At 42.3% G+C, this 144,179-nt stretch overlaps 1 protein-coding gene across 1 annotated transcript; it reads right to left on the bottom strand.

Moving 5' to 3' along the window:
• Window positions 1-50,203: 50,203 nt before the first annotated feature.
• On the bottom strand, window positions 50,204-126,285 carry LOC126188115 (alpha-tocopherol transfer protein-like). Its single transcript, XM_049929587.1, has 7 exons — window positions 126,230-126,285; window positions 102,869-103,009; window positions 98,877-99,036; window positions 96,672-96,921; window positions 96,428-96,538; window positions 68,352-68,457; window positions 50,204-51,832 (listed from the first exon to the last, which is right to left on the bottom strand). The coding sequence occupies exons 2-7, from the start codon at window positions 103,005-103,007 to the stop codon at window positions 51,681-51,683; spliced, it is 918 nt and encodes a 305-aa protein (XP_049785544.1). The 5' UTR covers window positions 103,008-103,009; window positions 126,230-126,285; the 3' UTR covers window positions 50,204-51,680.
• Window positions 126,286-144,179: the final 17,894 nt, after the last annotated feature.

Genomic DNA, 144,179 nt, shown 5'->3' with positions numbered 1-144,179 from the left:
ATTTGTATAGAAACGAGATGGCAATTATAAGAGTAGAGGGGCATGAAAGGGAAGCAGTGGTTGGGAAGGATGTGAGACAGGGTTGCAACCTATGCCTGATATTACTCAATCTGTATATTGAGCAAGCAGTAAAGGAAACAAAAGAAAAATTTGGAGTAGTTAAAGTCCATGGAGAAGAAATAAAACTTTGAGGTTTGCCAATGAAATTGCATGCTATCAGAGACAGCAAAGGACCCGGAAGAGCAGTTGAACGGAATGGACAGTGTCTTGAAAGGAGGATATAAGATGAACATCAACATAAGCCAAACGAGGATAATGGAATGTGTAGAATGAAATCGGGTGACGCTGAGAGAATTAGATTAGGCAATGAGACACTTAAAGTTGTAAATGAGTTCTGCTATTTGGGGAGCAAAATAACTGAGGATGGTCGAAGTAGAGAGGATATAAAATGTACACTGACAATGGCAAGGAAAGCGTTTCTGAAGAAGAGAAATTTATTAACATCGAGTATAGATTTCAGTATCAGGAGGTCGTTTCTGAAAGTATTTGTATAGAGTGTAGCCATGTATGGAAGTGAAACATGGACGATAAACAGTTTAGACAAGAAGAGAATAGAGGCTTTCGAAATGTGGTGCTACAGAAGAATGCTGAAGGTTAGATTGGTAGATCACATAACTAATGATTAGGTACTGAATAAAATTGTGGGGAAGAGAAATTTGTGGTACAACTTGACTAGAAGAAGGGATCGGTTGATAGGACATGTTCTGAGGCATCAAGGAATCACCAACCTAGTACTGGAGGGCAGTGTGGAGGGTAAAAATCATAGAGGGAGACCACGAGATGAATTCACTAAGTAGATTCAGAAGGATGTAGTTTGCAGTAGATACTGGGAAATTGAAAAGCTTGCACAGGATAGAATAGCATGGAGAGCTGCATCAAACGTCTCTGAAGACCACGACAACACCAAAGTCTCGCTAAGAGAACAAGAGTTTAGCAGGTGACAACCAATACCTAAATCACACGTAAGGAAACATACCAATATTACGATAATGGGAACCGGGGACAACTTTAATTAAGGTCTAATACGTGGTTCAGCTCCTAGATTATCAACCTTTTGCTGACTTATACGCACTGCCGGAAAAAGAAAATCGCAACACAAGGAAGGAGTTTTGTGACATTAACGAATGTTGGTAGGCTTGCTGCTACATCTCAAAGATGACGTTTACCCAGATATCGCGCAAGTCGCTTAAGAGTGGCGCTAGTTGCGCCACTATGAGGATGCAAATACGGTTTGCTTTCAATACTCGCTGCAACGGCCGTGAGCGTTGGTTGCCTTTGAGATTGGACGCGGTGAGATGAAGTTATTTAAGAACGCCTTTAAGGCGACCAAAACACCATTGTCAAGACCTCACTATAGGGAGAGGGCAGCGCGGGATTAGCCGAGCGGTCTGGGGCTCTTCAGTCATGGACTTTGCGGCTGGTCGCGGCGGAGGTTCGAGTCCTCCCTCGGGCATGGGTGGGTGTGTTTGATCTTAGGCTAATTTAGGTTAAGTAGTGTGTAAGCTTAGGCACTGATAACCTTAGCAGTTAAGTCCAATAAGATTTCACACACATTTTGAACAAGACCTCACTGTGTTTGAATGAGGTCACGTAGTAGGACAAGTAGAAGCTTGATGTTCTTTCTGCGGTACTGCACACAGACTTGACAGGAATGTGGCCACTGTACATGGGTGCTGGAAGCGTTAGTCGTGAGAATGTAAAGTCGAAAGAAGACTAGGCTGCGGGGGGCATTACCGAGATGTAAGGCCATCTTTTGACTCTGTCGCGTCGTACAGCATCTGCAGCAGCAATCTGAGCTGCAATTAGCACCACAGTGACACAGAATCTGCTACAAAACGGTTACTTCAATCACTTCGATCCAGACGCTCTGTAGCGTGCATTGCACTGACCCAAAAGCACCGCCATTTGGGACTTCAGTGGTGTCAAGCGAGAGCCCGTTGGAAGGCAAGGTGGAGATCTGTTTTCTGACGAAAGGTGGTTCTGCCTCTGTGCCACTAAGGTCGTGCATTTGTTAGGAAGGGGCCAGATGAGCACCTGCAACCAACTTTTTGCGGGTTTGACGCACTGGACCTACACCTGGAGTTATGTTCTGGGGTGCACTCTCGTGGTTATCCCATGCACCATGACTTTCAAACTGTACGTCAGTCCAGTGATTCGGCTTGTTGTGCTGCCATTCATAGACAGCAATCGAGGGAGTGTTTTCCAACATGATAATGCTCGCCCACTTAACACTGTAGTAATCCAACATGCTCTACAGACTATCGGCATGTTGCCTTAGCGTGCTAGAACACTAGATGTACCTCCAGTGGATCACATAAGGGACATCATCGGACAACAACTCTGGCATTATCCACAAACAACATTAAACGTGAAACTTCCTGGCAGATTAAAACTGTGTGCCCGACCGAGACTCGAACTCGGGACCTTTGCCTTTCGCGGGCAAGTGCTCTACCAACTGAGCTACCGAAGCACGACTCGCGTCCGGTACTCACAGCTTTACTTCTGCCAGTACCTCGTCTCCTACCTTCCAAACTTTACAGAAGCATTCTGGAAACATTAAACGTCCCTGTATTGACTGACAAAGTGCGACAGACATGAAACTCTGTCACACAAACTGACATTCAGCACATATACAACCCAATGCATACATGTTTGCATGCTTGTGTTCAAAGTTCCGGCGGTTACACCAGAATGGACATTTCACAACTACTATAGCTTATCTCGCGCTTAGATTAACCTGTGATCTTGCAATGTTAATCACTTAATTTCCAGAATTTCATTACTCTACATTAATTATGTTTTGCTGTTGCGATATTTTTGTCAGTGTATTTCCTAACAGTTTTCTTGGTGGCTCGGTCGTGGGTAAGATAGCTGGCAGGAGGCAGGACAGCATAGTGGCTACCCTTATCACGTGCCCAAAGTTTTTGAAAAAGAGTATATCACCAACTTTTAACGAGATTTGATGCCTTCCCCTGTTATATCTTGCAGCCTCGCTCTGTTGTGTAAGGCGAATATCTGTAACTCTTCAATTTTCTTTAATAAAGTTAGGGTCAAGATCCTGATCTAGAACGAATCACATACAGGTGAATTAATAACAAACGTAAACATCAACGTGATCTACAATGGGTTTCGCGAAATAAGTAAAGGCAATATTAATCCATTGGACAGTATACTCTCACTTTGCTTGAGACAGAGCGCGATTAATAATAACGGTCAGTTCACATTACGATTACCTCTTTCGGTAAAAGATTTCTGCTGGTAATAAGATGTGCTGGTGATAAGAAAAATTGCATTATTAAAGTAAAATTTCTTGAACGTTGTCGTTTACTAGAACCTTGAGTGACCCAAATACAGAATATTTTTTGGTGGATGATGAACGATGACTCCAGTTGTCAGTGCTTTATTCGGAACTAGTATAAAAAGTAAAGAGAAGTGTATGCATCAACCACAAAAATGTAAAGAGGCGGACAAAAAGGGAAACACCAAAACGCACAGCACATTTCCATGCCTAATACGATGTAGAGAAACAGATGACACTCAAAACAACTTCAAGTCGTCTGGGAATGGATAAATACAGATACTGTGAGCTTTTCAATGAATCTTATACCATTGTCCTTGTAAAATAGTGACCAGTGCACGTAACGATGATGAAGTTGGATAACCAACACGCTCCCTTCTCTCCAAAGTCGACCACAAAAGCCCCATAATATTAAGATGCGGTGATCTTCCGAGAGTAAAGTACGCGGGTCTGCTAAGGCGCTCAGTTCTATACTTGTTTTGCATGGTCAGTCCTGGCTTGCGAGGGAAATTATGATGGAAGGGATCATCCTGAGCCGCCGAGCAGTTACAAAGTCCGTCATCTTAGAACATATTATAACTTTGATGGTATAGAGTCCCTGTAAAGATCCAGGACACACATAAGTTTGAGGCACAGAATACCGGAATTTCGGTTCACGTTTATGGCCTGGAGAAGAAGAAGAAGAAGAAGAAGAATAACGACAATTCAGATGAGCAAGGCAAGCACGCATTAGTCTGCTCCCTCCATTTCTCTAAATTTTCCTGTGAGCATGCGCTGCAAGTAAACATGCTGCTCTTCTCTTTAGGTGATAATTATCACTATGTCTGGATCAAAGGCATGTCCCCACTCCTTTACAGCCAATTGAATAACTATCAGTGTAAAAAGCATATTTGTTTAAGGTGTCTGACTTATTTTTCATCAGAAGAGTTAATAACGATACATCTATTGCATTGTGCTTCCATAGACCCGGTACGTGTGATTATGCCCACAGAGGAAAATAACTTCATTAAATTTCAAAATGGTCACCACAAGCAGCGATGTCCTCTTGTATTGTACGCCTAATTTGAATGTCTGCTGGCTCCTATTACTCTTGTGAAGGGAACCCCTTAGCCTCACATACAACCTTCACACTAAAACACGCACCTTATGTGGATATGGTCGCTACCTGTCTTATGTAGGGATCGATCCTGCCGTTTGACTTCTCACTGAGCTTGAAAAACTTTCATGGGAAGTTGATAAGCTCTACAGTACCAACATTCCCATGACAAAATTAAAGAAAGATGATGAAGTGTATGAAAAGGCGGTTAATTATCAGGTTTGTGGGCTAGCCCTAGATAGAAAAGCGGAAACTCCTCGTAGGGATGCTCAAAAAAATGGGGCGCAGCATCGAACTTTTGACTGATGCTGCAATGCTTCAATTTTTTGTGCGAGGGATCCGTGGGGGTCTTTGTCAATACGTTCACAGGCATGCCAAGGCAAAAAACCCGCGGATGGGTGTCAAGTTGAAGGCATCCCTTGTTTCGAGTTGCATTATGTACATATATGTGATCGAGTTACACGGGCACGCTATGATGCAAACACTACTGGTTGGTGGGATTCAGTGGGTGCCCGAAAACGAATGGAAGGGATTAGGTGGACAAATAATGGGTCTTGCGGCCGATTCTGATGTAGGCTATATGCTTGAGCCAGACATTGCATATCCTAATAATTTGCGTGGAGAGACAAGCGACTTGCGATTACGTATAGAGCAACAAACACTGCGAGGAAGCACACCATCTCTAAACTGTTGGCTACTGTTGGAGATAAGCAGAGGTATATTATTCATTATCGTAACCTCCAGCAGTGCCTTGGATTAGGCATGAGGCTTGTTAGAATCACCTGGGCAATCTACATCAAGCAATCCCTCTGGTTGAAGGAGTACATTGAACTAAATACCAAAAAGAGGGCGGTCGCGAGTATTGATTTTGAAAAAGATTTTTATAAATTAATGAATAACTCCATTTTTGGGAAAACTATGCGGAATGTAAGAAATGAACGCGATATTTTGATTAGAACCGCATGGGAAGGGCGTTGTTGCGTGAGAAAGTGTAGTGCCAGGCCAAATTTTAAGCGTGCACCATCTTCAATGAAAATTTTGCTGCTTTGGCGATGTCAAAGAGAGCAGTAGAGTTTATGAAGCCTATTTATTTGGGGATGTGCATACTGGATATCTCCAAATTCTACATGTACCTCTTCCACTATGAGTTTTCGAAACCTCATTTCATAGAACCAAAGTTGCTTCGTATGCATACAGACAGCTTTATCTACTGGATCAAGAACTGCCATCCATACGAAGTAAATAGGTGCAACGGTAAAGAATTCGAAACGTCTTCTTATGAGGTCGATAATCCTTACGGTATTGTTCCTCAGAACAAGAAGGTTATTGGTCTCATGAAAGATAAGGTGAATGGTTTACCGATTGTAGAGTTTGTTGGATTGAGGTCCAAAATGTATGCATATCGTACAATAGACAGGTGCACCCAGAGGCGGGCAAAGGGTGTTAGATGTGCGGTATCTCGAGCTCTTACGGTTGAAGACTATTTGCAGTGCCTGTATGGTAGCAGCATTCAAGGCGCTCATCCACACATGGTTCAGCAAACTAGCATTCGATTGCAAGGTCACGAGGTGTACACTGTACTGCAGTCTAAAGTCGGATTGTCTCCTTATGACGATAAAAGAGTCATTTGTGACGATGGGGTTGAAACCCTCCCATACTCACACTATTTACTTGAAGCAAAAGTAGGTGTGGGGGACTCTGGTTGATAGATAGAGAGAGAATGAGCGTGTCAGTGGGGTGATGGAGGGTTTATGCATCGGATAGTAAGGCTCTTTTATCACAGTGTAAATAATGCATGAGTGTGTTGTGTAGTGTGTATCAAATGGCTCTGAGCACTATGTGACTTAGCTTCTGAGGTCATCAGTCGCCTAGAACTTAGAACTAGTTAAACCTAACTAACCTAAGGACATCACACACATCCATGCCCGAGGCAGGATTCGAACCTGCGACCGTAGCGGTCGCTCGGTTCCAGACTGTAGCGCCTAGAACCTCACGACCACTCCGGCCGGCCTGCATGCTTCCATGTATGTCTGAGTGTGCGAATGAGAGTGGGAGCCTGTGTTAAGTCTATGTCTGTGTAAATTTATACTCATTAGTACAAATTAATTTGCCAAAGGGGAAAACCATTAAAAAAATTTAAAATTCAAAAACTGTAAAGAAAAATGTATCTATGTAAATATTTTTCATTGTTATTAGTAGTTAATATGTAAAGAAAAACCAAGTTTCTTACTTCATATGTGCATGTCTGTGAGTGGTTATAGATTAGATTTCAATTTGTAAGTTCCATTTGCCGCTAGCCATCCAGTCAGAACTATTTTTAAGTATGTAAGTTCCACCCAATTAAATTGTTTACATATTATGTTCACTTGTTTGTGGTAGCGAAAATGTTTAGAGCCATCCACTTCAGAGATATATGTTCACTTGTTTGTGGTAGTGGAGAATGTTTAGAGCCACCCACTTCAGAAATATATGGTCACTTGCTTGTGGTAGTGGAAAATGTTTAGAGCCACCCAGTTAAAAGAAATTACCTAAAAGTCTTTTCTGTTTTTGGTGGAACTTCACTAGTGGTAGTATTTAGTCTGTAAGATAGTGTAATTAGTTAGTAGTAGTAACTCTGCATTAGTTGTAAACTAATACAGTGTAAATCTGAATCATGTATCTGTAAAAAGCAGAATGTTCATATTTCTCAAATAATGTAAACCTGATTCATGTATCTGTAAACTGACATAATGTAAATCTGAATCACGTATCTGCAAACAGCAGAATGTTCATATTTCTAAAAAAAAAAACATGTAACTCTGAATTATCTACCTGTAAACTGATATAATGTATAATCTGAATCACCTATCTGTAAATGTATATTTCAGAAACAGTGTTAAATTTGATTTTAATAATACATTCACTTAATTTATTGCAAAAATACCGAATGTTATTATTTTAACCATCAATCATCATTCTTTTGATTAAAATGATAAATGTATATGTCTACAATGGGTGGTTACATCCGCATCGCACAGCACATGGCTATAAGTAATGTTGCTTTAACCACTATTTCAATGAGAGTTCTGAGTTTATCATTGGGTGGTTACATCCACATTGCACTGGTAGGTACATGATGTATCGCGTTGAGCACACATTTTCAGAGGCTTCCTTGCAGGCTAGAGACTTTCTTGCAGGCGAGAGGTGCGGAATTTGAAAGCACATCTATTGACAGCACAGGTAGTGATTTTACCCCAGGTGAAAGCGCACAAAGGCTGTGGTAAGTGGCTCAGACAGTTCCAGTGGAATGCACTTATAGATGGATTCAAGTGTAGTATGACAGATAAACTTACTTGCTAAGGATGTAGGTGTCAAAAAGAAAAAAAAAGTATACAATCATTTTTAGAGAACAAAAAATTATTTATTACTCACCCAACTTAAAAATAATTTTACATTTTCATAGGCAGATACAACACCACTTTTCTGATACATGTTCTTGAGTCGATGGATAGATGGACAGCCATAGAATTCCAGGTCTAAATATTCGACCCATCCATGAGATCTTGTCCTTTCCCTTCACGTAAACGATGGTGTCCATGTGGTCGAATAATTTAAGCGGAGTCACCATATCTTTATAGGGTATGCCAGGATCATCCCAGGGAATGGGAATTCCATGGCAGATATGGGTTAACCACCTTGCACTCTTTCTAGTCTTAGAGCACCTCACTTGCTGAAGAGTTTTGGTGATGCAATGTTTGCAGCGAATGTCTTTATTATTCCATAATCGTCTGTGAACGCTACAAACGCCACATTTTTAAATACGAACTGTCTATGATCACCATCATAGAACCCTTGAATGTCCGCAATGGTGTTGATTCCGTGACCTGTCGTCATGAAATACTCTAGGTGCATAGCAGTACCTATTCATTTATACACCTCGCTGCACAACACCTGTCATCGGACACTAGCTGATTACACGGTCATGTAGAACTAAAGCATACATGACAGTGTCCTGGGAAATTTGTCGATGATTCAAATTCAATTTGCACATCTATAGTTCCAGACTTAATTATCTCATTCTGTTTCGAGCTGTCTGTTACTATGATCGGTGAAAGCTCTTGGCCGAGTAGACACCCCCCTCACTCTCCTTCAGAAATTTCATAGTAAGAATGGCGAAACCTTGCATACATGTCATATACCAGACTCTATACATTTTCATTCCACAGCAGATGTAGATTGTCATGTGGGTAGAATTCTGAATTGAGGTACACTCTGGCATTAGTTAACTTGCAGTTATTCAACATGGTGGAACATTTTCTATATTGGTCTTCTATCAGTCTGAAAAGCAAGTATGATTAATCTAGGTGTTTCTAGTTGGCTCTAGGCTTTAATAGCCCATGTTTGACTGCACACCGTCGGTAACACTGGGTACTCGAAAATCTCTCATGATCGAAATGTCAGTGACAGAAATGTACCTGAATTCAGGACTTTTAAAACCTTCAAACGGTCCTGGTTGGATACACTGATGTGACGCATTTTCCATACTATCTTGCTGATTGTGGTCATATTCTACTCTTGAGCTCCTTGAATGTATGAGTTATTGTCAGTTGTACTCTGCACCTGAATGAGTTCTTGTTTAGCTTTCATAATAATCTACCTCATGTCCTCAAAGTGTCCCATAAGCATTTTTAGAGGTATGCATGCAGTAAATCGTTTGTACTCTTCAACTGCTCTATACTTTGGATCGTCTATGAGCCATCGTGCATTTTCTAAACTATACAAATCTGTGGTGATGCCAAGACATATGTTTTAAGGCTTGATGTTACACATTGCGTGTACAATCGATCTCAGACCCATTGAGTTCATAGCGTATCTCTTGGAACAGGAATCCTAAAGCGTTACGTGTCAGCTTGGATCCCACTGTATTGCTACCATCAGTTTTCTTGAATGATCCCTCTAGGTACATGAAACTCTTGCACGGAAGTGAGAGTGTGTCTTGGTGTTGGATGACAATCCTGATTTCAACGTTCTTGTTAAACGTGGTTCAAGCATAAGGTTTGTGAGAGAAGTATTCCTGACGTATAATTCTCTCATCATACTAGTTATATGGACTGATGACGTCATTGCACGGCTTAAGAAAAACTGATTTAAGAAACTCGTAGTTTACAGGTGTTATCACTTTGCTGTTTGGTGGTGAAGTGGCACGCTGTGGATTGCGTGCACTTATTTTACACCATACGCCCATCATGTCTTAGATGCAATCGTACAATGATTTCCTCACCACGAAAGTCAACAATATGATTATTCTGGTCAACAATACGCAGCTCCAAATAGTCCAATGTCTGGGCTGTCACTGGAAGGTATATTGCATTGGCAGGGGTCTCAACAACCTTATACCCCGTTGCAACTGAGGGGAATAATGCGTAAATACTGTGAATCAGACGATCGTTGAGATAGATTGTGCTGACTGAGAGTATGTCCACTGTCGGATCCGATTTGTAAAATTTACTTGGATCCTTCTTCGAAATCTGTTCTTTTGTGAAACCCAGCCGGCGCCCTATTGAAAATTTCTGGTTAGTCAGTCATTGCATTTACAGTCCTTATTTCAGATTGAAGTTTATTGGTGTTTGCACGTAGTTCAATACCTTTTCCAGACTGATTTAAGACTTCGTTTAAATCGTCGATATTGTATGCACCCGGTTCTATTTCCACAATATCTCTTTCACCATTAATATCCAGATGCAGTTTATTATTAGTCCGGTGATATTCGGGATGCTGTTGTACGTCTCCAGTCCAATCAATGCAATACTCCATTGACCAACGCTCAAATCAATTGGCGGGAAGTAATATGCACGCAAAACAGATGATTGTCCTTTTAACGTCAAAGTGTACGACATTGCATCTGAACCTCAACTGATAAATGAATCTTTATACCCCCTCCTTATATAGCTTGCTTCTTCTTTGTGAACGTCAAGGAAAACATTATGGCTGGCCGAAGTGACCGTGCGGTTCTAGGCGCTGCAGTCTGGAACCGCGAGACCGCTACGGTCGCAGGTTCGAATCCTACCTCGCAAATTGATGTGTGTGAAGTCCTTAGGTTAGTTAGGTTTAACTAGTTCTAAGTTCTAGCGGACTAATGACCTCAGAAGTTGAGTCCCATAGTGCTCAAAGCCATTTGAACCACTTGAACCAAAACATAATGCGTAGATGTCCACAGAGGTGAGTATTAAAGTCCCGATAGCGTCGATAATTGTAGAGCACTTGTCTGCTGTGAGTGAAGTATTATTGTAATTGTTCTGGCGGCTGCAGGTCACTAAATCAGTCCAAACAGTAGACGGTATCCGAGTCTATCATAACGTATGACTTTCCAGTGGGTGCCGGGGCCTCCAGCAACATCTAAATTCACAATACCGCAGTCACCCGTTTTCCACATAGTCTTCGGTAATGTATCCCGCATAAACACACCACGGAATCTTCGTATCTTGAATTTATCTCTAACAAACTTAAGGAGATCTGTATTTGTGACTGGTAGATCTGGTAGGACCGCTAATAGGCGTTTTTCTTATTTATGAATAGACCAATCCCTTTCCTGTATGGTTTCAAGTATAGTCCTTTTCAATGGCTGCGGCTTCCATTATGCGGTTATGTCTTCTCGCCTCTTTTAACTGTGCTTAGGAGTTTTGCTCGTTCTTGACCGTTCGAGCAATAGCTGCAGCACCATCGGCGAGGAAACGTACCTCCGAGAGCGCAGAGAAGGCCGGGATGAGAAAAAGAATAAAACTGCCTGATGTCTTGGTTATTAGTAGAACACGAGGTGCTTTAACCGATCTTCTTCTTCCCGCAACTTTCTGGTTTATTGCGTTTTTAGCTGCATACATCGCTGTCAGGATACAGTTCTTCAAACAGCCCCTCTTGTTCTTGTTCTTCTTGGCTAGTGCGCAACGTGCAGCGTTCATAATTTGCTTGGAATTCGTCACTCCTAAACCAAACTTGATTTTTCCACGCATGGTTTTATCAACTGCAAATGCTGCGATGTGTTGACCTACACCAATATCCTTTCTTCTCCGTATCGCCTTAGCTTTATCAGCTAAAATCCTGTCTGCAATATGATGACTTGATAAATATAGATCTTTATTTGCAGCGTATGCAATGTCGTTTTCCATACACGCTTCGTCGAGCAGATTAACTCATTATCACCTCGCGCCAAGCGTTTCTGAAGCTTTGTCCCAGGCCCACAGTAGTTATACCCAGGGATGTGTAATTACACAGGTAGTTTGTCTAGAATACCACCACCTCCTCTAATGTGTCTTCTAGCGCGCATGTTAAGCTACTGTGGTGGTGGTAGACAATGCACGCCCATTATATAGCAAATGGTCGCCATCAATCCAACTGTTTTGTGTAGCAGGAAAACCAAGTCTTTTGACTAGTGCTTTATTTCCCCGACGTCTTATGACTCTCTCCACGTGAATAACATCCGATTCTGAGCTTTTTCTGCATCTCCTCAGTGTAGAAGCAGCCTGCAATTTCTTCACTCTTACTGTCCTTCAATATATAATTTCTAGGATTCGTTCGTTGCACCTTTGAAACTGTAAATATATCAGTTGACCAGTTCGGTAGGTATGATTTCTCAAATGTTGTCTTGTGCTTTGAGATACACACCAAATTACCTATATTAAATTCCTGTTTGCGTGGATCCAGCAACTGAATGCGATAGTACACGGTATCCATGAGTCCATTATCGCGAACATCGATTGGTCTCATTTTTATTGTGCTATGTTTGGTTCGATTATACTGAGCAATTATTTCTGGGAAGCTATCTGTCCATTTGTATGAGGCGCGAAGGTTAAAACGCATCCTCATTCGGCTTCTTATTGTTCTGTTCAGGCGCTCCACGATTCTCGCCTCCAGGTGAGCGAATGTCGAGTAGTGATGTATCCCGTACCGCTGCATAACTGTCTTGAAACACATATTGTAGCACTCCCCACCGTGATCGGCTTGGAGGATGTCTCGGCATCGATTCGTTCCTGTCGGTAGCAAACGCTCAAAAACATCAGCGACATTTGGACCAGTTTTTGTTTTGACAGGTAACGCTCAGGCAAATTTTGAGTATGTATCAATAACCATTAAAATGTATTTGAATCCATTAATCTCATCTGAATATTTCCTCATATCTACAAGATCAGCTTGCCACAGGTCATCCAACTCTTTAATCATAACATGCCTGCGAGGGTATGTTTTGCGTGCTAGCTTGTGCAGTTCTCGAACTACCGTCTCCATACTTATTCGATGACACCTCTCTCTCTAAGCTCCGAGATTATCGAAACAACCTCTTTCGAATGAGCTGTATTACCTGCAGCAGCTGATGCCATGAGCAGCCGTAGTCGATCTATTAGTTCGTTGGGGTCGTCATAATATATATATATACTGAAGGATTCGATAGTTCACTGCTTTATGCTCAATGTCAATACCATCACCGCTGCTGCCGCCGTTGTTGTTTTCGCCTTCAAGTATTGGCTTTATAATGGTTTATTTCTTGTTGCTCAGGCTTTCCGTTATCGTGTGTACACCAGTCATGTGCAGCATTTCACGGTACGTTTCCCTATCATTAACTGAATAATTTATGGGTTTTTTGGTAGGCCTTAGGAAAATAAGATTCATTAAGCCGGGTGTTCTGTCAAACCGTCTATGATCGATCTGTCTTTTGTCTTCAGATACAGTTATAGGATGCGCACCCAACATGTACGATCTTCTCCTGCTAACGCCGAATGTTATATCTATCTGACCTGGGGTGTCACGAATAATAAATTCATCAATGGCAGCACCCTCGTTATCGTGTGTTTTTGTTTTTGCTGAGAGCTATCGGAGAGATTCAGTAACCAGCTTAAAGGTCTCTCTTAGCATTTGCTGTCGATCCATATGCTCTAACCTCAGCAGCCGTAATTTCTCACGAACTGCGTTACGTTCCTTAATCTTTTTCTGCTTCGTCGACATCTCGGTGTATACTAATCAGACATCTCCGCGGCGTAAGGCTTTAAATGTCCGGTCATTTTGTTCTTCCTGTTACTATGATCCTGATCACCTTTCTCAACAGCAAGAAAGTCTACATCTATTTTCCCCAGAACAGCATCGACCTTTTCAGTTAAGTCTGTTACTTTCCTACTGATTTGATTAACTAGCTCATTTAACGCATTCACCATTCTCAGAACGGTCTGGTAATACGTTGCAATACCTGCAACTTTATACTCCATAGCCTGAATTTTCGCATCCAAGTACAGGTGACATTTCTGTCTGTGTACACCAATCCTCACGGGTTGAGGGGTGGACATACGCGTGAATTTGTCCATGGTGTAGCATAGACTGATGTACTAATGTACTAACCTCCCTTACCGTGCTATATATGCAAAAACTCTGAAAGTTTCGCCCTTACCTACCATCAGTCAGTTTTCTTGTTTTATCAAAAACGAGAAATCTATACTGTGAATGATTCCAGCAATCTGCACATATCTTTCAAAATCATTGAACGACATGTCCGTTCCGACATGTGCTTGGTAAATGTGTTTTAAATTCAGAGTGTCTTGTTTGAAAGCTATAATTAGATTTGCGTTATACCTAACAAGCTGTTTGGGGTTCAAATGGTTCATATGGCTCTGAGCACTATGGGACTCAACTACTGTGGTCAGCAGTCCCCTAGAACTTAGAACTACTGAAGCCTAACTAACGTAAGGACATCACATACACCCATGCCCGAGGCAGGATTCGAACCTGCGACCGTAGCAACAGCGCGGCTCCGGACTGGAGCGCCTAGAACCGCACGGCCACCGCGGCCGGCTACTGTTTGGTGAATCTGGAATATGTCTGACTTAGATAAAATACATCAGCACACATATGGCGACCGAAACAGAAGTATTTTCGAATTTGGTCGTGGTTTTCTACGACAACATCGTCAAATATGAAGATTGTGTTAGGCTTTGCCTTTCATTTGGAGGGATATCACCACGTTCACTGAATGTCGTGTACATAACACCATCTACACAGCGCAATATCTCTTGCAATGGCTGATACTTGGGTTGAAACAGTGTTTTTGAGAATATAGAAACACGTTCAAATCGGACCCCTTCTACGTGTGTTAGCTGACTCATGCGGACATTAGTCTTGCTGCTATTGGATGGGCCTACAATAATTGCTCGTACATTATCAGGAAGGAGAATTCCGTTCTTCTTGTTCTTCTTCAGGTCTTCATTTGCATCTTCGCAGGACCAGTGAAAGGTGGCTACACTGAGCCACAGCGCCAAAAATCGCGCCAGAGAGTATTGTTCCGCCGCCTCCACTGGCAGTGATTATTGAGACGCAGCGACAAGCAGTTCTTGCCGAGAAGTTGTGGTGGACACTGCTTGTAATTGAAGTCAGAGTGAGATGCGGTAGTGGAGAGTGTTGTTCCATGTTTATGCAGTTATTTGATGGGAGAGATAGCAGATGTTGTTCCAATGGAGATATTGTAATGATCTGAGTGCTTTTCGTCAATATAAATTAAGGTAACTAACTACTGTTCTTTATTTTCTTATTATTTGTGTGTCCTGAATAATGCTTCATTACAGGTTCAGTCAACAAAGCATCTGGCGTGTGTTCTTGTATTAAAGTGTAATTCTGATTTTCTTGCACAATTATAGTATTTCTAATTTTCTTTTATCACGTCAGTATAATTGGTATTTAAAAATTCGTGTCTTGTTGAAAAAGAACCGTGCCAGATGTGCGTTGAGTCATACTACCACATACAGAACAGCTACACTTGTGCTTTGTTGGTTTCGTAGGTTTTATAGTTGCTGGGGACTTAATTAATTAATTGTATTAACTGAAATTTTCATTTCATTCTTTGTGGTTGTTACATGCAGTCAGATTGCGTAATAATACTAGTTAGGGCCAGCCGTTTACGAGACTTGCGTAATCGGACTTACAGCTACTAAAAAATGTTTTCATTAATATTTAAAAAAAGCCCCCATGCACGTGGCGACCGCTGCTTCGGATCGTCCCTTGGAATCTTCTGATTGTAAAAATAGTAGACAGTAGTATTGTAGTAGTAATTTGTAGTTTAGTAATTGTAGTCTATTTTGCATGTGTAGATTTGGTAATTGTCATTCTTCTAATGGTATTTTCTTTTTTTTTTAGAATTTGATTTGTTGTCTTGTATACGCGTTGTCGCTTTTGTGCAATTATTTCAATTGTTCGTCAATCGTGTTTGAGGGAAACATTTCGAGTGAATGGTATTGTTGGACATAAGGAGGCATTGTGTGTAATTTTCGTACAGTGACGAGTTTTGTATGTTTTGTAAATGATTACACGATCAATGAAAAAGGCAAAAATGATGAATAGTGAGAATGACGAAATTGTTAACATGACGAACTCGCCAACACAGGAGAACAGTGTGATGAATAATGAAGTGGAAAACAATGTAATAAGTCGGGAAAATAGTCCGGAACCATTTCAAAATTTTTCTCAATCAGAAGATTCACAGAATACGAGATTAACGACAGAAGATTCTGGAATAGTTTACAGCTACGACGAACGAAGCTGGTTTTGTGGGAAATGTTAGTGGCGAAAAGAATTTCGAACCGGCTAATATGGAGCAGTTGATGGGTGCAATATTAAATCTGGGATCACAGTTGGAATCTAAATTTAAAACTGAGATGGGAACAATGGCAACTCGGTTAGACTCACAAATGGGAACAATGGAGCAGTTACGATCTGAATTTAAAACACAGATGGGAACAATGGAAACACGGTTAGACTCACTTGGATCACAGATGGGAACTTTGGAAACACGGTTAGATTCACGAATAGGAACATGTTTCAAAAATATGAAAGATGAATTAAAGAAAGAAATTAGAGAAGAAGTACAACCGATTGTGAATGCTCACAATAATAGATTAATTGCAGTAGAGATTAGACAAAAGGAACAGGATAGAGAACAGGAAGAAAGAGATCGCGCGATAGTACAAAAATTTTCAGAATTAAATTTACAACGTGCACAAGATAAGGAAGAAATATTTGAGAGAATCGAGGTATCCGTACCGAATGACAGATTAAATAACCTAACACAACAGTATGAACAGTTAGCTACTAAATGTGTTAATACTGAAACGCGAGTCGCGACACTTACGGAAGACGTAAATAAACAGAAGGAAAAAATAGGTGACTTAGCGGAAAGAGTTGAGGAGATTGCAGATAAATTGACAAGTCTTAGTTTAAATGGGGACAGAGATTCAGATGATACAGCTCCATTGCCATTTTCAGAAACCGATGAGTACCAGAACATTAATAAACATGTTGAAAATCAGGGAAAATTTAATGATCGTGTTAAAAGGGAATTTGAGGCATTAAGAAAGCAAGTCAAACAAATTGAAGGCGAAATCGTAGGAAAAGACGGCTAAAGAAATTTAGAATCACAGATACCAGAGGGGTTTGAAGAAAATAATTTGTTTCATTTACGGGATGCAACAAGAGAGCGCCAGGCGCGCGAACTTGACAATAATTGGCATTGGGACTGGGACAGACGCGGTAGGTCTTTGTCGCCACGAGGCGAAAACTTTGACTATAAACACTTTTTGACTCTTCGGAAATTTAAGATCTTCCGCAATTCTAAGAATGACATACATCCATGTTCATGGTTAGATCAATTTATGTACGCACTCCCGCTAAATTTGCCATTAAGTCACAAACTGAAATTTATGTGCTGCTATTGATGTCCTCAGGGGATTCACTACTCTAAGTGAATATGTGCCGTAGCGAGCATAGGGCCTCGAGCTGTAGTGGTGCTATTTCTCTTTTAGTTTTCTGCACCGCTGCCTACTCTTTCACTATTCTTTGCATCTGTCAATACAACTCTTCAACTATCAATCTATCTAGAGAGTAAGTAAACAATAACCTGATATGACTATTTTACCTAAATGTGATTTCGGAAATTACCGTTTGGACTTACTATATTTTCTGCAGCATTCATTTGTAGTTTAAACGAAATTTTACCTGTTCATCTTCGTGACAATATTACTTCATATGTTGACGACATTCTTATTGCTAAACGTTCTTGGAGTGAGCACAACAAAATTTTGGATTCATTATTACGTATTTTTGCAAGAGTTGGCATTACGGTGAACTTAGAAAAATCTGAATTTGGTCGTTCTCAGGTGAAATTTCTCGGTCACATTATTTCTACAGAAGGTATTCTTCCTGGTCCAGAAAAATTAGACGCTATTCGTAATTATGCTGCTGCTACTACAAAACGTGATGTTCGTAGTTTTCTTGGTGTCTGTAATTTTCTTAGACGCTTTGTTAGATTGGACGATTTGGCCACACCTCGTTTATGTGAACTATCTGGAAAGAAATCTAATTGGTGTTGGGATGAGGAAGCTCAGTCAGAATTTGAACAACTCCGTGATGCTTTCATTGCTGCTTCACTTCTTTCACATCCGGATTTATCTAAAGATTTTTGTTTGGCAACGGACTCATCCTACAAAGGGCTAGGTGCACATTTATTTCAAGAGATAGAAGAAAACGGCGTTGTAGTACAAAAAACTATTGCATTTGAAAGTCGTGTTCTCTCGAAATCAGAAAAGAATTATTCGATTACGGAACTTGAAGCTTTGGCTGTTGTTTGGGCTTTTACAAAATTTCGCACATTTTTGTTTGGCAGACATACTAAGGTTTACACCGATCATCGAGCTCTTGAGTTTCTTATGTCGACAAAATTAACTCATGGCAGATTGTCACGATGGGCGTTGTACTTACAGGAATTTGACTTTAGTATTGTTTACATACAGGGTTCTTCAAATATTGTTGCTGATGCTTTATCACGTGCACCTATGGGTTTGAAACAAAGTGCTGAAGAGGACTGCAAGGAAAACAATTATTGTTTGATGTATATTCAAGGTGTTGCGTTTGATAACTTTATTTCGTCTTCGCTCCAGGACATCGCTAAGGAGCAAAATAAGGATCCAATCTGGAAGGACATTAAGGAGAAGTGGAAGAGAAAGGAAAGCGTAGCGATTAGACAGCATTATTTAGTTCGCAATGACATTCTTTTTAAACGAAAATCGGTCGACAACTCTGTTTGGTTAGTTTGTATTCCTGATGAGTGGGTTAATAAGCTGATTTGGTATACGCATTTCAGTTATGCACACTTTGGTCCCAGAAAATGCTTTCATAAATTACGAGAAAATTGCTACTTCAATAATATGGAAAAACGTATTCGATTTGTTCTTGCCAAATGCAAATTATGTCAAAAGGCTAAGCCGCCGACAGTTTCTCACAGAGCACCGTTGTTTCCTATCATTCCAGCAAAATTAAAGGACATGGCTGCAGTTGATTTGTTCGGTCCAGTGGTTCGATCTACTAATGGTTTTGCGTACATTTTCGTAGCAGTGGAGTTGACATCAAAATATGTGTGTTTTACACCGTTACGCAAAGCAACAGCTCGTTCAGTATCTAATGCTTTCATCAAACATTTTCTTAAAGAAGTGGGTCATGTTGATAATGTTATATCAGATAATGGATCACAGTTTCGTTCTAAAATTTGGCTTCGTGCTCTACAGCGTCGTAAAATTAAACCAATTTTCATTTCACTTTTTCACCCTCAATCTAACGCTTCAGAGAGATGGATGAAGGAAATCAATAAATTGGGTCGTCTTTATTGTCATCAGAATCACAGAACTTGGGATCAGTATCTTCATATTTTTCAAAACATTCTGAATGAACTTCCTAACGACTCTACTTCTTTACCACCTATACTGATATTAAAAAATAAAGCACCGACAAATCGCATTTCTGAAATCGTTCCTTTTCCGCCTTCACGGAAACTGCGGCATTCTGAAGTTGTCAACCTGGCTCTGCAAAATATTGCATCTGCGGCTGCTAGAAGAGAGAAATCAGCGAAGCGTCCTGGTCGTTTAAAAATTTTGTCAGTTGGTCAAAAAGTGTTAATTAAGTCCCATCGTTTGTCTCACAAAGGAAAAGGCTTGTGTCGCAAATTTTTTCTGCTTTATAACGGTCCATATAGATTTCGCAAAATTATTCATGATAACACTGTCGAAGTAGAAACTCTTAAATCACGACGCTCTAAGGGAATACATCATATATCTAACGTTAAAATTTTTGTGGAATGATATACTTTTGAAAAATTTTTGTAGAATGACATACTTTTGAGAAACTAACAGTTGTATGTAAACACACGGAGAGTACAAGGATACCGCGCTGTGTTTTGGCGGCGGCATATACTCAAAGCAACAGTCAAGTCTGCGCGCCGCACAAGGCAGACGTTGACCGCAAACAATCACTTCCTACGTCACGCGCCTACAGCTGATCGAGCGCTCAGTGCGAATGCACTGACACCCGTAAATAAATACACAGTCTAATTTCTCCGACTAAATTCAGTATAAAGCTATAGTGACTTGATGAATTCTGTTATTAACGTTCAGTATTTTTCAGGATACGGTTCTATAAGATATTTAAGAACTTCAGGTAAATTCTGTGTGTCTCCGACGTTAAGACGACTTGCTATCGAGAAAATTTCAGGAAAAATGTCATTTCGAAGAAGAAAGTAATAAACTAAAAAGGTAATTATTAATTGAGTTTATTTTTCAGGTAACATATTTCCACTTAGGTACGTACTTTAGACGTAATTTGCTGCTCGCGATTACGTGATTCATACTTTGTGCTAATTACATGTTCTATGAATTTGCTTGTGAAGCGACGTGCTTGCGTACGTTAACTGATTTGACAATGATTATTAATGAACTGAGTTGTAACTTGTGTATATTATGCATCGCTTGACTGCACTGCTTTTTCACTGATGTCGCATTTTTAAATTATGTGCCTGCTGTGCTTATTTATTTAAATTATAATTGTCACCAGATTAATTGTGCTGATGTGGTTAGGTATGTAAGTTATACTTTGTGATTTATCTGCTTGCGCCTTCATGTTTACTTATTAAGATACGATGCTAATGACCTGTTTAGTACGTAAGATATATGTTTACTGCTATGCGTATGGATTGCACATTTACACATTTCTGCTTGTTGTCATAACTATAATTTGGTATATAGCAATGCTGATGTACAGTGTACAAACATAGAGTTTAGGTTACACTATTGTATTAATTACAGATTGTTCGCTTGGCAGAGCCTCGTTGTAAGAATGGTGCTGCATCCACTTGTTGACATTCTGTTCACTACTGGTATATTTACTCGCTATTGCTTGCCTTGCTTACGCTCAATGCCTTATATTTTTAAGATAAGAAAATGAACTGCTATAACTCGACGACCGACATTAGTACAAGAAACTTCATAGAAGTCACATGAGCTGGAGGTTTTATGAAAGCTGTATAAATGTATGCCAATAGGAAGGAAGCTAACGACATGACATACCAACACAGTTATTACACTGCATTTTTCGTGAGCAATTGAAATAGGAAGTGACACTTGACACAAGAAATACTCCACATGTTTGCTTCTGTTTGCCATAATTCTTGAAGTGGTGTACACACTGTGAAATATTAGGATCATTCACACTCCGTAATCGTACTTAATTACTGAGAGTTATTCGAACTAAGTCTGTTAGAGGTCATGTATGCATTCTTTGTTTATAATTCATAATGAGTAGAAGATTTTGGTCAGATGGATTACACAGAGGTTGTGTGTTGACAGTGTGTCTTCGGATTGTATGGGATGATGAGGTTTGCATTAGGATTTTATCTGTACTCGATCGAGGAGACTGACTAGAGGAAAGAGTTGTTATGGAAGTGAAATGATACTGGCAATAAGGTTTATATGTATCGACGTATTGAAGAGGTATTATTGAGGTATTGAGATTATATGAAGTTGATTGGAGTTTTGGTGTATAAGAGGTAAAGTAAGTGAGGTGCATTTTTTTTTTTTTTGGTTGGTCTATATGGAACAAGGAGGATGAAGATAGCAGACTAGAACACTAAAATGGAAGGAAGATTGTCTACACACACTTTGTTAAATCACTAAGCAGTATGTACTTTTTTTTGGAGAGAGGAAGTTGCATATCTTGGCACACTGACAGTTGTTCAGCAACCGTACATTTTGATCTGGCTCGGCAAACATTGGTCTTGACATGATGACTATGACGTTGACTTAACTATTATTGACTGTTATACATTGCTGCCACTATTACTTGATACACATGATGAACATGAAATTTTGACAGAAGTGCATGTACACAGTTAACACTGTTCAATTACACAGTAGTACTTAATGTGGATGAAAGATGAGTGAGTGTGTTTTGTGTGTTTTCCTTTCCTAATCCTACCCACCTATCTCCTAAATATTATTTTATTTGTTTGTAGTGGCTTGCACTGACACCCATAAATATTATAGGTTTACTGATGTTTGTGTATTTGTAATAGTAATATGACAATTATCTGATATCATTTGTGTGTTTGTTATGATTTGTATGTTTAGTGTAAGAGCATTGTAAAAGCATTTTTATGTGCATTCAAACTATTGTTCATGCTTGAACTGTCTGATTAGTGATGGTGATATTATGGACTGTTACTTGTACTTTTTCTACATGATTGGTGCCACTAGGACATGTTTAATTTCTGCTAATGAACTGTGTGATCAGTGATAGTGAATATTATGGACTGCTGTCTGCACCTACTCAACAATGCTGGGTGCCATTGATGAACTGCTTCTACTGAAATGATGTTACTTCTTGCTGTCTGTACCTCTTCAACATTGCTGGGTACCACAGATGGAGCTACTTCTATGGAAATGATGTCATTTGTCGGTGTCTGCACCTACTCAACAATGCTGGGTGCCATTGATGAACTGCTTCTACTGAGAAATGTGACTTGTTGCTGTGTGTACCTCTTCAACATTGCTGGGTACCACAAATGGAACTGCTTCTACTGAAATGATGTTACTTCTTGCTGTCTGTACCTCTTCAACATTGCTGGGTACTACAAATGGAACTGCTTCTACTGAAATGATGTTACTTCTTGCTGTCTGCACCTACTCAACAATGCTGGGTGCCATTGATGAACGGCTTCTACTGAGAAATGTGACTTGTTGCTGTGTGTACCTCTTCAACATTGCTGGGTACCACAAATGGAACTGCTTCTACTGAAATGATGTTACTTCTTGCTGTCTGTACCTCTTCAACATTGCTGGGTACCACAGATGGAGCTACTTCTATGGAAATGATGTCATTTGTCGGTGTCTGCACCTACTCAACAATGCTGGGTGCCATTGATGAACTGCTTCTACTGAGAAATGTGACTTGTTGCTGTGTGTACCTCTTCAACATTGCTGGGTACCACAAATGGAACTGCTTCTACTGAAATGATGTTACTTCTTGCTGTCTGTACCTCTTCAACATTGCTGGGTACTACAAATGGAACTGCTTCTACTGAAATGATGTTACTTCTTGCTGTCTGCACCTACTCAACAATGCTGGGTGCCATTGATGAACGGCTTCTACTGAGAAATGTGACTTGTTGCTGTGTGTACCTCTTCAACATTGCTGGGTACCACAAATGGAACTGCTTCTACTGAAATGATGTTACTTCTTGCTGTCTGTACCTCTTCAACATTGCTGGGTACCACAAATGGAACTGCTTCTACTGAAATGATGTTACTTCTTGCTGTCTGCACCTACTCAACATTGCTGGGTGCCACTGATGGACTGCTTCTACTGAAATGATGTCACCTGATGGAGTCTGCACCTGTTCCACAATGCTGGGTGCCACTGATGGACTGCTTCTACTGAAATGATGTCACATGATGGTGTCTGCACCTATTCCACAATGCTGGGTGCCACTGATGGACTGCTTCTACTGAAATGATGTTACCTGTTGGAGTCTGCACCTGTTCCACAATGCTGGGTGCCACTGAGGGACTGCTTCTACTGAAATGATGTCACCTGTTGGAGTCTGCACCTATTCCACAATGCTGGGTGCCACTGATGGACTGCTTCTACTGAAATGATGTCCAACTGAAATGATGTCCAACTGAAATGATGTCCAACAGGAGTCTGCACCTACTCAACATTGCTGGGTTCTACTGCTGGAAGTGTCAACCACTTGTTGTGTAAACATTTTATGTGAATATTTGTATAAACTGATTTTTTGTGTATTACTGTTTGTGAAAAGTTATGAGACTCTTACCTGTACATATTCGTCATTGCTGACGCTATTGATTGAACTGTTTAACCACATAATACTTGTGTAAACTATTATGTAAAGTCACATGTATGAAAGAATTTGTATTGCTTAGTGTATTTTGTATATTAGGCTATTGAAAGGTCAGTGCAAAGCCAAAATTTTATCTAGTTATATGATATTTACGTATTAATATTATCTTTTTTTATTTTTGTCTGTATTTTTTTTTGACGAATTTGGTGGTATTTTCACCACCAATGCTGGCAAAATTACCATCAAATTCTAGCCCGTGGAGGAAGGGCATATGAAAGGTGGCTACACTGAGCCACAGCGCCAAAAATCGCGCCAGAGAGTATTGTTCCGCCGCCTCCACTGGCAGTGATTATTGAGACGCAGCGACAAGCAGTTCTTGCCGAGAAGTTGTGGTGGACACTGCTTGTAGCTGAAGTCAGAGTGAGATGCGGTAGTGGAGAGTGTTGTTCCATGTTTATGCAGTTATTTGATGGGAGAGATAGCAGATGTTGTCTCAATGGAGATATTGTAATGATCTGAGTGCTTTTCGTCAATATAAATTAAGGTAACTAACTACTGTTCTTTATTTTCTTATTATTTGTGTGTCCTGAATAATGCTTCATTACAGGTTCAGTCAACAAAGCATCTGGCGTGTGTTCTTGTATTAGAGTGTAATTCTGATTTTCTTGCACAATTATAGTATTTCTAATTTTCTTTTATCACGTCAGTATAATTGGTATTTAAAAATTCGTGTCTTGTTGAAGAAGAACCGTGCCAGATGTGCGTTGAGTCATACTACCACATACAGAACAGCTACACTTGTGCTTTGTTGGTTTCGTAGGTTTTATAGTTGCTGGGGACTTAATTAATTAATTGTATTAACTGAAATTTTCATTTCATTCTTTGTGGTTGTTACATTCAGTCAGATTGCGTAATAACACTAGTCAGGGCCAGCCGTTTACGAGACTTGCGTAATCGGACTTACAGCTACTAAAAAATATTTTCATTAATATTTAAAAAAGCCCCCATGCACCAGTCACCGACAATAAAATCCTTTTGGTGAGGGTGCTTCACCCAGCCCGCCGTGATACAGGTACAGATTTGTAGTTGACCTATATGGAAAAATATACTTGAAAGGATAATAATAGTATGTGTAGCCACTATAGTTCGATCACTTAACCGACTGAGCTGTATTGGCTACACAGAGAAAACAGCTATATATTTTGCGCATGAAGAGTAACATGATCATCTCAGTAACTCGTATAGCATTGAAAAAAAGAACCAATTGTAGTACTTTGATTATAATGACAGAGGGGTATGAAATAAAACACAAACACTGTTTCAGAGTATAAATAAATTATTTATTTAAAAATCATACATTGGGTGTAGTATTTCAGGAATATCATTAGAATTTGCATGTATATTCTTCTTCTTTGCACCTGTACAGTATTTACCAAATAAAGCTTTCTGGCAAGCAATAAATTCAGTGCGTATCTCACTCAAGCCAATAGATGACTCACAGTAATCAGGTTTTTCACACACACATTTGATCTGTTTGTCTTTAGGTTTGTGCTTCATATGCGAACGAAGGTGTTGCTTAAGATCTTCAACATGTATACTATGCACACGTAGGGAGTTTACAATATCATTGTATGCAGAATCTATGCTAGCAATCAGTCTGTCAGGTGCAAGACGTATGCCAGAGTCCAGATCGTATAACTTCATAACCGAGGGTGTCTTAGATAAACACAGTTGTCACTTGATTTCGCACATAATGCACAGTCATAATACACTGTTGTAATAGAAAGTGTCACACCAGTAAGGCGAATGTCAGGGGGAGAATGAGTTGGATAATATTCCGTAGTCATATGCTGATTGATGTTGCGCTCTGCACCATATATTTCATCCCAGTAGGACTGGAAAATTGGCACTTTAACACATCTGGATACGTTTTCAATCTCTATTCTAGCATGTAACCCACAGACATGATGCACTTCTATAGCAATGTTCACACATTTCGATCCACTGGAAGTAAAATTGTATTTGGAGGTGAAAAGCGTAGGTGCACTCGACGCCTTCTTCGTATCTACAGTATCTGCACTCTGTGGGTGCGCTATCATAGGCATGTTTTGCTGGGATGGGTCGTATGTTGGCGCCCAGTACTGACCTCTATCTTGTTGTTGTCTAACACCACCAGCGACTGCATTCGATGCATCGGGGGCAGATCGCGTGTCCTCATCACATGAATCGAGGAGTGGGATGGAGGGCAGCACCTCCTTGAACTGATCCAACTAGTGGGCTATGTGCGCTACAGGATCCCACGTGGCCGCTACTGGTTCAGGCGCGCTGGAGGCTGTTGGTGTAGGTCTCGACGAGATGGCAGGTGAGATTGCTACAGGTCCGGATGTGTCAGCAGAGCTAAGCATGTTGGCGCTCGACCCTGTTGAACAAAGACGAGGAAGCATTAGGTATGGGCCAATAGGTGGAAACTTTGATTAATAATAACTGTAATACGGCTAACGAGAGACAATAATGTGATATGTGATACTTACTTTTCCGTTTATTCTTGTTCTGCATGACTGCGCTGAAATGTGACTGCTGTTGACGCTTCATGGTTCCTCTTCTTCTTCATCTTCTTTTTCTGTAGAGTGACTGAACAAGACTGAGACCATGGAGCTGCTGAGCTTCACCTATATCTCCTACAATGAGGTAAACAGACACTTCCGTCCTACTGGCTGAAGTCGACCACATGACTCGATTAAGGGTTCCTATTGGATCCCGCCATTTCCCCCTACCATCTTGGATTACGTCACAAAACTGACGACAGCAGCCTGTGGTGCAGGTACTGGGTACTAGGCCCACACAATGTGGCGAATACACTGTTTACTGCCATCCTGAATAAGGGCACTTGCGTCAGCACCCGACAACACGGTAGCGCCCTCTTCCAGCAACGAAATGTGCTGTCTGTTGGGCTCTGGACCTTGTGGTGAACACATTGGGTGCCATCGTCTTGGATTACGTCACAGATGTGCGGTGGCGATGTGTACTAAGGCAGTTGTGCTCTGGATCTCGTGGCGAGCACATCAGCATGAAATTCGTTAAATAATGAAGACTTATCTCAAAGACCTTTTCTCCCAGAAATCCTTAGGAGGAGGTGGTGGTCGGAGGATTGAGGATATTACAAGTGTCCTTTCTTACGCTCCATTTTGTTACCTTAGCAGTGAAATCCAAAGTGACCTTTGTTTACCGCCAAAATTCTAACTTGGCGCCGGTTCGTAGAAAGAGGTGGCGGTTGGGTGACAGGTTAGTGGAGGTACGCCAAGTGAGCTATCTTCCCGCGATTTTCTTTGCTTAATAGAAATAACTGGGCTGTGGTGCATTACCCTGTTGGATTTTGAACTTCCGCCATTTTTCTGGGGGAGGGGAGGCGAGGCACTTTCCCGCCAAAATTCAAAATTCCCGCCAAAATCCGCCAGCTTGGATGACGTCATCGCCGCCATTTTCGATGACGTCATCGTCGCCATCTTGGGTAACGGTACTTTGGTGCCATTCCCTTGTTGTCCCAATACTCCTACAGTCCACACGTTGAAGAATTACTTTCTGTATATCAGAGTTCAAACTCCCCCAAGTTAGATGCTCCTTAATTTTTAAGATTTGTTTTGTATGTATCCAAATGGCCCCCAAATAACGTTTGTTGGAAGTACTTAAAGACAGCTGAAACCAGTTCCTTGGGTAGGCAAATGTTTAATTTACATTATAGCTGGTGTAGTAACAAAAAGGTCCATTGTTCATAGAATACTGCGAAATTCTTCTTGGTGTTACTTAATTGGGCATCTTGTTTCTGTCTTTTATTCAAGTCGCCAAATGACGCTGGTAGTTCACTCAGGACTATAGAAACAAACTGCGGATACTGGCTGACATGCAGCTGTTCTATTATTTCTAGCTCACACTGAAACATACAACTAAAAGCATCAGAGACTTGGTTATAGATACATCTAACAGACCTTACTTGAAAACTGACTGTGCAGCAGGCTATCCTACCAGTTTTACAGGAGCTGGACAGTACCCACTCAATGACTTGGGACAGAATTTAAATTTCTAAAGAACGAACAGAACAGCGAAGGCTTCGAACTAGAACGTCGAATTTTACATTTCTGTATGCGATAAGGCATTTGACCGATAGGCAACCATCTTTCGTTGACTACTGTACTCTTGAAGCAACTCTTCGGTTATCCCAGACTTAGATGCGTCAGTTTGGAGGACAATCTCAGTCTTAAAAAATTCGGGATAGCCATGACAAGATCACCACCAAAACCCATTTTCAATTCATGAATGCCAGCTTGTTGGGCGTCATTCTACTGGAACGTATCCCATTTCTATCGTAATTGATTTAAAGATGTTACCAATTGGGCCAAATAAGAATTCCTTAAAGGAATTCACCGTTCTTATGAATGCAACCTCAATTTTCTTTTTATTAGATAGAGGAAATCGATGGCCTTAGTGCGATCCTGACCAAACCTGGTGCCATCAGCTGAGACAAAGTGTCCCAAAAGGGAGATTTCCCAACGGGCTAAGATATTATAGTTAACCTGGCTTACCGTAAACTGTGCAGAACTTTTCCAACATGATCAAGGAATTCAGAAAGGCTCCACTCTGCAGAACACCGTCATTTGGATACTTGTAAACACATCCAAACTTAAGTTCTCCTGAAACAGAATCTAGTAAAAGTGACAACACAGCAACTCAGGTGGACAAAGCGAAGGGGACAAGATTACACATGTATTCATTCCAGTCTATGAATCCCAGTGCGACATGCGGTAAGTGGCTTCGTCCCTTCAATAAATGGCAACTGATAATAAGCCTGATTATCACCAAGACAGGAAAAATAAAAATCTCTAGCGAACCATGTGAAACAGTTACGGAGCTCAGCGAGAGGAACCGATTCTGTCATCACCTTTCGTTTCACGAACCTGTAATCCACCACTGGCCGATAACACAAAAATGGCTCTAAGCACTATGAGACTTAACATCTGAGGTCATCAGTGCCCTAGACATAGAACTACGTAAACCTAACTAACCTAAGGACATCACACACATCCATGCCCGAGGCAGGATTCGAACCTGCGACCGTAGCAGCCGCTTGGTTCCGAACTGAAGCGCGTAGAACCGCTCGACCACAGCGGCCGGCAGCCGATAACTCTCACCATTCGGTTTCAGCACGAGAAAAACAAGTGACGCGTACAGTGAAACTGAAGATCTATTCCCCCAGTCAGCTAAAAGTTGATTTAGTATTTAACATAGTTCCTTCATTTTAAGGGGAGACAGATGGTACGAGATTGAGTGACAGGAATTCGATCAGTAAGCTGAATCTCATACTCATTTTTGTTCATGAGCACCAATTGGTCGCCGAGGTTATCGAGAAATAGACCAAGTAATTTAAACAATTAGTGTGTGTTCCTAATTCGTTAAGTTGAGACTCATTAAAATGAACGACGTCGTCTTGAACTTTACAAATCCGCTGAATGCAATTGTGATTACATAACAGTATGTTTTGTCGGGTTGAAAATTGGAAAAAAAAACTCTGTACCCACCCTGCCTTCTATATGAAGCTGCAGCCAAGATACACCTCAATGAACAAGATCTCGACCAGAAATTCCCACTGACGGTATGGCACTGCTTGAAAAGTTTCAGTATGGCACTGCTTGAAAAGTAATTGTAAGAGAGGTAATTTACAAATGCGAGTGTGCTTACAGGAACACTGATAAGCAATCAGACAAATATATGTGACTGAGGGCAGCAAGCGCACGTTTTACGGTAACACTGATAAACAAGCAAGAAGCAGGCCACCAAGGCTCACGTTTGTTCGTAGTTTATCGCTGCACAAAGAAAGCGTAAATTCGACCTCGAATTAGCCTTTCCCATATTACAGCCTTTTGGTAACCCAATGCGGTCCTAACGGCGAGCCAGGAACCGATGGCATCAAAACTTTTTAACTTATCTTGCAGTATCGGACAGTCATGCACTACGTAACCCTATTCATGGAAACTTTCTCTACTATACGATGAAACAGTTTTCCCATTGTCATCAGATAATGTGTTTTTAGCAGAAAAGGCTCAATTTGCATTCACGGGCACCGCGCTTTTCGTCGCTAAACCTGTTGTTCCCTATACCTGCCACCACCTTATCCTCTAGGGCGTAATAAAAAGTAATGCCTCCAAATATTTAAGTGAAGACTCTTAAAAATATTTAACTAAAATCAATTTTATTAACATTACACATCTTTATTCCTAATGTATACTTATTTATTTCTTAACATAATTACCCTTACGACGAACACATTTTTCCCAACGAGCGACGAGTTTGTTGATACCGCCACTGTAGAGTGTTTGACGACAGAGACACACCTTCACCTGTGTTAGCACCGCTTCATCGCTATCAACGTGTAGTTCTCGAAGGTGTTCTTTAAGTTTTGGAAACAAGTGAAAATCTGTGAGGGAGGATGTTCGAAGACAGTGAACCCAAGGCGCCGGATTGATGCTGAAGTCGCAGCGCTTGTGTGCTGTCTGGCGTTGTCGTTCTGAAGGAGAGGGCGCACGATGTGTGGATAACCTCTTCAAAGTCATGTTATCTGCTATCCAAGGGTCTCACAGTACTTTGCAGTGTTCCTTGTGGTGCCCATAGGCATGAATTCCAATTGGTGCATCACACCTTCAACATTCCAGAACACTGTGACTGTAACTCTACCTGCTGATGGAATACTCTCGAATAGTTTTGGCTTCAGCGATCCTTTGTGGCGGAACTCCATTGACGCTCTTTTGTTTTTGGGGTCAAAATGGTGAACTCCGCTTTCATCACCTTTCACAATAATCTTAAAGAACCCATCATTCTCACGCTCAAAACGGAAAAGAAATTGTTGACAGATGTCCAGTCTCCTCTGTGTCAGTCAGGAGTGAGCATTCGAGGCACCCTCCAAGCACACAGTCTTCTGTACCGCAGTTCTCCAGTGATGACCCATATATGCTCTCGCGTATGCCACTCTTATCTGAGAGCTGTGTTTGTGATATTCGATGATTTTCTCTGATGAGGTCATCAGCTCGATTCCGATCGGTCTCTTCGGTTGCCGTACGCGATCGTCCACTACGAGCCCTGTCTTACACGTTGAGATTAGCACCACCGTTTCCTTCATTATGAGCACGAAAAATCCATGGTCGCACATCCCTAATATCGATGGTAATCACCGTACACATCTTCTGTTCTTCTATGTACTTCAAAAGGAAGCACGATTTAATTCTCTCTTTCATTAGTATTGTAACTGCTTAGATGCGGCCCGCCAAGGATTTGTCTTCTGTGCCAAACTCTTCATCTACGACCTCAATTAAATGCTGGATGTATTCCAATTTCCTGTCTTCCTCTACAGCTCTTCCTGTTACCATGGAAGATATTCCGTCGTGTTTTAACACTTGTCCTATCATCGTGTCCCTTCTTTTTGTCAGTGTTTTCCGTATATTCCCTTCCTCGCCGTTCCGCGGAGAATCCCCTCGTTCCTTGCCGTATCAGTCCACCTCTTTTACACATTCTTTTGTAGCACCACATGTCAAACGCTTCGCTTCTCTTCTGTTCCGGTCTTCCTACAGTCCATCTTCCATTACCGTAAAATGTTGTACTGCAAACGTATATTCCGAGAAATTTCGTCCTCAAATTAAGGCCGATGTTTGATATTAGTAGACATCCCTAGATCAGGAACGCCCTTTTTGCGAGTGCTCCTTCAGTCATGGGTTGTTTTGCTACCCAGGTAGTAGAATTAATTAACTTCATCTGTTTGTGATCAACAGTCCTGATATTAAGTTTCTCACTGTTCTCTTTTCTGCTACTTCTCTTTACTTTAGTCTTACTTTGATTTACTCTCAGTCCGTATTCTGTACTCGATAGACCGTTCATTCCACTCAGCAGATCTTGTAATTCTTCCTGACGTTCAGTGAGGGTAGCAATGTAATCAGCGAATCCTTTCATTAACATTCTTTCACACTGAATTATAAACCCACTCTTGAATTTTTCTTTCTTTCGGTTATTTTCTCTTCGATGTATAGATTGAACAGTAGGGGCGGAAGACTACATCCCTGTCTTACACCCTTTTTAATAATAGCAGTTCGTTCTTGGTCTTCCAGTCTTATTGTTCCCTCTTGGTTCTTGTAATTATTGTGTTTTACCCATCTTTCCCTACAGCTTACCCCTATTTTTCTCTGAAATTCGAACACCTTGCACCATTTGATGTCGTCAAACGCTTTCTCCACGTCGACAAATCCTATGAACTTATCTTAATTTTTCTGTATTCTTGCTTCCATTATCAACCGCAAGGTCCGAGCTGCCTCTCTGGTCCCTTTACCTTTTGCTAATGACAATATGATCGTCATTTAACAGATCTTCCACATCCTTCTTCATTCTTCTGTACATTATTCTTGTCAGCAACTTGGATGCATGAGCTGTAAAGCTGATTGTGCGATAATTCTCGCACTGGTCAGCTCTTGAGAGTTCGGAACTGTGAAGATGATGTTCTCCGGAAGTCAGATGGTATGTAGTTCTACTTGCACACCCTACCCACCAACGTGAACATTAGTTTTGTTGCCACTTCCCCGAGTTATTTTAGAATTTCTGATGGAATACTATCCAACTCTTATACCTTATTCGATCAGAACTCTTCCAAAACTCTTTGAAAATGTTTAATGCGGGATCTTCCAATCTCTTTTATACCGACTTCTGTTTCTTGTTATATCGGGTCGTCAGACAAGTCTTACCCCTCACAGAGGTCTACTGTTTCCACCTATCCACTCTCTCCTCTGAATCTAACAGTGAAATTCCCATCGCAGTCATATTACTACCCTTGCTTCCAGTTTCACCGATCGCTATTTTAAATTTTCACTATGCCGAGTCAATACTTCCAGCAATTACTTCTCCGGTTTCTTTACACTTCTCATGCAGCCTTTTCACCATAGCTTCCCTGTATCCCTATTTATTTTGTTCTTAAGTGACTTATTTCTGTGTTCCTGAATTTCGCTAACATTTACGTATTTCCTTCATTCAACTGAAGTACCGTTCCTTCTGTTACCAATGCTTTATTCGTAGTTACCTTCTTTGTACCTGTATTTCTTTTCTAACTTTCGTGATTGCTCTTTTGGAGATGTCCATTACTGTTTAACCGAACTATCTACTGAGCTATTGTTTCTCGCAGTATCTTTAGTCTCAGAGAACTTCAAGCGTATCCCTTCATTTCTTAGTACTTCGTTATAACACTTCTTTGCGCACTGATTCTTCCTGACCACTCTTAAACTTCAACCTTCTCATCACTACATCTGCTCCTGGGTACACCTTTAAGTTCAGTATATGATTTCGGGATCTCTGCCTGCCCATGATGTAATATAACTGAAATCCTTTCGTATCTCCCTGCTTTTAACAGTATACCTCTTTCACCTGTGATTTTTGGGCAGAGGTTTTGCTATTACTAGCTGAAATTTACTGCAGAACCCGTTTAGCCTTTCTTATTCCTCATTCGTAGTACCAAACCGATATTATCGTGTAAACCTTTCCTCCACTTCTTCCCCTACAAATGCATTCCAATCCTCCATGACTATTAGATTTTTGTGTCCCTTTATGTACTGAATCATTTGTTCAACATTATCGTATGCTTTCTCCATCTCTTCATATTCTACTGTTACAAGGGTCGATTACAGCATCTGTTTCTCACACACCTAAATTTTACGTTACACACCGCCATGTTACACGCTACCTTGCGGAGTACTCTAGCGGCAGAGAGTTGTGTCAGCGAAGCGCGTACATTCCATCGAGCTATATGTATGACATGTAATATCACAATCGATTCTGAGAGCACAGTAAATATTTCGGGCGCATTACTTTTCAGGACGCGCTCGTAACTCGGCAAAAGCACCAAGTTTGTTAGAGAATAGACTACGAGAACAGTCTTTCAAGTGCACAACTTCTAGGGTACCATTAATCGCTTCCTAGTCAGCAACCTTAAGGCATAGTCCTAATATGGCCATCCTAATATCTTCAGTACACTGGATGAGCAACTCATCACATTTCTGAATACGAAGAAATATCGACTGGCCAACTCATTGTTAGCTCTCCTTGATAAATTTCCATAAAACAATCTTTCAGGCAATTTAACTGATGACTCACTCTTATCAAGGGCTTCACATATAATTCTGCTTAATCTGTCACAGGTTAAAGGGTAGATAAGTTAAAATATTACTGAATGATCAATTTTAAGAACCTTAGCCTAATTACGAAACCGAAAAGTTAACCGCTAATTGTATATAATTTCACAACTTGTTTCAGTCGACAAATTATTCATGTTTTGTAATATCAGGAAAAGCAGATTAGTTAATCTCTTGAAATGTTTCCACCTGCCCCCCTGATCTCTATCAGTGATTCGAGACTCATGAGGAAAACGGTACACTCTATTCTGACTGGTGATATCTTCCCAAATTAGTGTACTAGAGGTAAGCTGACACTGTCTAGCTTTATCTCACAATAGTTCAATAATGGCGGCTTTATTGGGTCCCCCACCTCCCAATAATACTGAAAACCTTTACGCAAATGATTTAAACGGGCCTGGATTCTAATGATCTGTTACATTCTACAAATGAAATGGTTGGGAGCATCAAGCTAAGAGGAGGTGTTAAATCATGCATAAGAAAAACTTCTAGCAACATTTGTTTGCCTCAGTTGCATTTCAAACTAGACAATATGGCTTAGCTGTTACTTCGTGCGATGCTCTTGGCAGGATAGTTTCTCCGTTGAAGTTACGCGCTTTGCGGCGTCCTGGTTGGACGGCCGCGGCACGCGAGATGAGGCTCGGTCGGGGACAGTGATGTAGACTCGGTTGGCGGCAGTGACAGGGGGAAGACAGCGCACGGATCATCGCGAGTAGTCAGTCGGCGCTCGGTGTACTGCGAGGGCGCACGATGCTGACATTCCGGCGCCTGGGTCTGGCGGCGAGCGGAAATGGAGTACGGAAGCAGTCACGGGTCAACACTGGCTCTGTTTGAGAGTCGTGTCTATCCCGAATCCTGAGGAGAGCGCAGGAGTTTATCCTGGCGTGCATGTTAACAGCGAGCTCCTGGACTAACTTTAAATGGTAAGCCACTTTGTGGTGGAACTTTTGGATGTGACTGCTCCGTGTAGCCACTTTGATTTTAGCTAGTCATTCCTTAAACCACTTGGACGTGGGTCCGGGATACTTGATACTGGAAGTCGATGTAACTGCGCCGTGCCCTGGTTCCGTTGCAGTTATCTTGAATTACAAGTGTGGCTGATATTCGGCGATTCCTTTTTTTATTATTATTGTTAATATGTTAAGTGCCCAATTTTATGAATCAAAGTTTAGTATGTTTATAAAACTTCAGCCGCTAATTTAAATTGGAATTGCAAACTTCTTCCTTTTAGTCAACTATAATAGTAACAATTTTTGCGCCGTCAAAGGGTGCTTTGGTATTTAAGGTTGTGTGCGTATTGTCTGGTCATTATCACCTTGAGCCAGTTGTGGTTTACAAATTTATACATAACTGCGGTTGTCACACTGTAACGTTTATATCTCTTCCTGCATTTGGCGCTATCCTGTGTTTGGCTGCTGGTTTTGTTATTTTAGTGAACTGTGTATTAATACTGGGTTTGTGTGTTCTAGAAGCCGTTAATGGTGTGCGCAAGCCCTCCTATCTGTTGTTGTCACTTGAGCTCTCGAGCACGGAATTAAGCCTCGCGGCCGATGTGAACTCTAAACGTTGATAATGTGCTGATTGCTGTGTAGATCTTTCAGGCTATCATAACATCATATTGCCGAATATTTTCCATAACACTTAATTCACCTATTTATGAGATCTTGCTATTTGAGTATTTTGGAAAATTTTAACAAATTTTTATTTTTCATATTCACTGGTCCTAATAATTGACTTAATTTTACAACTAGTGAGCTCGGATCTGCAGTTATGTTAAAGTTATATTTGTATAAAGAAATTTTTTATTAATTTAAAGTTGGAGCCATAAGGCTGTTTTTCATTTTAAATTTTTTGAATTATTTTTATTACTTTTATACAACTGAATAATCGATGTAGATCACTGCAATTTGCAAATGCTAATTAACCGTTGTGTTGTTACCATTGCTCTGTTTTAATTAACGTGCTGAAAATAAATTTTTGTCTTCTGAAATGGGGTCAGTATTCTACCCAAGTAGCTCATGTGCCCTGCTTACCAATCTTTCACCTCACCAATGACCAATAATAAAATACCTAATGGGGCTCACGAAATGAAAAGTTATTAAGTGCCGCATTTCAGGAATTTTTTAAAACATTTAGTAAAATTGTTAAACACGATAAACGTAAGAAAATTAATTGTAGCCAACTTTCAACAATGAAAACATCGATAATATTAATTTCAGTTCAAACATGTGGAAAAAATATTTTGATTTTTAATGAGGCATCATCATAATATGACCCAGATATCGCTCTCTCTCTCTCTCTCTCTCTCTCTCTCTCTGACAATGGGTACTCTAAAAGACACACAGAGGAAAATTTAACCACATGACAACAACCGAAATAATTGAAAGATTAGATTAGATTAGATTAGATTCATACTAGTTCCATGGATCATGTATACGATATTTCGTAATGATGTGGAACGAGTCAAATTTTCCAATACATGACATAATTAAGTTAAGTTAACAACATACTTAAGTTAATATAACAACTTTTTCAGTTTTTGTGTTTTTTTATTTTTATTTTTTATTTTTTATTTTATTAATTTTTTTTAATTTATATCTAAAAATTCCTCTATGGAGTAGGAGTTGTCATTCAGAATTTCTTTTAATTTCTTCTTAAATACTTGTTGGTTATCTGTCAGACTTTTGATACTATTTGGTAAGTGGCCAAAGACTTTAGTGCCAGTATAATTCACCCCTTTCTGTGCCAAAGTTAGATTTAATCTTTTATGTTTTAACTTTGACTCAGTATGAATGTTTGAAGGAGAACAACTCGTTTTTTTCAAATTTTATCCTGCGAACCTTTGAAAGAATCACACAATTTACGAAATGAATTTGTTGTTAGGAAACAAATACAGAAATAAGATTTCCATAAAGCAATCAACATTATATTCTAAATTGTGTTTGCCTTTTTAGTAGGCTTAAAATAACTCGGTTTTGTAATGGTAATCCAGAATGCTGATCCTCGCTGTGGGATTAAGGCGAAAATGTCGGTCACTACTTTAAGTTAGAAACCGTTACATCTAAGAACCCAGATTCACTCTCTGAAGGATGTCTCACTCAGAGAATTACAGTTTTTGATAATGGCAACCAACAGTTCAATCACACATACGAAGAGATACGAAGAGGTGCTAACATTTTTCTTTCTACACCAGTACTTGCGTGTATAGGAAATACTGACTTCTCAGCATTCACAAACCAGATCAGTAGAAACAGGAAGGTTCGCACTCTGAAAATGTGAATCACAAACGCTGGGGGAAGCAGTACTTCTTCAGATATGGTACATGCACTCTTCCACGCCATCAGTGAGCAACCCTAGTTACTAGGCCGAACACTGAGCAAACATTCTGCCCTGGGAGTACCGTACATGCAGTGCGATCAGCTCGGCTTTTCCCTCGCGTGACGCCTGCAAACCCGTCGCCGGGATACGAAGAGCATAGACGTTGAAACTTCCTGGCAGATCAAAACTGTGTGCCCGACCGAGACTCGAACTCGGGACCTTTGCCCTTCGCGGGCAAGTGCTCTACCAACTGAGCTACCGAAGCACGACTCACGCCCGGTACTCACAGCTTTACTTCCGCCAGTACCTCGTCTCCTACCTTCCAAACTTTACAGAAGCTCTCCTGCGAGTACCGGGCGTGAGTCGTGCTTCGGTAGCTCAGTTGGTAGAGCACTTGCCCGCGAAGGGCAAAGGTCCCGAGTTCGAGTCTCGGTCGGGCACACAGTTTTGATCTGCCAGGAAGTTTCATATCAGCGCACACTCCGCTGCAGAGTGAAAATCTCATTCTGGAAACATCCCCCAGGCTGTGGCTAAGCCATGTCTCCGCAATATCCTTTCTTTCAGGAGTGCTAGTTCTGCAAGGTTCGCAGGAGAGCTTCTGTAAAGTTTGGAAGGTAGGAGACGAGGTACAGGCGGAAGTAAAGCTGTGAGTACCGGGCGTGAGTCGTGCTTCGGTAGTTCAGTTGGTAGAGCACTTGCCCGCGAAGGGCAAAGGTCCCGAGTTCGAGTCTCGGTCGGGCACACAGTTTTGATCTGCCAGGAAGTTTCATATCAGCGCACACTCTGCTGCAGAGTGAAAATCTCATTCAGCATAGACGTTAATGAATGGCAGATATCGGCTCTAACGCACGCACTGCTCTATTTGATTGTTATTGTTAACATCTAGAAAATGTAATGTTCGAATGGTTTTTACGCTGAGGTGACAAAGATTATGCGCACCTCTTAATGTCGTGTTGGACCCACTTTTGTCCAGTGTAGTGCAGCAACTCGATTGGAATGCAGTCAACAAGTCGTTGGTTGTCCCCTGCAGAAATACTGAACGGTGTTGCATTATTTTATGCACGACCTGACCTCTAGATTATGTCCCATGAATGTTAGATGGGACTCATGTCGGTAAGTCATCTGGGTGGCCAAATTATTCACTCGGTTTGTCCAGAATGTTCTTCAAATCAACTGCGAATAATTGTGGCCCGATCACATGCAGCATTGACATCCATAAAATCGCATCGTTGTTTGGGAAAATGAAGGCCATGAATGGCTGCAAATGATATCCAAGTGGCTGAACATAATTATTTCTGGTCAATGATCGGTCCAGCTCGAACAGAAGACCCATTCCTTGCCATGTGAAGACAGTCCACGCCATTACGGAGCCAACACTGGCTTTCACAGTGCCTTGTTGTTAACAACTTCGGTCCACGGTTTCGTGGAGTCTACGCCACCCTTGAACCCTACCATCAGCTCTTACCAACTGAAACTAGGGGCTCATCCAACCAGGCCACGGTTTTCCAGTCATCTAGGGTTCAACCGATTTGATCACGAGCACAGGAGAGCCGCTGAGGGCTAAGTCGCGCTGTTAGGAAAGGCAATCGAGTCGGTCTTCGGTTGCGATTGACCATTAACGACAATTTTGGTCGCTCTATCCTAACGGATACATTTGTCGTTGCCTCACATTGATTTATGCGGTTATTTGACGCGATGTTGCTTGTCCGTTGGCACCGACAACTCTAGCCAACGGTCGCTGCTCTCTGTAGTTAAGTGAAGCCCGTCAACCACTGCATTATCCATGATGAGAAGTAATGCAAGAATTTTGCTATTCTCGTCACACTGTTGTCGCTGTAGATCTCGAAACATTGAACTCGTTAATGACTTCCGAAATGATATCCCACCTGTTTCTAGCTCCAATTACCATTCCGCGCTTAAGGTCTGTTAATTCACATTGTGCGGCCATGATCACTTCGGAAGCCTTTCCCTTGAATTGCCTGAATGCAAATGACTGCTCTGGCAATGTATTGGCCTTTTATACCTTGTGTACGCGATTCTACAGCAATTTGCATATGTGCATCTCGCTGTCCCAATATTCCCGTCACGCCAGTGTAAATATTTGATAGTGGGATGCGCATTCTGAGCATCAATGTTAAGTTCCAAGTATTCAACTTCTGTATTAAGGAAAAAGTACGTTGGCAGGTCGAATTTTGTCCTTCGTTAGTTAAGACTTGGAAATGACTTTCCAAATTACTGAGATATTCACCCGGTCTCTTTCCTGACAGAAACATACTGTCCAAATAGTCAGAAGATGTTTTAAGAAACGTTGGTGCACCGTAGAAGCTGGGATTCATCCGAAGCGAAGGCAGTGAACCTGATATAATGCAGGAGGACTCCTACAATTTACTTATCATATTTTTTTTTATTTCATTGACAAGAGCGAGTTGCAGTTAACTATCTGCTGAACCTATTTCCGAGAAAATTCTTCCTCTTGCTAATCTCTTTATTACTTCCTCGGCCAGTGGTAGTGGAGATGAATCGGTCACCGTTTGAGCATTTACAGAGGCTCTGAAATCTGCACAAATGCTAAACTTTCTGTCTTCTTTGTTAGCGATTATCACGTAAGACGCCCATCTGCGTTCTGAAATGGGTCGCAGTACATCTGAAATGATTTGCAGGACACCAGTTCGTTACTTACTTTCCAATAGCTTATGGTACTGAATGTGCTCTGTAAAATTTAGTTATGGCATTATATTTAAGCGTAATTTGTATTATTAAATCCTACTCGTAACGCAGCGTGCCGCGCAGGATTAGCCGAGCGGTCTCAGGCGCTGCAGTCATGGACTGTGCGGCTTGTTCTGGCGGAGGTTCGAGTCCTCCCTCGGGCATGGGTGTGTGTGTTTGTCCTTAGGATAATTTAGGTTAAATAGTGTGTAAGCTTAGAGACTGATGACCTTAGCAGTTAAGTCCCATAAGATTTCACACACATTTCATTTCGTAACGCAGCGTGCAGCCAAACGAATGTTTATGTTTGTCATGTACTTGTTTAATGGTCTCCTGTGAAACCTGAGTACTGATTGCACGTAACCTTATCTTTAATTTCCAGGCTGGACGGAGAGATTGCCTTCGTCTCAAATATTTTTCGAATGGTGTTGGATTGAACTATAGTGTACATCATTGGTCAGTATTTTTGTGTTTTTCTCGTAGTGTAAACGTCTTAACAGTAGAAACTTTTTTGTCGTTATGATTCGTGAAATGCAGGTTTTATTGCTTAACTTTTGAGCATCCTAATTATTCGTATGTTGCTTGGTAAGTGGAGTAACAGAAGCACTAGTGTGAGGATGAAATTTCACGTTTTCGTGGAGAATTTGTAAATCATGGACAATTCGCAGTTACGCCTCTGATTCTGAGTGTCCGAACTTACTTCTACAAGAAGGCTATCCCTTGAAGTTTGCCTAAGCGCACGATGTGGTTGTAGTCTGTTTGGGGACAGTTAACGCGACGTCAAATGTGAAGTTTCGCTTTACTCTTCTAACGCTGCGCTTCGTGTGATTTCTCTTTCATCTGAATTGAGTTCTGCTACGAGGAGCCCCTTTAGATTCTTATTGTGAAATTATGTTTATTTCCAAGTTCTGTAGTTGAGATCTACATGGAAGGAATTCACGTTGCGGTACTTCTTGTACGTGATGTGTTTCTTCTAATCTATGAAAATGTCACCATTATGCTTCGCTGAAAAAGCTATGCTAACGGCTGTGCTCTATGAAGCACTTATCAATTGAGTTTATTGCGGGAGCACTGTTGGGCAAGCTCGGTCGTGCTGCGAATCATTTGCGCATCAACATCAATTGTTTACTTAGGAGCCCGTATAGAACAGCGTCCACTCTTGCAGTGAAGACGACGTGAAAACCTACACTGAGGTGACAAAAGTCATGGGGTAGTGATATGCTCATGAACAGACGGCGGCAGTATCACGTACAAAAGAAATAGAAGGGCAGTACATTGGTGGAGCTATGATTTGTACTGGGGTGATCATGTGGAAAGGTTTCCGACGTTATTATTGCCACACGACGGGAATCAACAGCTTTTTGTCAGCTTATTGCTCGAAAACTATAAAACGACGAACTAAACATCAATTAATCAGTTTACCGTCCTTTGAAAATTGTAACTTCACAACCATTACGCTATTCTTTGAACACATGGTTCAAGAAGATCAGCACCTTAACGAGCCATATAGTCAATCAACATTATCACAGTTATGCATCTCTAAATTACCGTGTTCATTACGAATCTCCCTGTTAACGGAGCAACCAAAAGAAAGCATTAATGCATTTCACGATATTTTACAATTCTTGGAAGTATAACATTCTGACCATTCCTTTATCAATAAGAATTCCTCCCAAAACAGAAACAGTATTAACACGTATAGATATCAAAACTCATCATCAAATTTTAATGACAGACGCAAAAGAAATGGCAACAGCTTTCAGAAATTTTAATAATCACAAAACCAACAACAGTACCAACAGTTTGGTAGCAACAGCCAGAATTCTCAACAACCAGGAAGTTGGAAATTCCGGATAACAATATTCTCAGCAAGGTCAACCAAACTTTCATGAACATACAAAACCATAGCAATAATGCTACACCACAAGGCAATAATTTCGTGTACAGAGAGCAGACATCGCATGCCAACCGAAATATTCCGTATCAGACTAATTATAGCAACAGACCAAGAGATCATATTCAGAATTTTCAGTGCAGTTACGGTAATAACAACCTTTTTTTTTTCAGAATCGAGGCCAATTTCAAGAACAATCTCCACTTATTCTGAAAGAACTTGACGTATGTTTACACCCACCTCAAAACCCCAATGACCACAATAGCAGAACTGAACAAATTATCGAGATGCCTCAACAGGCTTCAACAAGTAAGAAATTCCGAATACTAAATGAACAGAGAACAACCCCGTTATTTTAACCTGCAACGACAGTCAGCAATTAGAACCTCACTAAATACTAACTTAAAATGTAATCACTTTCGACGACATTAGAGAAACGCTTTTACAAGAAAAGAATCAGGCTAAGAAGACAGCTTCACACACCATCATTGAAATACAAACAGGAACACATAAATTCACTGATGTGATAGGTTCAGGTTCTCTTGTTACTGTGATAAGTTATGCTGCATTTAATAAATGTAACCACGATAAATTCTGTCTGACTTTTCCACTGAGCAGAATAAAATCGAATGTGGTGCAGTTTCTAGTAAAGGCGTCGACGTACAACTTCACATTTACCTTTCTCTGTACATGGACACACATTTTATTCTAATTTTTGGATCGTTCGCTAACTCACCACCGATGTAATGTTAGGTACGTACTTTCTGGTCAAGCATAAAGCAATTTAGAATTTCAAAAACTCGTACCTCATATTAAATGAAAACGACAACCAGGTTGCTTTGGAATTTCAACAAACTTTATCATCAGAAGAAGAAAACGGCAACAGAATTGAACTTATTTCTATTACCAAAAATACGCATTTGTATACATCTTTTTACACTGACACTCATTTTTGTTGTAATAATGTACCAGATGATATGAAATACAAGGTAACTGAAAGCCAAGCAACAACTGATGACGAATGGCAATAACTACATGACAATTTTCTACAGCATTCACGAATATTTGAAAAAAATTACAGGTACTATGAATTTCAGGTCAAATCCCACGATTGTTTCAATTCCAAACGTTATTCCGTACCATTTATTTGTAGAGAACAAGTCAAACAGGAATTTCAAGCAATGCTTGACGAAGCTGTTAGTCAGTACATAAGTCCACTACATATTGTTACTAAAAGGATGGATCATTATGTCTTGTTCTTGATTCACGTCAGATCAACGACAATATAGTAACGGAAATTGATCGACAACAGAGTTTAGACGAACTTTTACAGAAATTTCATGGTACATCTCTTTATTCAACACTATATCCAAAGCCGGGTTTCTGGCTGATTCAGCTTCTTCACCCCTACTGTATAAAATACGTGGCATTTCTCTGTTTAGGCAACTGCTATCAGTTTTGTAAACTAACATTTGGTTTGACAATATCTCCTGCTGCGTTCATACGAGGAATGTACACAATGATACCAACTGAATTCAAAGACAGAATAACCACGTATGTTTATGCCATTTTAATTTCTGAACCCACTTGCTCTTGACTATAACAATACAAATTTTACTTCACACATTTCTTCAGGATGGCCTCACAGTTAAACTGAGCTGAGTGGGCTTTGGTGACGCTTCTATTAAATTTGTAGGTCATGTCACTTCTGCCGACGGCATAGTGCCCAACCCAGAAAAACTTCAAGCAATTTGAGATATTGCAATTCCTACTGCATAAAAGCAACTTCGCAGCTTCCTAGGACTGTTCAGTTTTTTTTTTGTTGCCTCATTCATTATTCGCACCGGATACATCGAGATTATGTCAATTAACAACCGAAAATACTATCTGGACATGGGATGCTCTTTCCAAATTCTTGAAGTTTAAGCAAGTACTCTTGAATGCACCGACACTGTCACACCCTCACCCCATTAAGAACTTTTCGATCGCCACTGACATTTCCAATATAGCTCTCGTCGTATACATTTTCGAAGAGACAGAAGACGATTTCTTCATTGTTATTAAAACATTGCATTTGTGAGCCGCATTCTGTTTGCTGCGGAACGCAAGTATTCGATTACAGAGTTGGGAACCTTATCTGTTGTTTGGGCCTTTATCAAATTTAGACACTTTTTTATGGAAGACATACCACTGATTATGCTGACCACCATGGCATTCAATTTATACTTCCCACAAAATTTTCTCAACGACACCTCAGACGATGGAAGTTTTATTTACAAGAATTTGACTTTACTGTCATCCATATTCCCTGTTCTCAAAACGTGGTAGCTGATGCTTTATTCCTTTCTCTTACTACCAGATAACAACATGTTGCCACAGATTTTTGCGAAACTAATCACAGTATTTTGTAAGTACAGCAAGTAGCGTTCGAGAACTTATTTCCTTGTCTCTTAAGGACATTACCAGAGAACAGGATAAGGACAGTATCTGGAAAACTATTAAGCATCTTTGGCATGACAAGACCTATTCAGCAATCAGACTTCACTATGTAGTACGCAACAACGTTATCTTTCTATGTAGACATCCACACAGTGAAAATTGTGTCTTATGTATACCTGAGGATGTAGTCAACAAATTAGTTTGGTACAGGCACCTAAGTTATCCACTTTATGGTTCACGAAAGTGTTTCCTCATTCTCAGACAGAATTGTTACTTTCCAAATATGAAAAACGTATGCAGTGTGTACTAGCTACATGCAAGCTTTGTCGGCAAGAGAAATCATCAAGGACTTCTTAACTCGCTCCATTATATCCCATTATACCAACTAAATTATGTCACATGGCCGCCGTGGATACCTATGGACCTATTCCCAGAAGCAAACAAGGATTTTATTACATTTTCGCAGCAGGAGAACGAACTTGTACAACTGTAACATTGACACGGTTACGAAAGGCTACAACGAAAACTGAATCAGCACCTTTAACAAAACATTTCTTACCGATTCTTGGCCATGTACAAGAGGTTGTATCTGATAATGGACCACAATTCAGATCAGGTATATGGACACATTCTCTGAAAGCTTGGAAGATTACACCTAATCACACATCCAGGTACCATGCTTCATCAAACCCATCTGAACACATTATGAAAGAAACTGGTAAGCTTTGTCATCCGTACTGTCATAAGAAACACACCGATTGGGATAAATATATCTATACAGTTCAAGAAATTATTAACTCCATTTCAAATATTTCTACACTGTTGTTTCTGTACATGGTACTGAAGAATGTTGAACCACCGATTAAAATTAAGGAATTACAATCATCACCTGCCTCACTATGACTGCGTCACCATGTAGTTATCGACACTGCAATCAACAATATTAAGGCTGCAGATGAACAAAGAAAGAAACAAAAGAAACAGGTAAGTCACCTCCGCAAATTTAACATCTATTAATAATTATTAGTACATACTCATCATCTATTGAACAAAGCCAAAAGTAGGCGAAACAAGTTCGAGATGCTGTGGAGTAGTTCGTACAGAACATTTTTTCCTGATTGAGTTGATATTTGATACTACACTGTCTCAGTGTGAAGTAATAATTTCTTCTGCATTTTTCTCTAGTGTTAGCACTTTATTTCCACTATGTACTATGTATTTGTTACTTGTCTTCTAATGTAGTATCATTTTATGCACTACTACGGTTTTACAGATAGCTGCCCTTTAGATAAAGACAAAATTTCACATGTTTACTGTATATAGTCATTAATATTTACTTATCATGCTCTGTCACTGTTTCAGAACGAGTTGTTACTATGTAAAGTAAAATAAAAAGAAGTAAACACATATACATTTTAAAGCATCGAGGATATGTAACACACGAATGGAAAATCAATGAAACAATTGCAACAAAGGTCATCCTTAGTCATATACCGGCTAATTTCTGTTTTCTTGCAAGATTTACAAGAAACAACGAAGTATAAACTGAAGGGCAACATCAATATACTACAAACTCACTTATGTGCTGTCACTAATCAATACTTTCCTAGTATGCTACATGGGTGTTACATCAATACCAAGAATGTCATGTACTGATGACTTTCCTATGTATCCTACACATAAGTTTCTATTTGATTATGGTAATATTTTATAAAATAATATTGGAGACACAATGATGTCCTACTAATGATAATAATGAATATATGTGAATGATAAAGTAAAGAAAAGTGATGACACAGAAATCACACTGTTATAATGAGAAATGTATTATGATAATTTGAAGCTAATGAAAACACAATATGGATGAATGGAGGTACAGATACTATTTTTCAGCTGTTGCAGAAGAACATGACATTAATTAGTACACTTACATATTACTCCTAGAGTAGTCATGCATGCTCCACTTGAAACACTTAACTAATGATGCTTTTACAAATGTACACTGACATTTAGCACCTGCTGATATTACCCTTGTTTGTGTTAACAATGCCATTAAAAATTCCAGCATAATAATTTCCTCTTGGTATACAGGTAAAACGAGCCATTCCTGATCATCAATTTTTTTCTTTTGTATGATTTGCAATCTATACTTGTACTACATGCTCATACTTGTTAAGTCATTCTGATTTCTTTAACATTTTTATGTCTCTACTTAGAATAGTCTTACAGTAATACATTTTCATCATGCTCTATTTTGCTGATCAATTGGTCAACTATGGACGATAATGATTTTCTTTTGCAGGATAAATGTACTTTCCTTTGCCTTGTTCCTACTTTTTCCCAGTAGCCATGTGCATTCTTTACATCTGCTATTATTATTTTATTTTTACTTTTTTGTACAAGATACATTACTTACATACAGTGAATATTTACAACAAATACCGTTTTCAAATATCATGTACTATAGAGACATTCAACTATACTGATCATTCTTAAGAGCGCTGACAGCATATAGATTGATTAATTATGAACTATGCATTTTGTTATTTCTTATGGTCAATCATCAATCATTTACAGCCATGAATATTCTACAGGTAAGTACTACCATTCTGCAGACAGTCACTACCAGTAAATATATTTATCACTAGCTTACTACTAGGATAACTCAACTATGAATCTAAAACATACACAGTGTACCATATTGTTAGATAATGAACTATGAACACAATTTATCACTTACATATTGATGGTGATGCCAGATATATTACAGTTGCACGTGGATGAACCGTCGTCTCACGCGGTCTGTACGTCCAGCACGAACGCTGGTCCAACTGAGGCTCCAGGTGGAAATGGCATGGCAAGCCGTTCCACAGGACTACATCCAGCATCTCTACGATCGTCTCCATGGGAGAATAGCAGCCTGCATTGCTGCGAAAGGTGGATGTACACTGTACTAGTGCCGACATTGTGCATGCTCTGTTGCCTGTGTCTATGTGCCTGTGGTTCTGTCAGTGTGATCATGTGATGTATCTGACCCCAGGAACGTGTCAATAAAGTTTCCCCTTCCTGGGACAATGAATTCACGGTGTTCTTATTTCAATTTCCAGGAGTGTATAAGATTTAAAGTTAGTGCCATATTGTTACTCCCCCAAGTCAATACGAGTTCCCACATCTGTGTCCTTTTTGATTAACTCTCTTTCTCAAGAAGTTATTGTCTCAGTCATTTTGGATTTAATTAAAATGTATGCTAAGCAACAGCCCTGCAGAATAGTTGTTTGCTAGTTACACAATTTAAAGTACTAACAGAGAGCAGTGCAAAGAGCGCAGATAAAAAAAGAAATTTTATTATTTTAATGATAGCATTCATTATGTGCAAGGACCGTTATTTCCAAACTGATGAAGTTTTGTTTCAGTACCAGGATCAGTTTCAAATCAATAGTGTTGCATCAGATTCAGTTTTTGAGAAACGTAAATTCATGTAGTTTTGGTTTGGGTTGAAGTTATTGGCAGTTTACATTTTCGCAGTCAGAAAAGTTCATTACAGGGGAAAGGGCATAAGCCACGAGGTAAAATACACAATTACATGCCATTCAAATTCTAACAGTTGTGTTTCACACTACTGCCAGTTAAGCAATTTCATCATATTTCAAACGTACATGTTTCGCTTATTACATACGTACGTGTTTCAATTAAAATAGATGGTGACTGGCAAAATGGCGTTACCCAAAGCTTGCGCCAAAGCAGATTTGGTGCGCCATAGTCTGTAGATGACATGGATCGCCTACGGATATGTCTGAGGGTGAACTTATGTGCAATTATTCAGTTTCTGGCCATCCAAAAGAAGTAAAGGAGCTATCGAAGGTGCCTCCTCACCGAACGTTCAAGGAAAAGTTGCTGCATATGGGCCTCCGTAGCTGGCGCCTGGTTCATGCACTTATGCTGACTTCCGATCATTGGCACCGAAGGCTGGAATTTGCACGCCAATACCGCAACTGGACATCCTTTGACTGGCTATAGGTAATCTTTTCAGAAGAATCGCAGGAAACGTCAGAATGCAAGCACCCTGCAACAACCGTTGGATGTATACAGCCTGGAGGAGGGAGCGTTATGGGCTGGGGTATATCGTCGCATTACCTGGGTGATCTCCTTATACGGCAAGACATAACGGACCAGCATATGTATGTATTATTCCTTGGAGACTATGTGCTCCCCTACATGCAACTTGTCTGGCAGATGGTGTCCACCACCAGAAAAATCCAAATTATCACTCAGCTCGTAGGGAACGAGCGGGGTTTGAAGAGCACAGGAGGAGTTTACCGTACTCTACTGCCACCGAACTCGTAGGATTAAAACCCAAGCGAGAATCTATTGGCCTACTTCGATCGGTCTGTCCGCGAAATAGGTATTCAAACGAGATACCTAGCGCGACACTGGAGTCAGCATGGCTCCACGTCCTTGCCTGTACCTTCCAGAAATCTATTGACTCTCTTACCGCATGTCTCGCAGTGTTTTAACAGAATCATATTTGAAATGTTGATTTTGATAGCACTGTTACGTACCTGTGTTTATGCTTTGTCTTATGTGTTTTTATGCCACTATATACCATCTTTCTTCTTCTCTTACATTTTTTTGTTTACACTGTGTTGTTACTATTGTTATGGACTGGGTGAGTGTGTTTGTACTGAGTTACGTTGTGTTATTGATTCCAGATGTGTGTTTAATGTTAGTGTTCCTATTTTAATCTTATTATTTAGTCATGTGATTATATTGCTACTGTATTCATTGATTGTTACTATCCACACTATTAGGTATAGTTATTTTTGCTAGTTCACGTTGCTGAATTACACTGTATTGAGTCTATGGAGCGTGTTTCGAGGTGTTCTTTGTCTTTGTGCGTTTGGCTTAGATCGAAGTTTGGTGCATGAACCTGTCAGTCATATTGGGTTAAATTTCGAACACGTGCTTGTTCCTTTGTTTTTTGATTGTTATATCTAGAAACTTAATTTGGTTATTATGTTATACTCCAATTCCGAACTATAACTTTTAAGTACCTTATCAATGTTGTAGTGTAGTTTCTCAATTTTTGTTCGTTCTTCATTCACTGAGAAGCAGAGAATATCATTTACATCACTGAACCACTGTAGTACGTTTTCTTCTGCAAGTGGGCTTGTGAAAATTATCTGTTCAATATGGTTTGTAAAAACAACTGCCAAGACTCCTGGAACTGGAAATTCCATAACTAATCCATCCTCTTATAAATAAAACTCATCGTCAATCTAGAAGTAATTTTGTTCGATTATAAACTTGCTGATGTGAGAATTTCATTAATCTAATCACCAGGCAGTTGAGTATCATTGCAGATAATGGAAAAGTGTCTGTTACCATTGTATTTGAATTCATAATTTCTATATCGAATCAGTTGAGTGTTACTGTGCCAGGAATTTTTAAATCTTTTATATGTTGCATTATCTGTGCTTAACATTTCATGCTCTCGACTGACTGGGGGAATTCACATCCGTTGCTTACAGTTGTTCAAACCGCTACCGTGGTTGCTGAGCTGACGACCTGAAACCGGTTATGCGCCAGCAATAAAATTCGTCTCGGAACTTTCTAGACGAACCTTATTGGTCACATTACAACATTACACTTCCGTTTTAGGAAAGTTCTAGAACATTGTATAAATTCCAATAAATTCCCAGAGATCCAAGGAATTCCCAAACAGATGAACGGATGCACATGACCAGAGCATATCGATACGTTCCGCATTGAACACTTGTAAGAGGGAAAGAGTTAGGTGCACATCAAATACATATTATCTCCTGTGGCCTCCACAATGTCCAAATGCATCCCAACATACTCGCAATGAGAGATGCAACTTCTCTGCACACACACACACACACACACACACACACACACACACATATGTATATATATATATATATATATATATATATATATATATATATATACTGGGGGATGGAGTGAGGAATAAACTGGCACATAGTGGCATCTAAGAGTGCTTTTATTTGTCTATAGAAAATGTTGTACATTTGGCACAAGTTTCTGCATACGATTCCTTTCCAATATCTTTCTCTTTTTTTTTAATATTCTGTTACATGTTCAGCAGTATCTCCAGATACTGTATACTGTATACTGTATACTGTCATTATCATGTGTGCACAGGGAACCCTACAAAATCTACTCTTAAGCTATCAGTATCGGAATATATAGCTCTTTTCATTACATACGTTTCCAGCATCTTACTGTACTGTAAATCAAGGCTACAGATTACTCGCAGTCCTGTTAGAATATGGCAGTACCGGGTTCTTTGGGCAGTCATATTGTTGTCTGAAAACGTCACGTTTTTTTTAAGTAGATGCTTTATACATCTATAGCTGAGTGTCAGTTTAGCTGAGAGTCTAAATATCTGCTGTAATTTCGCAACGTCTAACTGTGCAGAGCTGCGATAGACCGCCGTTTTTAGACTTCGTAAACTATTGGTCCTTAAATATTTTGCTTGAGCATAGCAAAATTTCACGCTACCAGACCGGTTTATTCCTTGGTTCATAAAAAGTAAGTGAGAGAAACGGATTTTACCTACCGTAATCCTCTGCAATCATATTTTAAATGCATCACTTTAGTTCTACATATCGAGGGACTGGAACGCCAAATTATATTGTGTGTGACTAAAGACCAAGAAATCAGTGGTTCCTCTGAATATGTGTTTGGCTCTATTTACCCGAGCCAGTTTAACATTTAGCCAGGTGATAAAGTGTTTCAGCTATAAGAACAAAGTACATAACAATTTCTGATAGAAAGTTAAATACGACATCTAAATGAAACAAATGGTGCCTGCAGGCTTCCGGCCATCTAGGAAGTAATCATCAGCCACAATGAGACAGGAATACCAACAGCTACCTGAAGGCCAACTCGTCGATGCAGTAACTATAACATATCTGTGACATCGCCCTGTGTCACACTGTCGGTTATTAGTATCTACTCAATGGCGGTGGCCTACCTAAGATAGCCCCATGAATTTTACCCAGTTACACTATTTATTAGGGAAAGCGCAAGATAACATCCTCGGTACAAGTTCACAATTGTGTGAAGCCACTTGGCGACACCAGAAAGCTACTGAGGACTATTCCAGCAGTTGGTGGAAACATTGAATTTTAAAGAAGAACGTTTACGAAGAATCAGGCACAGCATAAGCATACAACCGCTTTTACCTTAAACAGAATAAGTCTATCGAACTGGTTCCCCTACATCAGATGTTACTCTTTTTGTGATATATTCATTGTACATTACTTGTGGTTGTGTATCTCATTATCGATTATTTGAGAGCAAAATTTTACATTCAGTTACGTTATCATAACGATCAAACACGTTTGGTGAGCACCAGGAAGCGTCACCGTGCTTGAATGCACCATACAACATGATCACCACACTTGTCTTTCGTTTTCTGCCGCTGCTAGTTTTCAGTCTACTTGCAGCTTTTTGAAGGATCCGTCCACACCGAACAGGTCGTAGCTGTAGCCGTTGTCCTTAGGCCTCTTGCTCTCGTCCGCGACGTATTTGTCCTCTTCCAGAAACCACGCTCTTCGCTTAACCAGCTCGTCGTAGATACCATCTGAAAGATGATGTAATTTTATTACTTCTTAATGATGTTAGTACTTTATGCCTACATGCTACAGAATACATAAGAATGAGACATAATGATTAAGGAAATCGACAGGTTTCACTTCATGAACAGTTATAATCATCATTAATTATGTACAGTTCATGGTATGTTGCAACTTATTCGTAGCGTTCTGTTTCGACCATTTCGACCAAGTTACGGATAATTCTTTCTTTTCTCTGAAAGAGAACTGAATCATTTTTTGCTAGACGCGAAAAAATAGTAATGCTGCTTTGATTTTTTTATTGATTTGATGGATTTGTAAACGGGAAGTGCAGTTTCAGTTAACTATGTCTTGTAATTAGAAGAGAGCACTGAAAGTACAAGCTCAAAAGTAAAAGTTATAAATGGATCAACTTCAGCACATCGTGGGTGATATCTTCCGCGACGGCGATCTTAGCCTCCAGCGGGAGACCTGTGTGTCACAATGCCAAAATAATGGCTTGAGGAGCATGGTAGTGATCCTTCATTGATGTCCTGGCCATGAAATTTTCCTGATATGGACTCAATGAAACATATCTGGTACACTGTTGGGTGCCATCTGCGAGTTCACGAAGCACCAACCAGTAATTTACTGGATTTTCATGAGCTGCATGTAGACATCTGTTATCACTTACCTCCAGAAACCTAGCAGAGAGGTATCGAATCAATTTTATTTTCAATCGGTGCTGTTTTGCGTTACAAAGGTGGATCTACACGCTATTGCGCTCATGGTCACAAGTTTTTTTATCGACAGTGTATTTTGCATAGTAATTCTGGAATTCGCATTGTATATTAACAATTTTTCGGGATATAAATTCTGCTCGATGCTAAATTTAAAAGTCACCTCAAGATTTCTGCACCACAAGAACTGAAATTTTCAATTGTTTCCCCAACTATGTAATATTTCCATTTATTGTTTGTATAGTGAGCACATTGTTTGGGTAAAATATCCTTGACATGTAGTGAATTCATATATACTCTAGAATAAAGCGTCAAAGCTCAATAATTTGCAACTGTAAACTCATGAATAATGGAATTGATGGCACTTTCTAACATGTTTCTATTCATTTCAATTTACTAGGTCTAATTTAAGATTTCCTTATAATTTTAAAAACTGCAGATAAGATATCTTTGTGTCTCGAGGCAGGTAATACACTCATGCTCAAAAATTAAAGATATTTGCAGAATCTGGTGCCACACAACGTGGCACTACATAAAACTGGCGCTAGTAGTATAGGCACATAGGGAACACATAACACAGATCTGTAAGTCCACGGTATTGGTGATAAGTTGAGAAAACCGTCCCGAAACACATGTGCTACAAAACGCCACTGTTTTCTGTGCATGTACACTGACTTGAATGTGGAATATGACCACCATGCACAGGCCGCACTACGGGTTGGCATATCAGATTGTCGAGCAGCTGCTTGGGTATAGCCTCCCATTCTTGCACCAGTGCCTGTCGAAGCTCCTGAAGTGTCCTAGGGGCGTGAGGACGTGCCGCGATGCGTCGACCCAGAGCATCCCAGACGTGCTCGGTGGGGTTTAGGTCTGAGGAACAGGCAGGCCACCCCATTCTCCTGATATCTTCTGTTTCAAGGTACTCCTCCACGATGGCAGATCGGTGGGGCAGGGAATTATCATCCAGCAGGAGTAAGGTGGGACCCACTGCACTCCTGAAAAGGCGGACATACTGGTGCAAAATGACGTCCATATAGACCTGACCTGTTACAGTTACTCTGTCAAAGACATGCAGGGGTGTATGTGCACCAATCATAATCGTACCCCACACCATCAAACCATGACCTCCATACAGGTCACTTTCAAGGACATTAAGGGGTTGATATCTGGTTCCTGGTTCATGACAAATCAAAACCCGGCGAGAATCACTGTTCAGACTGTACCTGGACTCGTCCGTGAACGTAACCTGGGACCACTGTTCCAATGACCACGTACTGTCCTTGACACCAGGCTTTACGAGCTCTCCTGTGACCATGGGTCTGTGGAATGCACCTTGCAGGTCTCTGGGCGAATAAACCATGTCTGTTCAATCGTCTATTGACCGTGTGCCTGGAGACAACTGTTCCAGTGGCTGCGGCAAGGTCCTGAGCGAGGCTACATGCAGTACACCGTGGCCGTCTGCGGGCACTGACAGTGAGATATTGGTCTTCTTGTGGTGTTGTACACTGTGGACGTCCCGTACTGTAGCGCCCGGACACGTTCCCTGTCTGCTGGAATCGTTGCCATAATGTCCGCAGCTCGTGGTCTTGCGGTAGCGTTCTCGCTTCCCGCGCACGGGGTCCCGGGTTCGATTACTGGCGGCGTCAGGGATTTTCTCTGCCTCGAGATAACTGAGTGTTGTGTGTCTTTCATCATCATTGACTCGCAAGTCGCCGAAGTGGTGTCAGCTAAAAAGGACTTGCAATTTTGGTGGCCGAACACCCCGCATGGGGTCTCCCGGCCAACAATGTCGTACGATCATTTCATGTTGCCATAATCTTGAGATAACACTTTGTGTCACACGGAGGGCCCGTGCTACCACCTGCTGTGTCTGACCAGCTTCCAGTCGCCCTAGTATTCTACCCCTCATAACGTCATCAATATGCTTTCTTTGACCCATTTTCAACACACAGTCACCATCAGCACGTCTGAAAACGTCTGCACACTTACTCGCTGCACCGTACTCCTTCAGGCACCAACACACCTCTGCGTATGTGGACTGCTGCCAGCATCACCGTGCGACGACCACAGGTTAAATGCACCACATGGTCATACGTCGAGGTGATTTAAACCCTCAAACCGCCCACCAGAGCGCTGTTCCACCAAGTATCAGCATTATCCTTAACTTATGAGCATGAGTTTAGTTTCCGATGCTGAACCACATCGTACGTAATCTCGATCGTGTAAAATCTAGAGGAAATGCATCGCGTATTTACATGGCATGAAGGTGAGCACATCAAAAATTTGGTGATAAAACAATTACCACTAGAAACAGTGCACTGTAAATCTCTAAAACTTAACTATTGTTATTTTTCTTATGAAATCGACTTGAGTGTGGACTGTTTTGTACCGTACAGTGAGGTGAGGAACTACTATACCAGACGTCAGACCTAGCCAGGCAGGTGACACCTTAATTGTTCGTGAATCAACACTATCGACATTATATGGCCTGTAGCTATTGTAACTGCGACCGGAACGGTAGCGGGGTTAACGTGACGGAAAACGCGGCGGGACCCACGGGGCGACCCGCGAACAACACAACGGGAGAGGACGGACACGACCAACGAAGGACCTAACGAATAACAACAAGATCGAAACAACAGAATCACAAGAAAACCACGTCCACTCGTACACAAAACAAGAAAGTAAATACGCTGTCTAAGGCAGCGCGATATGTCCAGAGACGCACGCAGAATTAGACTGGCTGGCTGTGTTTTTTTTTTTTCTTTATTGTATTTCAATTCCCCATCGGGGCGGGCTGGCAGCAGCATATGCACTGCTCTTCAGCCGAAAGACATAGAACAAACAATAGAAGACATTTAAAAATAACAAGGGAGAGAATATGGTGAACATAGATATAAAAAAGGGGAACATCATGGAAGGCAGTAGACAAAAAATGGGGTGACTGTAAAATGGAGATAAAAAACTGTTTAAAAGTAGCACACACAAAAAGCCACACACTGCGACAATTAAAAGGACGCAAGGCACAGTATGACTGGAGCATAAAAGGTATCGACGGATGGCGTAGCACATAACAAGCACTGACGGCGAACCTCAAGGCAGCACACAATTAAAATTACACCTCTTGACGCACAGGAGAAACAGCACTAAATGCAACACTGATGTGGCACACTGACGATGATCAAAACGGAGGATCTGCCAGGCGCAAGGAGATGAGGGAGACCGGAAGAAGGGAGGGAGGGGAAGAGATGGGGGAGATGAACGGGGGGCGCACTGAAGAGGGCCAGGTAGGGAGGGATGTGGGAAGGAAAGAGGCAAGTATGGGGTGCAGGGTCTCAGGGGTGGGGGGGGGAAAGGAGGAAAATCCGCTCTGGGAGGAGGAGGGAAGAGGAAAAAGCGGGCCTGGGGAGGGGGGGGAACAAGGCCAGGTTATAGTTGGAAGGAAGGGTCGATGTCACGGCGAAGTTCGTCATCCGGGAGGAGGAGGCGTTGGAAATTGCCCTGATGAAGGAGATGGAGGGTGTGGAGGTGGAGAGAGGGAGGGATACAGCGATAGAGGCGCGGCAACGGGCGGGGGGGGGGGGGAAAGGAGGAAACCAGAGGGTGGGGGGGATCAAGCCTGCGGACAATGTAAAGGATGCGGAGATGTTGGAGGAACAGGAGGAGATGGGGGAAGGGGATCAGTTCATACAGGAGCCGTGTGGGGGAAGGAACGTGGATATGGAAGGCAAGGCTGAGCGCATGGAGTTCAAGGATTTGGAGGGCCTTGTAAAAGCGGGTGGGGGCGGAGATCCAGGCAACGCTGGCATACTGGCTGAGCGAGAGGCAAGCGCTTAAATACATGATCGGGGGCGCCGCTATTGGCGGCTGGGACCACGTGTTCCACTGTGGCGCCCTCACACTAAATGTGGGCCAGGAGGCGCGCACCGCCACGGCTTACGGCGCGATGGTGCAGACGTCTCTATGAGTCTACGACCTCCATGCCGCCTGGCGCGGATTCAAATTCCGCGGCGCGCGGTACCAGAATATCCTTCACATAAAGCACTCTGCGATGAAATTCATGAATGTGCAATATGTGTATTGTTTATAGTACTGTAGCTGCATGTCTTTCTTTATTAACCATGTTTTATGGCTAATTTATAGTACTGTATTTGTGTGACTCCCTTTATGATACATGTTATATGTCTGATTGTTGTAGGACCGCTACATGCATTTCATGCCAGTGGCGGTCTTAGGAACTGACTCCGAAACCGCAACATCCTGTAAACAGTCGCAATGATAATATAAGTGCCGGTTCGAAAGAGCACCACTGTGCAAGACACATCGCCTACAGAAGTCAGCTGTTCAGAAGGTGAGTGACAACAGTCGATAGTGGCTGTAGTAAGTGACAATTGTGCCACCCCTCGCTTATTGTCTATGACAATGTTTTGTGAGTAGGTGTCATCAGTAATTAACATGTTCTTGCACTGAAATTGCGATGTCATCTCGCGGTTCAATCACGTCGCCACAAACGCTGACTGGGTAGATTATTAGGACTACAAGTCGCCCTATGAAACACTCTGTTAATCGTTTCAAGTAATTTTGCGAAGTCAGGGGACACCAGTAAACGATGATCGCTGAGGATATAAAACGTCTCGAACAGTAGTGCCCAAAGGTTAACGTAATCAAAGAAAGAGGACATACTTTTCAGAATGTCGGAGGGGTTAATGAACAAACTACTACTTCATCAAGAGATATATGCCGAACAACAGTGTCCAAAACACAACATCAGAACAGATCTGGCAGCTTAAGTAAACATCTGTAAGAAAATAACTAAACTGTGAAATCGCTTCCACTGAAAAAGAAGCTGTTGACAGTGGTTTCGGGTACCTCTAATAGCTACAGATTCTGCTCAGAGAGGTGTCATGCTCTCTATGAGGTGGCTCAACAGCTTTCTTAGCAGTCGATCCCATTGCTTAGGAAGAATGGTGTGGAGACCTAGATCTGTCCTTGTTATAGGCTGACGGGACGCAGTTTGCCTCCTTCACACGTTCGACGATTTTCTATAGCTTTCAGATCCGGGGACCTCACTGGTTTGTCCGTGCAGAGGATATCTTCACCTTCAAGAAATTAATCCACGAGAGCGTCTCGATGCAGACCTGCGACCGTAGCGGTCGTGCGGTTCCAGACTGTAGCGCCTTTAACCGCTCGGCCACTCCGGCCGGCCACCAATAGCACCTCTGGAAAGGCGAACATGTAGCAGAAGTGCTTCATCTCTGGATCTAAGAAAATGACTATATTTCTCTGTCCATCAACAAAGATGTGCAGCTTCTTACGGCCATTCAACAACTGAGTAAGAATGTTGCTGTCTGTTGCATGCTCTAACTATGCCTTTCACTCGTTATCCGTTCACTTTTCTAATTTTTCAAGTACATTTTCAAAAAATACTCAAGTACAGCATCTTCTCATATCACATGCTTCCTATGGGTATTCGATATTCCTTTGAGGCTATTAGAGTCAGCATGCACATGTGGGTGGCGATAACTGCTTTATAACTTTACTGTCCGCGAGTGGAAAAGAGTTACATTAATCCCCCTCCTCCCTCCCTCACCCCCGCCCCCCCACCCCTCTCTCTCTCTCTCTCTCTCTCTCTCTCTCTCTCTCTCTCTCTCGTAAAGAACCCTGGAAACATTTTGTAGCTTTTATTAGCAATGACGTCGGCCGATTGTGTGGTTTGTGAACACGTGCATCAGTTGTATTGATAAGCTATGATACCCATGTCGAAACATCATTCCTGTAAAACATCTCGGACACTCTAACATTCATTTTATCAGACTTTTCGTACGCACATCATTTTTTAAATCAGAGAACTCTCCTTTGTCCATTCATAAAGCTTGTTCATACTTATGCTAGGTGAGCTATTGGCATCTAACCGAATTACCCCATGTAGCCAAGCACCTATTTACTTTACAAAGCACACACTTGCCATCTTTTGTAAGATTTTTCAGCAGTCAGGTAAGGTAGCCACGATGCATATCCTAAGGTGTAGCGTTTAGTAGTAGCTTAACAATTTTCAGGTCCTACAGGGCTCATTGTTTATAAATTTTTGAATTGAATTTCAGTAAAGCACTATATAGAACAACACCACTGCCCTTGTGAACGTTTCACCAAATAACTACCAAGCCTTTGTAAGTCAGATTGTGTTATCTAGTGTTTCATACTTGAAACTTCGGGCCTTAGTTTCAAACTGAAACTTGTTTAAAATTTATTTGAACTTGCACTTATATTTTTACCAGACATAGGCGTCATTCATCTGTTCAGATATAACAAGAGGGAGCGATCAGCTATTATAGTTTTCATTTATACCGTATACGAAAAGTCGTTTTCTATTATCGGAAGTGCTCTTGTGAGATCAAGGATTCTTAATTCCATAAAGACATTTTTCTGAACGCAGCGTTTAAACAAGTGTTGATGTTACATCTTTTGATGTGCTATGGCATATAAAATTTCTGCACAGAAACAATGTGTGCGAGCCGACAGGAAAGCTTGTCAGTCATCCAGTTGTTGGCTGTGACTGTTGACGCTGCTGGTAATGCTTTTACTAAAGCAAGGCCCTGTTAACAGAAGACACATAAAGAAGCCCTTATTACCACACTTAGGCGATGGAGTGCACCATGTTAATAACCCATAACTATATAGCTGTGACGAAATGCCCTGACAACTAGTTTCGTCTACATATTTTGTTACACTCTCACTCAGCCCAGCGATACAAGCTATTATGCCAATTTAAGGTGAACAACAACACCACAAGAACAACTACCCTACAATATAGTTTACAGCTATATCCAATTCATTTAGTTGTAGCACAGCTGAATTTCGTCAGATAATAAAATTTATCAGATTCCTGCACATTTACGTAAAGGGTGACTATACTTTTGAACATATCCTTTTTTTCTGAAAGTTTCTTCCAGTTCTCAGCGTTTTTGGAAGAGGCTTAGGGTGCTGTTGGGAGGTTTTTACAACACTTTTTTAAATTATTAAGCTACTGAATGGGGTGGTGCAATGATCAGGCCACATATTTCTCATTCTTGAGATGTAGGGTTCTAACCTCTTCGGGCCATCAGGCTGAAAATTTTCTGTCATTAGCCTGACCACATAATGTAAATGCTGACAGTCATCTGGTTGGTTTCTCGCCCACTGAGTTTGCGCTCCCATTCTAATAACCTCCTCTATGGGTTGGTAAAATGTATTTTTCCTTTCCACATTTACTGCGCCAGCCACAACCATACTTAAGGAGATTTTGTTATCAGTATAATGCAACAATGATCCACATGTTAGTTGCACAGTATTATGATGTGCTGATATGGCAGATGGTAGGTGTTGAAATTCAGTGGTCAGAGAATACATCCTTCTGTCCCCCTCTGCCACTCATGTACCTTTTTCTATGTCTGGCACTATTTGTACTGTGAGCAGTCAACATCCCACACATCTTCTCGAGTCATAATGTCGAAAATTCACATTCTGCAAATACATAGCTGAAAACTGATAATTTCATTTTAGTGTGAATAAACAGATATCATACGCATGACTAGGAGTGTCTAAATCACATGTACAAGATAGTATCATTCCCATCATACTTACAATGTATCACAATGCTTAGTTAGGGAAATAATAAGTTTTTATTGTAAGCAGGTGAATGTCACATCTTATATCTGATTTTTAAGACAGATGCCATGTATGGAGAGGTGAACTAGTAGCTACTCACTATGTTAGTCATAATTAGTATCAGACAGTATGAGAACGCCTAAAATCATTTCCTGATAACTGTAGTAATGATATACCAACAGATTAAATTCACATGATTAAATACTACTTCTACATAAAATATTGCTTCTACATGTATATCTATCTATATACTGGTATGTTGTATTAAGAACGTTGGGAGCAATAGTATCTCCTTAGGAGAAAAACTATATAGAGATTTTAATTGTTAGATACTTGGTAACAAAAATATCTACACATATGTAAATCTTCACACAAAAAATTTGCATGTGTGACAGAGATGGATAGCAGATATCAGTGACTGTCAGTAAAGTACAAACTGAATAGAATATAGGCAACTGAATGAATAAATATTCAAACTAATGCCATAATAACATGGAAAGGTGATAAAATAGGATAAAAGAAATGAAATGGAAATGAAAAAAGAATGAAAGTCATTAAAGGCTGCAATGAGGCTTCAGAAACAACTGTGTTACAGATATCACCAGACTATGTGACACTTTCTAAATAATATGGAAGTAAAATATTTCTATACACAATTTCGTCTGCATGATAAGAAGAAAAACAGGTGTGTAAAGTGTTCCAAAACTTAATACTGTTTGAAGGGTTTAAAACAAATGCAACAATACATAAGGTTGATCTTAGACTGGAATATAGAATCTTTATGTAACTTTAATAGAAAACAAAAATCTGTGAGAGAAAAACATCTGCATTCGCTATACAACCTGCAATACTGAAAAAATGATGTACAAGCAAGTAACATAAACAAAAAATTAATCAAAGGATATTATGATACTTTATGAAGGAATGAATGATGTGCAAGGGAATGAACAATTGTTCATAAAATTAAAAATATAAGCAATAAACAATCATCACAAAACTTCAATCTAGAATTCTGAGTAGCTGCAGAAAATAATCATTTTTAACGTAAAATACATGTAGCAATTAATATCTCAGACCATTTAAAAATCCTATTACAAACCATTTTAGAAACAATAATTAATAAGTAATCTAGGAAGACACAGAAAAATTTAATTCATGGAGGAAAGACCAGAAAGAATTTTTTACTATGCCCAGCGTAATTCTTTAGCGAAGTAATATCTCTGTTCTTATCCAAGATATGAGGAATGGGTTTTTTCTGATAACTGGAGAAATGTGCATAGAAGTACCAAGAGAAAATAATGAAAGCAGAAAGATGAGACTGACCAGATGTTATTTAGGAAAATTTAAGATTACATCAAAGTTGATCGTTGCCGTTTACATTATACACAAGAAAATAGCTGCAGGAAATAAAATTGAAGTTCTCAACTAGGACAAACTAACTGAACGTACAAAACGTTAAGGAAGATGAAATAAATTTCCTTTTAGGTAAGGAATGTGTACTGACAAACTCTGCTTAAACAATATTGATTAACTATTCATAAAACAACAAAAAGGTAATTTGATGTATATGAACATGGTACGAAAGTTACAAGGTGTTGTCATTTTTGCTAATAAACCTCAAAATGAGAACACATAACAGATACATAAGTCTTTGAAGTAACCATATACATCAGAGAAACTATCTGCTATTGTTGTGATTCATTTGATAACAGAGCAATCTAAGTTCATATGCATTAAGAAATATCTATTTGTAATAAACGTAATGCGTTTATAAGATTTACACAAAACAGAATCAACTGAGCAGGATACCATATAACAACATTAGAATAGCTGGCAATTATAAGAAAATGAGGAAAACTAATCTTACTGTTTATGTGACAACCAGATACAGTCCAGAACTCAACGTGCGCAACTTTATCACAAGTTGTTGTTGTTGTTGTGGTCTTCAGTCCAGAGACTGGTTTGATGCAGCTCTCCATGCTACTCTATCCTGTGCAAGGTTCTTTATCTCCTAGTACCTATTGCAACTTACATCCTTCTGAATCTACTTAGTGTATCCATCTGTTGGTCTCCCTCTACGGATTTCCGTCCAAGCTGACCTCCAATTTTAAATTGGTGATCTCTTGATGCCTCAGAACAAGTCCTACAAACCGATCCCTTCTTCTAGTCAGGGTGTGGCACAAATTTCTCTTCTCCATAATTCTATTCAATACCTCCTCAGTAGTTATGTGATCGACCCATCTAATTTTCAGCATTCTTCTGTAGCACCACATTTCGAAAGCTTCTGTTCTCTTCTCGTCCAAACTATTTATTGTCCACGTTTCACTTCCATCCATAGCCACACTACATACAAATACTTTCAGAAACGGCTCCCTAACACTTAAATCTATACTCGATGTTAACAAATTTCTCTTCTTCAGAAACGCTTTCCTTGCCATTGCCAATGTACCTTTTATATCCTCTCCACTTCGACCAACATCAGTTATTTTGCTCCCCAAATAGCAAAACTCATTTACTAGTTTAAGCGTCTCATTTCCTAATCTAATACGCTCAGCATCGCCCAATTTAGTTTGACTATGTTCCATTATCCTCGTTTTGCTTTTGTTGATGTTCATCTTATATCCTTCTTTCAAGACACTTTCAATTCCGTTCAGCTGATCTTCCAGGACAGAATTACAATATCATCGGTAAACTACAAAGTTTTTGTTTCATCTCCATGGATTTTAATTTCTACTTCGAATTTTAAAATTCGTGTTAGTATTTCGCAGCTGTGGCTTATTAAACTGAAATTTCGGTAATTTTCACATCTGTCAACACCTGCTTTCTATGGGATAGGAATTATTATATTCTTCTTGAAGTCTGAGGGTTCTTCGCCTGTCTCATACATCTTGCTCACCAGATGGTAGAGTTTTGTCAGTACTGGCTCTCTCAAGGCTATCAGTAGTTCTAATGGAATGTTGTCTACTCCTGGGGCCCTAGTTTCGGCTTAGGTCTTCCAGTGCTCTGTCAAACTCTTCAGGCAGTATCATATCTCCCATTTCATCTTCATCTACATCTTCTTCCATTTCTGTAATATTGTCCTCAAGTACATCACCCTTGTACAGATCCTCTATATACTCCTCCCACCTTTCTGCTTTCTCTTCTTTGCTTAGAACTTGGTTTCCATCTGAGCTCTTGGTATTCACCCAAGTGGTTCTCTTTTCTCCAAACGGCTTTTTAATTTTCCTGTAGGCAACACCTATCTTACCCCTAGTGAGACATGCCTTTACATCCTTACATTTCTCATCTGTCATCCCTACTTAGCCATTTCGCACTTTCTGTTGATCTCGTTTTTGAGACGTTTGTATTCCTTTTGGCCTACTTCGTTTACTGCATTTTTATATTTTCTCCTTTCATCAATTAAATTCAATACATCTTCTATTACCCAAGGATTTCTACTAGCCCTCGTCTTTTTACCTACTTGATCTTCTGCTGCCTTCACTATTTCATCCCTCAAAGCTACCCAATCTTCTTCTACTATATTTCTTTCCCCATTCCTGTCAATCGTTCTGTAATATTCTCCCTGAAACCCTCTACAACCTCAGGTTCTGTCAGTTTATCCAGATCCCATCTCCTTAAATTCCCACCTTTTTGCAGTTTCTTCAGTTTTAATCTACAGTTCATAACCAATAGATTGTGGTCAGAGTCCACATCTGCCACTGGAAATGTCTTACAATTTAAAACCTGGTTCCTAAATCTCTGTCTTACCATTATATAATCTATCTGATACCTTTTAGTATCTCCAGGCCTCTTCCATGTATACAATCTTCTTTTATGATTCTTGAACCAAGTGTTAGCAATGATTAAGTTATGTTCTGTGCAAAATTCTACCAGGCGGCTTCCTTTTTCATTTCTTACCCCCATTCTATATTCACCTACTATGTTTCCTTCTCTTCCTTTTCCTACTATCGAATTCCAGTCACCCATGACTATTAAATTTTCGTCTCCCTTCACTATCTGACTAATTTCTTTTATCTCATCAAACATTTCATCAATCTCTTAGTCATCTGCAGAGCTAGTTGGCATATAAACTTGTACTACTGTAGTACACGTGGGCTTCGTTGCTATCATGCCCACAATAATGTGTTCACTATGCAGTTTGTAGTAGCTTACCCACACTCCTATTTTTTTATTCATTATTATACCTACTCTTGGATTACCCCTATTTGATTTTGTATTTATAACCCAGTATTCACCTGACCAGAAGTCTTGTTCCTTTTGCAACCAAACTTCACTAATTCCCACTATATCTATGTTTAACCTATCCATTTCCCTTTTTTAAATATTCTAACCTACCTGCCTGATTAAGGGGTCTGACATTCCACGTTCCGATCTGTAGTACGCCAGTTTTCTTTCTCCTGATAACAATGTCCTCTTGAGTAGTCCCCACCCACATATCCGAATAGGGGACTATTTTACCTCCGGAATATTTTACCCAAGAGGACGATATCATCATTTAAACACAGTAAAGCTGTATGCTCTCGGGAAAAATTACGGCTGTAGTTTCCCCTTGCCTTCAGCGGCTCACAGTACCAGTACAGAAAGGCCGTTTTGGTTAGTGTTACAAGACCATATCAGTCAATCATCCAGAGTGCTGCCCCTGCAACTACTGAAAAGTCTGCTGCCCCTCTTTAGGAACCACTCGTTTTTATAGCCTCTCAACAGATACCCCTGTGGTTGCACCCATGGTACGGCTATTTGTATCGCTGAGGCACGCAAGCCTCCCCACCAATGGCAAGGTCCTTGATTCATGGGAGGGGGCAGGGGGTTATAACAAGTACAAAAGTTAAATGAAGAGCAGTTAATGGTAACTAAAAGCTGTATGTATATTATTTACAGTAATGGAAACCATTTCTGGTAATCTGAAACAGTAGAAGTGATCCTTCATACAGATTCACAGAACAGTTATCTTAAACCTCAGAATTCTTCAGCTTGTTTTTCTGTTACAAATTACGTCAGTCAGATATAAATAAACATGACGATTCAGACTCCAGATCACTGGTCTTGTAATATTACTGTTCTTCATTACTGACAGTGGTGTAAACAAACATTGGCTAATGAAATATACTTGTTTCACATTTTTCACTTAGTTGGCTATTTTTGTCATACAACCACTGTATTTATCAGGAAAGAATTTACGTATAAACACGTAATCGTGTCAAGACAATAACTTCTTCACTGATGAGTAATCGTTGTTCTAATCCAAGTACTCAGCACATATATTTCAATGATATTATGAACAGGTGTATTGCACAGTTTTAATAAACAGGAATATATAATGAACTATCAAGCAGTTTATATTTGAATATATGAGTCCTTGTTTAGTAAAAACTTTTTGCCCCTATATGTTAATTCCACAATAATCAATACAAAACATAGATTGGGAATCTAGAAAAAATCTGGTAATATTCCTATTTACAACTATTCAGTTCATCTATATTTTGCTAATTAATCTGAATATCCATACACCAGTCAGTATAAATACTGTATTATGTAAGATGAAGGTAATGAGGGAAACATGGCCGTCAGTCCACTTTTTGGGAATAAAAGAAAACCATACATATGATTGCAATTGCAACAATACCTTTAGGTATTTTGATTACAGTTTGTGAAACTGTACGAAGTATAGGCCAGCGAACTATATGGATGTGTAGTTACTGGTCACATTTTGAGTCAATAATGAGGAAATGTATGAGAATATTGAATTAAAGACAGGATGCCACTACTTAAAACTGTTCCAGACAGAATGAATATCGCATCTACTACCTCGTCAGCTATACATATATTATGAGGTTATATTTTGAGTGTAATGATTGAACTAGAACATTCAAGAAGAACTGAGAACACAAACTTCTGAGGTTACATTACGACTGCATCATTAACTGAATTATTAACAATAAGGTAATATGGCATGATTTATACTGAGATACATCTATAACACATTCTATTACCGTTCCCTCCCGATCAATTTCTCCATTATTTATCGTCCACGAGTTGCTGAATGCACCCTTATGGCTGTGTACTGAATTTTATTTCTTTCCAGTCATGACTATTATTTAGTTACCATATGCCAATTATAGTAATAATATATTAATGTCACGTTATTTATAATATCTCAGGACAATCACATCACATTATATATGATTTTGTATTTGTGTATATTTACATTTTCAGTGGCAGCACAGGAGGTGACCGCCCATGTTCTCCAACAAATGTTCAAATGGCTCTGAGCACTATGGGACTCAACATCTTAGGTCATAAGTCCCCTAGAACTTAGAACTACTTAAACCTAACTAACCTAAGGACATCACACACACCCATGCCCAAGGCAGGATTCGAACCTGCGACCGTAGCAGTCCCGCGGTTCCGGACTGCAGCGCCAGAACCGCTAGACCACCGCGGCCGGCTGTTCTCCAACAGATACAGTCCCGAACCAGTGGAGAATCCTTAAACAAAGTTGTCAACCATAGGGCAAAATATGTTGAAGAAATGTTGTTTCCAATGTGCATTTCTAATTGAGAGCCGTTTCTTCGGTTTTTTTCAGGAGAGGGAATGTATATTTCTTCATATACATCCACAAAGTATCGCTTGATTTTATAAAGGGCTAACTAAGAAGTCTGGGTGTTCCCAGATAGTTATTTATAGCTGTCCCTGAGACGTCATATGTGTGTAGTTTATGTTTGACTTTTAAATTTCCTTTGTATACATGGTTAGATGTTGTGTGATTCCGGGCATGAACAAAGAGGTTCACGTTAACACAGGAGAAAGCTACATAGTGTTGGACATCAAAAAAGCAACTGGCATTAAGATCCAAGCCTACAGCATTCAGTGTATGGCGTTGTTCTTTATTTATGGTCAGTGCATAAAATGAGCCACCGGGAATTGTGCACGATTAAAGTGAAATGGAAAATTGTTAGGAATAAGTGGATTTCCTCGTATAAAACTCCCTTGCCTTCACCACTTCCCATCAAATTTTGAACTTCTGTGATGGTAAGTTCAAGCCTGTGTGAGTGAAGGGCTCTTAGGATCGAGATAAGGAACAGTTTTCTCAATAACAGTGACGTCGAGCCTCACTTTCGGAAGGAGTTTCCAAAGAGCGAGCTAAATCTGATGTTCTCGAGCCGCAGAAAGTCTGTCTCCCGATTTTCATTTGAGTTTGTAGATCCCATAGTGCTCAGTCTTCTTGATGTTCTGGTGTGTTCAGATAGACTCAGCTGCATTGTAAGCATTTTTATTCGCAAACAGAACGAAATCAAAATTAAATGAGTAGGCGCCCAAGTCATAAAGCGAACTTAATGAATTTGCTTTCCCTAGCAGAGAGTATTCGTCTGGCAGTTTAGGAGACTATCGCTTTCAAACAGAGACGGTGGTTTTACCGTTTTGTTTCGGTACAGAACATTACGAGTTCTTTTTCCGATGCCATGGACCGTGCGATTATCGAGTATAAGGTGAATTATGAAAATGAATTTACTACATATGTCTCTTATTTTTAATTGTCAGAGGACAATTCTTCTTAGACCTAAAGCAGACTAAGACTTTTATTGTATCGAAAAGTACTATTTTCATAATAATAGAGTGACTTTAATATTATTTATCATTTGGCATAACTTCTCTACAGCAGAATAAAATTCATATACTCTATTTGTACTTATAAAGTGCATATATGAGATACGTTTTTCATTTCCTTTCCTATTACGCATTGACAACGAAAGTTTCAGATCTGCTTGTAAATGACCTGATGTAAAGGCTGTAACCGACCGTGGACTTCATTAATTACGACATTGCAAATGAATACGTGTTTTAATATGCCCGTTCTCTAGTGAAGTTCGTGCATTTCCTCAGTGTCATTATTGTAGAATGTCTAATGGCAGTGCAGAAAATTACGAATTCCGCTTGAAAAAAGGCAAAAAGCTGAAAGAAAACTGAGAAATGAACAAAATGTATGGGTAAGCAGCGCTCTTGGTATTCGAGTAATTTGATGTTCACTATTGCGTTTAACCAGCTTGTAGAAAAAGCAGTAGGGCCTGTAAGTAATTTTGCCACCATTGTAGCTAAACATACGTTCATCTTTACAGCCGACTGCATGAACGCACCGTAATGCACGATTCCTTAATCCACTACTTACCCATTATACCAGCTACTGGGCCAGCAGTGCCACCCATTTCGTCAGGAACCACGTTTTTCGGTAAATACTCGAACAACGTATGTGAGCCTGGTTCGTGGATCACTATCTGGAAATCGAGATTTGACAGGTTATAACATACGAAGTACATTTGCATTTTATATAGTAGAAGAAATATTAACACTGAAATATTAATAGTAATTAACATTCAATAAAGTGACTCCATCATTTTACGATTGTTAACAGAGCCGAATTGAATGCATGTTAATGAGTTAACCTAGCAGTAAGCATCTGAATGATATTTCAAGTTCAATTAAAAATAGCTTATCGATACGTGATATAAATAAGGTGCGTATAGTTTGTTTATTACTGCCCATAAAGATTTTATGTTATCAGTCTTGTTTCGTGGGTGATGATGCTAGAAAGGGGTTGAGGAAGTGCATACGCACAGGAACAAAAAAAAAACCACAATGACGATGATTTGGTGAAGCCTAGCAAGCGTCGTTTCTTATTAAGATCTACAAACAGAATCGGCCAGAGTCATTATACAGTATCATTGTCCACAAAATATATAAAGATAAGGACTTCATAGCAATATTTAAATCATATGGCTATCTAAAACTCATAAAGTAAGCAAATAGCTCGGAAATTTATTGTCTATCAAACTTTCAAAATGCAAAATATCTCATCTGAAAATTTCTCTGGTATAATCTATACGACATAAAACGTCAAAAAATATTATTCCACAGCACATACATACAATAGTGAGATTTTAAAATAAAAATATCAATACAGGGCATGATTAAGTGAATACAAATGAAACACTGTATGTTTGTAAGTTATACAGGAATACCTATTATATCACGTGCATTCATGTATGATGTCATCTAAGCCACAGTCAACCGCATCTATAAGCGTATGTTACGTGTTTAGAATGAAAATCAGGTTGCATATAACTGGGCTCGAGACAGATGACGCAACGGCGTACGTATATTAAGTTAACGTCTACATCTTGAGGTCTCTTGCATACCACACGTATTCTAACTTTTTTACGTAATCTGTGGTCAGGAATCCTGTGCAAGAGAGCTACTTTTGCTTCAAAATGGCGTAACACCCACTACCCAGTATGATAGCCTGATTAGGAGAGTAGACTCATGTTTACAAAAACAGAACACCTTGAACAACTAGAGATAGGACATTCAGATACGCAGGACATGTACATTAGTGGCCGGTAGGAGTGGCCGAGCGATTCTAGGCGCTACAGTCTGGAACCACGCGACCGCTACGGTCGCAGGTTCGAATACTGCCTCAGGCATGGATGTGTGTGATGTCATTAGGTTAGTTAGGTTTAAGTAGTTCTACGTTCTAGGGGACTGATGACCTCAGAAGTTAAGTCCCATAGTGCTCAGAGCCATCTGAGCCATTTTGACATTAGTATAATCTGCAGAAATGATTAACATTTCAGTCACCTCCGTTCATCATGTGTCCTGTTGCCTAGTACGTAGAGCGTCCGCCATGGGCGCTGATAACTCGTTCCATGGGTATTAACGTCGACGCCATTAAGGCGCCAATGACGTCCTGAGCTATAGCCGTCCATGCTGCGTTCATCTGGTTCCAAAGTTCATCTGTGGTCACAGCGCTGTAACCGTCGTTTCACCTAACCCATATATTTTCCACTGGCACCTAGTCTGGCGATCGGGCGGGGCTAAAGGCTGACATCCTGTGACACCAAGAAGGCACGTGTTTGTTCAGCAATAAGCGCTCGTGTATTGTCTTGCTGAAAAATAGCGTCCTGGGTGTTGTGTAGAAAGTGTATGGCTACGGGTCGCATGATCTCATCCACGCACGTCACACTGGTCACAGTGCCCTAGACACGCACCAGCTGTGATTTGTGGTTGTGTCCAATGGCACTATGCGCTATAAGACCCATTTTTCTCAAATACTGGCATGATAATGGCATTGAAACAGAGGACGACACGCGTAGAGCTGAAATACTAAACACCTTTTTCCAAAGCTGTTTCACAGAGGAACACCGCACTGCAGTTCCTTCTCTACATCCTCGCACGAACGAAAAAATGGCTGACATCTAAATAAGTGTCCAAGAAATAGAAAAACAACTGAAATCACTCAACAGAGGAAAGTCCACTTCGATTCTACACAGAGTACGTGAAAGAACTTGCCCCCTTCTAACAGCCGTGTACCGCATGTCTCTAGAGGAACGGAAGGTCCCAAATGATTGGAAAAGAGCTCAGATAGTTCCAGTTTTCAAGAAGGGTCGTCGTGCAGATGCGCAAAACTATAGGCCTATATCTCTGACATCGAACTGTTGTAGAATTTTAGAACACGCTTTTTGCTCGCATATCATATCATTTCTGGAAACCCAGAATGTACTCCGTAGGATTCAACATGGATTCCGGAAGCAGCGATCGTGTGAGACCCAACTAGCTTTATTTGTTGATGTGACACAGAAAATATTAGATACAGGCTCCCAGATAGATGCCATTGTCCTTTACTTCCGGTAGGCGTTCGATACAGTTCCGCACTGTCACCTGATAAACAAAGTAAGAGACCAGCTGTGTGGCTGGATTGAAGAGTTTTTAGCAAACAGAACACAGCATGTTGTTTTCAAAGGAGAGACGTCTACAGGACGTTAAAGTAACATCTGGCGTGCCACAGGAGAGTGTTATGGGACCATTACTTTTAACAGTATATATAAATGACCTAGTAGACAGTGTCGAAGTTCCATGCGGCTTTTCGCGGATAATGCTGTAGTATGCAGAGAAGTTGCAGCATTAGAATATTGCAGGGAAATGCAGGAAGATCTGCAGCGGATAGGCACTTGGTGCAGGGAGTGGCAACTTACCCTTAACATAGACAAATTAATGTATTGCGAATACATAGAAAGAAGGATCCTTGATTGTATGATTACGTAATAGCGTAACAAACACCGGTAGCAGTTATCTCTGTAAAATATCTGGGAGTATGCGTACGGAACGATTTGAAGTGGAATGATCGTATAAAATTAATTGTTGGTAAGGCGGGTACCAGGTTGAAAGTCATTGGGAGTGTCCTTAGAAGATGTAGTCCATCAACAAAGGAGGTGGCTTGCAAAACACACGTTCGACCTATACTTGAGTATTGCTCATCAGTGTGGGATCCGTACCAGGTCGGATTGACAGAGGAGATAGAGAAGATGCAAAGAAGAGCGGCGCGTTTCGTCACAGGGTTATCTGGCAAGCGTGATAGCGTTACGGAGATGTTTAGCAAACTCAAGTGGCAGACTCTGCAACAGAGGTGCTCTGCATCGCCGTGTAGCTTGCTGTCCAGGTTTCGAGAGGGTGCGTTTCGGGATGAGGTACCGAATATATTGCTTTCCCCTACTTATAACTGCCGAGGAGATCACGGATGTAAAATTAGAGAAATTCGAGCGCGCACGGAGGCTTTCCGGCAGTCGTTCTTCCCGCGACCCATACGCGACCGGAACAGGTAAGGGAGGTAATGACAGTGGCACGTCAAGTGCCCTCCGCCACACACCGTTGGGTGGCTTGCGGAGTATAAATGTAGATGTAGATGCAGATGTAGAGTTGGCGCTGTATGATTTGTGCGAATGCTGTCACTGTGGTACCGCTCGCCCAACCTGCGGGGAACCAAAATGCGGCCATCATTTTGAAACAAGCAGAACTTGGAGTCGTCCGAAAACACTACCTGATGCCCTTTCTTTCTCCTGTGACGTCGTTTCATATACCACTGCCGTCTAGCGTGTTTCTGCACATTCGTCAAAGGTAAGCGAGAAGTGGACGACGCGCACGTTACCCATGCCGTATTAAACGGCGACGGACTGTCAACCCTGATAGTTTACGACGTGTTCCGCAGTTGCACTGGAGCCGAGGAGGATGCAGATCTGTCCTGCAATGCAAAATACCAGCCGGATGATGTGTCGATCTTCTCGGGGGGGGGGGGGGGGGGGGGGACTTGGTAATGCTACCTGACCCACCTCGTCGTATTCTGCGGCTAGGGCCTTGATTGGACCATTAGGCACAGGCCCTTTGCGCAGCCGAAACGCTTGGTCACACATGAGCAGCAATTTCCTTGATGGATACATCATTCTTTCACGCCAATAATGCACCCTCTTTCAGACTGACTAATTTGACGGTATGATTCGCGAATACGTCTACGAGACATCCAGCACTTCTGCACCAGTCACACTCATACCTTCGGTTTAAGGCGAAAACGAGAGCCGTAGGTATATTTTACCGCTAGGTAGTGTTGCGCCGCGATATCGATGTTTCAAATGCTAATCATTTCGTCAGAACATACTAATGTACGTCCTACTCCAGTCCTTCAAGGTGTTCTGGTTTTTCTGTAGATGAGTGTAGATACTCCGTTTGCATACTCAGGAAAATCTGTTCCTTAGCTCTCTTTCCTGTCATGTCACTAAACCAGTCATTGCAATTCGCATGCGATGAGCTATCACCACTCCGGCAATTCTGTGAATGGATTCGTGGTGCGATATATGAGAGGCTGCTAGTTGTTTATTATCCTCAATGTTGACAGGATTACAATGATTGTGTGCCGTGTTTCTAAGAAAGACATGGAGAACCAGTCCGACGAGAGGTTAACAGAGGCGCACAGTCACTGCAGGCGTTTTCCAGTGCCAGGATAGCGGTCGACAACCGGGAACGTGCGTCTCGCTCATGTTCCAGTGAAGCCAGTTAGTGAGTTACTCATTAAGGGTATGTGAATCTAGCCTTCTGCACAACTGCCGCTGCGTTGTACAGACTGATAATTCTGCTAAACCAAGTTCAGTAGCACTTGAACTGGCCTGTTCAATGATGCAATGTGAATGACAACAATGTTTAAGACCTCCAGCAGCCACAGCGGTATACACTACTGGCCATTAAAATTGCTACACCAAGAAGGAATACAGATGATAAACGGGTATTCATTGGACAAATATATTATACTAGAACTGACATGTGATTACATTTTCACGCAATTTGGGTGCATGGATTCTAAGAAATCAGTACATAGAACAACTACCTCTGGCCGTAATAACGGCCTTGCTACGCCTGAGCATTGAGTCCACCAGAGCTTGGATGGCGTGTACAGCTACACCTGCCCATGCACCTTCAACACGATACCACAGTTCATCAAGAGTAGTGACTGGCGTATTGTGACGAGCCAGTTGCTCGGCCATCCTTTGACCAAACGTTTTCAGTTGGTGATGGATCTGGAGAATATGCTGGCCAGGGCAGCAGTCGAACATTTTCTGTATCCAGAAAGGCCTGTACAGGACCTCCAACATGCGGTCGTGCATTATCCTGCTGAAATGTAGGGTTTCGCAGGGATCGAATGAAGGGTAGAGCCACGGGTCGTAACACATCTGAAATGTAACGTCCACTCTTCAAAGTGCTGTCAATGCGAACAAGAGGTCACCAAGACGTGTAACCAATGGCACCCCATACCATCACGCTGGGTGATACTCCAGTATGGCGATGACGAATACTCGCTTCCAGTGAGCGTTCACCGCGATGTCGCCAACCACGCATGCGACCATAATGATGCTGTAAACAGAACCTGGATTCAACCGAAAAAATTATGTTTTGCCATTCGTGCACCCAGGTTCGTTGTTGAGTATGCCATCGCAGGCGCTCCTGTCTGTGATGCAGCGTCAAGGGTAACCGCAGCCATGGTCTCCGAGCTGATAGTCTAGGCTGCTACAAACGTCGGCGAACTGTTCGTGCAGATGGTTGATGTCTTGCAAACATCCCCATCTGTTGACTCAGGGATCGAGATGTGACTGCACGATCCATTACAGCCATGCGGATAAGATGCCTGTCATCTCGGCTGCTAGTGATACGAGGCCATTGGGATCCAGCACGGCATTCCGTATTACCCTCGTGAACCCACCGATTCCATATGTGTAGTGTAGTAACATGGCGACGTCTTGTGTTTTGTGTGTCAATGAGGAATAAATAACTTAAGGAGTGTTTGAACATGAGCGTCTTTTTAATGTACTTTCACGAAACTTTGTTACATTCGTGTAGTAATTCATACCGTACGTGCTGATCAACTTCACGCAAGGCGTACGTATGGCTTGAAGTTGGCAGCATTACAGCCGATACGTAATCATCTTTAGCCCATATGCGTCCGCAAGGGGGAGAAATCTAGAGGGGCATTTGCTTCCTTGGAATGTGTAGTACATACTTATTTTTTCATTACAGAATCCTCATACTCGTCTAGAAGTGATTTCCAGTGTTTCCATGAAACCTCTTATCTTGCTGCAGCAGTTGTGGCTAATCGCAGTGAGATGATGCTACAGTAATTTGAAGCTCGTTTTATAAAGCGTAACATCGGACACTTGGTTATGGATTATGGAGCATGGGCTTCATTCCTTTGGAATCGTTCTCCCCTCCGTAATAATGTGCACGCTGCTGTACTACGGATCAAATGAAGGCGGAATAATGCCACTCTTGTGCGCCGTCCCGATTTCCGTTATGGGCTTCTTCGATGTACTGCGCCAAATTGCCTAGGAGCCGTATCCAAACTTTAGCGGAATGAAGTTTCCCCTCACACTTTCTAACTATAGCTAAGCGCACAGCTTCGTGACCATTGTATGTTTAGACAGAACTCCACGCGCGATATCTTGTGCACTATGCTATTCCTAGTGATCGTTATCACAGAAGCTTTGCTGTCATTACCACGAAAAGACATCCAAGAGTACGTTTAGACATTTTTTAAAAATTTTGGCTTTGGAAAAATACCTCTGCAGCCATCTCAACACTGTAAACATTTCACTACAGTTTGTTTTTATAGTTCGTGTGAAATCCAGCTCGCGCTATTCGTCCACGAGACTGAGAGGGCCATAGACATCCCAGGTGGATACCGTGTTTCTTGACTTCTGCAAGGCGTTCGATACAGTTGCCCACAGTCGTTTGATGAACAAAGTAAGAGCATATGGACTATAAGACCAAATGTGTGATTGGATTGAAGAGTTCCTAGATAACAGAACGCAGCATCTCTTCTCAATGGAGAGAAGTATTCCGAAGTAAGAGTGATTTCAGGTGTGCCGCAGGGGAGTGTCTTAGGACCGTTGCTATTCAAAATATACATAAATGACCTTGTGCATAACATCGGAAGTTCACTGAGGCTTTTTACGGATGATGCTGTCGTATATCGAGAGGTTGTAACAATGTAAAATTGTACTGAAATGCAGGAGGATCTGCAACGAATTGACGCATGGTGCAGGGAATGGCAATTGAATCTCAATGTAGACAAGTAGAATGTGCTGCGAATACGTAGAAAGAAAGATCCTTCAACATTTAGCTACAACATAGCAGGTCAGCAAATGGAAGCAGTTAATTCCATAAATTATCTGGGAGTAGCCATTAGGAGTCATTTAAAATGGAATGATCATATAAAGTTGATTGTCGGTAAAGCAGATTCCAGACTGAGATTCATTGGAAGAATCCTAAGGAAATGCAATCCGAAAACAAAGGAAGTAGGTTACAGTACACTTGTTCGCCCACTGCTTGAATACTGCTCACCGATGTGGGATCCGTAGCAGGTAGGGTTGATAGAAGAGATAGAGAAGAACCAACGGAGAGCAGCGCGCTTCGTTACAGGATCATTTAGTAATCGCGAAAGCGTTACGGAGATGATAGATAAACTCCAGTGGAAGACTTTGCAGGAGAGACGCTCAGTAGCTCGGTACAGGCTTTAATTTAAGTTTCGAGAACAACCTTCACCGAGGAGTCAAGCAGTATATTGCTCCCTCCTTCATATATCTCGCGAAGAGACCATGAGGACCAAATCAGAGAGATTAGAGCCCACACGGAGGCATACTGACAATCTTTCTTTCCACGAACAATACGAGACTGGAATATAAGGGAGAACCGATAGAGGTACTAAAAGTAACCTCCACCGCACACCGTCAGGTGGCTTGCGGAGTATGGATGTAGATGTAGATAGTTCAGATTGTACATCAGTTTGAGTCGTGACCTGGTACGAAGTTGTGTTGGTTTAACAATGGGCAGGTTCCGACTATGGTTGCTATCCGTCACGACATATCGAGACCGTCACCGTTATGAACCCTCTTATGCCTACATCCCTAAAAGATCAAACTTGGTTCCGATTTTGTAAACTACTGTTGAGAGCTTGGCTCATGTTCTTAACCAACACTATGTTGGGGCAATTTGTAAATGCAGCCTCAGTCAGTGTTATTTTTGTCAACAAGTTTATGTAGACAAGGTCGTCCCACCGATAGTGTTGCATGTTGCGTATCATGTGTCAACGATGCAGGCACCTTCCAAGTATAGAGCCGCCATTCGCGAAAATAACAGACTTCTCCAGTACTAGCGAGCCGGCACTATTTAAGAAACGCCACGCGGAAGAATCGGGCAGTTCCCATTGAACAGCGATCTGATAAGGCGGCTCTTTTAAGTGTAATAAGAAACACGAGAGCAAGGTAGTAATTTTTGAAGTGTTTACTGCAGGTATATGGGGCGTGAAGTGTATAGGGACGTGTATTTTGATGATTGAAGTGTTATTGACGACTGTTTATCGTCTAATAAACTCATCTTATCATAGCTTACGAAAATTCTTGGGGATGGAAAGACAAAGTGTCACTTTTCGGATGACTACACAAACGAATGCTCTTTTGTCAAGAAAGGACTCACCGGTACGGATCAGGAAGCGGTGTGTGAGATTTGTAGCTATTTTATCACAGTAACTCACGGACGTAAGGCAGATGTGACGCATCACGTTTCTATGAAGAATCGTGCAAACACATTCGCGGTACTATCTACATCAAAACCTATTTCTACATTCATGATTAAAGAGGATAACGAGGAAGTATTGCTACCGCAGAACTAACAACATTTTATAAACTTGTCAAGTATCATCAGTCTTTCATTTCTCTTAACTGTACCGTAAAACTGAATGCCGGAAAGTGTCCTGACTCCATAGTTGGTGCAAACCATACTACAACCAGGATCAAAGCTACAGCGGTTGTTAAAAATGTTCTAGAAACACACTCCGTGTCCGAATGCATAAACCAACTACAAGAAATTTCGTTTTACGGAATAGTGACCGACGCATCGAACAACAAGGCTGAAAATGTGTTTACTTAGTTGTTCGGTACTTTACTCATACTGACGGAATAATACAGAAGCTGTTGTAGTTTGATACGCTGAATAACGAAATATCGGAGACAACTGCAAAGTTCATTGAGGCGCCAGAGGAATGGGTTCACCAAATTAAAGAAGCACTAAGAAAAATGTAGAAGGAATCAGATGCCTTGCCCATATTCCCCACAATACTATATCAATAGCTGCTGGTGTCTTAACTGTCGACATCGAAATAATCGTCACGAAAATATCTCGTTGTCAGTACACGCGGTAAGGACAGAGTTCTGACTATACGTTGATGTCCATCATCAGACACTTCCGTTTCACTCAAAAACGAGATGGTTGTCGTTAATGTCCGCAGCTGAGAAAAATTCTTGCGCTTTTGATTCCATTAAAACAAGTTTTTGACGCCGCAGTTAGGCCACCTAAAGTAAATCAGATTTTTTCTGTAGGCAGATTACTAAAATTTAATTAATGTTTCCGCAGCTCGTGGTCTTGTGGTAGCGTTCTCGCTTCCCGCGCATTGGGTCCCGAGTTCGATTCCCGGCGGGGGTCAGGGATTTCCTCTGCCTCGTGATGACTGGGTGTTGTGTGTTCTTCATCATCATTTCATGATCATTGACTCGCAAGTAGCCGAAGTGGCGTCAACTAAAAAGGACTTGCAATACGGCGGCCGAACTTCCCCGCACGGGGCCTCCCTGCCAACAATACCATACGATCAATTCATTTCAATGTTTCTGCGGCCTCCCTGCCAACAATACCATACGATCATTTCATTTCAATGTTTCTGCAGTCAGACTTGGCTCTGAAAAAATACGAAAGGCCTGGAGAAGAATAGTCTCGATAAGTGAAATGAGAAATACATTAATCGACATTCAAAGATGTCTGAATGAAAGGAAGTCTGCCAGTTTTATTGCCATGCAAACCAAGATGAATTAGAACAAATAAAAGAATGAAAACCCTAGCCAAGAAATAATCAATTTGATTTCGAAATCCGAGGAAGAGACAATGGCTTTTTATACCGTAGCATTTGATTACTTAGATAAATGTGCTGTTTCTTTTAATAAATACCAAGTAATTGATTGGATGACACTATCTGAAACCCCAGATTGCGTAATGATTGACAAAACGATTATATTCCTGACTGAAATGGTGCGAAGATTTCAGGCATCATTCGTTTTCAGGAATATATATATATATATATATATATATATATATATATATATATATATATATATATATAGATTTTTCAGACACTAAGCCTAACTCGAAAGAATGGAAGCCTAAACACTCCGTGGAAGGAAGGTGGATTTCCTTTCTTAAGGCAACAGAAAATCCTGAACGCAAACTCCCAACCGCTAAAGTTATGCGATATTTTGTTTTTCTATTGTTTTTCTATTCTCGCACACAAAACCACTGTGGAAAGACTACTTTCGTTGATACCAACTCATTAGGCTGATGAAAGCAATCGACGACTGCCTGTTTAACTACAAGCTGACTTGCACGGAGTTTTATAAATATGTAAAGGGAAAAAAAGACTTCATGAAAAAGCTGAAAATAACTGAACTCTACCGCAACATGTTCCATATAATTATTTTCTACGTAAGAATTAATTATGTTAAATAATTGTTTTTTAACTTCATTTCTACACCCTCATCTCAGCGTGTCCCGACGAGGTAATAGCTACACACGACAACCGTAAGTCCGATGTAAAACAAGTTTTACATCCACAGTATTCTGTAACAAGGAAACAAGACGAAGATGGAAGAGGTAGTATGCTATTAAAATTCTACTCGTAACACAATAAGAAATGATAAATCAGGTACACATTTGGAATATTCCTGATTTCGCCACGTCATAACGCTGGAAGGAAGTGAAGTAGCTTAAGAAAGCTTGGTAAGTTAGTTTAGTGTATTTCGCTTATTTGTTACACTAGACTTTTCCAGCAGCCTTTTCTCTTTTGTAAAAACACTCAATCCCGATATTCTCGATTTGGATTCGGAGGACTAAGGCTACCAGTAGAAGTTGTGTTTCACGGCTTTTCTCAAATCATAATACTTATTAGGTTTACTCTGCAATTTTCTACATGTATCAGACTTCTGTATGTGCACTGAATTAAAGTGACCATGTTTCTGGATGTCGAAACGCGGATAATTTTTGTAACTGCTCTGTACCTGTTATACATTAGTAAAGCTAGCAATGAAGTGAATAGTAGCACCCAGTGATAATATAACAACATAATATACAACAAAGGCACATCTTTTGTTACTGTATAGTATTATAATGTATTTATATCTTTAAAGTCAGTGAACAGGACCAACACTTGCTTAATATTAACTAACACAGGTTTTAACAGTGCGTTGTTCATGATGCCATATTTATGTGGTGGATAAATTTGATTCAACAGATGTTTGCCTCCCTTTGAGTTCAAAAAGTCGTAGATTTCTCAGATGTCCGTATTCATCAAAGATAGGCTCGACTGAAGCATTTGTACAATTACAGAAACAGAAAATGTTGTATCTTGAAACCTCACATGACCGAGAATTGATTTTATTTCTAAAAACCAGAACGTTTAGGCTTTCTGGCAGAACCTGGTGGCGGCAAGGGATGTAGACTCCAAAAATCGTAAGTATCCTGGCCATATCGGAATGTCTGGTCAATTTAATTAATTGGTGCCAGGTTTCCTCGTACTGAAACTACTCACAAAAAATTTATTATGCTGTGAAACATTACTTGATAATTTGTAGCTCCGCAGAGCTAAGTGTTTCCGAACCAGCACCGAGGTGTGACTTTTGTGCTACTACAGAAGAAACAGCTATAAATCTATCACTGATATTACTGATAAACTTGGGCAACAGCCTCGGCGTTTGTTACTCGCCTTCAAGTAAGATCAGTTGTATTATACTTTGTGTTGTTTCATATCACACTATTAAAGAATAGAAGACAAATGACCTCCAAAGCATTTCCTAACGTCTTACTCCATGTCCCATGTCGCACTGTGTTTTGTTTTCCTAACTCTTTGTGAAGTTGGAATTCTATGTGAGCTCCTCGCGCCGTGAATATCTTCATTACCATTTGTCACTAAATGCTTCATTAATGAATACTGGACACAAGTTCACCTAGCAGCTACAGTGTAGCTGTTTGAATGCTGTGGCTATGTGCAGTTGAAAACATGATGTCATAGTCACCAAGACTACCAACTTGTACCGATACGTATTGGGCAGAACTTGGAAGCAAAATGATGCTGCTAAGGGGAGAGATACGTTAGCATCAGTTGCTTGTATTAAATCTTGTGCTTTTATTGTTTTGATTATTAGAAATTATGTTTTTAAAACTTGAATTTGAAAACAACATTTTGTGAAAAATAATTTCGCGTTCTAAATTTTATCACAAGTTTTTAAAATGAAAGCTTTGATTTTTATGGCTAGGCGAGGGTGGAGAAAGGGTTGGGTGAGGTGCTTGTATGGTTAAGGAGGTGCGTTCCGGCACCTAAGATTTTAGAAATTAATCATTGGTGGACTGTAATCTAAGACAATACAAGAAATGATGAACATTTCTGATACACTGCCATTTAGCAACCGTCCAAAAATGAAGTACGATAATCGCAAACACATCAGTAACCAGCAGGAGCGAGTTCCGGTGAATTAGGGCGCCAGTCACGTTTCACGTAATGAGCACAATGACCATTTGTGAGACAGTTAAAGAATGTCAGAGAAAGTGCTCAACTGGCGTCAAGGAACTATTGAACGCCAATAAACGGATCCATATAATTAGTTTCGTGCCTATACAGCGTTCTTTTGAAATACGATGTGGGACAAACTGTGCACTAAGTCGACGCCCTGACCTGTAAGATGCTTTGCTACCATGTCCTAGCCTGCCAGCTGGCCGGGGTGGCCGAGCGGTTCTAGGCGCTACAGTCTGGAACCGCGCGACCGCTACGGTCGCACGTTCGAATCCTGCCTCGGGCATGGATGTTTGTGATATCCTTAGGTTAGTTAGGTTTAAGTAGTTCTAAGTTGTAGGGGATTGATGACCTCAGAAGTTAAGACCCATAGGGCTCAGAGCCATTCGAACCTAGCCTGCCACCAAACAACTGACACTCGGGAGGAATACGGTACATCAGCAGTCCAGTAACCACGGTTCAGCATTCCCCAAATCAATGTGCAAAACAATACACGCCGCCAGGTAATACCGCAATCAATTTTCCGCCCAATTTGCCTTTCTATTTCTAATGACCTCGACGTAAACTAGACGAAAAAATCTGACACTTTTTCGTTTCGTCCACTGTCACTCTGAACGGACATAAGCTGTTTAGACGTGACTGTGTAGTTTGAACAAATCTCTAAACTAAAAGTATTTATAAATTAGGGATTCTCGTTGCCATTTTAGAACACGTAACAAAATAATTAGCTGCCCTAAATAACGTGGCTTAGACGGCGTCCATTTTTGTCGAGTCATTCATGTACACATGTAGCAAAATGGTTCATGCACTGCTGAAACACTGCATGGTGAACGCGCCTTATAACCTTGGGAAGTGGTTCAACAGTATGTGGTTTGCGTAAGTAAACTTGAACTTTTACGCGGTGCTATAAAATAAGTCACAAAGTGACCAATCCGGTGAATGAGGAAGCGATTCAACGTACACACATAAACCAATCAGGTGCTCAGTAAAATATTTTTTGAATGATATCATAATAACTCCTGAACTGAAAGCATATCCAGATAAATATCATGGACTTGGAATGATGAACAGCAGGCTGAAATTCAAGAAGTAGGAGAATACGGAATCATAAAACTTGAGACTGAATAAGATGTGATGGGAATTCTCTGGGGCACTGAAGAAAGCGCTAAGTGAAATTATCGTGAGTAGTAGAAGAGAAATGGAATATGACAAAGAAGAAAACAGGGCAGGGCAGAAATTCATACGAATATCGAAAGTGAGGAAAATAAGCTGTGCGTGGCGTTGTGGTTTCTAGAGCTTATGGATGAATGCAGAAAGTAAAAAAAAAATCTTACCAATGAAACACGAAAACATGGGCATAGATGGGACGGAAAGCACTAAAGGGAAGAAAAAAAATGAGTGAAATAAATTCAGAAATGCCTTCCGAGTCGTCAGTGCGCCACTAGTCGAGACGGCTAGGACACGGTAGCTCAGCAACGCTACTCAAAGAGTTGGCGCGAGAAATGGAATCGGTATAACCCAGAGCACGGCTTACTGTTGTTAACAGCAGGTACTATGAATGGTGTAAGTCCGATTCTATGCAAAATACACATGGGATGTGGCCGACATTTGCACTGTGGTGCACGTATTTTAAGCAGAATTAAGGTAAGTGGGAGTAAGAAATGAAACTAAATACAAATAATCTTTAACGGGTAAATCGAGTCCCTTGCGTCAAAACACCCAGAAACTATCTGTAACAACTTCAGAAATTTTGTCGGTGTAATTCTGGCTCACGCTATACGGATTTAACCATTTATTTAAGTGTGGATGTAGACTTCAGTACTGCACAATGAAGTATCAATGTCTTAGAACATCGCTTCATGCAATCGATCACAGCTTTCGCCGCACAAAAGCGATTTTCCTCGCTTGATTCCAGTGTACCACGATCAGAAACAGAGCTCGACAGTTTCGAGCAGAGGTACGTAAGCAGTGGCACAGGTGGGGTGTGATCTGCACAGTACCCTGCAAATGGAAGGTGGACGGGGCGTGGGTTGGGGGTGGGAAGTGAAGGAACTAATGTAATGATGTCGGATGCATCAGAGGCAACTAGTGAAAATATGTGCTGAATTAGGATTCGAACACGGGATCTCCTGATTACTAGGCAGTTACGTTAGCCACTGAGTCACGTACACACAGTGTTTATCGTAATTGCACGTACTATCTTGGTACGCCCCTCTCGACCCACATTTTCATCTGGCGCTGCCTGCCCGTATCCGTGCTGGTCCTCCACTGTCGCTACTTTGAGATTCCCGAGGGAGGTCGAACATAATTGTGAATCCGCACTGGAGGTGGTGGATTCACTGTGTAAAGTCCTCAGCTGACATCAGTAGTTCCCTCCCCTTCCTTTCGTTTTATTCCCCCACCACCACCACCACCACCACCTTCAATTTACCCAATACATTTCGAGCGCTGTCCAGCGAGACGTGTTATACCTCCTGGTGGCACTGAAGGCACGTGACGCGATGGCAAAAATATGTAAGTGGAGTAGACAGGGACGGGGGTATCCCTAGCGAAGATATGGGCTGCAAATGGGGAAATCCATTGAGATAAGCAGACTTCGACAAAAGGCAGAGTATTTTTACATAGAGCCTATGAACTACTATTTCTAAAGCGGCGAAGCTGATCGAATGTTCACGTGCTACTGTCGTGAGCGGGTACGGAAAGAGGTGGAAGGACAGTGAAACTACCACTAGGCGCTAAATGGTTGCACGTCCACGACTCTTCACAGAACGTGGGGTTTGGAGGCTTGTCTGCTCTCTAAAGTAGGACAGATAGTGACCTGTGGAATCTCTGACGGAAGAGTACAATACTGCTACACGCACAAGTGTTTCGGAGCACATCTTTTATCGTACATTTTTGCACATGGAGCTCCGCAGCAGACCACCCCTATGTGTATACATATTGACCTACAGACATCGTCAGTTACGATTGTAGTGGGCACTGGACCATCGGAATTTGACCTTCGATAAATGGAAACGTGTTGGCTCTTCTGGTGAATCACAGTTTTGCTACAATAGGTCGCTTGTCGTCGATGTGAACGCAGGCTCGAAACGTGCAGCGCACCACGGACACAGGCTGGTGAGAACAATATTATGTTGTGGCAGACATTCTTCTGCATTTGCATGGGACCTGTGGTAGTACTCGAAGACTCGCTGACTGCTGCGAACCACTTGCACCCCTTCACGCTCGGTATGTTCCCCGACGGAGATGTAATCTTTCAGAAGTAAAATTGTCTGTGGCTCGGAGTCAGGACCGTGCTAGCTACAGAGGTTTTACGAGCATTACAGTGATGTGTCGGTGACCAAATGTAAATCCCATGGGACCCACCTGGGTTGCTATCGGGCACCATCACCGCGTACGCAAATCAACGGCACGTTATTTACGCGAATTACGTGACCTGTGTGTAGACATCTAATGCTGCATACTTCCACAGACCTACCAAAAAACAGTCGGTTCTCTGGTACACAGAATCGGTGATGTATTTCGTTCCAAAGAAGGACGAACAAGCTACTAATCAGGTGAACATAATGTTATGGCCCATCAGTTATGTATCACAGTTGCAGATTCCGCGTCATATTTGTCCTTTCGTGCATGACCGAATGAACAGACACCGCGCTTTCATATAATGACTGTAATCGAGTGGTTTCTTTACAAACAGTAGCTGTCTCACAGGTGTCTTATGTAAATATTTTATCAGTATAATTAAAAAAAATGGTTAATGCTGCCAACAAGAATCCATTTGGTTACTATGGAACGTAGCTGAGCCGTGGCGGCTCGTATCGATAGTGCCACTTTGGTGGTTTACCTTTCCTGCCACGGTCAGGGCGATAAGCAGCGCCCTCTGCGGACTACGCGAGGAGTAACAAGGCGAGGTCCTGTGGGGAGTGGTACTCCGGGATGTGGTGGAAGACGGTTGTCGGGGTGACGCAGCGAGTGTGGGACCGGACCTATCGCATGGAGATAAACAAGTTGACTCTGAACGGAAGGCGCCGTAGCAAGCAGCGGGTAAAGGGCGTCCTATAATTTGTGTGAAGCAGTAACGATTTTTGCACTGGATGTCCCAGTGGTTCCCGAGAGTTGCGGTGGCTGCTTTCGGAGAAGAGAATTGGTAAGAGCTGGTGTCTACGCTCTTTTCTGTACGATGTTTCTGCCTACCGTTATAAACGGGTGAAAATCAGGTGCTTGTATTGACTATACGGGAACTGGTGATGTAAAATTACATTTGTGATTGAGTCTCAGCCCGCATCTCGTGGTCGTGCGGTAGCGTTCTCGCTTCCCACGCCCGGGTTCCCGGGTTCGATGCGGGGTCAGGGATTTTCTCTGCCTCGTGATGGCTGGGTGTTGTGTGCTGTCCTTAGGTTAGTTAGGTTTAAGTAGTTCTAAGTTCTAGGGGACTGATGACCATAGATGTTAAGTACCATAGTGCTCACAGCCATTTGAACCATTTGAGTCTCACTTGTGCTGTGATAATTTAGAGGCGAAAACTGTGGTGATTTCATTAGGCCTGGTTCTTTGCTGTGCAACTAAGGGAGTCAGTTATTTGTGGTAACTGAGAGAGCACCATTATGTTGGTCTAAGTGATACGTTCTCCACGTTTTGTCTATGGCTTTGCGAATCGAAATCATGGGGGAGTACATGTGTGAGTAATTTGCTATTGTATTGATGGTTATGTTGTAAAGACTGTTCTCTGGTGAGTTAAATCACGCGCTGATTTGTAGCCAATCTAAGCAGAAGTTACCATTGCTATTTGGTTATGTGCTACTGTCCTTATGATTAGCGTTGTTTGTCTTTTGATTGTGGGTGTGCTCACGTTAAAAAAAAATACGGCTAATATTCATAAGGGTTGTCTAGTAAGGAAATTGCTTAAACTTTTATCATATGCTGGTCTGTTTGCCTATCATATTGGCTCTCTATACAGTAACTGAAGGAATGTGTATGGTGGTTCAAGATTGTAGGCTGACTAGTATTTGAACTGGTGTTGAGGTTAAAGGTGAGATCAGCATCCCGCAAACCCGCACGCTGCGCGTGGTTAGATGCTCCGCTGTTGGGGAGCCGGCTCTCTGTTCTTGGATTTTGTAAGGATACGTGATGAGTGAATCGCTGTAGTTTTTCGGGTGCCAAATTGCGGGGTGTCGGTGCCGTCCTAGGGCTACACTTGTGATGTATGTTATGTTGAAAGGGAATTAACTGTACCAAAATTAAGAGAGCTTTTAGTTTGTTTTAGGTCTGTACATGGAATGATGTTGATATTTTGTCGATTGCGGCAATAACTTCCTGTGTGGGGAGATCCTCTGACGGACTTGTATGGTACTGTTCCAGTGCAGTCCATCTGAAACGTGCTGCTTAAAACTAGGGACTGCAGCTCTCTGATGTTATATATTACTGTTTAATCTTAATTCTCTTGGATGTAGTATGGTTGTTGAGGATTATGTAATTAATTTTGATCGCTGGTTCCTTAAAGGAAGTATTTCGTTTTAAAATATGTGCTCGGGCAGAGCCTATTTAAATATGATTTTAACTCATGATTCAAATTTCCTAGTCTTGCTTTCTTAAAAGGCTTTCAGTTAAATGATTGCTTCCTGCCTGTTTAAATGTTTGAGTGACTTAAAGGATAAGAATATTATTTTGTAATTTGTACTGATTGTTCCTTTTGGGTAATACCTGACTTAGGTGTTCAATAAATGAGTGTTTACACAGTGGTGATGCACTGTTCTATTGCTAGCCTACCCCTTCCACTCCACAGTCTGTTGAGCTGCTTTGTGTCGAAATGCTGTTCAGAACACCCTTGACACCTCAGTAGTGTTTTGAATATCACACGTAGAAACTAATTCGTGATAACATGGTAAATTTGAGGTCCGCTCGCTTCGACTGATTATTATATTATCAATTGACATCGTTTCGACGTTGGTCCTTGGGTGTGCGAATATCGTTAGATATGAAACGCTAACACTAAAAGCGCTCTCGTAAATACACTCCTGGTAATTGAAATAAGAAGACCGTGAATTCATTGTCCCAGGAAGGGGAAACTTTATTGACACATTCCTGGGGTCAGATACATCACATGATCACACTGACAGAACCACAGGCACATAGACACAGGCAACAGAGCATGCACAATGTCGGCACTAGTACAGTGTATATCCACCTTTCGCAGCAATGCAGGCTGCTATTCTCCCATGGAGACGATCGTAGAGATGCTGGATGTAGTCCTGTGGAACGGCTTGCCATGCCATTTCCACCTGGCGCCTCAGTTGGACCAGCGTTCGTGCTGGACGTGCAGACCGCGTGAGACGACGCTTCATCCAGTCCCAAACATGCTCAATGGGAGACAGATCCGGAGATCTTGCTGGCCAGGGTAGTTGACTTACACCTTCTAGAGCACGTTGGGTGGCACGGGATACATGCGGACGTGCATTGTCCTGTTGGAACAGCAAGTTCCCTTGCCGGTCTAGGAATGGTAGAACGATGGGTTCGATGACGGTTTGGATGTACCGTGCACTATTCAGTGTCCCCTCGACGATCACCAGTGGTGTACGGCCAGTGTAGGAGATCGCTCCCCACACCATGATGCCGGGTGTTGGCCCTGTGTGCCTCGGTCGTATGCAGTCCTGATTGTGGCGCTCACCTGCACGGCGCCAAACACGCATACTACCATCATTGGCACCAAGGCAGAAGCGACTCTCATCGCTGAAGACGACACGTCTCCATTCGTCCCTCCATTCACGCCTGTCGCGACACCACTGGAGGCGGGCTGCACGATGTTGGGGCGTGAGCGGAAGACGGCTTAACGGTGTGCGGGACCGTAGCCCAGCTTCATGGAGACGGTTGCGAATGGTCCTCGCCGATACCCCAGGAGCAACAGTGTCCCTAATTTGCTGGGAAGTGGCGGTGCGGTCCCCTACGGCACTGCGTAGGATCCTACGGTCTTTGCGTGCATCCGTGCGTCGTTGCGGTCCGGTCCCAGGTCGACGGGCACGTGCACCTTCCGCCGACCACTGGCGACAACATCGATGTACTGTGGAGACCTCACGCTCCACGTGTTGAGCAATTCGGCGGTACGTCCACCCGGCCTCCCGCATGCCCACTATACGCCCTCGCTCAAAGTCCGTCAACTGCACATACGGTTCACGTCTACGCTGTCGCGGCATGCTACCAGTGTTAAAGACTGCGATGGAGCTCCGTATGCCACGGCAAACTGGCTGACACTGACGGCGGCGGTGCACAAATGCTGCGCAGCTAGCGCCATTCGACGGCCAACACCGCGGTTCCTGGTGTGTCCGCTGTGCCGTGCGTGTGATCATTGCTTGTACAGCCCTCTCGCAGTGTCCGGAGCAAGTATGGTGGGTCTGACACACCGGTGTCAATGTGTTCTTTTTTCCATTTCCAGGAGTGTACTATAGCACGCACAGTGTGAAAAATAATGCCGTTTTTGAGTCACAGAGACGGGCACTGTTAGTGGTGTTCTAAAGTATGGATTGATTGATAGCCTTACCTGCAACCATCTGTGGCGTGCGGTTGTTATGGCCAGCGTCCTTGACCCTTAGCGGTGGCGCCACCTGGCCCGGAAACCGGAGCTAGAGGCGCAGAACGGCGGTCCGTCCGAGTTGGCCCCAGGAGACGGCAGCCTGGCCACGGTCATACGGATTGCGTGCGCATTTTCTCTGACTAAAGGCTTCATTGCACTTGGGGGAGATCTGTGTTTATCCACATTTCCAGGTCGACATTGCATATAGAGGTGTCGTGGAACTGTGGCCCGAGGTTTTGTACGACAGTGGTATGCTGGGTAGCCGGTGGGAAGCAAACGATTACATTTCTGCTGTATAACGCGTGCCTACGTTTCTAGTTACGCAGCCTGTTGTGGGTACTGGTGAAGACAAGTCAGTATTCAGTTAACATTTTGCTGCTAATGGTTGTGATTACATCACGCAACTGAATCTTTTAGGAGCATTTGTATGTTACATCGATCCGTTTATCACTTCGTCATAATCTTTCTGATTATATGTGTCATATGCCACACGTGACAGGCGGATGCGGAATGAGGTATTTCTGTGTGATATAAGAATTACAGTGACAAACATTCAAATGTATACGCACGTAGTAACTGGTATTTAAGTACGATGGAAGTGTATCCCTCTATCTAAGAAAAAAAGGGCGTTGCTTTTTTACTCGTGCTGTCAGGACACGATGCTTGAGCTTATTTTCTTTCGAGGTGTGTTTGAGATTTGTGTAAAGTTCTAGTGCTATGTGACAGACTAAATTGTAATATGTTATCACTCTGTTACTGTTTGGAAAAATTGTTGTCTACGTAGCCGGTTTGAAGCTGCTGGGGCGCATGGGTTCTCAACCAAACTGGGGTCAAATGAAATTTACTAGTCTTTCTCAAATGTTGGTAATGTAATGTAACCTTAAGGGTTGTTAATGTTACATCATTGTGACAGTGTGTAAGATGCTTTCATATCCTGGTGTGCGACGGATGGAAATAAATTGTAAACAATTCATTAATTGCTATTTCATAATTAGCAATAAACTGTGCCTGTTGCATTGAGTCGTGTAAATAATAATTATTGTTTTACGGTTCTTCCGGTCAAGAATTTTCAGTAAATTTTAACTGCATAAATAATCATTACCCTTTACAAATGTTTTGGTTTAGTAATTTCAAGTAAATTAAAATTTTAAAAGAAAGTAGTTACATTTAGTTGCGAGTTTCCACAAATTGTTTCATTGAAAGTTATTTGCTAAATTTCCACTGCAACATATCATCCGCAGAAGGTGTACAGAAAAACAAGATTTTCATGACTGATTTAATAATTTGTAATCGTTGGTGAATGTTTAGTTTTAATAAAAATATGAAAACATCTGAGCGCGTACGAAATTTAAAAAAGAGACGTATCGATTCACAAAGAATGCTGGATGAATTGGTGCAGCAATAATGACTTACTACTGGAAAATATACCACTTTCAAGCTCCACCAAGACGAGTTAAGCCAGACCATCAGCGCACTGAGCGCTGTGCTTCAGGATTTTGAAGTATATAAAGTTATTTCGCGAATGAAGACCCACTGTTGGCCTACTTAGACGACTGGAGGCACTTTTTCAACACTATAAACACAGGTTTACGGATGAGGCGGGCGTGGCAGGGAATGACGTTTCTACATTACAACCACTAACGACAGAGATTGGTCAACGGTTAGTTGGGATAGGTGTGTATAATAAGTTCCTCAAATGCAAAAATCTCAGATGGAAATATTGTAAAATCAGGGGTAGGTGACGAATAATTATACTAAGTCGCCTAATCCGTTACAGGAGTACATTCTAAGGTGTAAAAATTTTGCAGGTAACTCTCTTGCACGAATAGTAGAATTTTTAGGATTGTTTGTAGATGTCCAAGAATAGGACATATAATCACCTTGTCGTAGACTGAATTGTTGCGGTTATTAGCCGCTAATTTGGAAGGAACCTTGAGAGAGTGTATATTAGAATTATTAGAAAACAATCATGCAATATATCTACATCTACATCTACATTTATACTCCGCAAGCCACCCAACGGTGTGTGGCGGAGGGCACTTTACGTGCCACTGTCATTATCTCCCTTTCCTGTTCCAGTCGCGTATGGTTCGCGGGAAGAACGACTGTCTGAAAGCCTCTGTGCGCGCTCTAATCTCTCTAATTTTACATTCGTGATCTCCTCGGGAGGTATAAGTAGGGGGAAGCAATATATTCGATACCTCGTCCAGAAACGCACCCTCTCGAAACCTGGCGAGCAAGCTACACCGCGATGCAGAGCGCCTCTCTTGCAGAGTCTGCCACTTGAGTTTGTTAAACATCTCCGTAACGCTATCACGGTTACCAAATAACCCTGTGACGAAACGCGCCGCTCTTCTTTGGATCTTCTCTATCTCCTCCGTCAACCCTATCTGGTACGGATCCCACACTGATGAGCAATACTCAAGTATAGGTCGAACGAGTGTTTTGTAAGCCACCTCCTTTGTTGATGGACTACATTTTCTAAGGACTCTCCCAATGAATCTCAACCTGGTACCCGCCTTACCAATAATTAATTTTATATGATCATTCCACTTCAAATCGTTCCGCACGCATACTCCCAGATATTTTACAGAAGTAACTGCTACCAGTGTTTGTTCCGCTATCATATAATCATACAATAAAGGATCCTTCTTTCTATGTATTCGCAATACATTACATTTGTCTACGTTAAGGGTCAGTTGCCACTCCCTGCACCAAGTGCCTATCCGCTGCAGATCTTCCTGCATTTCGCTACAATTTTCTAATGCTGCAACTTCTCTGTATACTACAGCATCATCCGCGAAAAGCCGCATGGAACTTCCGACACTATCTACTAGGTCATTTATATATATTGTGAAAAGCAATGGTCCCATAACACTCCCCTGTGGCACGCCAGAGGTTACTTTAACGTCTGTAGATGTCTCTCCATTGAGAACAACATGCTGTGTTCTGTTTGCTAAAAACTCTTCAATCCAGCCACACAGCTGGTCTGATATTCCGTAGGCTCTTACTTTGTTTATCAGACGACAGTGCGGAACTGTATCGAACGCCTTCCGGAAGTCAAGGAAAATGGCATCTACCTGGGAGCCTGTATCTAATATTTTCTGGGTTTCATGAACAAATAATGCGAGTTGGGTTTCACACGATCGCTGTTTCCGGAATCCATGTTGATTCCTACATAGTAGATTCTGAGTTTCCAAAAACGACATGATACTCGAGCAAAAGACATGTTCTAAAATTCTACAACAGATCGACGTCAGAGAGATAGGTCTATAGTTTTGCGCATCTGCTCGACGACCCTTCTTGAAGACTGGGACTACCTGTGCTCTTTTCCAATCATTTGGAACCTTCTGTTCCTCTAGAGACTTGCGGTACACGGCTGTTAGAAGGGGGGCAAGTTCTTTCGCGTACTCTGTGTAGAATCGAATTGGTATCCCGTCAGGTCCAGTGGACTTTCCTCTGTTGAGTGATTCCAGTTGCTTTTCTATTCCTTGGACACTTATTTCAATGTCAGCCATTTTTTCGTTGGTGCGAGGATTTAGAGAAGGAACTGCAGTGCGGTCTTCCTCTGTGAAACAGCTTTGGAAAAAGGTGTTTAGTATTTCAGCTTTACGCTTGTCATCCTCTGTTTCAATGCCATCATCATCCCAGAGTGTCTGGACATGATGTTTCGAGCCACTTACTGATTTAACGTAAGACCAGAACTTCCTAGGATTTTCTGTCAAGTCGGTACCTAGTATTTTACTTTCGAATTCACTGAACGCTTCACGCATAGCCCTCCTTACGCTAACTTTGACATCGTTTAGCTTCTGTTTGTCTGAGAGGTTTTGGCTGCGTTTAAACTTGGAGTGAAGCTCTCTTTGCTTTCGCAGTAGTTTCCTAACTTTGTTGTTGTACCACGGTGGGTTTTTCCCGTCCCTCACAGTTTTGCTCGGCACGTACCTGTCTAAAACGCATTTAACGGTTGCCTTGAACTTTTTCCATAAACACTCAACATTGTCAGTGTCGGAACAGAAATTTTCGTTTTGATCTGTTAGGTAGTCTGAAATCTGCCTTCTATTACTCTTGCTAAACAGATAAACCTTCCTCCCTTTTTTAATATTCCTATTAACTTCCATATTCAGGGATGCTGCAACGGCCTTATGATCACTGATTCCCTGTTCTACACTTACAGAGTCGAAAAGTTCGGGTCTGTTTGTTATCAGTAGGTCCAAGATGTTATCTCCACGAGTCGGTTCTCTGTTTAATTGCTCGAGGTAATTTTCGGATAGTGCACTCAGTATAATGTCACTCGATGCTCTGTCCCTACCACCCGTCCTAAACATCTGAGTGTCCCAGTCTATATCTGGTAAATTGAAATCTCCACCTAAGACCATAACATGCTGAGAAAATTTATGTGAAATGTATTCCAAATTTTCTCTCAGTTGTTCTGCCACTAATGCTGCTGAGTCGGGGGGTCGGTAAAAGGAGCCAATTATTAACCTTGCTCGGTTGTTGAGTGTAACCTCCACCCATAATAATTCACAGGAACTATCCACTTCTACTTCGCTACAGGATAAACTACTACTAACAGCGACGAACACTCCGCCACCGGTTGCATGCAATCTATCCTTTCTAAACACCGTCTGTGCCTTTGTAAAAATTTCGGCAGAATTTATCTCTGGCTTCAGCCAGCTTTCTGTACCTATAACGATTTCAGCTTCGGTGCTTTCTATCAGCGCTTGAAGTTCCGGTACTTTACCAACGCAGCTTCGACAGTTTACAATTACAATACCGATGGCTGCTTGGTCCCCGCATGTCCTGACTTTGCCCCGCACCCGTTGAGGCTGTTGCCCTTTCTGCACTTGCCCGAGGCCATCTAACCTAAAAAACCGCCCAGCCCACGCCACACAACCCCTGCTACCCGTGTAGCCGCTTGTTGCGTGTAGTGGACTCCTGACCTATCCAGCGGAACCCGAAACCCCACCACCCTATGGCGCAAGTCGAGGAATCTGCAGCCCACATGGTCGCAGAACCGTCTCAACCTCTGATTCAGACCCTCCACTCGGCTCTGTACCAAAGGTCCGCAGTCAGTCCTGTCGACGATGCTGCAGATGGTGAGCTCTGCTTTCATCCCGCTAGCGAGACTGGCAGTCTTCACCAAATCAGATAGCCGCCGGAAGCCAGAGAGGATTTCCTCCGATCCATAGCGACACACATCATTGGTGCCGACATGAGCGACCACCTGCAGATGGGTGCACCCTGTACCCTTCATGGCATCCGGAAGGACCCTTTCCACATCTGGAATGACTCCCCCCGGTATGCACACGGAGTGCACTTTGGTTTTCTTCCCCTCCCTTGCTGCCATGAGTTGCAAAGGAACATTTGTAATAATGTGATACCCCCGCGGCCCTTTCAAGAGACTATGTGCATGATATGGAAAGAAAGAGCTGTGGAAGGAATCCACTGACGCATACGAAACTAGAATTCAAAACACAATAAAAGTATTATGTCTCCAGTACACGGAAACACAAATAATAAGCCCCATTTCGTTGCCATTAAAACACAAGATAGAAAAATAGCGGTTTTCTGCACAGCACCTCCCACATTTCAACAACTTCATGAACTAGTACCCAAATACCGGCTACATCATATGTCGATGAAATGAGATAATATTTTATCGGACACATTACACAAAATTATAATAGAGCAGCGGAACGGATTTTACACACTTATACGGATCAAGTGCTGAGTTGTGGGGAAACGTTACAAGTGTGACGTAAGTGTAGATAAATGTGGATTTAATAAACGGAGGGGTACTACAAATTGACAGTGGGAAACGAGGGCCGTTAGCAATATTATGAAACGTATCCAAATGGTGCTGAGCACTATGGAACTCAACATCTGAGGTCATCAGTCCCCTAGAACTTAGAACTACTTAAACCTAACTAACCTAAAGACATCACACACATCCATGCCCGAGGCAGGATTCGAACCTGCGACCGTAGCAGTCACGCGGTTCCGGACTGAAGTGCCTAGAACCGCACGGCCATCGCGGCCGGCGAAACTTATCCCTCAAGTCATGTTGACACAGGGAATTACTAACAGAGAACGTAGGAATGTACGTTTAGTATGTTGCCAGGAGGAGCCAGTTCGTGCTTTAGTTGACCCAGGAAGTGCTTTAACGGCGGTGAACGAACAATGGTACACATTAGGTGGACTGATAAGGTAAGAATGAGGAGATTCTGCACAGAATCGGAGAGGAAAGGAATATGTGGGAAACATTGACAAGGAGAATGGACAGGGTGATGGAAAATCTGTTAAGACATCAGGGAATGACTTTCATGGTAGTAGAGGGAGCTGTGGAGGGCAAAAACTGTAGGGAAAAACAGAGATTGGAATACATCCAACAAATAATTGAGGACGCAGGTTGCAAGTCCTACTCTGATATTGTTCAAATGGCTCTGAACATCTGAGGTCATCAGTCCCCTAGAACTTAGAACTACTTAAACCTAACTAACCTAAGGACATCACAGACAGCTCTGCCCGAGGTAGGATTCGAACCTGCGACCGTAGCAGTAGCGAGGTTCTGGACTGAAGCGTCTAGAACCGCTCGACCACAGCGGCCGGGTACTCTGATATGAAGACGTAGGAAGAGGAGAGGAATCCTTGGCGAGCAGCATCAAACGAGTCCGAAAACTGATGACTCAAAACAGTAAAAAAAAGTGCACATTGTAAGTGGCCTGTTGTGATTAATGAAGCGACAAACGACTCGATCTAACATACAGATCACAACTGCTCCTTAGAGAGTCAAGTGTCTCTTGTGATCACAGCTGTTAGCAGCAAAATGTTAAGAGAACACTGATTTGTCATCACTACTATCCACAATAGGCAGCGCAACTAGAAATGTAGTTATACAGCAGACGTATAGGCGAAAAATGCACTGTTATACGCACCGCCCTAATCCTTTGCTGTCTATATGTCACCTAGCATACTACTGTTGTACAAAACCCAACGGTCTCAGCCAAAGGCCATAGTTGCACTACATCTCCGTATGCATACGCGACCCTGGAAACTGGGTAAACACTGATCTGTCCCAAGGTCCACTAAGTGCCTTTAGCCAGATAAATTCTCACGAATTCCGTCCCGAGCTTGGCCAATAAGAATCATCTGTCTCCTCATACCAACTCACACTGACCACCACTCTGCGCATCTAGTCCCGATTTCCGGCCCAGGATGGCGCCACCGACAAGCGTCAAAAACGCTCGTCATCACAAATTTGCCACCCCACTGCACACATCTTTGGACGGGGATACAGAAAATTCATCGCATAGAGTATTTATAAGGTGAGTATAGGCAGCTAGCAAAATTATTTTGAAATATGGCACCTGAAAAAAATGGTTCAAATGGCTCTGAGCACTATGGGACTTAACATCTATGGTCATCAGTCCCCTAGAACTTAGAACTACTTAAACCTAACTAACCTAAGGACAGCACACAACACCCAGCCATCACGAGGCAGAGAAATTCCCTGACCCCGCCGGGAATCGAACCCGGGAACCCGGGCGTGGGAAGCGAGAACGCTACCGCACGACCACGAGATGCGGGCTATGGCACCTGAAATAAACATAATGGGTATAGGAAAATGTATGTAACGACAGCAGTAAATTAACACCGTTTTGTCTAGCCCCCCAACTCTGAACAAACAATTGGTCGTTTAACTCACCCTCTTCTGTAGTTTTTCGGGCAGAGCAGGTTTCACTATAGACATCACCATGTTCATTATTTTCGGTGCGTTTAGAAAATGTATGGCTCTGATTCTCTTGGCGTAAGCTGTCTGCAAACAAAAGACAGTCGCAGACGCATGTTAGTTTCAAAAGCTGAAGAAACTAATTAAATTAATACATAATTTCCACTTTACTGTTGGTGGTAAAAAGAGCATTCCGAAATGTTGTCAATTAAATACGTACCCTGGAAATCAGTTCGAGTGCCCGAACGTCGCGAACCGTCAACTTGCTTAAGTGTCCAGTTGATACGTTCTGTAGGTCGATCAGGAAGATGTATCCAACGGAGTAGTCATATGACAGAACGAAATTCATTATCATGAGACTAGCCTTCACAACATGCACAGGGTTTAAATTCGTAGGGTCTGGGTCGATACCGGCGAGGACTCCAACTCGATGAAACTGTGGCGTGAGGCGAGGCATCGTAGGCACTTTCCTGGAAACGAGTTGCTAGACATTATGCATAGAAGGAACGTAGGTGAAGCAGACATAATAAATCTCTTAAAATCTGAATAAATTAGTGCAAAGTAGATACTACCTCTGATAAATCGCACTGGTAAAGATAATTGAAAAATAAATTGCAATAGTGATTTCTGATGTAAATATAGTAATACATTTGCACTTTAATTCAGATTATCTTCTTCATATATTTTACCTGGATCTGGGTGTCAGGTGACAGAGACTAAATTTGAGTCCACAATACAAAAAAAAGTATAGCATCAGTTAGACTAGATGCCTGTGATTCGCATTATAAGTCTAATGGAAAGCAACACCTTTCCGTAAATTAGGCTTGGCCTCCCAATAATTTAACACGGGTCATATAGCTAGGCACCTACGTTTGCCATGTGTCAACATCACGTGATCAGCGGCAGTGATCTTAGTGTATCTTAAACTGAAGGAAATTCACTTCGGAAAGAGTTTACAAGAATATGGATATTTCGTTTAATGATGCCGATAATACCAGAGAAAGATCTAATAGGCTCTCATTAACAGTTTAAAAATATATATTTGCTACAGAAATCTATTTCTGATTCGTATGAATCATAATATCTAGACCGATTTCAACAAAAACATCATTTATAACTGATTTCTGTTCTTCACATGTGTTAAATGAAAAGACAATAATTTGTTACTAAACAAAATTCACATTTGATTTTACCAAAAACGCTGAAAAGCTGAATGTTGTAGTGACTGCAACTGAGGTTTGTGTTAGAGATCAGTATTTTAGAGTGAAAACAGCCTCAAATGTTATTTCCAATTAATTTATGGAAATATGACCCCAAAAATGATAGTTATATTTTATATTTTCGATTCAACAAAATAACACTTTCACAAGACATGGTAGCAATAGTGTAATTTACGATTGTATATAGCTTATTGTTAGAATTTTAGGCACTGTGTATACGAAACAAAACGCTTATCCACAGTCACATGTTTCGTGAAGTGCTATACTCAGACATAATCCTTTATATCCTCCGCAGCCACTAGATGGCCCTCACCTATTTCCTATAAATATCTACCACGTCAAACATTTATGTATTAATTTCTTTTTTCTTTTTCTTCTTTTCGAACTAACACAAATAATAAGCCAAAGTATGAAATCCCTTAACCGAACATTTTCATATGAACATTCTAATGTTTTAAACCACTAAACGTTATGTAACTTTCATAGACGCGGTTTCGTTTTAGTATCTTACGCATAGTCTGATGCTGATGAACTGACTTTGCTAGCAATCGATAAATTACGGGTGCAAACAGTTGATGATTGAAGGCAGCATAAACAGTTTCACGAGATCCAAAGAATGAAAATAAATTCCATTACTGCTCACGTATATATCTTAGAAATTTGAAAGGCGTCGTGCCCCAGTATGGTCAACAAACCTACCTGACGAAGCTGAAAATACCACATGGTGTAAAATAGCCTGAAACATCTGTCAACGAATCTTTGAATTCGAGAAAGAATTATCTTGTTCTTGTCTTCAGCCTCTAGATGAAATAAACATAAGAAGTTTTATAATTACCACAAACATAAAGGAAACAGATCCCCTATTTTCGAAATAGAGAAAGGCACCGTAGAACGCTATTAGAGCTGGACCATCAGTAAACGTCGGTGCCTGGTGGAAACAGAAAATTTAGTTGTTTGTAGACTCCGTTTTCTGGCTAGTTACAAATTAAGAGCTTCTCAGCTGTGGAAATCGATATGGACAACGGTGAATCTAAGAAGAATGTTTATTGGTGTGGACTTAAAGAGTCGTTTGGCAGGCTGTTACTCATAATTTCAGGAGAACGTTAACAAACTGTATACAGTGTAAGCACGCTGTGCAAAACATTCGGCATTCTGAAGGTTTGGAAATAAATATGTGGATGAGTTCTCTCCTGAGTTTTACTTACGTGCACTTCAGAGCTGTAATAATGTCTTCCCCTAGTGGATCTCTGTTCATCAGTAGTTCGGGGAACCTCTTCTTCAGTGTGTAGCTGGCATCGAGTATCTGTTTCACCATCTCCGTCCTGCACTTACAGCTTATGTATAATCGTTCCAGCCGTTCATCGTCTGTTGTGAAATAAAAAAAAGTATGAGAATCAGAAGACGAAATAATAAGGTGGTGCAGTCATCTGAAAGTTCCAAGTAATCGCTCTGATTCCAGCAGCTATTCCATGTTATTTACGAGAACGAATGGTCCATACAGACATGTAGTTCTGAAAGCAGGGATTCGTTACTGATTTTTACAGATAAGGAACTCACGGATGTGGAAAACGAGTAGAATTGTGAAGTCAAAAGCAAGTTATGTTGTTGGAGCATGTTAATGGCGAACACTTTTGAGGGGAGGCAGATACACTAAAAGTAGCTACCGGCATAAGTATCGCAAAACATTTCATTACGTTTGCAATTAGAACGTCTATAGAAATTGAAGGAGGAATTAGTCCAATATCTTTGCTGTCATGTGCCACATCATTTAAATTTGCTTGTAGTGCACAACTAAGATACACCACGCCTAGTCGTAAACACTTTTAAAACAGCAACCGAGACATGTGTTCATTTAGAAGATGCAGTCAGATGAAGACGAGACAGCCGGCAGGTGTGGCCGTGCGGTTCTAGGCGTTTCAGTCTGGAACTGCGTGACCGCTACGGTCACAGGTTCGAATCCTGCCTCGGGCATGGATGTGTGTGATGTCTTTAGGTTAGATAGGTTTAAGTAGTTCTAAGTTCTAGGGGACTGATGACCACAGATGTTAAGTCCCATAGTGCTCAGAGCCATTTCAAACATTTATTTGAAGACGAGACAGATGAAAAAAAGTATGTAAACTGTTTGTTATTTGACAAATAGTCACAATAACTGGGAATTAATTTATACCAGTGTGAGTCAAGACGGTCAATGCCTTCTTTAAAAATGATCGCGGTTGCTTACTGACACACATTTGAACCCATGCGTGCACGTCTTCGTCCGAGAAAGTCGACGGACACGAATGTCTGCCTTCAGGACTTCAAAAATATTTAAATCTCATGACGAGAGGATACATATTCTCACAGAATGACAGCATAGTGAAAGAACTGGAAGCGAGGTGTAGCAAAGCTAATACAGTAAGCGCTCAGCTACGATCTACTCTCTTCTGCAAGAAGGAAGTAGTACTAAGACTAAGTTATCTGTGCACCGTTCAATCTTTCGAGCAACTTTGTTGTATGGGAGCGAAAGCTGGGTGGATTCAGGTTACCTTATCAATAAGGTTGAGGTTACGGATATGAAAGTAGTTTGATTGCTGGTACTAGTAGATGGGAACAATGGCAGGAGGGTGTCCACAATGAGGAAATCAAAGAAAAACTGGGAATGAATTCTATACATGTAGCAGTCAGGGCGATCAGGCTTAGATGGTGGGGTCACGCATGGGAGAAGGAAGCTTACCCTAGAGACTCATGGGTTCAGCAGTAGAGGGTAAGAGGAGTCGAGGTATACCAAGGAGAAGGTACCTGGATTCGATTAAGAAGGATTTTGAAGTAATAGGCTCAACATCAGAAGAGGCACCAATGTTAGCAATAAATAGGGGATCATGGAGGAATTTTATAAGGTGGACTATGCTCCAGACCGAACGCTGAAAGGCATAATCAGTCTTAAATGATGATGATGATGATGATGATGATGATGATGATGATGATGACGAGAGGTCGAGCCTGTGTGGAGGATGTATAAGGATGCCCAAAGAAATTTCTGCAACATAGCTGAAACAACTACGGCAGTATATCGGCCACAACGCTGCAGAAGTTTCGCAGAGAAGCCCTTACTCATCTTCCATTCAATACCGATCTCTCGCCATGCGATTTCGATACTTTTGGAGCCCCGAAGAAAGACGTTCGTAGCTATCGATTTCCCTAAGACGTAGAGGTGGACGCTTGGGTACAATCATGGTCCCGTCAGCAACGGTATATATTTTCCTTTAAGACGTTTACCATCTTGTCTCCCAGTGGAATAAATTTATTAACAGTTATGGCGATTACTTTTGAAATAAGAAACACTTTAAATACTATTTTTCCGTTCGTTTCGTTTTCAATTGACTGCCCCATAAATGAGGCCTATTTTCATTTCAACCTCCGACTGGTCGAGAAATAGATACCACAACGAAAATAAAAAATGATTTTCTTGCAAAATTTTGCTAGGCGCACCTTCAAGCGGCTTCTCTACATGCATGCCGATCTGATATAATCGTTTGTGGTAGCGTGGTACCAACTTTTCCGTACCCTCTTCATAGAAGACAGCAAAGACAGCACCTGTGATATTCGCCAATTCCTTACGCTAGCCTCCAGCTCGTTGTCTGTGCCGAAATGGGGTCGTCATGGCCAGCGGCTGACGTGAGCAAAGAGATAAAAGTGAGAAGGAGCAAAGTTTGGGTTGTATGATGGGTGATCAAATCCATCTCATTCCAAACGGTCTAGGAGATTCTTCGCTGCAGATGTAGTATGTAGACGCAGATTGTCATTAAGAAGTACTGCTGTAAAACTACCATAGGATACCGCAGATTACCGTACGTAGCTGTAGTCTACGGTGGTTTCCCTAGTAGCCTTCGTCATTTATGATCATAATAGCGTTACCAATATATTAAGCTTGTTGCATACCTTTTGGGCGTTATTTTTATCGCTTTGTCTGAGTGTGCAATCAGTGTCATACTAGACTTTTCTAGAAACTGGAAGTGGTAAACCGTATAGAAATTAAGTGAGAATTAAGATAAAGATTTGTCGTATAGCACCAGAAAAAGCGATTTCCTCAAAGAAAGGTAAAATAAAGAGAGCGCAAAACAATAGCATATCAAACATCGCTTTAATTCTACAACGAGATCATATAAAATATGGTTCTGTATTTCATAAACAACTTTTGCTCTTGTCTTTAATAAGGAAACTGTCACCGTTGATCATGATAAACAAAGTAATTGCAAAATAACAACATTTATATATATTTTGTTGTCCTGTGCATGTCAACTGTACTTGTATCAATAGCAATTTCTTTGGTTACATGAAAGAGCAGAAGTTACGTGATCAACTAGTTTTTATTACTTATAAAATGCGAAATACATTTTTAAGGATATAAAATACACAATTGATTAATACTGAATTGTTATGTGCAAAACAAACGAACAACGAACAAAGAGAAGTCATAGCTCCTAGTTGCTGTCTCAGAGTCATTTGTGTCTTTTTTTCCTACAAATGCTACCAATACTACTTGCAATCCTACCATTTACTACAAAATTTATGCGCTGAACTAATACGGTAGAACCACAGTTTTAGTCGAGCGCAAGTCTATGAAGAACGAAACGGGTGACAGTTATGTTATGTGGGCTGCAAGATATCAGGCGCTACCTCTCAGCAGGATATCGCACTTTGCAGGAGACACTGTTTTATAAACTGTGCGCTCAGAACAGAAAAGGAAGACGTGGCACAATAGACAGGAATACCAGGAATGTTGCACAAAACATCTGTGCCCGACCCCTCACTGTCCGGTCATCATTCATTGTTTCACAATACTTGCGGGCCGATAAACAGTGCTTTTTAAAGCTCGAGAGCCATGTAAAAACTGAAGCAATGTGTCAAGGATGAAGGACCGTGCCATTTCAAATGAATCATCCAGACATTTGCCTGGGGCGATTTACGGAAATCACGGAAGACCTAAACCTGGATTGGTGGATGGGGGTTAGAAGCGTTGTCCTGCAGAATGCGTGTCCAGTGTGCTAACCACTGCACTATCACGCTCGGTAGCGTTCTAAGTACAGCTAGATGCAGAGAATGTTCAGCATTTAAAGGTAGTGATGGAGTTATAGGTTACGTTTTGCATGATACCAATCTGTTGCTTCGTGAAGAGTTAGCCAGTGCAGAAAGAGACAGATAGTGGTGACGTGCTGACCTATGACGTCGGGCAGGTGCGGTTGTGTCTGAAGCCAGTTGCGAATGGTGGCCACTGCCTGTCGGATATCTGCCTCGCTCGTCCCCAGCTGCTGGCGCACAAGCGCCTTCTGCTCTTCTGTCGGGAACTCGAACGCCATACCTGCCACAGAGAGGGTAATCGTCTTTTACTTTCAAAAAAAAATGTTCAAATGTGTGTGAAATCTTATGGGACTTAACTACTAAGGTCATCAGTCCCTAAGCTTACACACTACTTAACCTAAATTATCCTAAGGACAAACACACCCATGCCCAAGGGAGGACTCGAACCTCCGCCGGAATCAGGCGTACAGCCCATGTCTGCAGCGCCCTCGACCGCTTGGCTAATTTCGCGCGGCTCTTTTACTTTACCAGGTCATAGCATTTCCTTCTCGAGCTACCAAAAATTGTGTTAATACGAGGTGTTCGGAAATTTTCGTTACAACCTTCTGCAAGTATTCCTGTCCTCATCTACCAGAGACATATTTTAATGTAAAATAGAGCTGGAAGCTTGGAAGTGACCAAAAGTTGAAACTGGCATACATAATAAAAGAATACAGCTTACCTGCACCAAGTTTTCATTCTCAAAACTTCTTAAGACTGGTAGAGGGGAATGTGTACATGATATTTTGAATAGAAATCTATGTCCAGAAACACACCGTTTCTGTGCTACAGCCGGTTCAAAACAAGTTTGCTAACAAGGGAACCTCCCCATCGCAACCCCCCCCCCCCCTCCTTACATTTAGTTATAAGTTGGCACAGTGGATAGGCCTTGAAAAACCGAACACAGATCAATCGAGAAAACAGTAAGAAGTTGTGTGGAACTATGAAAAAAATAAGCAAAATATACAAACTGAGTAGTCCATGCGCAAGATAGGTAACATCAAGGAGAGCACGAGCTCAGTAGCCCCGTGGTCCCATGGTTAGCGTGAGCAGCTGCGGAACGAGAGGTCCTTGGTTCAACTCTTCCCTCGAGTTAAAAGTTTAACTTTTATTTTCAGACAATTTTAGTGTGGGAGTAGACGTGATTACCATTCCTCCAGGTTGTACCCCTCTTGTGCAACCGTTAGATGTGTTTGGTTATCTGCAAGTGAAATACTTTGTGTAAAGATTCTATGATTTTGCGAAGCTGCACAGGTACACAGAGCAGTATTGTTTACGGGATCGTGTGCCAATTATCAAAGTCCAGGTACTCACACATAATCGGTTCCTATTGGAGAGGAAGGTCCTTTCGTCTACTAATTGCACGGTTTTGCGGTGCGGTCGCAAAACACAGACACTAAACTTATTACAGTGAACAGAGACGTCAATAAACGAATGGACAGATCATAACTTTGCGAAAATAAAGAAAGGAAACTTTTCACTCGAGGGTAGACTTTAACCAAGGACCTCTCGTTTCGCAGCTGCTCACGCTAACCATGGGACCACGGCGCTACTGAGCTCGTGTTCTCCTTTATGTTACCTATCTTGCGCATGGACTACTCAGTTTGTATATTTTGCTTATTTTTTTTCATAGTTCCACACAACTTCTTACTGTTTTCTCGATTGATCTGTGCAAACTTATAACTAAATCTGAGGAGAGTGCGATGGGGAGGTTCCCTTGTAAGTAGGTATGCAACAGGGTAGCCATAGTGAAGGGTGGTTAGATCATATGACGTCTGTCCTAATCTCTGACCTGTTTCCAGCCTCATTCACGTGTCTGTGAGTGTTAGATCGACATGGTTGAATACACGTTTGCACGATACACCGGTAAGATCCTTCTGAATGGTCAAGGTCATAATAATGGAACAGTTGCTCGTCACCGTTGTCAAGATCGTTCTCCACAGCGTCCTACTCCATCGCATACCCTTCTCGCCACAATTACGCAACAGTTCCGCGAAACGTTACCTTCACCGTCAGCAGGTGTAACTGGTGCTCCAAAGAGACGCTGCACACACATACTGGAAGAGGCCGTACTGCACCACGTTGAAGAGAACCCGTCAGCGAGTACACGAGCAATTTCTTTGGCTATTAATGCGAGCAATTCTAAAACAAAAGATGTACTTGGGTCACGGCTAATCAATTACTTGCAAAAGTGGTCGCTTTAGCAACATGCTTTCAAATGGTTGGACCACTGTACGTTTCTGGACACAGGTTTCAATTCAAAATATTATCCACTCAGTCTCAGCCCTAGACGTTTGTAACGGGAATTTCCGAACACCCCGTACGAGATCGTTTAAGCTCTGGTGGTCACCTATTCGGCTGTCTATTGACTTTTGGCGACCGCTACGGTCGCAGGTTCGAATCCTGCTTCGGGCATGGATGTGTATGATGTCCTTATGTTAGTTAGGTTTAAGTAGGTCTAAGTTCAAGGGGAATGATGAGCTCAGATGTTAAGTCCCATAGTGCTCGGAGCCATTTGAACCATCTTTTGTATTGACTTTTGTCCCGGTATCTTCGTCCACGTCTGCTTACCGATTTTTCTGTCATTTCCGTGGAGGACTATCGGCCCCCAGAAATGTGGGATTAATCTCTGACAATACCAGCTACTCGAGCTGGAGAAACATCAGAAAAATCGTTAAAGAAACGTCAAAGATCCTCAGACGAAACCCGATAGGCAGTATATCACAGTATTGATGATCCACAGCATTCTATGTGCATTTATTTAGTATTAAATGAATATAAGCATACATAGCTTCGATTGTTTTGATACCTTCGGATACATTTCCAAGTAATCAGTGTCTACTGTGTTCGGCACTTCGGCCTAAGTTGTCAGCACCAGAATTGTTATTCTATGTTGGCCACAATCCCTGTTGACGCTGCTTGTGACCTTTCTGACAGAGAGAAGGGTTTGTCTCCGCGAGTGCAGCGCGAAAGGCGCCGTGTGACAGCGGCGGCTAGTTGTAATCATTGCTGCAAATAAGCAGAAAGTTGTCGCTAACTACGAAGGAACGCCCCACACCTACAGACACTGTCTTTACTTGGCTGTGCCCAAGGTGAAACGACCGTGGTCGCGTCTGTCCCAAGGAGGATTGTCGCAGTGTACGCTTGCCTCGAAGCACTGCGCACTTTTGGAATATGCATGGGGCGGACGCATACGGATTGCATGTCGTGACTGCGTCGGACATGCAATTCGCTCAGGTAGTGTGTACTGACGGCTTTGTTGCCATTTCATGATTTTTCCATTGTTATTGTGTTCTGTAATTTGCTCACCAAAACGCTGGTAGGAATTTCATGCACTATGAGAGCCGTAGAGATTCAACACTTTCGTCTTCGCACTTCATCACAGAGGCATGATATAAGTCACTCAGTGGCATACGACTTCTGCGTGTGGTGTTATAGATACTTAGTTAAAACGTGGACAGTACGGCTAGCCACTAGCCGAAATCTGGATTTGAGTAATAAAATCTAAAAACAGGATGACTGATTGCTGCACTCTATAAGTTATAAGCCACATAACAGTCGCTGAGTGCACCCACATTCCGAATGGAGGGTAACCGGGTGGACAGTATATGCTTGAGTATTTCGTAGCACACTTGTGCAAGGCACATGCGTCAGTGAATCAGTGAAAGTTCGTAGTTCTTATTTCTAACACTGACCTGTTTAAGGTACACTATGGGCTACTGTATTTTATCTGTCATATGAAGGAACTTTCAGGTTGATGATATAAATACTGCACATAATGCGCAGCACCTCGAACCTAAGAAAGCTATCCAGAAAGAGAAGGAACCTTTCCAAATATTGCTTTTGTTCTACACTCCTGGAAATTGAAATAAGGACACCGTGAATTCATTGTCCCAGGAAGGGGAAACTTTATTGACACATTCCTGGGGTCAGATACATCACATGATCACACTGACAGAACCACAGGCACATAGACACAGGCAACAGAGCATGCACAATGTCGGCACTAGTACAGTGTATATCCACCTTTCGCAGCAATGCAGGCTGCTATTCTCCCATGGAGACGATCGTAGAGATGCTGGATGTAGTCCTGTGGAACGGCTTGCCATGCCATTTCCACCTGGCGCCTCAGTTGGACCAGCGTTCGTGCTGGACGTGCAGACCGCGTGAGACGACGCTTCATCCAGTCCCAAACATGCTCAATGGGGGACAGATCCGGAGATCTTGCTGGCCAGGGTAGTTGACTTACACCTTCTAGAGCACGTTGGGTGGCACGGGATACATGCGGACGTGCATTGTCCTGTTGGAACAGCAAGTTCCCTTGCCGGTCTAGGAATGGTAGAACGATGGGTTCGATGACGGTTTGGATGTACCGTGCACTATTCAGTGTCCCCTCGACAATCACCAGTGGTGTACGGCCAGTGTAGGAGATCGCTCCCCACACCATGATGCCGGGTGTTGGCCCTGTGTGCCTCGGTCGTATGCAGTCCTGATTGTGGCGCTCACCTGCACGGCGCCAAACACGCATACGACCATCATTGGCACCAAGGCAGAAGCGACTCTCATCGCTGAAGACGACACGTCTCCATTCTTCCCTCCATTCACGCCTGTCGCGACACCACTGGAGGCGGGCTGCACGATGTTGGGGCGTGAGCGGAAGACGGCCTAACGGTGCGCGGGACCGTAACCCAGCTTCATGGAGACGGTTGCGAATGGTCCTCACCGATACCCCAGGAGCAACAGTGTCCCTAATTTGCTGGGAAGTGGCGGTGCGGTCCCCTACGGCACTGCGTAGGATCCTACGGTCTTGGCGTGCATCCGTGCGTCGCTGCGGTCCGGTCCCAGGTCGAAGGGCACGTGCACCTTCCGCCGACCACTGGCGACAACATCGATGTACTGTGGAGACCTCACGCCCCACGTGTTGAGCAATTCGGCGGTACGTCCACCCAGCCTCCCGCATGCCCACTATACGCCCTCGCTCAAAGACCGTCAACTGCACATACGGTTCACGTCCACGCTGTCGCGGCATGCTACCAGTGTTAAAGACTGCGATGGAGCTCCGTATGCCACGGCAAACTGGCTGACACTGCCGGCGGCGGTGGACAAATGCTGCGCAGCTAGCGCCATTCGACGGCCAACACCGCGGTTCCTGATGTGTCCGCTGTGCCGTGCGTGTGATCATTGCTTGTACAGCCCTCTCGCAGTGTCCTGAGCAAGTATGGTGGGTCTGACACACAGGTGTCAATGTGTTCTTTTTTCCATTTCCAGGAGTGTATGTTCACTGGTAGATGCTACACCAAGCCTTTCCAGGTGTTTATTCGTGAGCTAAGTAAAGTATGATGCTACTGCTATCCTTACAGTGGTTTTGCTGAGAGCACATCTTGCATTCTTACGTTCCTTAAGTAATTTACACGGTGACAATTACTGAACTATATGCGAAAAAACGTAAATTACCAGAATGAGATTTTCACTCTGCAGCGGAGTGTGCGCTGATATGAAACTTCCTGGCAGATTAAAACTGTGTGCCCGACCGAGACTCGAACTCGGGACCTTTGCCTTTCGCGGGCAAGTGCTCTACCAACTGAGCTACCGAAGCACGACTCACGTCCCGTACTCACAGCTTTACTTCTGCCAGTACCTCGTCTCCTACCTTCCAAACTTTACAGAATCTCTCCTGCGAACCTTGCAGAACTAGCACTCCTGAAAGAAAGGATATTGCGGAGACATGGCTTAGCCACAGCCTGGGGGATGTTTCCAGAATGAGATTTTCACTCTGCAGCGGAGTGTGCGCTGATATGAAACTTCCTGGCAGATTAAAACTGTGTGCCCGACCGAGACTCGAACTCGGGACCTTTGCCTTTCGCGGGCAAGTGCTCTACCAACTGAGCTACCGAAGCACGACTCACGTCCGGTACTCACAGCTTTACTTCTGCCAGTACCTCGTCTCCTACCTTCCAAACTTTACAGAAGCTCTCCTGCGAACCTTGCAGAACTAGCACTCCTGAAAGAAAGGATATTGCGGAGACATGGCTTAGCCACAGCCTGGGGGATGTTTCCAGAATGAGATTTTCACTCTGCAGCGGAGTGTGCGCTGATATGAAACTTCCTGGCAGATTAAAACTGTGTGCCCGACCGAGACTCGAACTCGGGACCTTTGCCTTTCGCGGGCAAGTGCTCTACCAACTGAGCTACCGAAGCACGACTCACGTCTGGTACTCACAGCTTTACTTCTGCCAGTACCTCGTCTCCTACCTTCCAAACTTTACAGAAGCTCTCCTGCGAACCTTGCAGAACTAGCACTCCTGAAAGAAAGGATATTGCGGAGACATGGCTTAGCCACAGCCTGGGGGATGTTTCCAGAATGAGATTTTCACTCTGCAGCGGAGTGTGCGCTGATATGAAACTTCCTGGCAGATTAAAACTGTGTGCCCGACCGAGACTCGAACTCGGGACCTTTGCCTTTCGCGGGCAAGTGCTCTACCAACTGAGCTACCGAAGCACGACTCACGTCCGGTACTCACAGCTTTACTTCTGCCAGTACCTCGTCTCCTACCTTCCAAACTTTACAGAAGCTCTCCTGCGAACCTTGCAGAACTAGCACTCCTGAAAGAAAGGATATTGCGGAGACATGGCTTAGCCACAGCCTGGGGGATGTTTCCAGAATGAGATTTTCACTCTGCAGCGGAGTGTGCGCTGATATGAAACTTCCTGGCAGATTAAAACTGTGTGCCCGACCGAGACTCGAACTCGGGACCTTTGCCTTTCGCGGGCAAGTGCTCTACCAACTGAGCTACCGAAGCACGACTCACGTCCGGTACTCACAGCTTTACTTCTGCCAGTACCTCGTCTCCTACCTTCCAAACTTTACAGAAGCTCTCCTGCGAACCTTGCAGAACTAGCACTCCTGAAAGAAAGGATATTGCGGAGACATGGCTTAGCCACAGCCTGGGGGATGTTTCCAGAATGAGATTTTCACTCTGCAGCGGAGTGTGCGCTGATATGAAACTTCCTGGCAGATTAAAACTGTGTGCCCGACCGAGACTCGAACTCGGGACCTTTGCCTTTCGCGGGCAAGTGCTCTACCAACTGAGCTACCGAAGCACGACTCACGTCCGGTACTCACAGCCTTACTTCTGCCAGTACCTCGTCTCCTACCTTCCAAACTTTACAGAAGCTCTCCTGCGAACCTTGCAGAACTAGCACTCCTGAAAGAAAGGATATTGCGGAGACATGGCTTAGCCACAGCCTGGGGGATGTTTCCAGAATGAGATTTTCACTCTGCAGCGGAGTGTGCGCTGATATGAAACTTCCTGGCAGATTAAAACTGTGTGCCCGACCGAGACTCGAACTCGGGACCTTTGCCTTTCGCGGGCAAGTGCTCTACCAACTGAGCTACCGAAGCACGACTCACGTCCGGTACTCACAGCTTTACTTCTGCCAGTACCTAGTCTCCTACCTTCCAAACTTTACAGAAGCTCTCCTGCGAACCTTGCAGAACTAGCACTCCTGAAAGAAAGGATATTGCGGAGACATGGCTTAGCCACAGCCTGGGGGATGTTTCCAGAATGAGATTTTCACTCTGCAGCGGAGTGTGCGCTGATATGAAACTTCCTGGCAGATTAAAACTGTGTGCCCGACCGAGACTCGAACTCGGGACCTTTGCCTTTCGCGGGCAAGTGCTCTACCAACTGAGCTACCGAAGCACGACTCACGTCCGGTACACACAGCTTTACTTCTGCCAGTACCTAGTCTCCTACCTTCCAAACTTTACAGAAGCTCTCCTGCGAACCTTGCAGAACTAGCACTCCTGAAAGAAAGGATATTGCGGAGACATGGCTTAGCCACAGCCTGGGGGATGTTTCCAGAATGAGATTTTCACTCTGCAGCGGAGTGTGCGCTGATATGAAACTTCCTGGCAGATTAAAACTGTGTGCCCGACCGAGACTCGAACTCGGGACCTTTGCCTTTCGCGGGCAAGTGCTCTACCAACTGAGCTACCGAAGCACGACTCACGTCTGGTACTCACAGCTTTACTTCTGCCAGTACCTCGTCTCCTACCTTCCAAACTTTACAGAAGCTCTCCTGCGAACCTTGCAGAACTAGCACTCCTGAAAGAAAGGATATTGCGGAGACATGGCTTAGCCACAGCCTGGGGGATGTTTCCAGAATGAGATTTTCACTCTGCAGCGGAGTGTGCGCTGATATGAAACTTCCTGGCAGATTAAAACTGTGTGCCCGACCGAGACTCGAACTCGGGACCTTTGCCTTTCGCGGGCAAGTGCTCTACCAACTGAGCTACCGAAGCACGACTCACGTCCGGTACTCACAGCTTTACTTCTGCCAGTACCTCGTCTCCTACCTTCCAAACTTTACAGAAGCTCTCCTGCGAACCTTGCAGAACTAGCACTCCTGAAAGAAAGGATATTGCGGAGACATGGCTTAGCCACAGCCTGGGGGATGTTTCCAGAATGAGATTTTCACTCTGCAGCGGAGTGTGCGCTGATATGAAACTTCCGCAATATCCTTTCTTTCAGGAGTGCTAGTTCTGCAAGGTTCGCAGGAGAGCTTCTGTAAAGTTTGGAAGGTAGGAGACGAGGTACTGGCAGAAGTAAAGCTGTGAGTACCGGACGTGAGTCGTGCTTCGGTAGCTCAGTTGGTAGAGCACTTGCCCGCGAAAGGCAAAGGTCCCGAGTTCGAGTCTCGGTCGGGCACACAGTTTTAATCTGCCAGGAAGTTTCATATCAGCGCACACTCCGCTGCAGAGTGAAAATCTCATTCTGGAAACATCCCCCAGGCTGTGGCTAAGCCATGTCTCCGCAATATCCTTTCTTTCAGGAGTGCTAGTTCTGCAAGGTTCGCAGGAGAGCTTCTGTAAAGTTTGGAAGGTAGGAGACGAGGTACTGGCAGAAGTAAAGCTGTGAGTACCGGACGTGAGTCGTGCTTCGGTAGCTCAGTTGGTAGAGCACTTGCCCGCGAAAGGCAAAGGTCCCGAGTTCGAGTCTCGGTCGGGCACACAGTTTTAATCTGCCAGGAAGTTTCATATCAGCGCACACTCCGCTGCAGAGTGAAAATCTCATTCTGGAAACATCCCCCAGGCTGTGGCTAAGCCATGTCTCCGCAATATCCTTTCTTTCAGGAGTGCTAGTTCTGCAAGGTTCGCAGGAGAGCTTCTGTAAAGTTTGGAAGGTAGGAGACGAGGTACTGGCAGAAGTAAAGCTGTGAGTACCGGACGTGAGTCGTGCTTCGGTAGCTCAGTTGGTAGAGCACTTGCCCGCGAAAGGCAAAGGTCCCGAGTTCGAGTCTCGGTCGGGCACACAGTTTTAATCTGCCAGGAAGTTTCATATCAGCGCACACTCCGCTGCAGAGTGAAAATCTCATTCTGGAAACATCCCCCAGGCTGTGGCTAAGCCATGTCTCCGCAATATCCTTTCTTTCAGGAGTGCTAGTTCTGCAAGGTTCGCAGGAGAGCTTCTGTAAAGTTTGGAAGGTAGGAGACGAGGTACTGGCAGAAGTAAAGCTGTGAGTACCGGACGTGAGTCGTGCTTCGGTAGCTCAGTTGGTAGAGCACTTGCCCGCGAAAGGCAAAGGTCCCGAGTTCGAGTCTCGGTCGGGCACACAGTTTTAATCTGCCAGGAAGTTTCATATCAGCGCACACTCCGCTGCAGAGTGAAAATCTCATTCTGGAAACATCCCCCAGGCTGTGGCTAAGCCATGTCTCCGCAATATCCTTTCTTTCAGGAGTGCTAGTTCTGCAAGGTTCGCAGGAGAGCTTCTGTAAAGTTTGGAAGGTAGGAGACGAGGTACTGGCAGAAGTAAAGCTGTGAGTACCGGACGTGAGTCGTGCTTCGGTAGCTCAGTTGGTAGAGCACTTGGCCGCGAGAGGCAAAGGTCCCGAGTTCGAGTCTCGGTCGGGCACACAGTTTTAATCTGCCAGGAAGTTTCATATCAGCGCACACTCCGCTGCAGAGTGAAAATCTCATTCTGGAAACATCCCCCAGGCTGTGGCTAAGCCATGTCTCCGCAATATCCGTTCTTTCAGGAGTGCTAGTTCTGCAAGGTTCGCAGGAGAGCTTCTGTAAAGTTTGGAAGGTAGGAGACGAGGTACTGGCAGAAGTAAAGCTGTGAGTACCGGACGTGAGTCGTGCTTCGGTAGCTCAGTTGGTAGAGCACTTGCCCGCGAAAGGCAAAGGTCTCGAGTTCGAGTCTCGGTCGGGCACACAGTTTTAATCTGCCAGGAAGTTTCATATCAGCGCACACTCCGCTGCAGAGTGAAAATCTCATTCTGGAAACATCCCCCAGGCTGTGGCTAAGCCATGTCTCCGCAATATCCTTTCTTTCAGGAGTGCTAGTTCTGCAAGGTTCGCAGGAGAGCTTCTGTAAAGTTTGGAAGGTAGGAGACGAGGTACTGGCAGAAGTAAAGCTGTGAGTACCGGACGTGAGTCGTGCTTCGGTAGCTCAGTTGGTAGAGCACTTGCCCGCGGGAGGCAAAGGTCCCGAGTTCGAGTCTCGGTCGGGCACACAGTTTTAATCTGCCAGGAAGTTTCATATCAGCGCACACTCCGCTGCAGAGTGAAAATCTCATTCTGGAAACATCCCCCAGGCTGTGGCTAAGCCATGTCTCCGCAATATCCTTTCTTTCAGGAGTGCTAGTTCTGCAAGGTTCGCAGGAGAGCTTCTGTAAAGTTTGGAAGGTAGGAGACGAGGTACTGGCAGAAGTAAAGCTGTGAGTACCGGACGTGAGTCGTGCTTCGGTAGCTCAGTTGGTAGAGCACTTGCCCGCGAAAGGCAAAGGTCCCGAGTTCGAGTCTCGGTCGGGCACACAGTTTTAATCTGCCAGGAAGTTTCAAACGTAAATTAGTTACAAACTAAGGGGTGCACACACTTTATTCAACATCGAAACGCCACTACAGATATTAAGATTAAGTTTATGACATGTTTGATATGTCTGCCACCATTGACGATGTGATGCAGACGAATGCCGAAATTTTGCATGAGCGTCTGAAGTGTCAGAACATCGATGCTGTCGATGACCTCCTGAATGGCTATTTTCAACTCAGAAATGGTTTTGGGGTTATTGCTGTACACGTTGTCTTTAACATAGCTCCACAAAAAGGAGTTGTACTTGTTCAGATCCGGATAATATGGCGACCAATCAAGGCTCATGCCAATGGCCGCTGTGTACGCCAGAGTTAGAATGCGATCCCCAAAGTGATCCTCCTGGACATCAAACAGTTTCTTGCTTCGAGGGGGTCGAGCTCCGTCTTGCATGAACCACATCTTGTCGAAATCAGGGTCACTTTGGATAATGAGAATGAAATCATCTCCCAAAATCTTCACATAACGTTCGGTAGTCACCGTTCTTTCAATGAATATCGCACCAATTATTTCGTAACGGACATTGTGCACCACACAGTCACATGTTGAGGGTGAAGAGACTTCTCGATCGCGAAATGAATTCTCAGTCCCACAACTGCATCAATTTCGCTTATTGAAGAGCCCATCCAAATGAAAGTGGACATCATCGTCAAACCACGCATGCGCAAAATGATTCCCAGCATGCTCCGTGTCCAACCGTGCAGTTTGATCTTCCTAACGGAAACCGTTCATAAGTTATGACGATTTTATTTCATACAGCTCAATAATTGTCACTCTGTAAGTAGATTTTAATTCCTGTAGATCTGTTAGACTCCAGCGTAAGGGTCAGGTTTAGTGATTTGAGCATTGTTGAAAGTTTACTTACTTCTGGATTCCTGTACTGAATGACAAGAAGTAAAGGAATGGGATGATAGCACAAGTGTTAAACATCAGGGAGTAACTTCTATGCTACTAGTGCGCGCTGCAGAGGATAAAAACTGTAGAGGAAAGCGAAGATTGAGATACAACCAGCAAATAATTGAGGACGTAGATTGTAGGTGCTACTCTGAGATGCTGAGGTAGACACAGGAAAGAAATTTGTTGTGGGCCGCATCAAACCAGTCAGAGCACTGTAGCATTTTCTGCGGCCATAGAATAAGAAAGGGGCACAGCTACGCTAACTCATCGCACGTTCGTTAATAATCTCACAGTTTCAACAAATTTACAGCTTGAGCCCTATACAACACTTTCTCTCAAAATTTATACACAATTCAAACAATTAGCAAATTAATAAATCTGAACCACTACAACCAGCTTTATTACACTACATCTACATATCTACATATGTACTCCGCTAGCCACCAAGCGGTGTGTGACGCAGGCCACTATTCGTGCCAAAGTGATCCCCCCTCCCCTCCCCCTCCCCCCCCCCCCCCCCCTCTGTTCCACTCGCGAATCGCGCGAGGGAAAAACGACTGTCTGAACGCCTCAGTACAATCTCTAATATGCCTTAGCTTTGAACGGTGATCAATGAGCGATTTGAAAGTTGGTGGTAATAATTATATGCTCTACATCCTCGGCTAAGATCGAATTTTGGGATTTAGTGAGCAGTCCCTTCCGTTTAGCGCGTCGTCTATCTGCAAGTGTGCCCCACTTCGAACTTTCTATGAGATTTGTAACGCTCTCACGACGGCTAAATGCACCAGTCACGAATCTTGCCGCTCTTCTTTGGACCTTCTCAATCTCTTGAATCAGACCCTACTGATAACTGTCCCACACAGACGAACAATGCTCTAAGACTGGTCGAACTAAAGTATTGTAAGTAATTTCCATTGTTGAAGGACTGCATCCCTTCAGGATTCTACCAATAAACGGCAATCTAGAGTTCGCCTTACCCGTTACTTGTGTAATCTGACCGATCCCTTTGAGATCATTCCGAGTAGTCACATCCAGATACATGACGGATGTTACCGCTTCGAAAGACTGGGCATTTATTTTGTACTCGTACATTAATGGTGATTTTCGCTTTGTTGCACACAGTAAATTACACTTACTAATACTGAGAGATAACTGGCAGTCATTACACCACGCATTTCTTTTCTGCAAATCCTAATTGATTTGTTCAGAACTTTCGTGTGATACTACTTTCCTGTAGACTACAGCATCATCGCCAAAGTCTAATGCTGCTGTCGATACGATCAACCAAATCGTCTATGTAAATCGTAAAAAGCAGCGTACCTATTACGCTGCCCTGGGGCACACCTGATATTACGCTTGTTTCTGTTGAAGTCTTCCCATTCAGGACGACATACTGTTCTCTGTCTGTTAGAACACTTTCTATCCAACCGCATATGTCATTAGATAGACCATAAACGCGCACGTTTTGGAGCAATTTGCTAATTGTTCGAATTGTGGATAAATTTTGAGAGAAAGTGTTGTATAGAGCGTAAGCTGTAAATCTGTTGAAACTGTGAGAATATTAATGAATGTGCGATGAGTTAACGTAGCTGAGACTTAGGAAATCGTTTTCACCGTTTCTTATTCTATGGCCCCAGAATATTTTACAATGTTCTGATTGGTTTAACGCTGCTCACCATGGATTCATTTCCTGTATCAGCCTCGTCATTTCTGAGTAGCACTTGCAACCTATATCCTCAATTATTTACTGGCTGTATTCCGATCTTCATCTTCCACTGCAGATTTTATCCTCTGCGGCGCGCTCTAGTACCATAGAAGTTACTCCCTGATGTCTTAATACCTGTGCTATCATCCTATCACTTTTCTTCTTGTGATTGTTGTTCATATTGATACATAGCATTCTGATGAAATAAGTCTGGCATAGGAAGATCAGCGAGATGGCATGAAGGAACGTCCACGTTTGATGTAGTGCCTTTGACCCAATGACGTGTGTGTGTTTTTACTGTACATCCAGACTACCGCCTGCAACACAGTCACCAACCACGCACTACTGTACCTCAGACCTTCAAACCAACGACCGACTAACGACACTAGACACTGCCTCTGGTGATCGAGTGGAAGCAATCCAATAACAACCAAACCCCCAGCAGCCATTACGGCAAGGCGTAGTGCCGCCTCGCTGCCAGAGATGAAGACGTAAACAGGATGAGCACTACCTCACTTCTGCGAATCCGAGGCCCGTAAGAAGACAGGCCGTGGTGCGTATGCCATAGCATGTGATAGTGCAAGTCTTACGACTGCCAGCAGCCGTCTCTGACGGGACCGAGTAACTATTTCAGAAGAATTTAATAATTAAGTACATGCAGGCTGTCGATAGCATGGGACAAAGTTAAGACCTTTAGCGGGTACCTTTTCAAATACATACTCATTTCCCGTGGGCCCTGCACGGAACTCGGCGTTCTCGAAGTGTGGCGGCCAGGCCTCTTATTGTGACGTCTATACTTCTCGTGAGCACCGAGCGAATCACGTCTTCCGTTCACGAACTTGTTGGACTTGACCTCCAACTGACGTCGATCTCACCGCCTCGAAGGACTGTGTCTGCTATCCATGCTCAAGCAGCCTACCACTCGCTGACGGCCACGGCCTCTTGTACTTTGTCTTTGTATGAACAATCCAGCGCAATCTCAGGGACTGACCTTCAGCCAAGAACATTCTAGTTGAACGTTAGTGATCCTTTTGCAGCCAAGATCACTCTTCTGCACGTCAGTGATCGACTTTTAGACTCAAAAAGTAGTGCGGACTCACGATCCAAGAAGTTACTATTATTTTCTGTTCATTAGACTTAAAAAATACCATTGTTCCCTGCAATCTGAACACATCAGTTGTACCTTGTTGATGCCCTCTGTCACGAACTCTACACTTGTAATGTCGTGTGGATGCTGTTGAATAATAATGTCAAACAACTGAAAAATAAAATACATACTGTATTGGCTCTGAGCACTATGGGACTTAACAACTATGGTCATCAGTCCCCTAGAACTTAGAACTACTTAAACCTAACTAACCTGAGGACAGCACACAACACCCAGCCATCACGAGGCAGAGAAAATCCCTGACCCCGCCGGGAATCGAACCCGGGAACCCGGGCGTGGGAAGCGAGAACGCTACCGCACGACCACGAGATGCGGGCATACTGTATTAAGATGTCACTTGTACACAGGTTATTTCGTTTGCATACAGGCTGATACCAATGCTTATACTCAGATTGATGGTCCTGAAACAGGATCCGGAAGTTCTTGTTCAAAATGGTTCAAATGGCTCTGAGCACTATGGGACTTAACTTCTGAGGTCATCAGTCCCCTAGAAATTAGAACTACTTAAACCTAACTAACCTAAGAACGTCACACACATCCAAGCTCGAAGCAGGATTCGAACCTGCGACCGTAGCGGTCGCTGCGGTTCCAGACTGTAGCGCCTAGAACCGCTCGGCCACTCCGGCCGGCCGAAGTTCTGGTGTCATAACACTGGAACATGTGATCTTGGAAATAATCGTAAGCCGTGCTACGAACAGCAAAGATAGTCAGTGCACACTTGATTCAAATTTCAAAGAAGATTATACACAGACAGCTCAGTACATAATCTTCGTTGGACTTAAGTCATGGGATAGCGATACGCACATATAGCGGTGGCGGTAGTGTTGCGTACACATGGTATGAAAGTGCAATGTAATGTCGGAGCCATCATTTCCACTGAACTGATTCATGTGAAAAGATTTCAGTTTTCTTGAAATTCCTATGCCAAGATCATAAATTCCTCTGTCACTTCCCTCAGTTGGTGGCAAGCTTTTGAATCGTCCTGTATATTTGATTTTACACAACAATGGACCAGTAGTGTGAAAGTCCAGCTATATTTCTTTGTGGTGTAACGTGTATCATACCACAGCGTAATATGAACGTAGTGAGAATAATAATAATAACAAGAGCACAACTTTCTTTGCCTTGGCTACAACCACTGGGATAATCTTTCAGCAAACATTGCTTTATGTGTTATGGTGTCAGAAGAGTACATGTAATGGATACACTTATATTTTTTATTGGTTAAAAAGAAGACAACATATAATGTTACTATTTGGTACTATTACTGTGTGTGTGTGTGTGTGTGTGTGTGTGTGTGTGTGTGTGTGTGTGCGCTCGCACGTGCGAGCTCGCGCACGCGCTCGTGCATGTATACATCTGCCCGGAATGATAACCAGTGAAGTAAGGCAGGTATTCAGCCTCGAAGAGTGATTAGATCTTTTAACTATTTTCAACAGAAATTTATTTTACGAGTATTTTTATACAGTTCGAAAAACCTGCCGTGGAAGAAGTCACGCAGACAGATGTTAATGAACGTCACGTATGTGTGAAAAATTGCACTTGGGAGAACAACGTTTGTAAACGAAGATGTTCCTACACTATCCACTGTCGAACAAATGCGACACTGCTCTCAGGTACAGTAAGATCTCAAATAGATATAGACACAGACTGCTAATACTTTAACGTTGCGATCATTACATATACGTAAGCAAACCTTTGTTCTTTTTCTTGGCGTGCGATGGATACAAATCAACAGAGAGACAATTACATCTAACATCCATCTGTAACATATGTAAACTATCACTATGTGGAGCATTTAGACATTTAAATGCCAACGAAAATTGAGAGATAATGCCAATTATTTTTACTATTATTTATCTTTGATAACAATTAACAGCAAATTTCACAGCTCCAACAACATAAGTGTTTGCTCCTGTATATCAGGAGAATATTGCCGCTTATATATTTGCAATTCTTGTGTTTTCGGTGATGATACATCTTAATGTCAGAACCTATCCCATTATTGAGATAAGAGAATTTACAGACCCCCGTCAGAAATCAAGTCACAATGTTGCTCAAGACTTCTCACACGAGAAATCTATATTGCCCGCATCTCGTGGTCATGCGGTAGCGTTCTCGCTTCCCACGTCCGGGTTCCCGGGTTCGATTCCCGGCGGGGTCAGGGATTTTCTCTGCCTCGTGATGGCTGGGTGTTGTGTGCTGTCCTTAGGTTGGTATGGTTAAGTAGTTCTAAGTTCTAAGTTCTATGGGACTGATGACCATAGATGTTAAGTCCCATAGTGCTCAGAGGCATTTGAACCGAGAAATCTATTTACCGGTACCGAAGAAACATGCGCTTAATAGCACTAGTCAACTGAAAAGCTACTTCCGAAGTATTTAGAAACCGAGCCATTGTGCCAGCGCAACTAAAATGTTTTTCGAGTATCTCTTCATGTAGATGACGAGGTCCCATACTCCCGTACTCCAAGGAGCGTAAGGGGCGTCGCGAGAGACCAGCACGGCCGTACTACGCAAGGTCCTAGCTGAAGTGGTTTGCGATTGCCTTCCTCCGACCGTTATGGGGATGAATGATGATGATGATGAAGACAACACCCAGTCATCAGGAGGCAGGAAAAATCCTTGACCCCGCCGGGAATTGAACCAGGGACCCAGTGAGCGGGAAGCGAGAACGCTACCGCAAGACCACGTTTAAAACCTGTATCACAAGTGCAAGAAAATTAAGAACGCATTTTAGAAAATCTCCGACACTTACACGCGTATTACGTCGTCTGACATTGTGGTAACTTGGCGTACTAAATGCTGTGCTGTCTGGATATTTCCTAGTAGACTGAAACTGTACCTGTGTTCTAAGATAAAATGAAAATGACATTCATGTTTCAGACATTTGTATTACAAAAGAGTACAGTATTTCCTCAGCTGGCCTTGCTTCTTGCAAGGAGCGTTGAGCAACCTGATGGAAGGAATGTCGCTCGCCGGATACACTCCCACCAGCCTTCTGGTCGTATTGCTCGGAATGTTCGCCGGCGATGGACCTGTTCTTCAGAGCTGGATGAAATGTTACTGAGTGGCATTAAAAACCTTGTCTAGTTTTGTTATTTTGAATTAAAGAAGTTAATGCAATGCATCGGAGCTCGTTTCCGTAAAACAAAGGAAAAGCACGTCAGCTAGGCTGGCTAGCCACCTACTAGACAGAGCTGCTAAGGAATTACCATTTGGTAAAGGACATAGGTAAAAACCCAGTGAAACCTACTTCGTTTCTCAAAACAGAGACTTTTCGAATTTTGTGTGCTGGTAGGATCGTGATACTTAACAGTCCTATCCAGTAGAACTACAAATACATTTATACTCAATGTAAGTACGTAATATCTTAATCTTATTGGTTTTTAATGTAATTTTAATACGTCATCTATTTGTCAGATACAGTTTGTGTGTATATAGTATATATTTACAGTTGACTAATTTTGATCTCCATGGTCACTGATGTATGGTTCTGATGCAGACACGACGGGTTGCTGACTCATCTGCATATATCTGAAGATGATACAGTGAGATCGAAAATCGTCATACTGTAAAAACGCCAGAATTGCAAAAATGGAAAAATGTGCAAATGGGGCGGAAAATTAAAGATTATTGAAATTGTCTTAAATATCAATACATTCGTTGCCGTTTCATAATGCATATGTAGGCTACAGCGAAAACTTGTTGATTTACTCTGTAGACTGGCAGGGGTTACACGTCCAAACGTAAAGTTCTTGTCCATCATTTTGTGCCAGGAGATTCAGGGGATTATTATGAAGCGAATCAAGTCAGTTGCAGGATCTACTTCAACTGTAGGAATACTGACATAAATTTACCCGTTTTGTTCCACAGTAACAGCAACGGCTAATCTGCCGTGTTAGGATCTGTGTTTCTTTCGTAATTCAGTAAGTTTCCGGATTTATGAACCGCAGAAAATTTCTAAACTCCGATCTCAAGACTGCTATCTGAAAATGTTGTCTTATTAATTGTTGCTTTCGTTTTCATTATGTGAAATTAAGTTCAAGGTTTGCGATATAGACCTTACTTCAGTTTCATTAATGTACCTCATTAAGGAGGAAAAGTTTCATGTGGTTGTCCCAGTAAAATTAATCAAAGAGATGACTCGTAGTTTTCCAGCACGCTAATGAAAAGAAGTTGTTTTTATTGTAAAGAAAGATTAAAATGTGTGTGAATTCCTAAGGGATCAAACTGCTGAGGTGATCGGTCGCTACGCTTACACACTACTTACACCAACTTATGCTAAGAACAACGCACACATCCACGCCCGAGGGAGGACTCGAACCTCCGGCGTGAGGGCCCGCGCAGTTCGTGACATGGCGCCCTAAACCGCGCGGCCACACCGCGCGGCGTAAAGAAGGATAGGAATACAGTAATCAATCGCAATCCTATTAGTTTTTTGTCAGCGTTGCGTATCGAGATTTCAGCTATAAAAAGCCATCTTCATTTGAGTGAGTTATAATTCATCAAACTCCCACCAGTACGCCATGTCACCATACAACTTTATCGGTGTACAGGCCGAAGGAAACTGTGGCTGTTTTGTTCCTATTTTTCCTTATAGTCTCATAGAGTCGCTGCGCACAAATTTGATGATTGCGTTTATTGTCCGACACATCGTTATTATGAGGTATTCACGTCATCCGACTGCCTCCTACAGCGACCTGTAAATCCCGCAGTCGAATGTTGCTATGCCAGTACATTCAAGAAAACATACTGCCACACCTCCAAAGTGAATTGCAGTGACGCAGTCACTGCCCTGTGGAAATTTACTGCCTCACCAACACAGTTAGACCGCAATAGACCGGTGATGCTGTATTGTAACATATCACCCCGGACTACAAGTCCATTAAAAAAAAAAAAAAAAAAAAAAAAAAAAAATTTGACAATGCTGACAGGGGATACATTTCATAGCATGTTGCTACTCCTGTTCTATTTGAAGCACTAATTGATTTTCTTAATATCACAGTCAGTACTTTATATCAGTACCTTATATCTAACGCAATATGAACGCAAGCCCGCCCCGCTAGCCAACTGGGGCCGAACCTCACAATAACCCTGGGTTCGGTCTGGGGCGGTGGTGGGGTGAGTGGACTGCTGTAGCCTGTTGTGGCGTTGTGTACCACTGAGGGCTATGGCGGGGACGAAGCCTTTCCGTCGTCTCTAGGGCCCCAGTTCAATACAGTATGAATGCAGCAGTGTTGCCCTAGCTGAAGTATAAAGTATACAGCAGTTGTCAGTCTCAGCGGGATGTTTCCACTGAGAGGCCACTTTGCGAATCGACGGTCCTTCTCTCGGACTTACTCTTACTGCCCACCTTGAGTTTGGAATGGAAAATACGAAAAAAAATTAAATACGTCCACTTTTCGCGTTTACGCCATACCACACAAATTTTCTAGTTCTAACTTTATCTCCGGGAGTACGTTGTAAAACGGCTGCCTGGTGAAAATTTCAAACAACGAAGAACTGTGCGAATCATGCGATTTCTGCAGCAATAAAACTGTACAATGGTGCTGAGATTCCATTCATGACAGCATATGTAGCAGATAATGAGCGACGGAGAAGATACTAAGCTAAATTAAATCAGGTTGTGCACAGACCTAAAGGAACTGTCCTTCCCATCACCGTTGAAGTCACACAAGTTACATGGAATTCAAGGGATGATAAGGTTGATAAGGAAGTACTTTGGTAATGAAATGCCACTTATGATCATATTTGCGTGTGCTTGGGCTTCTTTTGAGGTTGAGGAGTGCAGTCTTATTTCAGTGAGACAGTAGTAGGCCCTAATGGAGCAGAGTATCATTTGTCAGAGACTTCTGTACGCGTTGCTTGTCCGTGCATACAACAACTACAATTTTAGAAAAGGGTGTCAAGTTTTGCTACAGAAAGATCAGCCAGCCCTTTCTTTAGCTGAGTGTCAGTTGCCAGACGAAATGCTTAACATATCGCGAGGAAAAAGCAGCTTAGATAATTTCGCTTCGGGAGGGAGGAGGGCAAAGTCCTAAGGCAGACCACAGTGAGTGAGCAGACCAAAATAGCTCATCTCAAGCGCTGCAATACTTACGAAGTAAATACTGCGTCACGCACCAAGTCGTGTGACCGATGAAGCAAGGAGGAGAAAAAATATATACTAGCACTGGCAGAAAGGGCGTTCCATTCCAAGGGCAGTCTACTAGTATCAAATACAGGTCTCAGTCTGAGGGAGAAGTTTCTGAGAATGTTCGTTTGCGGCATGGAATTGCACGATAGTGAATCATGGACAGTGGGAAAACGGGATCAGAAGAGAATCGAAACGTTGGAGGTATGGTACTACAGAGGAATGTTGAAACTTAAGTCGACTGATAAGGTAAGGAATGAGAAGGTCCTCCGTAAAATCGGCGAATAACGAAACATACGGAAAATACTGAGAAGAAGAAGGGACCTTATGACATTAAGAAATAACGTCTGTTCCACTATTTGGAACTGTAGAGTATGAAAACTGCAGAGGAAGATAGAGATCTGAATATGTGCATTGAGCAAATAATTGGCGACGTAGATTGCAAAGTGCTGCTCTGAAATGAAGAGGTTAGCGCAGGAGAGCAATTCGTGGCGGACTGCATCAGACCAGTCAGAAGACTCATGTGTAAAAATCAGTCCAGTCGTATTTTGAAAGGAGCACATCGCACCCTGTTGGAGAGGTCTGAAGTTCTCCACTTCACGTCTCGACGTAGATTTGTGCTCCAGAGAAACTGTATCATAAAGGCGCCAAACCTAATCTTGGTCATTCACAGTACCAATGAAACACTTCTGGTTATTTGCTGGGTAATTCTGACTACTATTATCATAAAACAAAGTTTTATGAAACTGATGATGTCATGTTAAAGATATGCTATTGCCTCATTTCCGTCACTGCAGTCTTACAGAAGCCTATGGAATTCTGACTTCAGTACAGGGTTTAACAATACCCTTAATACATGGATTATGTTATTGTTTTCCTTTATTAAAAATAAACACCAGTTACCTTAGTTGGATAGCTTCAAAGATCAAGATTCTCTGGTATTCACCATTAGTTTCGTATGCAGATATCCTAAATAACTGCATTATAGTAAAAGGACTGAATGAAATTGCACGAGAAAACTAGTCTCTTCATATGTAACGATAAATATTCATTGTGAAAGGAGATCGTTACGGTCAGAAAAGAAAAAGAAACAAAAAAAAACAGTGAAATACTACGGCGAATATCCCAGGTAGGTATCTAATCATCACTCCTATAAATTACGGAGGACCCTATAACTTGCTCGTAATTCTCAGGTCCAACACATCGTTGTGTTTAGTTAGGCGCTAAGATTTTCCCTACTAACGTTTTGAGTTGCTTCACTTACTTTTCTCACTTTATGAACAAAACACCAGCTATAATGTATTCAGCGCTGAACACAACATTACAAAGTACGTAATGTGCTTGTGGCAGGTGTATCGAGAATTATAGAGGTAGCTAGATTCTGTGCATAACTGCGAAAAGTATATAGGTTACAGGCCGATTTTATAACAATTCGGCAGAAAACAGTATGTAAGGAATCTAAACCTGCTGATTCCGTCTAGTAATAGCTTTCACTACTATTATCTAAGTGTAACTACAAAGCGATTTTTTTTTATCTCATAGGTCTGCGTGCGCACTATTATTCATCAGTAAATCCTCCACGTCCATCGTTGCTTGGGCCCAACCTCGAGACGCGTAGCAGCCGAATGGTATTAAGGGCTTTCACTATTGTGATGGAATTCTCGATGCTATGATAACCGGTTAGTAGAGAATATTTATGATTTAACAAATATCTCAGTTAACAAAGAAAAGAATAGACAGAGGAATTACAGAGATTGGATGCTCGTGAGCATTGTTTTAAATCAATGGAGAAGTCGAAAATTTGTGCCGAACTGGGACTCGAACGCGGGTCTTCTGTTAACCACTGCGCCATCCGGACACAGGGGGAAGCGCCACCGCACAGCCTGCTGTATGTCCTATGGCAGCCAATGTCTGTAATTAATTTGTATCTTAACTCATAGTGGCTTCTGGATCAACTGTGCAAGGAAATCACTACCTTGTAAAATTTTAAAAATTTCAGGTACTTATGTGATACAATTTCCCTTCAGTGATCGAGCAACACGTGTTCATCCAACATTCATATCGAAGTTAACAGCAGGAAACGGAAATGGAAAGAAGTGGCTACAGACAGAATTTGTTACAAAGACACTAAGTTACATACGAGCGCCTGGGTTACAATGGATGATTAACAAGCGGGACACACACAAAACTTCTATCCAAGAAAATTCTGTAACTTCAGAGAGGTCTTTCTCATTCCAGGTTTATAGCCCTGTTACTATGGAGAAATGGTACAAATGGCTCTAAGCACTATGAGAATTCACATCTGATATCATCAGTCCCCTAGACTTAGAACTACTTAAACGTAACAAACCTAAGGACATCAAAATCAAATGGTTCAAATGGCTCTGAGCACTATGGGACTTAACATCTGTGGTCATCAGTCCCCTGGAACTTAGAACTACTTAAACCTAACTAACCTAAGGACATCACACACATCCATGCCCGAGGCAGGATTCGAACCTGCGACCGTAGCAGCAGCGCGGTTCCGGACTGAAGCGCATAGAACCCCTCGGCCACAGCAGCCGGCAGGGAGATATGACCTACGATATATTTCCGCTTGAAAAGATAGTCTGCAGCCACGCGAAGTAACGAATAATCAAAGATGTGTTACTGAGTGCGAACGCGTCTGCAGACCGGTAATCACCTGTTGGACCAGAGCTCCCTCCTCCGCGCGACTTGACACAAGGGCGACCGCACTGCAACTGCGAGCAGATCGCACGCCTGACGGGTTTTATACCAGAAACCGCCAAGGACGCACATACGCCTGTTTCCGCGTAGATTTGGCTCATACAGAGTTCCCTTCTTCGCCACGATCATATTATCGCACTACGATTGTTTTCCGCAGTGTTACTTCGCATACACACTCGAGTACAGTTACTTATTATAGGATAATGGTTCCGCCCTTTTGCAAACATACGGTTTTTTTTTCTTTTTACCAAAGATGTTTCAGCATCTTTGTACCATAATCAGTGTGTCTGAATTTACATCGTTTGCTTTGCAGACGACAAGCTATTCAGTGCAGGGCACCATACAGTTGGTCCGGCAAAACTAGATTATGAAATATCACGATAAGAAGCAAAACGAATAAAAATTTTATTTAGGTCTCACTTTGTTAAATCAGTTACTACCTAAAATATGTTAACATTTTACACTTTTCAATAAACAAAAGCCCACTGATAATGGCACAGGGATGTTGAAACATTTTTGATTAAAAGGAAAAAACAGTGTGTTTCAAAAATGTGGAAACCATATCCTATAATCTAACTGCAAATGCGGAAAGAAAGGACAAGAGCTGCAGATCAAAAAGATGAATTCTTACTTATTTTTACGTGTGTTCCCAAACATTTGCGGGAGAAGCTGTGAGATAGTTGTGTAAACAAATCGTACCGATAACTTCGTGGTCATTCTTTATCGAAATTAAATGCTACACCTCCTGTGTACTTTATTTGTAGCAGGATTTTAATAAAAACAAATGCATAATTTCTTACTAACACATACACATAATCTTGCTGCTCGAGTTGTATTTAAGAGGAATTTTTATCAAACAACACATTTAATGTGTAAAAACACAAATATAACACGAACAGAAATTGCACAACGTCTGGTGCCTGTTTCACCTTCATTAAAAAGTGATATGCACGTGAATGTTAAACAGCTGATTAATATACGTTTTCGGCTTGCGTAGAAGCATCTGTTGTATCATTGAATTATGGAAATATCTCCGCAGGAAGGTTACAAACTGCTGACTTACAGCTCAGAACAATGATCGGGAAATTAAATAAATACTGTAACCTTATAATGGTGACATCATAACCCTTTTACAGACAGCAAGATGGATGACATTAGCAGCAGGTGCAACTCCTGGAACCGATGTAGCCAACGTTGCGGCTAGACGGCCTGTTTTACAGATAACACACGAATATTTCAGCAGCCACTTGCATATTTTGCCTTTTGTCGAACAACCAGATGTCGCCTTGAAACGATCTCGAATATTCTAATGCAGTAGCATCTCAATGTCACAGATTCCAAATGTTGAAGACTTGCATGCATTCATCACTCTGTATGCGGACATTTGTTACTGTGTGGAAAAAATGATCCAGATACAACGCATAGAACATGCAGTGGGTGACGCCACAGAACTCACGTACGTATGACGAAGCGATGTTTATGTACACGCAGTGACAGGATAAATGATGGGAAAAGGCTCCATCATCTTACCACTATATTCCGCACGTCGTTTTCAGGCATCTTGACGCTCTCCTCAATCGCTTAGATGGAAATTCCTAAGTAAAAATGATCTTCTGGATTAGGATTTTAACTCGGTTATTTGACTTTCATTAGGGACTCTTATTAAAAGTTTAACTTAAGCGCATATCGTCGCTAATCGTATGTCGTAAATTTGTGACACACACACACACAAGTCAAGCCATCAACATGGGCATCATTACTTCATTGTCTTACACACTCTTTGTAAGTAAGACTAACTGTTTTTTTTTAGGAAGGTGGGGAACTCATGACACTAAAAAAAGAAAGAATACGGAGCACATACTTTGACCCTCTGCACTTGGATATTCATCCATTCCAGCATAAAAAAGAGGGAAGATCTGACGACGCTGATGGAAAATTAATTACAGCACGGTTTTTAACCAGTGCGTGTTCTAAACTGCATTTATTTCGTGCGTCTCATCCAAATTAAATTTTCGAGTCTTGTTAAGCATGACAAACTCCCGCTCGAAATAATAACTTAGACCGTGATTTACTAAGCGACGATCATGGAAGCAATTCGAAGACATTTTTGACGTAGACGATAGTAAAACGAGACGCGTAACTAAAGGTACTAAGTAATGAATAACAATAAGTTACAGGTGTACACAACAATAGCGTTTCTACTGCTTCCATCAGTTCAGAACATCTCAAGCTTTGTACATTTTTGAAGCTGGGAAACCGTCAGAACGTTCCACCTCACGTATTACTTCCGGTGTACAGTAGTAAAATTTTTGAATCAGTGTCAGTTGGGGAAAAATAGATTTATTTACTGCTCGCTCTCTGTCTGAGCTTTAGATAAATTGTTGACAAAATTAATGAGGTAGTTAAGAAAATTCGCTCTATTACATTAGCTTTGATCATAATATTGTTAAATATTAATCCCGTTAACTGTGAATGAATATTCGTGATCATTAAAGCGTAAGTTTTATTTGTATTTCATGGCTGATATACTCTCTAACCACCTCCCAGGTTTTCATATTAGTGACGCCCTTTGTTATGTTCTCATGTTGTATAATATCTTTATAAGATAAAAAGAAGGAACAAATAAAATACAGATATACAGGTATAGATTCATAATAACTGATTATCAGTTCGTTATGGCTATTGAAAACCATTTTGTATACAGCTTCCAGGCGGTAATTCTATGGTCTGTGGTATTTTTATGAAGGCGTTCTGAAAATTAGTGCCTCCAAATTTCTTACGTGAAAACTCTTAAGGATTTTCCAATAAAACAAACGTCGTTAGGATTCTACTTCTTTATTGTTCATGCCACATGGATTGTTCGAAGGCATTACTTTTCAGCGGGCCTTCGTATTTCGAGTAGCATCTATTAATTGATGCGATCGTGATCTCTGTATCACGGACGTTCCCTACTTCCTGGTCGGTATGTAATTGCCAGTATAGTTAAATCAGTAATAGATTGTCTACATTAGTGTTTCACATGGTGTGACTTTGAGAAAGCTATTCCACTAGATGTGTACATCACTGCACGGAAGAAATATCTACAGTAATTTCATATACTATGCGTTAAAATGTGAGAAACGGCCAGCTAAAAAGGAATCAACAAATCTCTTACACTGCTTTTAGACAAAATGGAAGATTATTAACGTCTGCTACCATAGGCTATTAGGATAAAAGCTTACTCCCTGAAGATAGTACGTAGTAATTCTAATCGCTTCGGTGTATATGACCTTGATCGTGAGACGACTTCTGAAGTGGCTAAAAATTTCAAATGCTTTATTTTTAATGTCTAACTACAAGCACAGAAACTCGATATTAGCACACGTAAATTTCCCTCTGTAATCCTTCGAAAGCACGCACATCTCGCACCTGTACAACGCTGATTCTAAAATTTTACTATATCCTTCTGTATTTTATATTGAAGTCTTACGTGGCTTGTTCAAAATATTTCTGTATTTTGAATGTATACACGAGCGTTATTTCCATAGACGAAACGAAGTAAACGGAAGCTAAAATAAAGCTTGGCGTCTACTGCTGTAAGGCAATGCCTGAATATAAGTGGAAATTGTGTAACACAATGTAATAGCAAGCGTTATTTAAAAGTGAGAGTACATGAGTTACAGCAAAAGTGAAATCGATTACGTTTTTCACAAACCTTTTGACTACGATAAAAGCCTTCGTACATATATTTCATAAGTCCTACACTTGCCGAAGAAGTGGGTCTACATTGTTAATAGCAGCTGTTATAGTATTGTAGTAAGATTTTCTTCTTGTTCTGTGCATTTTGGTTTCGGTCTGTCACCTAGTTTCTTGGATTATAACTTGCCGGAATATACACTACCAGAAATGAAAATGAGTACACGACGTCGATTTTGATCCGATGACGGCACGTGCTATATGGGGTAGTAGATCTACTGATAATGGTTTCAACATCGTCCTCCGACAGATAGGGTAGCAGTATTGCTACAAGAGCGTCATCTGTGTCTACTCTTCAATAGGAAACGCTCACAGACAGAATGATCAGCGTGGTGCAGACGTGTGATGAAAGCAGGCAACCATGCCAGGGAGAAGCACTCGTGCTCCCTACAGCCAACTGAGTGAGTTTGAAAAGGGGGTAAAATTGTGTCCTTCCGAGTGCCGGGATGGATCTTTCGGAGAACTGTCACTAAAGTACGAGTATGATGTACTGCGCTAGTTGTACAAGATTGCTTGAGTCACTGGTCACGTTAACTTTCTTACAGTAGAAGACGAGGTTCTGGACGTCCTCGCAGGACAGACGCCAACAAGAATCGTTGTATCATAAGGCCAGCCGTGGCAGATCGGACAGCTACCACGCAGAGATAAGAGGCTTTTGAGCTCAGATGTCTCAATACGAACTGTTGCGAACCGGTTATTAACAGTGGAAAAATCAGCACTCACACCCCTGGCCTCTCTTGCACTAACACCACACTATTGACGTGCACACCTCGACGGTGCCATCAGAAGATCACTTGGAATGGCGTGCCGTGGTCCCCGCGATGAAAGCAGATTCTGCCTGGATGCAAGTGATGGTTGTCCGCGCGTACGACGTAGATCTGGTGAGCGGTGTTTCGTGGAGTACGTTCGTCCAAGCCACACTGGTCCACCCACAAGCCTTATGGTCTGGGGTTCAACAAGCTACAGCTGTCGTTCACCTTTGGTCTTTCTGGAGGTGATGCTAGCCAGCACTCGATACGTGCTGAATTTTGTTAGATTCTTTTACCGTTCCAGCAACAGGAAGATGATGATGTTCCAACAGGATAATGCTCGCCAGCACACTCCCTGTAGAGCCCAACATGCTCTGCAAGATGTGCAGCAACTTCCCTGGCCAACACGATCTACGGACTTTTCTCCAATCGAGAACGTTTTGGACAAGATGGGTCGATAAGTGTTTCTTGTGACGCGTCAACAACAACCCTTACAGAACTACGTGATCAGATCGAGCAGTCATGGCATAACAAATCCAACGATAGTATTCGCCATCTGTACGATCGACTGGATGCCAGAGTCAGCGTCTGCATTGCCACTCGTGGATGTTACACCACATACTAGTACGGGTGATTCAGCATGAGTCGATATCTCGTACATCAGAACCTCTTTTGCTATTGATCTGTAAATGAAACCATTTCATATAAATGGCCGGCCGGCGTGGCCGAGCCGTTCTAGGAACTACAGTCTTGAACCGCGCGCCCGCCACGGTCCTTAGGTTAGTTAGGTTTAAGCAGCTCTAAGTTCTAGGGGACTGATAACCTCAGAAGTTAAGTCCCATAGTGCTCAGAAGCATTTGAACCATTTTTCATATAAATGCGTAGACTTCCGCGGCCAGAGTCAGCCGATATAAAAGTTTTCTGGGTATGGTACCGCGTCATAATGTATAAAAATACTGCTGGAGAGAAATCAACGTTTCGGCCACGGTTGCGGTGGTCTTCTTTTGGGTCTACTGGTGCGTTCAGGCTATGCAGTGTCCTTAATATTTTGTTGTTACTGTTCACTGCACATGCCATTACGTTATAATTTAAAAGATTCAAAAATGGTTCAAATGGCTCTGAGCACTATGGGACGCAACTGCTGAGGTCATTAGTTCATTTGAGCATCACTTAGAACTTAGAACTAGTTAAATCTAACTAACCTAAGGACATCACAAACATCCATGCCCGAGGCAGGATTCGAACCTGCGACCGTAGCGGTCTTGCGGTTCGAGACTGCAGCGCCTTTAACCGCACGACCACTTCGGCCGGCCAAAAGATAGGTCGTCTCATTGGTCACTTAAGGAAGAATGAGAGGGAACTTTATTTTAATAGGTTATTGCGATGGAGGTAGAACGTGACCTCCTATGTCTATTGGCTTTTGTGTCATGTGCCTTGATTGGTGGTCACCGTCGAATGAGAAGTTGGCTGCTGTTTACCAAATGCTGGACGTCGGACGCGCGGCGGCAGTTACTCGCCGGTAGTGCTCGTGCCTCGTGTTGACAGTGCGGTCTGTTGGGCTCTGATTGTTGGCAGCCTAGATTGGGCAAGCCTGAGTCCATTCATGTTATTAGGGTGTTTAAGTATTTCGATGGCCTCTCTGATTTTGCGTTTCGTCAAAACCGGCTGCTTGGCCAACACACAGGCTTCGCTGAATTTTCTTTTCCGCAGTCTTGCTGATGTTCTGCCACTGCAGATTTGTTGTGTTGCCCTAGACAAATATAGCGCTCGTGTTCCCGAATGCGCGTTGCTGTTGGCCTGTCAGTCTCGCCTATGTATGCCTCTTCACATTCGCATTTTCCCGTGTACACACCTGCAGTGTGTAGTGCATCCACCTTGTCCTTAGTGGAACCTAGCAGGTCCTGGATACCGCGACCAGTATAGAAGACAGGCTGCACCCCAACCCGGCGAAGGTGTTTGCCCATGCAGTCAGTAACATTTTTCACATAAGGTAAGCGCACTGTTGGTTACAGTTTCTCTATTTCTTGCTTACCTTTCTTGCTTGCGTTCGTCGACAAGTCTGTGTGGATCGACTAATGGCTGTAGCCATTGGCGAGAAACGTTGTGCGTAGCCTTTTAAGCTCAGATGTGATGTTTTGTGCATCACTTAGGCGCTGCGCACGGATTGCCAAAGAACGGATGATCGAGTTCTTCTGCGCTGGGTGGTGGCAGGAATGGGTGTGCAGATACCTGTCTGTTAAATTTTAACGGAATGGCATGCGCAGTGAACAGTAACAACAAAATATAAGGGACACTGCACCAGTAGACCCAGAAGAAGGCAGCTGCAACCGTGGCCGAAACGTTGATTTCTCTCCAGCAGTAGTTTTATACACTTGCACTGTACCACGCCCAGAAAACTTTTATGTCGACGAAATCATTTCATGTACTCCGTACGCACTGTTGTAAAAATAAACCTTGAATTAACTGGAAACCTCTCGAAGAGTGTACTTATTTTCTCCCGGCACTGTATATTTATGAGAAACGAGTTGCACCTAAAGCCATGAAATGTCACGATAGTACCGGCTTTGCTAGGAAAGAAGATGGCAGACTTCTGTGCATTGGTAGAATGCTAGAGGAATGCAATCAGTCTACAGTCTATGGAGGACATTGCTTGCAAAACTTTCATATGACTCATCCCAGAATAGTGCTGAGCTATGTGTGACCTGTACCAGACAGCGCTAGGAAGGATACTGGACGTATGGGAAGATGTGCAGCACGAACAGTCACAGGTTTTTTGATCCATGGGAGAACGTGAATTAGGTGCTGGAAAAACGGAACTCGCAAATGCTTGGAGGTAGTCGCAAACTTTCCCGTGAAAATATATTTAATAAATTTCAAGGATCAACTTTATGCAATGACTTCGGGAATACACTACAACTCCCTGCGTATCGCTGCCACGGGATCGTGAAGACAAAATTGGACTAATTACAGCATGCACAGAGGGTCTTAAGTGATCGTTCTTCCCGTGCTCGATAAGTGAACGGAATAGGAAAAATTCCTAATAACTGGAGAACTGGAAGTACCTGGGTCAAGCGCTTCGCGTTTATTAGGAGAGTACGGCTGTAGATGTAGGTATAAACGTAAACCTGTACATTTCATTTCCCTGTTTCCTGTGTCTCGTATTCTTACGTCTTATTTCCTTTCCAGAGTCCTTTAAATCCAGTTTGTTTTCGTCATGGTTCGATTTAGTTCGTGCTGTTATAGTTGTCTCAGACACCGCATTGCAGTCGCACCTTTATAGATGTTATGAGTCAGCTGACCTGAGAAACATTTCTTTTAAGTTTACACTCAGCGAGTACAAACCCATATAATCGTATGTTTTTATATACACTGAAACTTGTATCGACAAGCATATTCAAAAACAGAGATATGTAAACAGGCAGAATACGACGCTGCTGGCGCAGTTGTTAGACCGGTTACTGCTGCTACAATGGCAGGTTGTCTAGATTTAAGTGAGTCTGAACGTGGTGTTAAAGTCGGCGAGCGAGAGTTGGGACATGGCACCTCCGAAGTAGCAATGAGGTGGTGATTTTCCCGTACGGCCATTTCACTACTGTTAATATCAGGAATCCGGTGAAACATCAAATCTCCGATATCCCTACGGCTGGGAAAAGATCCTGCAAGAACGATATCAACGACGACTGAAGAGAATCGTTCAACGTGGCAGAAGTGCAACCCTTCCTCAAATTGCTGCAAATTTGAATGCTGGTCCATGAACAAGTGTCAGCGTGCTAACCATTCAACGAAAACTCATCGATATGGGCTTTGGTGTACCCTTGACTACTGCACGAACTACCATTTACCCTTTGCCTAGGCCTCTCAACACCAACATTGGACTGCTGATGAATGGAAACATGTTGCCTGCTCAGAGGAACCTCGTTTCAAATTGCATAGAACGGATGGATGTGAGCGGGTACGGCGACAAGCTGTTGAATCCATGGGCCATGTGTGTCAGCAGGGGACTTTTCGAACTGGTCGAGCCACTGTATTGGTGTGGGGCTTGTACAGTTGGAGTTAGATGGGACCCCTGATATGTCTAGATACGACTCGCACAGGTAACTTGTACGTAAACATGCCGTGTAATCAGCTGCATCCATTCATGTCCATTGTGCATTCCGACGGACTTGGGCAATTCCAGCAGGACAATGCGACAACCAATAGAACTGCTTTAGAGTGACTCCAGGAACACTCTTATGATTTAAACACTTCCGCCGGCCACCAAACTCCCCAGACATGAAAATTATTGAGCATATCTGAGATGCCTTGCAACGTGCTCTTTCGGATTTATGGACAGCCCAGCAGGATTCATGGTGTCAGTTCCCTCCATCAATACTTCAAACATTAGTCGAGTCCATACCACCTCGTGTTGTGGCACTTCTGGATGCTCGCGTGGGCCCTATACGATATTTGTCAGATGTACCACTTTCTTTGGCTCTTCAGTGTATGTCGTCTCTGCTCTCGCTCGGATATGGCAGAAAGAACAGACACTATTTTAATCCTGTAGCCACTATGAATCAAGACACAAAGGCAATACCCACTGGCATTTAATTACGTGAATTCCTATGTGTCTTATATTACCTCGTAAAATGATTTCAGATAACTCCAAACCACGACCAGCAATCACAAATTCTGCAGCTTTCGTTTGAGGTGTAACAGTAGTCTGTCACCTCTTCTCTTGGACAAACAGTTTGGTCTTTATTAATTAGTAATCGACCTACATTTCTTTACTATCTTCCTTTTGCATTTTTTACAGTAGTAATAGATTTTATTTAGGTAAGTAAAATTTTTGATAGAGAAGCGCTTATTTTTTATTTGGCACTAGTATTAAGTTGAGTGTACTAGACGTGATTTAATATTGATGCGGACGTGTAATTTCTGGTAAAAGTGCTCCACCAGAAATTAAATAAAAATTCATGGCCCGAAACGTAGAGAAGTTAGATAAAAGCAACTTTCGAAGTGCCATACTTTCTGGTCCACTTTTACGCTGCCAGCCTGCTCGGCTTTTTCGACCTTCTCGACGTCAGGAAGTGGAACAACAGCAGCGCGCGCAGACCGGTGGCCTTTCCATTTCATATCTGGCTGCACGGCGCGCCTGCATTGTTCCGGTTTACTCGCGGGACCGGCGAATGGAGTGCTGGCCGAGAGAGAGCCGAGCACCCTGTCATCAGGCGAGATGCAGACGCAGAACTTTTGGTCATCACCGAGTTTCACTGCTGAGCTGTCACGCAAGTATCATGAGTAGGTTACAGTCAATTACTGTTTCGTATCAGAGAGTACGTATGTTTGAAAATCGACAGTCGTGTAAGCTACAGTCGTGTATGTTGGTATCTCAAAACATAATGACAGTCCAACAAAAAGTAAACCAGAGAAATTTTAACACAGTGAACTAAGGGCTGTATCACAGGAGCCTCTAAAGTGGAAATGTTGTTTTCTTTATTCGGTCTGTAGACCCCAAACTCTTCCCGCCACAAGATCTTCCAACCAGCAGAGGTTTTATGCGAATAACTATCAATTAACACTAAATACTTAAGCTGATGGAGTTTCTCAGAGATTTTCACATTACGGGGTCAAACCCTAAAACTTTTATGCTGTTGCCTCTCGATTCTGTTCTTGTGGTTCATCTTAAAATTATGGTGTTCATAAAAATGAAAAACTGTCCGTGGGTAATAACCCTAAGGGACTGTTTTAGCACCATTACTGTGCACGATATGCATAAGTGACGTAGGATACCTGCCGATGACGTTGTTATACAGGGCGTAACTACCTTGCCTTTACAGACTTTTAATGGATTATAGTGGGGACCAAGACGGTTAAAGTTAGCGAAGGAATTAACAACCAGGAACGTACTGAATTCCCACTACGTGTAGAACAGATAACGCACATTGCTCTGTGACTCCTGCTGCTTCTCTTCTAGGTTTTTCACCTGCCTCGAGATGAATGGGTGTTTGTGTTGTCCTCATCATTTCATCATCATCCAGGAAAGTGGCGAAATTGGACTGAGCAAAGGTTGGGAAATTGTACGGGCGCTGATAACCACGCAGTTGAGCGCCCCACAAACCAAACATCATCATCATCATCATCTTCTGGGTTCGCTTACAAGCAGGGCTCCATGTGCCGACCACACAGATACGATACCTCCATACCATATTCTGGTACACGCTATCACTGATCCCTGTACCTTCAGCATTGGTCGTAGCCACAACCCACGCTAGAAGGTCTTCTTTGGATGCCTCAGAGGTCTTGCCCGTCAAGGATTTCATGTGACCCCGCACATAGTAGTCTAGCAGGTTTAAGTCGGGAAAACTTGCAGGTCAAGTAATTGGGCCACTACGACCCATTCACTGTTGCCCAAGTTGTTGGTCAAGATGATCTCCGACAGCACGTGAAAAATGACGTGGTGCGCCATCGTGCTGAAATATATTTTGACACACATGCTGTGGCACATCTTCCAAGAGCCCTTGCACTATGCTGTGAAAGAATCATAAGTACCCATCAGATGTTTTAAATGTAGATACGGCCCAATCACACGTCCATCCAGCAACCTGGCACAAATGTTTAGACCGTATTGCTCTTGGATCTAATTGGGGTTGGGTGGTGGAGGGGCGCCATATGCAGTTTTTTATCAGCCTACACGCCGCTGTTGTGGAAACTGGTAACACCTTCCCTGGTGGACACATGAGAAGGACTCGCCAAGGAAAGTCGGGCTCGGAGAAAGATCCACCTGCACAAGTGGGCTCATGATGCAAAGTCCTGTGGCTGCATTGTCTGCACCTCCTGAGGGTTGTCTGGGTGTTGCCGCTGCTCATGCGGAACATGCTAGACAGTCTGGTGAACCATATTCACTCTACTTGCTATGCTGCTGGTACTTATCGTCGCGTCCTCTTCCACAGCATGGAGTACAGCCTCTTCAGACTCAGGTGTAACGTGCAACAATGGAGCACCACAGTCTGCCCCCCTGGTGGTGAATGCACAGGTTTCCGAGTGCCCATGGCACACTGTAGCAAAGAGGGAATGTGGAGGTGTCTGACACTGTGGAAAATGCTCCGCATACAACCGACTGGCTACCTTTCCACTGCACTGCGCTTCTCCGTTCAACAAAGTCATGTCGCCGTATTCCGCAAACATGTTTTCCTCATGGTCAACAGCAACACACTGAAAATGAAATGTAGCTAAAGCTTGCATTCGGCGCTGCAGTGATTACTAATGTACAGTGGTATTGTATGAACAAAGACCACATTCGCCCGCATCTCGCGGTCGTGCGGTAGCATTCTCGCTTCCCACGCCCGGGTTCCCGGGTTCGATTCCCGGCGGGGTCAGGGATTTTATCTGCCTCGTGATGGCTGGGTGTTGTGTGATGTCCTTAGGTTAGTTAGGTTTAAGTAGATCTAAGTTCTAGGGGACTGATGACCATAGATGTTAAGTCCCATAGTGCTCAGAGCCAAAGACCACATTCATAATGGCATGTAAAAATTTCTCTTCGCGAAACACAACCCAACCGAATGGAATGTGAAGAAATCCGTAGTGGACATGTAAGATTAGGTGATAGATGAATGACGTCCCTAATACATAGTCAACTGCACCAAAAATGCTGGAAATTTGAACGTTTATTTTGTTACTTGCAAGGGAAGCCCCCTCAATTTAGTAATATGGCCTAGTGGATAGCCCGTCAAAAACTGAACGTAAATCAAGCATGAAAACAGGAAAAAGGTGTACTGAACTATGAGAAAAAAGCAAAATGGAAACAATGAACGGCCCAAGCTCAAGATATGCAACATAAAGCACATTGTAGGAACGTCGGCGTCGTGGTTTTGTGTTTATGTTGTTGGGTTACGAAGGGGCAGATCCGTGTTACAAGTCTGTCTCCAAGCCTATTTTTTTCACAAAGTTTTGAGCTGTCCGCCCGGTCATTCACGTGCCTGCTCGCTGTATTCAAATATGTGTCTGCGTCAAGGTGTAACGTCCGTTTGCAACAGCGGAAATGTAAGGAAGGGACGACCAGACATACGGAACTCCTATTTGTTCTACACAAGTACGATGCGTTATGACTCTCACGTTCCGATTTGAAAACTACCACTTTCGAATTCCTTTGTTGTAACATAGTTTACACTCGTTTGTTTGCTGTTTTCATTTCTGTGAGAGATCTACGACGCATCTCATCTGCTCTCACTATTCATCACATTTACTTGCTAGAGTAATATATACTTACCACAAGACTCATATTCTACAGGCAGTGTGTAGTATAATAATTGACAGGACTAAAGAATTAGAACACACACACAGTGACCGGACGGACAGTTCATAACTTTGTGAAAAAAATGGAGCTTGAGGGAGATTAGACACACATATCTCCCCCTTCGTACTCCAATACCACGACCGCAAAACCACAACGCCGTCGTTACCGCGGCGCTCGATGCTGCTTATCGTGAGCTTCGACCGTTTACTCATTCGATTTTTCATAAGTCAGTACACCGTCCTCCTGTTTTGACGCATGATCCGTGTTCAGTTTTTGACGGGTCATCCACTGGGTCATCTTACCACTAAATATAAGGGGGGATCGATGGGAAATTTCCCTTGTTAGCGTGTAGCAGGAGAACGGTACGTTTCTGGACATGAGTTCCTATGCAGAAATTACTTGGTTGTCTTAGTCCCCATTACAAGTCCTCGAGGTCTGCAAAAGGAACTTAGTTACACCATTTGTACAGAGAAGTCACAGCGCTAGTGAAATGTCGTAAGAACTGAAAAGGATCAACGTCTGATGCAGGGATCAGCATCTACAACCACGCCTACACCCCGCAAATCACATTGTGGTGCTTTGTGTACCACTATAACACAGGCAGACCTCCCTCCCCCCCCCCCCCCCCCCATTTCCTCTTCCAGTTGCCAATGATGCATCGCAAACAAATGTAACGTGCTGTGTATAAATACACTACTGACCATTAAAATTGCTACACCAAGAAGGAATGCAGATGATAAACGGCTATTCATTGGACAAATATATTATACTAGAACTGACATGTGATTACATTTTCACGCAATTTGGGTGCATAGATCCTGAGAAATAAGTGCTCATAACAACCACCTTAGGCCGTAATAACGGCCTTGATAGGCCTGGCCATTGAGTCAAACAGAGCTTGGGTGGCGTGTACAGGTACAGCTGCCCATGCTTCGACACGGTACCACAGTTCGTCAAGAGTAGTGACTGGCGTATTGTGATGAGCCAGTTGCTCGGCCACCATTTACCAGACGTTTTCAATTGGTGAGAGATCTGGAGAATGTGCCGGCCAGGGCAGCAGTCGAACATTTTCTGTATCCAGAATGGCCCGTACAGGACCTGCAACATGCGGTCGTGCATTATCTTACTGAAATGTAGGGTTTCGCAGGGATCGAATGAAGGGTAGAGCTACGGGTCGTAACACATCTGAAATGTAACGTCCACTGTTCAAAGTGCCGTCAGTGCGAACAAGAAGTGACCGAGACGTGTAACCAGTGGCACCCAATACCATCAAGCCGGGTGATACGCCAGTATGGCGATGACAAATACACGCTTCCAATGTGCGTTCACCGCGATGTCGCCAAACACGGATGCGACCATCATGATGCTATTAACAGAAGCTGGATTCATCCGAAAAAATGAAGTTTTGCCATTCATGCACCCAGGTTCGTCGTTGAGTACACCATCGCAGGCGCTCCTGTCTGTGATGCAGCGTCAAGGGTAACCGCAGCCATGGTCTCCGAGCTGATAGTCCATGCTGCTGCAAACGTTGTCGAACTGTTCGTGCAGGTGGTTGTTGTCTTGCGAACGTCCCCATCTGTTGACTCAGGGATCGAGACGTGGCTGCACTATCCGTTACAGGCATGCGGATAAGATGCCTGTCATCCCGACTGCTAGTGATACGAGGCCGTTGGGGTCCAGCACGGCGTTCCGTATTACCCTCCTGAACCCACCGATTCCATATTGTGCTAACCGTCATTGGATCACGACCAACGTGAGCAGCAATGTCGCGATACGATAAACGGCAATCGCGATAGGCTACAATCCGACCTTTATCAAAGTCGGAAATGTGATGGTACGCATTTCTCCTCCTTACACGAGGCATCACAACTACGTTTCACTAGGCCACGGCGGTGAACTGCTGTTTATGTATGAGAAATCGGTTGGAAACTTTCCTCATGTGAGCACGTTGTAGGTGTCGCCACCGGCGCCAACCTCGTGTGAATGCTCTGAAAAGCCAATCATTTCCATATCACAGGATCTTCTTCCTGTCGGTTAAATTACGTCTCTGTAGCACGTCATCTTCGTGGTGTAGCAATTGTAATGGCCAGTAGTGTATATCTTCAGTTCAAAAAGTCCCAAGACTGAAGTCATTTCTGGAGTACAAGCGATGTCAGCTCAGTAAGTAAGTTGATAGCTTGAACTAACAACTCTAAACAACAGACGTGCATTCGCTCGGTCGGTTGTGAGCAGGAAGTGTTAAGTGGTGGGTGTGCAGCCATAGTGTGTTAACAGTATCGTGTCGTAAATCGTGAATTTCCAAATCACGTGTTCAAGATATTCAACAGAATGGTTTTAAGAAGAGAAAAGTATGTACAAAAATGTCCCGGATATCTTGACTTCCGAGCAAAAACCACGACATTTGTACGCCTTCTACGGCTTGATTCAAATGCAAAATTCGGGAACTTCTTTTACGGACAGAATAATTGTCGTGAACCGACGAAACTACTTTCGTTTGGCCATAGCAGTGGATTCTTTGACTTCTGTAGGAGAATGCTCATCAAACGAGAACACCTGAAATATTATTTCATTTTATTACATTAATGAATAAAAGATTTACTTAGCTTTGACACACTTCTTGGCCACAGGATTGTGGCATAATTTACAACTCTCATTGACTATGAAGCATCACTTGATGCACTAAGTAACACGCTGTCCACTTTTCACACAATGTTCAGCATTTACAACAGCATATTTTCATCTAAAACTTTAACAGCTTGTTGGTCCTACAACACGTTGTTTACTGCTGTGGCTGAGGTCTCGAATCGGGCTGAGCGTTGCGGAAAGGGGAGATGTGGTCTTCCGGAGCGCCTCCCATATGTCGTTGCGTATTGCAGCGAGCCCTCACTAATGCCTACATCTACATCGATACTCTGCAAATCACATTTAAGTGCCTGACAGAGGGTTCATCGAACCACCTTCACATGTTTCTATTATTCCAATCTCGTATAGCGTACGGAAAGAATGAACACCTATATCTTTCTGTACGAGCTATGGTGATCGTTCCTCCCTATGTAAGTCGGTGTCAACAAAATATTTTCGCATTCGGAGAAGAAAGTTGGTAATTGGAATTTCGTGAGAAGATTCCGTCGCAACGAAAAACGCCTATCTTTTAATGAAGTCCATCTCAAATCCTGTATCATTTCTGTGACACTCTCTCCCATATTTCGCGATAATAGAAAATGTGCTGCCTTTCTTTGAACTTTTTCGATGTATTCCGTCAGTCCTATCTGGTAAGGATCCCATTCCGCGCAGCAGTATTCTACAATAGGACGGACAAGCGTAGTGAAGGCAGTCTCCTTAGTCGGTCTGCTACATTTTTTTGTGTCCTGTCAATAAAACGCAGTGTTTGGTTAGCCTTCCCCACAACAATTTCTATGTGTTCCTTCCAATTTAAGTTGTTTGTAATTGTAATACCTAGGTATGTAGTTGAATTTACGGCTTTTAGATTGGACTTATTTATCGTGTAACCGAAGTTTAACGAGTTCCTGTTAGCACTCATTGATTGTTTCTTGCCACTAACATACTTCACATACGATGAGAATCTCTTTGGATTTTCTGCCAGGTTTCGAGACAAAGTTTCGTTATTGAAACTGTTATAGGCATCTCGCATTGAAGTCCGCGCTAATTTTAGAGCTTCTGTAAAAGATCGCCAATCTTGGGGATTTTGCGCCCGTTTAAATTTGGTATATATGTTTAGTTGTTTCTGCAACAGTGTTCTAACTCGTTTTGTGTACCAAGGAGGAGCAGCTCCGTCGTTTGTTAATTTATTTGGTATAAATCTCTCAACTGCTGCCGATACTATTTCTTTGAATTTAAGGCCATCTGGTCTACACTTATATTATTAATTTGGAATGAGTGGAGATTGTCTCTCAGGAAGGCGTCAACTGAATTTTTATCTGCTTTTTTGAATAGGTATATTTTTCGCTTATTTTTCGAGGATTTGTGGATTAAAATATTGAATCTTGCTACGACAACCCTGTGTTCACTAATCCCTGAATCGGTTTTGATGCTCGTTATTAAATACTCAGGATTATTTGTTGCTAAGAGGTCATGGGTATGTCTGGGTATTGATTAGTGATGATTGGTGTGCCACAGCGACCTCTGAACGATACCCCAATAATCACCGGTGACGAGACTTTGTGTTATCGACATAAATCTACCACAAAACGTTAAAGTGCAGAAATTGATATGAAGGCTCTCCCTTTGACGACATTTCCGACATTAAAGCCAATGGGACGCTCGAGCTGAACACGCAAAATAAGTCACTTTCTGATAGCTCACATAGTTGTATGAAAGTTCTGTGCGGTGTTCTCAAGTAAGAGGAGGCTACGTAGGACACCTGATGCATTAAAACCACCATCTTAACTTTTTGCAACTTTTTTTATTAATACAGCCTCGAAATTTTAGGATTGATGGCGTAGGTGGATAGACCAGCCATTTTGTAATTGCACAATTGACAGAAAAACAGGAAAATATCTCAAGAGGAGCAGCGCCTTTCGTCAACGGTTCGCTTGGTAAGTGTGAAAGCGGTACACAGATTCTCATCGGATTCCAGTGGCAGATACTACGAGAGAGGCGTTGAGCATCCCGGTGCAGCTAATTGTTAAATTTCTGGGAATTACATTCCTGGATACGTCAATCAATGTACTGCTTCCTCTTATGTACACAGTATGTCGTATATTGCGTGAAAGACCACGAAGGTGAAATTAGGAAGATTCGAGTTCGGTGTGTGTATGAAGTCCTAAGGGACTTCAACTGCTGAGGTCATCGGTCCCTAGCCTTACACACTACTTAAACTAATTTATGCTAAGAACAGCATACACACACACACACACACACACACACACACACATACACATGCCAGAGGAGGACTCGAACCTCAGGCGGGAGGAGCCGCGCAATCTGTGATATGGCGCCTTGACCACGCCGCCATTCCGCGTGGCATTCGAGTTCACACGCAGGCTTATCAACAGTCGTTTTTCCCTTGCATCATTCGCAACTGGAATAGGAAATGGGGGGAGGGGGGGTGTCTGCCTGTATTATAGTGGTACACAAAGAAACTAACATTAATGTGACTTGCGGGGTGTGGACGTGATTGTAGATGTATT

This window comes from Schistocerca cancellata, chromosome 5 (assembly GCF_023864275.1).
Source record: "Schistocerca cancellata isolate TAMUIC-IGC-003103 chromosome 5, iqSchCanc2.1, whole genome shotgun sequence".
NCBI classification, from domain to species: domain Eukaryota; kingdom Metazoa; phylum Arthropoda; class Insecta; order Orthoptera; family Acrididae; genus Schistocerca; species Schistocerca cancellata.
This window is presented reverse-complemented; position numbering and strand designations above follow the sequence as displayed.

Bases quoted from the DNA above. Each gene is read 5' to 3' on its own strand.
- LOC126188115 (XM_049929587.1), bottom strand. From the start codon at position 103,007: ATGGCGTTCGAGTTCCCGACAGAAGAGCAGAAGGCGCTTGTGCGCCAG. The intron at 96,922-98,876 runs GTAAGTAAAACT...ACTCGTTTCCAG, and splicing joins ATTACAGCTCTGAAGTGCAC to GAAAGTGCCTACGATGCCTC. The intron at 68,458-96,427 runs GTGAGTTAAACG...CTCGATTTCCAG, and splicing joins CCGAAAAACTACAGAAGAGG to ATAGTGATCCACGAACCAGG.